The 144,179-nt window shown below is 46.5% G+C and overlaps 1 protein-coding gene across 4 annotated transcripts; it reads right to left on the bottom strand.

Moving 5' to 3' along the window:
- Positions 1 to 36,345: 36,345 nt before the first annotated feature.
- Positions 36,346 to 117,124, bottom strand: RCC1 (regulator of chromosome condensation 1). Of its 4 annotated transcripts, none has more exons than XM_078682589.1 (11): positions 116,959 to 117,097; positions 109,536 to 109,625; positions 109,350 to 109,442; positions 107,263 to 107,450; positions 90,855 to 91,034; positions 86,648 to 86,744; positions 86,265 to 86,387; positions 84,189 to 84,341; positions 83,655 to 83,774; positions 71,455 to 71,607; positions 36,346 to 37,788 (listed from the first exon to the last, which is right to left on the bottom strand). In XM_078682589.1, the coding sequence occupies exons 2-11, from the start codon at positions 109,543 to 109,545 to the stop codon at positions 37,610 to 37,612; spliced, it is 1,296 nt and encodes a 431-aa protein (XP_078538715.1). In that variant the 5' UTR covers positions 109,546 to 109,625; positions 116,959 to 117,097; the 3' UTR covers positions 36,346 to 37,609. The 4 variants fall into 4 exon arrangements, with proteins under 4 accessions (XP_078538715.1, XP_078538714.1, XP_078538713.1 ...); XM_078682588.1 differs by having other exon boundaries at positions 109,540 to 109,625; positions 116,959 to 117,091; XM_078682587.1 differs by lacking the exon at positions 116,959 to 117,097 and adding an exon at positions 111,534 to 111,612.
- Positions 117,125 to 144,179: the final 27,055 nt, after the last annotated feature.

Genomic DNA, 144,179 nt, shown 5'->3' on the forward strand with positions numbered 1-144,179 from the left:
AAAAGTAGAGAGTTTCCCAGGGACCAGAAAGGACTGGGTATCAACAGTTTTAACAAAAGAGAATTCCTTTCTGTGTATTAGTCTTTCGATAAGTGACCAACAAGCCTACACGTATGAATCATTTGATATTACTTTATACTTATACAGTTACTCAACATTAGTACGCCACACTAGAATGTCATTTTTAGTTACTCTCAAAGTTTTATTTTTTTAAAAATCTTTTTTAAAAAGAAAGACATTTATATTCACAAACTTTATATTGAATTTTACACACTTTAAATCATTAAAAAGGGTGCTCTGTTACACTTGTAACTGCTATCTAACAATTCGGAATTACGGTTTCTAATTCAGAGTCACACCTGGTTCAAAGGATTTTGTATATTCACATTAAATACATCAGTACAAAATATTTAAAACCAAAGTTATTGCTTCTTTCTAAAAAAAGGAAAAATGAATATAATGTACTAGCCAACATTATCTCCAGCACGGTGTATAATCCCTTGCTTTTCCCTTGTAGAAAGTCAATGACTGAACAAGGTTTTGGTGTGAACGACGAGAAGCGCAACGCCAAATAGAAATAAAGAAGTCCTGAAAATTCAATACAAGGACTGAAATCCCTATACTTCAAGTAAGGGGACTCAGCAAACAATATAGTACCCACTAGTAAATCAGTCCACAACTAGAAAAAAAGACTCTCCTTAGGAAAATGTACTGATTATATTCATTTTTCCTTTTTTTAGAAAGAAGCAATAACTTTGGTTTTAAATATTTCGTCTGTCCTGAGGAAGGTGCCACAAATGTAACCTACGCACCGAAACGCGTCGACATTAGGACTTATTAATTGTACATGAATTGTTTTGTACTGATGTATTTAATGTGAATATACAAAATCCTTTGAACCAGGTGTGACTCTGAATTAGAAACCGTAATTCGGAATTGTTAGATAGCAGTTACAAGTGTAACAGAGCACCCTTTTTAATGATTTAAAGTGTGTAAAATTCAATATAAAGTTTGTGAATATAAATGTCTTTCTTTTTAAAAAAGATTTTTAAAAAAATAAAACTTTGAGAGTAACTAAAAATGACATTCTAGTGTGGCGTCCTAATGTTGAGTAACTGTATAAGTATAAAGTAATATCAAATGATTCATACGTGTAGGCCTGTTGGTCACTTATCGAAAGACTAATACACAGAAAGGAATTCTCTTTTGTTAAAACTGTTAAAATCTAAAAAGCTCCAAACCAGGCCCCTCAGGGACTGGAGATGGAGGCTCTCCCACTGAGGATGATAACCCTGATGCCCCTGCCCCTGTCATCCAGATAGATGAGGAAGACCAGACCCCTGGGAATTCTCAGCCTGAGGAAGAAGAAGAGGGGGAGGAGGTAGAAGAAAGTGATTCTGATGATGATAGAGATAGCCAGGTGTTAGTCAGCAGGCTTAACCAGGCTAACCTAAGCTTATTTGGGACTGAAGGTGGGTCCAACCCATTCAGACCCCCAAATGGACTTAACCAGGAGCATAGGAGGAGGAGGAATCACTCAGGTGAGTCCAATACTTCCCATGTTTCTAGAGGTTCTCATGGCAACTCCAGAAGGGAGTTTACTAGCCCTCAGAGAAGGGAACATGAGGCCAAAATGAGAGAGGCTGAACTTAGGATCCAGAGACAAGAATTAGAAGTTGCCCTGGCCAAAGAGAAACTTGCTAGAGCAAGGCAGCCTAGAGAGAGTGGATTAGAATCCACTGGTGGCAGCACTATCCCTAAGGATAAAGACAGGTCCTATGACAATAGAAACCTGAGTAAGATTGTGCCCCCCTACAAAGTTGGGGATGATATCCACAAGTGGATGACTGCACTTGAGAGAGCTTGCAAAGTACAGCAGGTCCCTCGGGAGCAGTGGGCAGCAATCTTGTGGCTCTCCTTTGAAGGTAGAGGCCGAGACAGACTCCTCACAGTTAGTGATGGGGATTCTAGAAACTACCTGGTCCTGAAGAGTGCTCTGATTGATGGGTTAGGCTTAACCACTGAACAGTACAGGTTAATGTTCAGAGACACCCAGAAGACACAGACTCAGGACTGGTCTGAATTTGTTGAATGTGCCACTAAGGCTATGGAGGGCTGGTTGCTGGGAAGTAAGGTTACAGACTATGAAGGATTGTACAATTTGCTTATGAGAGAACAGATTTTAAATAACTGTCAGAACCAGCAGTTGCATCAACATTTGGTTGACTCAGATCTAACCTCTCCCCAAGAATTGGGAAAGAGGGCAGACAAATGGGTTAGAACCAGAGTTAAGCAAAAGAACCAGAACCAGAACCAGGGTGGTGACCAAAAGAAAACAGACCAGAAGGGTGGGGAGCAGAAAGCTAAAGACCAGAAGTCTTCAACAGGGCCCCAAACTAATACTGAGGGTGGGTCCCAAACTTCCAAGAAGAAGAAGAAAGAAGGTCAAAGAAAACCCTGGTGTAGCTTTTGCAAAAACACCACTCACTGGACAAGTGATTGTAAAAAGGGTGGAGCCCCCAACACTGCAGCCCCTAAGGCACCTGCACCCACTAGTACAGTTGGTAGTGTTGGTCCACAGACTAAGGGGGTAGTGGGTATCACCTTGGGAACTGATGGAGATTCTGACCTAGTCAGAGTCCCCACACAGGCTGTTCTGATTTGTGATGGGGAGATTGGTTTTTTCCCCTACTGTCAGTCTCAATAATTTGGGCAAGTACAGACAGACACCTTTAATTAATGAAAAAGTGGCTCAAGCATACAGGGACACATGTGCCAGTGTCACTATGGTGACGCCTAGCTTTGTGGACCCTGGACAGTACATACCAGGTGATAATTACCTTATGACCAATGCCAGCAATGTCACTACTACACATAGTGTGGCAATTGTTAACTTTTCCTGGGGAGGGGTAACTGGCCTAAAAAGAGTTGTGGTTAGTGCTGATCTCCCAGTAGAATGTTTGTTGGGCAATGACCTGGAGAGCTCTCTATGGTCAGAAGTTGAGTACAGGACTCATGGAGAGATGTTAGGGATATCATCACATGTCCTTGCTGTGACCAGGTCACAGGCCAAAAAGTGCCTCTCTGAACCTCAGGTCTTGGATCCTGGAACAATGGACCAAGTACCTCCCAAGACAAGGAACAGGAGGGCAAAGGCTGTGCCTTCCCAAATGCCTACAAGTGAGGATCAGTCTTCACAGGAAGATGATTCTGAAACCTCTGAAGGAACTGTCCCTATAGAGCTTGAACCTGATCAGGTTGAGTTTCTGGGGACAGGGGGACCTTCTAGGGCAGACTTGGGGCAGGCTCAGTTATCCTGTCCTTCTCTTGAACCCCTCAGACAGCAGGCTGCTGCTGAGGCTGCTGGGAATGCTCAAGGTACCCATAAGGTTTATTGGGATGATGGGCTCCTTTATTCAGAGGGTAGAGACCCCAAGCCTGGTACAACCAGGAGGTTGGTCATGCCTCTGCAATTTAGGGGCTTCCTTCTTACCTTGGCACACGATATTCCCTTAGCAGGACACCTAGGCCAGAACAAAACATGGGACAGACTTGTCTGTCACTTTCACTGGCCTCACATGTCAGAAGATACAAAGGAGTTTTGTCGCTCCTGTGTAACCTGCCAAGCAAGTGGCAAAGCAGGTGGTACCACAAAGGCCCCCCTAATACCATTACCTGTGGTGGGGGTGCCCTTTGAAAGGGTAGGGATTGACATTGTTGGACCAATGGACCCCCCTACAGCATCTGGGCACAGATTCATACTGGTGGTGGTGGACCATGCCACCAGGTACCCAGAGGCAATTCCACTTAGGACCACAACAGCTCCTGTTGTGGCCAGGGCCTTACTTGGAGTTTTCTCCAGAGTGGGGTTTCCTAAGGAGGTAGTATCTGATAGAGGTGCAAACTTCATGTCAGGATACTTGACAGCTATGTGGAAGGAATGTGGTGTCAACTATAAGTTCACCACTCCCTATCATCCACAATGCAATGGGCTTGTTGAGAGATTCAACAAGACCCTAAAGGGCATGATCAAAGGATTACCTGAGAAGCTCAGGCGAAGATGGGATATCCTTCTGCCCTGCCTTCTGTTTGCTTACAGAGAGGTCCCACAAAAAGGTGTTGGCTTCAGCCCCTTTGAATTGTTGTTTGGACACCCTGTAAGAGGACCCCTATGTCTGGTGAGGGAAGGATGGGAGTTACCTCTCAAAAAGCCCAAGCAAGACATAGTGGACTATGTACTTGGTCTCCGCTCCAGGATGGCTGAGTATATGGAGAAGGCATCCAAAAACCTTGAGGCTAGCCAGGCCTTACAGAAAGCCTGGCATGACCAAAAGGCTGTCCTGACTGAGTACCAGCCTGGACAGAAGGTATGGGTGTTGGAGCCAGTGGCCCCAGCAGCACTCCAAGACAGATGGTCTGGACCCCATACCATCATTGAGAAAAAGGGAGAGGTTACCTACTTGGTGGACCTTGGAACTCCCAGGAGCCCCCACAGGGTGCTCCATGTTAACAGGCTGAAAGCATATGTTGACAGGAGACATGGGCTTGCTCATGGCTACAGATGAGGGGCAGGAGGAAGAGAGTGACCCTCTCCCAGACCTGCTGACTCAGAATCCTGAGGATGGCTCAGTTGATGGTGTGGCCTTAGATGGCAGCCTCACTGAACATCAGCAACATGACTGTAGACAGGTTTTGCAGTCATATCGACATATGTTCTCCCTGACACCCAGTCAGACTAACTGGTGTACCCATGTGGTGGACACTGGTGATAGTCTTCCTGTAAAGAACAAAATTTACAGGCAGCCTGACCATGTCAGAGACTGTATCAAGGCTGAGGTGCAAAAGATGCTGGAGTTAGGTGTCATTGAGCCTTCAGAGAGCCCCTGGGCTAGCCCAGTGGTTCTGGTCCCCAAACCTCACACCAAAGATGGAAAGAGAGAGATGAGGTTCTGTGTGGATTACAGAGGACTCAATGCTGTCACCAGGACAGATGCACACCCAATTCCAAGGGCAGATGAGCTCATAGACAAATTGGCTTCTGCCAAATATTTGAGCACATTTGACTTGACAGCTGGCTACTGGCAAATCAGGTTAGCTGAGGAGTCTAAGGCCAAGACAGCATTTTCTACCCCCAGTGGGCATTACCAGTTTGTGGTGATGCCCTTTGGTTTGAAAAATGCACCTGCCACCTTCCAAAGGTTGGTGAATCAAGTCCTTACTGGGTTGGATGACTTTTGTGCAGCATATCTGGACGATATTGCTGTCTTTAGCTCCACCTGGGAGGATCACCTGGTCCACCTGAAGGAAGTGCTAGAGGCTCTGCAAAAGGCAGGCCTCACTATCAAGGAAACCAAGTGCCAGATAGGGCAGAGTAAGGTTGTGTACTTGGGCCACCTTGTGGGTGGAGGCCAAGTTCAACCACTGGAGAGTAAGATTCAGACCATAAAGGACTGGACTCCTCCAACTACCCAGACTCAGGTCAGAGCTTTCTTGGGCCTGACTGGGTACTACAGGAAGTTTGTTAAGAACTATGGGTCCATTGTGACTCCTCTTAATGATCTGACATCCAAGAAGATGCCCAAAAAGGTTCAGTGGACAGAATACTGTCAAAAGGCATTTGATGACCTGAAGAAGGCCATGTGCTCTGCACCTATCCTGAAGAGTCCGGACTACTCAAGAGAGTTTATTGTCCAAACAGATGCTTCTGAGTTGGGAGTGGGAGCTGTGCTTTCACAACTTAATGTAGATGGTCAAGACCAGCCCATTGCTTTTATTAGCAGAAGGCTGACCCCCAGAGAGAAACGTTGGTTAGCCATTGAGAGGGAGGCCTTTGCTGTGGTGTGGGCCCTGAAGAAGTTGAGACCATACTTGTTTGGCACTTACTTCAAGATTCAGACCGACCATAAGCCCCTCTTATGGCTTAATCAGATGAAGGGTGAAAACCCCAAACTGCTCAGGTGGTCCATTTCCCTACAGGGGATGGACTTTACAGTGGAGCACCGCCCAGGGACTGACCATGGTAATGCAGATGGTCTCTCCAGGTACTTCCACTTAGAATATGAAGACACTACTGGTCAAGGTTAGTCTAATGTCCCTGCGTTTGGGGGGGGGGGTTGTGTAGGAGAGTAGGGTCTGCTATCCTATGGTCACCCCAAATTTTTGCTTTTTGCTTCACTGGTTTATGACTTAATGTGGCTGTGGGCCTGCTAATCAGACCCACACAGCCTGCTGTTCTCTCTCTAAATTGTTACCCATGTACTTTAGGTGCATAACGACATTGGAACTGGTTCACCTTATTGGACCCTGTAACAGTGTACCCAGGGCATAGGTGCTTCCAAGGCCTAGCAGGGGCTGCAGCATGTATTGTGCCACCCCTGGCCTGGCCTCCATATTTGACACAACTGGCTGATCACTCAGCTGGGGTAAGTCGGTGTAACCACCCCTTACTTAGGTGTAGTATGCCTATACCTAACCTAAAATGGACACATATGTTCCTATCAGTCACTCCTATGGAAGGCCTCATCAATCCTGGAGGCAGAGTGCTTGGAAATATGTGAGATGGTGCTCTGGCATGAGCTGAGCCTGTCTGCAGCTTTCGGAACCATGTCCTTTAGCTGTTTCATGATATTGCCATACCATATACTCTTAAGTGCATTATGAACCTCGCGGTTAAATGCTATCTTGGGTTTGGCTCCATCAAAACATGTTGAGTAAGGTGTCATACGAATTGGAATACTACCCCCTCGCCAGTTCTGGCGACGGGGGTAGCATTCCACCCTTCTAGAGGGACACGACATGTACCTAGCCTGAACCCCGGTTAAAGTTAAACAGAGCCTCAGCATCACAAAATGGATGCTGCCACCACAGACACAAGTCTGACCTCCTGCTGCTGGGAGTCCTTCCAGCGAGGGCAGCTTGGACAAAGGGTTTCCTGCCTGGGGAGGTGCTAGCACCACTCCAGACATGATTTTGTGTATTGGGTAGGACAGGGCTGAATAGAAACAGACATGCCTGGGGCACACAAGGTGTCCCTGTGCATAGGCCAGTTCAAACCGGTGCTGGGGCTTTCCAGCCCCAGTCCTGGCGCGAAACTGGACAAAGGAAAGGGGGTGTAACCACCCCCTTCCTGGTTCCACCCAGAGGAGGGACCTAGTAGGTGATCCGGCCCCCCAGATTCGAATAAGAGTGGGAGCTGTGTCCTGAGACTTCAGATCATCCTCAATCAACTTGAAGTACAGAAGAAGACTGGACTTCGACATTCTGCTGCACAGAAGACGGAAGAGAATCTCCCTTGTGGCCAAGGAGTGACCACCCTGTGAACACAGGCACCAACCAGCAACTCGACGTCTGCTTTGCCGCCGCCTTCCGCCGGAGCCCGAGCCCAGAGCCTGACAAGACCCAGACTCCCAGACATCTCACAGCCCGATCCACAGTCCCTGCAAAGAAGGGACCCGTGGAGGCATCGAGAGACGTGGGACCGGACCTCTTGGAAGACCCCCGAGAAGCTGACTGCGCAGCACCCGAGGCACCCTCGATGCTGTGCTTTGGGGTTTGAGAAGCCCCAACCTCGAGCAGCCCTTGCACCGAAGATCAGCCCCCCAGCATCTCCACGATCTGCGTGGGGCCCTTTTGCATTGTGCCACTCGACACGCCATCCCATCCACTTGCCACGTGGCTAGCGGCCATCTTGGCGACGAAACCTTCAACTTACACTGCGGGTCTGGTTGCTCCAGACTTGCCCTTGCTCCTGTAAAAAGGAGCACCTGCTCTGACCTTGCTGGTCCGAGTAACAAGCCTTTTTCGATTCCTGCGTGGCTTGCATTAGCCAAGGCCTGTTTGCTCCAATCAAGTTGCCGACACCGCCAACAGCGAGAAGCCTGCGTGGGACAGCTCGTGACCGACTCCTGGACGTCTTCGACCCCTCGGGTCCACGTGGCTGCAGAGAGAAGCTACACCTCGACGCCTGTTTGCACCCGACATCGCCTGGTTCCACTCTGGTTCCACGGTAGTCACTGGCTAGTGACTTTGAACATTGTCCCCTCTGCTTTCAGGTCTTCACCTCTTCAGATCCACCCTTGGATCCACCGGAACTCTTCACATCGAGCCGCCTGCAGCATCTTCAGCTCCAAGCACCATCGACCTGCGTGACGAAACCCGACACTACTTCGACCCTGTGCACCCGCTTCCTGTGGGTGAGGTAACTCAGCAACGCCGGTGTTCCCACACTGGTATGCACCTCTAGTGTCTGTGTCTAAAGTTTCATCCTTCTAGGTCACTCGGAAGGTTCCTTAATAACTAACTTTGTAACTTTTACGCACCATTGACATTGCATTGGTAAAGCGTGCACTTTCCGCACTGCACCCGAGTCCCGCGGGCCTTTCCCGACTTCTTCACTGCTAGTCCTGAACAGCTCCAGCGATTCCCCTGGCCCTAGGCCTCTTCACTTTCCCCATAGTGGTTCTTATACCACTATTTTAGTATATGGTTTAGGTGGCCCCTAGGGCTCATCCATTATTGTGCAACTTTTGTGTATTTAAACTGTGTTTTGTTTTAACGCATTTGCTTCTGTGCTCATAAAGAGTATCAGGGTTATTTGTAAAAATAAATCTATATATATTTTCAATATATATCTGTGTGGTGTCCTTTCATTTGGTATTCAAGGGATTGTGTATGGTAAAACTGCTTGCTTCACATGCCTTTACAGAGTTTAGCCTAAGACTGCTTAGTCCATGCTACCCCTAGGATAGCTTGTCTATAAGGTTGACTTTACAACCTGCACCATAAGGGTTGCTTGGCATGGTACAAGGTGATCACTAGAACTAGTGAGCATCATATACCAGGCCAACTTCTCACAGCCGGGCGGTTACTTTTTTTAATTATTTAAAAAAAAAATCTTTTTATTGTTTTAAAACAAACAAGACATGAGGAGGGACCATTACAAATACAAAGAACCCCACATTTCGTGTTGAGATCAGACACGACAAATGTTCAACAATTAAAGCATATTATCCCTATTCCAAATCTAGCGCTGCAATGTCAAAACCCCCTCGAGCAACATAGTGTCACGTCTGAGCTCAGGGCTCTAAGTCCGTAATCAATGCCCTATGCGTCCCCCCTCAATATCTATCAACTCCCAATCCCCCCACCCATGCCGCTGGTGCTGTTATCTAGATAAGAAGTGTATCAAGGTACTACCCTCGTGTGTGATATGCTTACAGGTCATCTCATCCACTATACTAAGTCATCGTTACCTCCCGTGGTTCGGGGACCTCCCACTGTGCTAATCTCCCCCAGTCCAGAGGAAGCCGCCTGTACCTGCTCCTCCTCCACCGATGATCCGGATTCCGAGTCAATATCAACGTCCAGCATCCGGAGCTCCGCCACCAAGGCCTCCCACGCCCTCGCTGCCTCCAGTGCCTTATCACTATGGGATCTATGGGCTTGTTGCATTCTAACTGAGCTCTCGCTGCCTTCCCACATAAGTAGCGCTGCCTTCCATCTAACATAGCTAGGGCCAGCTGCTGCCTTCCAATGTGACGTAATTTCTCTTTTAGCCAGAATGAGACCCAAGTCGATAAACCTGCTAGTTATCTTGTTTTTACTTGTGTGCGGGAACCAGTGTAATAGGCACACCCCTTTATCCATATCAACCTGCCACGCGGTTACCCTACAGAGCAACTTGGTTACCTCCTCCCAGTACGTTCCCAGCTGAGGACAGTCCCACAACATATGGTTCAGGTCCGCACCCTAAAACCGGCATCGGGGGCATACCGCAGTATCGATTCGAAAATACTGATTCATTTTAGCTGGCGTGAGATATGTTCTATGCAGCACAAGGAATTGAATCAACTGGAACCTGGCGTTCCTGGTACTCTTCCATGCTCTTTTAAGTAGCTGTGACCAGGCCGCGTCCGGGATAGCTTTGTTTAAGTCAGTCTCCCATTGCTCCTGCAATTTTTGTAATGGGTTAAGACCTTCCCCTAACATTCGTTTATATAGACAGGTAACCGCTTTATACGTACCCCGCTGCCATCACCACATATTGACACACTCACTCATTGGTGGTTTTGAGAGGCCAGCACCCCAATGTTTTTGTAGGGCTGCAATCAAGGCCGCATGCATCAGGAAGTGACCATGCGGAAGACCGAAGGTCTCCTGTAACGTGCGATAGGGCAACAGAACGCCGTCTGCATACAGGTCACCCACCATCTGCAGGCCCAACTCCTCCCATTTCGCCAGGCCGGACCAATCGCCACCATGTGGTAGCGCCGTGCACATGCCCAACGGTATCTCGGGTGCGTAAGGACGCTGCACCCCAATTCTGCTGTGGAACCGTTTCCAACAATGTCTTAGGGTGCCCTCCATCATCGATAATTCGGCAGTCCTCAGACGCTGCTGCAGGATCACAAAGGACAGAACATGCCTCGGCACTTCTGGCACAGTCCCCCCCTCTGGTCCTCTAAATTCCAGCGCTACCGCCTGAGTGAGAACCTGGAATTATGCAGCCAGATATTATAATTCAAAATCTTGAGTAGCAAGGCCTCCCTCAGCTCGCAGCCACGTCAGTGTATCCAGCGCTACTCTGCGCCGTCCCGCACCCCAAATGAAGCTACCCACCGCAGAGCGGAGTTGTCGAAAGAAAGCAGCCGGTATTCGTATCGGTAAGGTCCAGAAGAAATATAAAAGACGAGGAAGCGCCACCATCTTCAGGAGCGCAACGCAACCTGCCAACGACAATGGCAGGGCCCCCCAAAACCGCATGCTACTCCTCAAGCCAGAGGCCGGGCGCTTATGACTATAACAGAGATACCCCTACTACAGAACTGGAGTTACAGGTAAGAAACTAATACTTCTGTAGTAGGGGATCTCAGTGTATAGTCCTAATCTAGTGAATAGAATGGCAAGCCCATTCCAAAAAACCAACCCAGCGGTGGAGCAACAAACACCTCTATTGTGCAAACAGATTTCTCAACGAAGCCTGCCCAACCTGAGCATCTGCTCTGGCATCAGAGTCCAGACAGTAATGCTTAGCAAAGGTATGGACCGACTTCCAAGTGGCAGCCCTGAAGATCTCTGCAATGGGAACATTACGAAGCAAAGCTGTTGTAGCTGCTTTGCCTCTGGTAGAATGAGCCTTAGGTTTACCCCCTAAGGTCGTTAGCCTTCTGATAACATAACTGGATACAGGACCTAATCCATCTAGAAATGGATTGTTTCGAGGTGGCAAGATCAGTCCGGACCGACCCATAATTAACAAACAATTGGTCTGACCTACGAATGTCCTTGGTCTTATCCAAGTAAAATTTCAACACTCTTCTGACATCCAGGGAATGAAGGGACCTCTGTGCTGGAGTGGAAGGGTTTTGAAAAAACGTAGGCAAAGTTATAGTATGATTGACATGAAAATCAGAAATCACTTTAGGAAGGAACTTAGGGTGAGTATGCATCACAACCTTAGCAGCATGAGAAACAGTATAAGGTTCCTGGCAACACAATACCTGAATTTCATTCACCGTGCGGGCCGATGTAATGGCCACAAGGAAGGCCGCCTTCCATGACAAGTGCTGCAGAGAAGCATTATGGATAGGTTTGAAAGGCTCCTTCATCAACCTGGACAGCACCACATTCAGCTCCCATGAAGGCGAAGGACGCCGAACAGGAGGAAACACTTTCTTCAATCCTTCCAAAAAATCTTTAATCACAGGAATCTGGAAGGAGGATGTTTGTGAAGGACATTTCCTATACGCAGTCAACGCTGCTAGGTGAACCTTAATAGAGTGAAAATTAAGGCCAGATTGAGCCAAATGCAAGAGGTATGGAAGTATGACATCTTCCTTGCAGGTCGTTGGATCATAGTTCTTGGACGTACACCAGATGCAGAACCTCTTCCACTTGTAGGCATAAGAAGTCGTTGTGGAAGGTTGCTTAGCCTCCTTAAATATGTCCATGCAATCATTAGGCAGATTCAGATGTCCATATTGCACTATCTCAGGAGCCATGCCGCCAAACTCAACGATGAGAGGGTGGGGTGCACCATCTGCCCCCGAACTTCGTGAGAAGGTCCGGCCGACACGGCAGCCTCAGGTGAGGTAGGAGAGACCTGTGAAGCAGGTCCGTGAACCACCACTGTCGGGGCCACTCCGGAGCAATGAGGACCATCCGTACTCTGGACTGAGACAGTTTGATGAGCACCGCCGGAATCAGGGGAATGGGTGGAAAAGCGAACAGAAAGCTGTTCGACCAGCTGATCCATAGTGCGTTCTCCAGAGTCCCCGGCTGGTAAAACCTGGACGTGAAGTTGCGCCATTTTCTGTTTTCGGCAGTGCGAACAGATCTAGGTCTGGAGTGCCCCACCTGTTGAAGATGTCTCCTGGCACCTCGTCGTTTAGAACCCACTCCTGGTTTTCTTTCACCAGCCTGCTGAGTGCGTCCGCCTGAGCATTCTGCACACCTTTTAGATGGGTAGCCGTTATCGTCAGTTCACTGGCTAACAGCCAGTGCCAGATCACCTGTGCCTCTTGACAGTGTGCGCGATCTCGAGCCCCCCTGCTTGTTGAGGTACTACATTGTGGTCGTATTGTCCATCTGTACAAGCAAGGAGCTGGTCTGGAAGGACGGATGAAAGGCCTTCAGTGCCAAATGCACAGCTCTGAGTTCCCCAGGAAATTGATGCGATACGTGGATTACGCCGGGGACCACGTTAACCTGGATCTGTAGATGTTCTGAATGCGCTCCGCAAATGTGGACAGAAGCATCCGTGACAACAGTCGGACTGGGAATGTCCTTGTGGAAGGGAACCCCCTTGAGGAGATTCTCTGCGGAGCACCACCATCTCAGACTGTTGAGCGTGGAAGGACAGCCTGATCCTGTCGTCCCAGCTCCCACGCTTCTGATCCCACTGATCCTCCAGATATTGCTGCAACGGCCTCATGTGGAGGCGCGTGTGTGGCATGAGGAAGATGCAAGAGGCCATCGACCCCAGTAGAGAAGACACCGTCCTCACAGTCGTAGATGGAACAGCCATGAGAGCCTGAGCCTTCCGAAGGATCGATAAGCGTCGCTCCTCCGAAGGAGACACGCTTGCTGAAAGAGTATCGATGGAGGCTCCCAAGTACTGTAGGCACTGGACAGGGGTCGGAACAGACTTGGACATGTTTATGTGCAACCCCAGCTGGTTCAACAGAACGACCGTCCTGTTGAAGTGCAATTGCACTTCCTGGAAGGTGGAGGCTTTGATCAACCAGTCGTCCAGGTACGGGTAGACAAACACCTTGTTCTTTCTCAGGTGAGCCGCCACTACTGCCATGCACTTTGAAAAGGTCCTGGTTGCAGACTTCAGTCCAAACGGTAGTACGGTGTACTGATAGTGATTTGTGCAGACCATAAATCGCAGGAACTTCCGATGCTTCCGTGCAATGGGCACATGGAAGTACGCATCTTGTAGATCTATCGCGCAAAGCCAGTCTCCTCTTTGCAGCTGAGGATACATCTGGTGCAGAGACAGCATGCAAAACTTCTCCCTGCGAATCCATTTGTTTGCTTGACGCAAATCCAGAATGGGCCTGAACTCGTTCTTGCCCTTCTTGTGCACCAGAAAGAACCGAGAGTAAAGACCCTTTCCCCTTTGAGACAAAGGGACGTCTTCTATCGCCCTTTTTCTTAACAGGGTATCGGCCTTCGCTTGTAGCTCGAGCAGCTGGAACTGCGAGCAAACCGGTGCAAATCGCTGGATGAGGGCTGACGAAACGAAGACTGTATCAATTGCAAACAATATTCAGCACCCACTTGTCCTGAGTAATTTTTCTCCACTCAGCCAAGTAATTTTGTATGCTTCCCCCCCCACCGGAGCGGGTAACGGACGAGGGGGAAGTAGCATCTCAGGGCTTAGACCTGGCCGGGCCCTTGTTCGCCAAGGACTGATGGCCGCCTCTGCCCCTCTGACGCTTCTTGAATGGTTGCCGCTGGTACTGCTGCTGTTGCTGTTGACCAGCTTGACGACCCTGTCCTCGTCTTTGAGAACCATACCGCCTCTGGAATGGACGGAAGGACTTCTGCTCTTTTGGTTTCTCCAAACCAACAGCTTTAAGTGTCTCTACCTCTGCCTTCATGCGGGCCATCTCCTCGTCCGCATGTGACCCAAAGAGTCAATCCAGAGAATGGTAAATTAGCAACTCTGTTGCGCCTCCGGTTTTAGAGATGTAAGGCGCAACCAGGAATGGCGTCGCAAATTGATGTAACCATGAGCCGCCAGGAGGCCTTCGCCGCAGAGCTGATGATCTGATTGGAGACCATCATGCCATCATTCAAAATCTCCTGAAAGTCTTCCCTCCTATCCCTCTGGAGTAGTTCCAGGAATTGCTGCAGGGACTCCCACAAGGAGCAGTCATAGCAACCCAAGAGCGCCGAGGCACTCGCCGCTTTCATGGAGGTGGCTGCCGTCCCGCAGACTTTCCGTCCAGCTGAGTCCATCTGACGGCTTTCCTTATCCGGAGGCACCGTAGAAGACGGGGCAGTAGCATGCTGCTTCTTGGCCGCAGTTACGATAATCGAATCCGGTACCGGATCTGATCTCAGGAACGCCGGATCGGAATCCGGGGGCCTGTACTTCTTCTGCAGTCAGGACGGAGCGGACTTCACCGAGGCCGGAGTCAGAAAAAGCTCCAGTTCCTCCAGTCCTGGCACCAAGGGCAACAAGGGGCGAGACAAATGCCGCTTGTGTAAGGTTTCAAATATCACCGATGTAGAAGGTGTGGGTACCGTCACGGTGATCCCCAACTTCGCTGCCCCTCTCAATAGCACTTCCTGAAATGTTACGATGTCATCCACCCGTGACACCCTCATATGGGGGGGAGAAAAAAAAAATCAGACAAGGTGGGAGAATATCTCCGGGCACTTGAAGAGTTCGTATGACTGGACCATGACCTATCCGTCCGGTGACGATGACGGGACCGTGTCGAAGACAGAAGGTCACTCCTTGATCGATGTCTCCCTGTGGACAGGGATCTAGACCTCCTAGGCCTCGGGTGATCCACTGGCCTTACAGGAGGCGAGAGCTGCAGAGGCAGCGCCGGAGCCCTAGGCTGTGAAGGCGTCGTAGGCGGTGACGGAAGGTGCGGCAGAGATGGAGGAGACCGTTGCGGAGGGGAACATTTGGATTCCGAAGAACTGGCCACTCTTCTTCTGCGCAGGTCTTGAAGAGGATGCTCTTGAGGCAGACCTCTTTTCTGCCGATCGCCGCCGCGCCCAGGGACTCAAAGAAGCAGAAGACAGGTTGACCACTGAGGCAGAGGACACTGTCCTGGCCCTTGAACGCCTCCTCGGCGTCGACTTTTCCTTCCTAGACGTCGACCTCTTCTCCTTTCTGCTTCTCGACGTCGATCGTCTAGACGTCGATGCACTCCTCGAAGTCGACTCTCTTCTCTTCGACGTCGACTTGTCTTTCCTCGATGTCGAACGTCGAGTAGACAGACGGCAAACGGCGCGGACTCATCCCATCAATGATGTGTCGACGCCGGTGAAGTCCTCGACGTCGACCTCGTCCTTCCCCTCGACATCAAACGTCGGCGGCGCTTTGACCCAGAGCCCTGGGTCGACGGGGAACAGATAGTGGTCATGCCCCTCTATGCCCAAGACATCGACCGGGACCGGTGCCTTTTCTTGACTGGAGAGCCCGCCAGAGGCCGAAGCACAGGCAGAGGACGATGACCGAGTCCCTCCATGCCCAGAACCACCTGGTTCCTGATGTCTCCTCTGCTCCAGGCCTTGGAGACGAATCTTCTCCCTGTCAAGCAGGGTCCTCCAGGAGAAAGATTGACAAATCTCACAGACTTCAGGGCCATGGGAGGAAGGGAGACAGAGTATGCATACTCTGTGGGTCAGATTTGGCCTTCTTCCTGGCACACTCAGGGGACTTGTTGATTAAAGCAGGCATATTTGACAGAAAGAGTGGGCAAAACTGGCTTAAAAAAACAGCAAGAGGAAGACCCCAGAAGTCAAGTGAAACACTCCAAACACTTGAAAAGTGCAAAAAAAAAAAAAAAGCAAAATCGAAGAAATACCCAAAAAGGGAGAGCTCAATGCTCCAGGGTCCTGCTAGCAGGAGCCGGAAAAAAGAACTGACAGTAAAAGGACTTTGGCTGTGCATCCTGGGATACAGAGGGTCTCTGGAGAGTTCCTTAAAGGCACGGTATCCCTTTTCCAGACACATAATGGCAGCCTATGGGGGCTTGTCTGTCCAACCCTTCCTCTCTATCATTTCAATGATTTTGGTGAAGGGGAAGTTCTCTTTGAAAGAAACTTGGTAAAATGTGTAAAATCTGACATTGTTGGCTATCCTTTTCACTGTTTAGATGAAGTGGTGGCCTTTGTAGCCTTGGAAGTGTTAGGCTGCATTATTTGTCTTGATTTTCTCTTAAGTGCCTATGCAGGACTGCAAAGAAGACAGCTTAAGAGATTATTTTTGATGGCTGCGGGGTCCACACACATGGGCGGGACCATTCACTAGATTATGACTATACACAGAGATCCCCTACTACAGAAGCATCCTTTCAGTGTTAAGATGAAGATTCATTAAGTGTTTGAGAAATCTAAAAAAATAAATAAAAAAAAGAAGTGAGTGGGCTTGAAACTTATTATGTATATATCTGCCATATTGTGAGTCATGACTGTAGCCCCTGGCCAATACACTCTGATAGAGAGGGGCTCATTTGTTTCCTGCCATATAGAAACTCACAAGTTTCATGCTCAAGAAATAAAAAAAATCCACAGCAATTGGGAGGGGCGGGTCGCCATCATGACAGTTGCCCTAGTCCAGGTGGGTGTTGATAGGAACAATTATTGGCAAAGCCAATAGGTATCGCCTATGCAAGAGTTATTGGCTTCGGCAATGTGTTTTAGCAATCATGTACACCAGTGTGGCTGTTGTGCAGCATGGCTAAAAGTGAGTGTAATGTGAGGGGTAGATTGGAAAATTAGGGGCAACGTGGTGTGGGGGGTATGTAGCGTGGGGGGTGTAGCATGGCGCGTGGAGGGCTGTGGAGTGTGAGTGTTAAAGTGGAGCTGGGAGTAGACTGAAATGAGGGTGGACAAAGTTTTCAGTAAGAAATCTCTAAAGCGCCATAGTTCTTAGGGGTCCAACCTGCTTCAAGTTTCCAGTCTTCCATCTCGCAGCTGCAGCCTGCTCAAGAAGGTTCTTCCCCCCCCCCCCCAAAAAACATTGACAGTCCATTTGTGCATTGGATCTAAAAACTTTGAGCTTTTCTGACTGCCAGACTTTCACCAGGACCAACCAAATCATTTTATCTTACTAGGGCTCCTTCTAGGTAGTTCTGGACTACCACTTCTACATAAGCGTTAGTGCTTTGTGGCACCATTTTAATTTAAATCTCTAAAAATTCATATCAGGTTTCCCTTATTGGAGTTGGTTGGTTTGAGACATAAAATGTCTTTTTTAAATTGTGTGCAGAATCCACTTTCCTACATATAAAAAAACATTAGCATATAAAAAAGGTAGTGTGGACTGGGCGCTAACTATAGATTAGTTGCACTACCTGGCCACAGGTCAGGTCCTGCTGCCAACCCCACTGCACACAGCCAATGGCTGTGCATATGGATTGGATAACCAGTTGGGTGCAGGTCCGGCACCTAATCCCCACTACGCAAGACTAAAAGGTCTGTATAGCGGGTTTTAGGTCTGTGTATGACTATAGGACAGGGTTTACAGGCAACCCCCGCTGTGCATGGCCTTGGTGTTGACCAGACTCTGCATGTTATGCATCCATACGCCAGTCTCCGCTGCTAGCATCCTACAGCACACAACCGTGCTTCAGGGGGCTGGCTGGTTTAAACATAAAACCTAATCAAATTCAGACAAAAAAAGAGAACACATACAAACAATAGCTAAAGTGAGCTAACTGCAGGAAATGGGTTATGGCATGTTTTGTTTCCAATGTCATTCATAACTGCCAAATTTTAGGGGTTTTGCAATTTTGAGTCAGAAGCAGAATGCTCTCCCAAGTCACAAGGAACTCAAGTAAAGTATCCCTTACGGGGAACTTCAGAGAAGACGAAGGAACTGCAGCACAAATTAGGACTTTGTAAAAGAACAGGAATGCTTGTTATACAGGTTCAGTGAGAGGGGTCATCCAAAACTGGTACTGGAAAAAGCAGTACGCAGAAGGTGAGAACAAGAGATGCACAACTTACTTACCTTCGGTAACGATATATCTGTAAGAAACATTAGTAGGGATAGATTCCTTACCTTAGAATTACCCCCAGGTGTCAGACTGGATCCGGAAAGTTTGTCAGCAGTACCCCAGTGCGTCGGTAGGCATAGTCGTGCGGCTCCGCGTGCATCGTCGTCACCGGGATGACATTGCTAGACACGCCCACGAGCACTGAAGTCAGTTCTGTACAGGACTTTCCGCACCAGGAACGCTGAGCCATGCAAGAAACTGACCACTGGTGCCTTGGACCGAGGGCCCTGATAGGGATGACCTTAACCCTTGAAATCAGTTCGCAGAACGGGGAGGATGGGTGGGTCAGTAAGGAATCTATCACTACTAATGTTTTACAGACATATTACAGAAGGTGAGTATCTTTTACATCTGAAAGAAATGCGTAGTGATAGATTCTTTACCTTAGAATAGATACCCCAGCAATACCCCGGTGGTGGATCTGCGAACCAAGATCACAACAGAAAGTCCTGGAGAACAGAAAGGCCAAAGAAGCAGTCTCTCCGGACTTGGCTGTCCAGGCAGTACTGCTTGGTAAACATGTGCAGCGAGACCCATGTAGCTGCCTGACAGATGTCCTGCGAGGGAATTCCCAGCCCCAAAGCAGTAGTGACTGCCGTCACACTGGTAGAATGAGCATGCAGCCCCACCGGAGGCTCCTTTTTAGCCGAAGAATAACCAGCCTTAATGCACAGAACGACCCAAGGAGAAAAGGTCCGCTTGTGCACGGCATGACCTTTCTTGGCACCCGTGTTGCCAACAAAGAGCTGGTCATCCTCCCAGAACTGTTGTGTGCAGTTCGGGTAGAATGAGAGCGCACATTTTGGGTCCAGACGGTGGAGCCTCTCTTCCTCTTTTGAAGGATACAGAATGAAGGTGGGCACAGGGAAGGTCTGCCCGATGTGAAAGGCAGAGACAACCTTTGGCAGAAAAGATGGACGAGTCCATAGAACCATTTTGTACGGATGGGCAGAGAAAAGGAGGTTTAGAAGAACGAGCCTGGAGCTCACTCTTCTGGCAGAGGTGATGGCCAACAGGAAAGCAGTCTTTAAAGTGAGAAGACAAAGAGGACAGTTGTGAAGTGGCTCAAAGGGAGCACACTTCAGATATGTCAGAACCAGGTTCAAGTCCCACTGACGCATTATGAAAGAAACAGGAGGGAAAAGATGACTAATGCCTTTTAAGAATCTATTTACAACAAAGGACTTGAAAAGGGAAGGCTAATCTGGAAGCCGTAAAAAGTCTGAAATGGCCGAGCGGTAGCCCTTGATAGTGCCCGAGCAGAGCCCTGCTGGGCCAAAGAAAGTAGGAATAGAATGACCTCTGACAGAGGGGCAGAAAGGGGGTCCACAGCCTTTGCTGTGCACCATGCCACAAACTTATTCCACCTGCAGGCGTATACTGTCTTAGTGGAGGGACTCCTGGCTGCCAAGATTACATCACAAACTTCGGGAGGCAGGTCAAAAGACGTCAACTTCCGCCGCTCAATCTCCACACAAGGAGGTGGAGGCTGGACAGGTTTGGGGGGGGGGGGCGTCCCCTGGTGCTGCGACAGAAGATCCTCCCGAAGAGGCAGTTGGATTGGGGGGGGGGGGGGGATCAATGGCCGTGCTGAGTAGCTCGGGATACCATACTCTTCAAAGCCCAGTCCGGAGCCACAAGAATTTCTTGAGCCTGGTCGCGCTTAATCTTATTCAGTGCACCTGCACTACTCTTCCCCGGACGGAGGGAAAGAATGCCTTCAGTGCAAGCCGGATCGCTCGAAGCTCCAGAAGGTTGATGTGGAGCACAGACTCCGCCAGAGACCAGAGTCCTCTAACCTCTGCCTCTCCCATGTAGCCACCCGATCCCAGTAGGGACACGCAAGTCACAACTGTGTGTTCAGGTTGGGAGAGGGATCTGCCATTGAACCAATCGAGATTCGTGAGCCACCACTGCTATTGTCGTGCAGTTCCCTCCGAGATCTGGACTGATCAGACAGGTTGCTCTAATGCTGTGCCCACTTGAACTTCAGGTCCCACTGCAGAGCCCACATATGCAGTCTGGCATGATCTACTAGCAGGATGCAGGAGGCCAACAGGCAAAGGAGCCGGAGGGTCATCCTGACCGAAACCTGCGATAGAGGCTTAAAGATCGGAATCATAGCCTGAATATCCCGGACTTGCTGTTCTTGAGGACAAACCGAAACTGTGCAGAGTCCACAACCGCTCCGATGAAGAGGAGCTTCTAAGAGGGAGTCAGGTGCAACTCCGGCACGTTGATTGAGAACCCCAGCAAATGCAGGAGGTCGGCCGTAGTCTGGAGGTGGGAGATGACTGCCTGGGGTGAGCCCGCCTTCAACAACCACTTGTGAAGATAGGGGGAAGACTAAAACCCCTAATCCGCGCAGTTGAGCTGCAACCACCGCCATCACTTTCGTGAACACCCGAGGGGCACTGGTAATACCAAAGGGGAGCACAGTGAACTGAAGGTGCTCGTGGCCTATCTTGAACCGCAGTTGTGGGCGGGCAGGACGGGGATGTGAAAATATGCATCCTACAAGTCCAACGCTACCATCCATTCTCCAGGGTCGATGGCAGACAAGACCTGAGCTAGCGTCAACATTATGAACTTCTCCTTCCGGAGGAAGTGGTTGACGTTCCTAAGGTCCAAGATGGGAAGCAGGCCCTTATCCTTCTTGGGGACCAGAAAGTAGTGGGAATAGCAACAACAACCCACTTCTGGCCCGGGCAAGCGCTTGATGGCCCCCTTGGCCAAGAGGGACGTGACTTCCTGCTGAAGAAGCTCAAGATGGTCGCCCGGCATGCAGTGATACTGAGGTGGCATGGCTGGAGGGGTAGTCTCGAAGGGGAGGGAGTAGCCCCTTCTGACTATTTTCAGCACCCTACTGTCCGAGGTGATGTTGCGCCAGTGAGGGAGATGATGACGTATTCTGCCGCCCACTGGAGTTTGATGGGTCTGAAAGTTCGGACTACGAAGGCTTTGAAGTGGATGCTGCAGGTGTGGAGGTAGACTGACCCGCACGCTGGCCCCCAGAACCTCCTCGGTGGTTCCCACGGCGGCGGCTGCGCATGCCTGTGGCTCTGGAATAAACATGGTGGGGCACCCCTTCAGTGGCCACGAAAGGAGAGAAAAGCAGAAGGCAGAGGAGGCAGAGGAGGCAGAGTGGCAGACAGGCCCAAGGACTTGGTCATAGCCCATGAGTCCTTAAAGCGCTCCAGCACACTATCTGCTTTATTGCAAAAAAGGCAAACCCCCATCAAAGGGCATGTCCATTAAAGTGTTTTGGACATCCTCCGAGAAGCCAGTTGTTCTAAGCCAGGCGTGGCGCCGAAGCACCAGAGTCATGGAAATCACCCTGCACAGCAGGTCTGCGGTATAGAAACCATGCGGAGTCTCTCCCAGCTGCTATAGTATGGGAGATTACTGTCTGGGCCTCCTTCGGACAGTTGGGCAGCACCTGCGCAACCGTGTCCCACACAGAGTGGGAATAACAGCCCAAGAGGCATGCAGTGTTCACCAACCGCAACCCTAAGCTTGCAGATGAAAACAGCTTCTTGCCAAACTGCTCCAGCTTCTTGGATTCCCCACCCGGAGGTGCGGAAGGGAACGCGCTCTGGGAAGCAGAGGCTTGGACAACCAAGCTCTCAGGAGTGGGGTGTTGGGAGAGATGCCATCGCCCAGAGCCAGACGATGGCATCTGGCCACGTTCCTGTCCACAGCCCCTGTGCTGGGCCTGGACCAAGTGCCCAAAAGAACGTCCGAAAGTGCATCATTAAAAGGAAGCAAGGGCTCTGAAGAGGTTGCTGCCGGCTGAAGCACTTCTGTCAGGAAGTTAGTTCTTATTATTTAACACGAAAGAGGGTAGAGGGTCAAATCTGTTTATACTCCAACACCCCAGAAGCCCCAGAAACTCAAATGTTACGCACCAAGGGGGTGTATAGAGTAAACAACACTTACAAAATATATAAACAGTGAGGACCCCAATAAGGCAAAACACTGTTTGAAAAAACTGCCCTCACTCACATAGCGAAGTATGTGACATGCTTCATCATCGGGCCTGCTTGCAAAACGCCCTGGTGTAGCCACACACAGGGCGGAGCATTAGGGAGGGGGAAAAATAATAAATTCCTCTTAACAAGACGTACAACCAAGACAGTTCAACACAGACGACACATAACACAAATATTGGTTAAAGCCGTGCAAACACCAAGTGACCACAACTGAAAAGTGTGACAAAAGGTGCAGTTTGGAACGTGATTAAAACTGATTAAGGGTGCCAACTAAAATACAACCTTTATTAGACTTTTCTTGATACCCCTATCAGGATTAAAAAATGAAAAAAAGGATGGGAAAAAGCCTCAAAGAGATAATTAGGAACCCCAAGGCTTCCCTCCTACCACTGCCAAAGTCCAGTTAGTTCTGACGGCCACTGTAGGGAGTTCGGGGTGAAGGGCCTTTGCCACCCTACGCAACAACATTGCGTGACTCGCTCCCTCCTCCGTAGCCACGGAAGGAGACAGCATTGGCATCCCCCAAATACTCTACCGAGTAGGGATCATAAGCACACTTGTGTGAGAGGGTTCTCAGACTCCATCTTAAAATACCAGATATGGTCTATTTTTGTGTTTATGATTAATTGGTCTTTCTATGAATAGACTCTTGATTGGTTCAATTGCTTGAAGAAATGATACTCACCAGACAGAACAAACTTATTTTTGCCTAAGGGATCAAAACCTAACTTGTGAAAAATGTAAACAGTGAATAAACAGTGGTAACGAATGTCCTATTTCACATGGCAATAGTATGAGATGGATGCACCAATTCTCAACATTCACTTCTGTTTATTTGAATGCCCTTGTAAAAAGCGTTGCAGACAGTACTATCCAGAGTGAAAAAACTGGTTTTAAAATACGAGAGCAATAAACAAAGAAACCCTATCCCTTTGCACATCGTTTTGTGGAGTATCATTTTAGCAAGAGGAACATGTTAAGGCTCTATACGGTTCAACAGATTAAAACATGTTCCAAGAAGTAGTAAGAGCACTTTCAAGTACAAGCAAGGAGTCGAGATCCATCCTGGATTTAGAACCTAAAATGCCAAAAGGGACTGAACATGGAGCAGGAGCTTAAAATCCATTTAGACAATTGACAAGTAAATTAGGAAATAAGACTGTTCTAACATCACTGTTAGCATAGAGGTTTTGTTTGCTTTTAGCACAAGTCGAAGGACAATTTTTAACTTGCTTCATCACACTTTGTTTATATTTAGGAAGTAGGAAAGGGTTCTTGTCATTGGAGGCAAGAGAAGATGTAGTCAGCTAGCCTACACCTCCCACCCTTTTCTTTTTGAATTGCAAGACAGCACTTTGATCGCTCACATAAGCAATATTCTTTGAAAGGATGCATGATCATTTGAGGTGGATTGTGTTTATTCTATTACACACATGATCCTCTTTGAAGTAACTGTAGTGTGCAAATTGTTGAGGTTCTGAAAATCTGAAATTCATATAATGCGGTTCTGAAAAACTGAATTCATATAATAGTTCTGGACTCGAGAAATAAAACTTCGTCGAAATATGACGAATTTGGTATCAAAAGACCGACAATGACGAGTACATCATGTACATGAATTTTCGGTGTGGTCGAGTGACGATTTCACCTCGAAATCGTCATTTACATTCTGAACCCTTGGCTCCCATTTATGTTGCCCTTTACATAGGCCTTAATACAGTTGAATTTGATTCCACAAGGACACATACTCCTTAATCGACTTCTCCCTGACCTCAGTACAAGTTAGAACCATTGCCCCAGGCCGAACTCGTTAGGTCAGTTCCCTCCCAGTGGCCGAGCAAGATAGCATCTAGGCTCAACCGGCCATAAAACCATTACAGCGCGCACACCTGCCATATCTCGCTCACATCTTTTCTCCACTCCTTTGCTTCACTTACTTTATGATGGGGAGGTGACCGTTTTTATTGGGGGTCCAGCGATATCTGATGAAATGTTGGGCCTTGCCGGATGATTTGTTATGGGCAGCTCGACGTGAAATATGTACATGTCATCATGACTCTGCTTTTCTTTTGTAACCAGTAACTATAAACGACATACTACGAATTCGAAGAATGTTTGCCCAAGGCCGAATATCATGTATAAAGAGAGAAGCCTGACTTCGGGAAAGTGTGCAGTCTCCTGAGAACATACCCGTATTGTACTTCTAGGACACCTGTTACCTTGATTGCAATCAATAAACTAATCTTTGACTTCACCAAGAAGACTCTGAAGTTTCTGTAAGTCTGAATCAGGAAGAACCCGAGGTCTCTGGGTGTTGATTCCCTGACACCGCTGGGTTACCGGTTCTGTGCCGGTTCTTAAAAACCCAGTACCTCAGTTGGCGCCCAACGTGGGGCGATTCCAGTGGTACCAGTCAGCCTGAAGATCGTGAGGAGCTTCGTGTGAAAATTCCGGAGGAAGGCCGCCACTTCATCGACCCCTGCATGTCGACGTGGTCCGAAGGTTTTTGCTGCGAGGTTCCCCGCTTCCCGACAGCTACAAGGACTGCTGCCCTGGCTATCGCCCTGATTTGGACCCTTGAAGTTTTCGGTAGAGCGAAACACTGAGACGAGTCTTCTGGTGACGTCATCGATATTTCAGTTAAGTATAAGTGGAACGTCTCCCCAGTCCTTAGTTGGACTACTTTGTGGTATCTTTGGGATACAAAAGGTTTTATATTGGTACTTGCAAGCACCATAGCCGAAGGACTCCTGTATTCACGAGAAATATCGTAATCGATAAATCCTTTGAAGTTTTGGAACTAGACTAGAGAGCGAGGATGCCTAGTCTTAGACTTGGGAATTTGTTTTGTCTTGGTAATAATAGGGACTCCCGATTGGAGGACTCATGTCCGGTTCCTCCAGTTGGAACTCCGACTTACGAGCTATGTAAAGCATGGGGTAGGCCCCATCGTTTACAACGAAGAATGGATTAAATACACTAGAAAAGATGGTGTTCTAAAATGGCCCCAATATGGTAGCTTTCATTCTGAAATCTTAGACAACCTTGAAGTAAAACTCTTTAAAAAGAAAGCCCGGCCGGCGATGTTTGACTCTTTTCGCTTATGGCGTAAAGAAGCCAAACAAAAAGATTAAATTAGCTAAGAAAAATAAGAGAGAAGGGGGACTTTCGGTAATGCAAGCTGCAGTGCAATTTAAAGACAATGAGGAAGAGCAGATAAATGAGCAGTTGCACAGGCAACGTAAACTGGCAATAGATAAGTGTTATCCAGTTTTGCCGTCTCTTCAGCAAGAGGCAGCAAAACAGCGTGAAAAAGACCCATTAATGTCACATTTGCTAAATTCACCACCCCCCTATGCGCAGAATGCCACAGCACCCCCGCAACCTTTAGTTGCGCAAACTATGCCTCCTGCTCCTCCACAGCATCCACCAGCTGTTCTTCAGCTGGCTCCTATGTCTTCGGTGCAGCCTCCTCCAGGCCCACCGACCACTTCTGTTTCACCTGTGTTTTCTACGGTTGCCTACTGTGCTTTTTACGTCTCCTAATGCTCCCTCTACGATTTTGCCTAGTGCCACCTCTATTTCCCCTGATACCTCTTCTGCTATCCCTACCCCCACCTTATCTCACCCCGTTCTTCCACCGGCTTGTCCTTCAGTTTCACCTTCTATTCGGCGGAAAATGGCCAGCACTGTTACTAACTTTCTTTTACCTCTTTTCGGGTCGCCTACTACGACCCCTAACATGGGAAGAAGACAGTTGCGAAGTCGACTGCCTGATTATCAAGAGAGAGATTCACTGAATAGTCTAGCACGTAAATTGGTCATGGACACTGTAAGATATGACGTACAGTCTGTTATAGAAGTCTTCCATCAATGGGAAGCAGCGACACAGATAAGTTTTCGAACAGATGTGTGTTTTCCTTTGCGTAGATTTAGAGGACAATGATCAGGAATGCATCCCGCAAGAGATGTGTCGTGTACGGTTTAAGTTCGGAGAGGGTATGATTGTAGGGCCCGATGTGGAAAAAGCAGTTGAAATGTTGTTATCATATCGAAGTAAGGGAAGCAGTTCTGGGTCACCATCGGAATCTAGTAGGAAAAAGGCACGCCAATACCCTATGAGAGAAGTTCCCCCACAGTGGAGAGAGGGTGACACGACTGCTGTCCCACCTGTTCTGCCACACTTTCAGCGTGTATAGGTACATGTCCCATGGAAGCGAGCTGAAGTTTTAGCACTCAAACAAACATTACCAGATCCGCGTAAAAATCCTGCAGGGTATTATAAAGAGTTGTCACAAACTGCTGGGTCATGCATTATGAATTTAGCCGATAGACAGGTTATTTGGGAACGTTGTTCCACAGCCTTTATGGGGTAAAATTCGTCATGTAGATCATGACCAGGAATTAGGTGACACGTGGGCTAATATCACTGCTACAGATGCCCGCCAAGTTGGTGGTGCCAAGCCTGAGCCTTTGATAGCAGAACGCCCTGGTAAAATAATAGATTACATGAAAACGATAATGCCTGCAATACGCGTAAATTGGGATAAGCTGTCTGCATGCAAGCAAAAGAAAGAAGAAACTGTTTCAGATTTCTTCACTAGATTTGAAGAAACATTCGTTGACCACAGCGGTCAAGATATGACCACAGAAGGCTGCTTCCAGAATTGTGTAAGAAATTAAAAGATTCAGAAAGTTCGTGGGCAGTCTCATCCTCAGCCCAGATATTGGCTACTGCACAATATTTCGAAAATAGAGACAAAGATGAGAAAGATAAAGTAGAAAAGAAAACTAGAGAACTAAAAACGAAGGTTTTGCTACAGCAAGCCTATCCGCCACGTGGTGGCGGTAATCAAAATAATAATGGTCAGAATCACTACCAGAATGCTTTTCAGCAGCCTCAACAGTATCAGAGAAACTCGCAAAGATTCGATTACACTCAACCCCGTGTAGGTCCTAACCAGTGTTTATATTGCAAACAAGAGGGTCATTACAAGTATAATTGTCCTGCCCTGTCACAACGTGCAAATGGAGTTTCTGGTGTAAGAGGTTGTGGCAGTCAGCAAGCATCTAGAGGTAGAGGGCATGGAAACGCCCCACAGGACACACGTCCCCTTCCACCACAAAACTCTATGAACAGGTTTGATCAGCAAAATAACGCATCTGACAGGACCGCTCAATACTATGTTGAAGATTAATACACGGAAAACGAGCAGTGGGAGAATGAGGATTGCTAGGACATCCATAGACAGAGAGGGAGTTGTTTCAGTTCCAGTAGATCAGAGTGGACCTTACGTTGAGGTGATTACATCAGGCGTGTCAGAACCTTTTCTGTTGGATACTGGTGCCACAAAGAGTTCTATTATGCACTCCAAACTCCCTGGCGCACCTTTGTCTGGCGAAATGAACGTTTCTGTAGGTTTTTCTGGCGCCCCAGTTAGGAATCCGATTTGACCCTTTATCTCTTTCTGTTGGTCCTTGTGAATTTGAAGCACCCCTTATTTTGACAACAGGTTGTGGTGAAAATTTGCTGGGATTGGATTTGCTAAAAAGATTGTATGCGACTTTGTACTGTTCTCCTTCAGGAGTACAACTTACTTTAGGTAAGAAAGTGGTTTCTCCCATTTATTTGTCGAGAGATGCACTTCCAGCAGAATTGTCGATTCTCCCAGATATTCTTTGGGCTACTGGTCCGAATGATGCAGGTCTTTTAGAAATTCCACCATATGTTGTAACATTGAAGTCAAATGTCAAAATGCCACGAATTCCCCAATACCGAATATCTAATGAGGGTGAAAAAGCTTTGCTAGAAATTGTTTACGAATTGATTGGAAAAGACGTGATTGAAGAAACACGAGGCAATGTTTGCAATAGTCCTGTTCTGCCTGTTTTAAAACGAACTGACCCTTCTCAGCCACCTGTGTACAGATTCGTGATTGACCTTAGAGAGGTGAATAAAATAGTTGTGCCACAATTCCCAGTTGTCCCCGACATTACCACATTATTGACTATGATTCCAGCCTCTGCCTCCTGGTTTTCGGTGATTGACCTGAAGAATGCTTTCTTCAGTATCCCGATTGCTGAGGAAAGCAGGGATATTTTTTCCTTCAGTCTAGGAGGTCGCAGCTTCCGCTTCAAACGCGCTCCTCAGGGCTACTGTGAAAGCCCCTCAATATACAGTCAAGCTCTGAAAGCCCAGCTTGACAATTGTTTTGCCTAAAGGTGCCACTCTTGTACAGTACGTGGACGATTCTCATCGCCGCGGATACTGAGAAAATTTGTAAAACGGCCACGTTGTCATTATTGCGTCACCTATGTGATCTGCATCACAAGGTGTCACTTTCCAAGCTTCAATATTGCCGACAAGAAGTGACCTACTTAGGTCATCTCTTATCGAAGGAGGGAAGGAAACTGACCCCAGAAAGAATTCAGGCAATAGCGAAATTAAATGTGCTAAGAACACAGAGAAGTGCGTGCTTTCTTGGGCATTACATCGTACTGTAGACAGTGGATTCCGAATTTTTCGTTATTGGCCAAACCCTTGGTGGCATTAACGTGTAAAAATACACCCAATCCCATTCCTTGGTCTGAAGAGTGTCAGAAAAGTTCTCGAATTACGCACAGCATTATGTTCGGCCCCTGTGTTAGGTACCCCCAACTACAGTAAGCCTTTCACATTATATGTCCACGAGAAGGAGGGTTGTGCATTGTCTGTATTGACTCAGTTATTCGGAGATAGACAGCGGCCATGCGCCTATTTTTCATCCACTTTGGATCCGGTAACACGAGCATTTCCGAGTTGTTTAAGGGCCACAGCAGCAGCAGCTGTTTCTATTTGACAGTCTGCAGGTCTAGTAATGAACAATACACTAATTGTGATGGTCCCGCATGCAGTAGAGACATTGTTGAATAGGACCAAGACGCAGCACTTAACTAGTGCTCGACTGTCCAGTTACGAATTGACGCTACTAGCGAGCCATGTGCATATAAAAAAGTGTAATACCCTGAACCTAGCCACATTGTTACCAATTGCAGAAGAATCAGATGCCTCAGAACAGCACGACTGTTTTCTTAGAAGAGAGGAAGAGACGAAAGGGAGAGTTGATTTATTCGACACTCCTCTCGCTGAATGTGAGGGCACATTATGGGTAGATGGTTCATGCTTTAAGCTCCCAAATGGGAACGTGACTACAGCATATGCTGTCACAACTTTGCACACAGTCATTGAAACCGCGCGAATACCACATGGTTCAGCTCAAGCCGCGGAACTCGTTGCACTTACGAGAGCATGTGTATTGTCTAGAGGAATGAGAGTGACGGTCTACACTGACAGTCAGTATGCGTTTGGAGTGGCTCACAGTTTGACGATTGTGGAGAGAACGTGGGTTCCTGACTTCGCATGGAACTAAGATTCAGCACGGTCAGTTGGTGAATGAGCTTCTTGAATCACTGACATTGCCCCTGCAAATAGCGATTGTGAAATGTAGTGCTCACAAGAAAGTGACTGATGATGTTGGTCGTGGAAATGCCTTTGCTGATGAAACCGCTAAGGAAACTGCAAAGAATGTGATGAGCCGAATGTATGTTGCAAGCCCTGGAACATGGACTGGTGAGGTTGGAATATGTGAGGACACGATAGAAAGTGTGAAATCCATTCAAGCTGAGGCCACAGAGAAAGAGTTAAGCACGTGGAGAGAAAGTACAGGGAGAATGGATGCAAATGGTTGTTGGATTGAATTGACAGAGCATCAGAGATGGTTGTTACCCGATGCATATGTGCCTGCAGTGGTTACAATGGCTCATGGGATGGCTCATATCAGCGCGAAAGGGATTTGAGAGTTGTTGGCCCCAGTGTGGAAGAATTCAGGGATTCCCAAGTGTGCAGAGAATGTGGTCAAGAATTGCATGGTATGTCTGCAACACAATCCTGGTAGGGGGAACCCCAACTCCAGCTGGTCATTTTGCACCTCCTACGTATCCGTTCGAGGTTTTGCAGCTAGATTTCATACATATGGAGAGGTGCAACAACTTAAAATACGTGCTCGTGGTTGTTTGTGCCTTCTCAAGATGGGTAGAAGCCTATCCCCTAAAAGACAATACTGCCTTGTCCACAGCGAAAGCCCTTGTAAAAGAGTTCTTTCCCAGGTTCGGAATGCCTAGAATGGTCTGGTCTGACAACGGAAGTGAATTTGTGGGTCGTGTGATGAAGAGTGTGTGAAGGGCTAGGCATTAGGCAGAAGTTCCACGCTGCAAATCACCCCCAATCAGCTGGATTAGTAGAATGTTACAATGGCACGCTAAAACTTAAATTGGCCAAAATCCAAGCGAGCACAGGTCTTAAATGGCCTGACGCCCTACCCTTAGCACTCCTATCCACCAGAATGACTGTGCATTCGCGAGTGAAACTCAGTCCCTACGAAATAATCTTTGGTCGGCCAGCCGTCATATGGGGAGTGCCTAGGCCCACGAAGTTTAGCGAGCTGCAACACCCTATTTTGCTTGATTACTTGTATGAATTGACGGCTAAATTGCGTGTTTTGCATCAACAGGTCCACAACACCCTGCCTCCGGTCTCTGAGTCTCCAGGTCACGCCATTGACCCTGGTTCCTGGGTCCTCGTCCGCAACTTCCAAAGAACAAAGAACGACCAGCCCAGGTGGACCGGGCCTCACCTCGTCCTTCTGTCTACAAGGTCAGCTGTTAAGGTGAGGGGAAGGCCAACTGGGTCCACGGGATCCATTGTAAAAAGATACCCTTCCCTCTGCCACATGACCAATGGGTCCGGAAAGGAGGCACTGACTCAGAGCGCACAACTGATGAACGTGTAAAAGAAGCTAACCCTGATTGTGAAAGTGAGAACATTTTTCAAGAAACTGTGCCACCACCAGAACAATTGAACTCTGTGGAACCTGAACTACTATTTTTGGACCAGACAGTACCCGGGAAAAGACGCTACAATTTGCGACCAAGAAAAACAGATTAAAAGTAAAAGTGATTTCTTTTATGATCCGAGAGAAAAACCTGTGGACTAATAAAAAATGTGTTTTTCCCCAAATCCTATTTTTGAAAGTGCAGATCTCCCATCTAGGTAACTTGCTTATTTTTGCTTTTTTGAACCGCCATCCGGGTTCCGCTGCTAGGGCCGCGGTTGATTAAAGACTTTTGGGTGCAGCTGACGACGTTAGGTCGGTAGTTCTGGTTGGTCCAAGGGAGTTGCCCTAGACTGACGGAAGCATCCTTTAGCAGAGGCAACCTACCGCCGCGGGCAGCACCTTAGAGAGGATGGAGTTTCCTGATGTGGAGAGGCCTGCCAAACAAATGAACTTTAAGCAGAGACTTTTTAACACGATGACAAAGAAAAGTTTTATAATAGTGTGTATTTTTATGCTATCCAGCGTAACGGTCTTTTTGATAAGCTATGTTTTATTCTCTTTTCATGTGACATTTGCGCCCACTACATCACCCATACCTCCTCCTACTGTTTCCTCTCATTCTTTCCACCCTCTGCCTGACCACGAATCAAATAGGAGATTAGAGTTCATTAATAACTCCTTCGTTCAGTTATTACACCAACACCAACTTGTAATGAACACAACTAACTGTTGGGTGTGTGGTCTCATGCCCCACACCACAGATAAAGGTATTCCCTATTTGGTCCTGCCATTTAGTCACAATGGTTCAGTCTGGGCATATAGGACAATGTTCATATATGCACAAGAAATCCAACCCCTACGTTCTGTAAAAGACAACCTCAAGACTAGCGCCCTAGTCAAAGGTATAGTTGACATGATCAAGGAAGTAACTTCTTACGAAGATACCCCGGATGATGAGATACTTGCATATGTCGGTTGGAACGTGACCGGATATGGCACTACATTAAGTGAGAAACAGCAAGCCAAAAGATCGTTCCCCCATCTGGATCGTATCCCATCAAGGTCACCTGTGTCTGCAAGGTATTGGCAAGAATCCCAGAGCTCAGCTAGGGAAGAGTATCTGTACAGAAACGTATGTTTTTGGATCTCAGACTTCCCCTGCGTTTTTAGCTGCTAAGGGTACTTATTTCATCTGCCATGATAGAGCCTATACATGGTTGCCCCCTGACTTCACGGGCTCATGTTTTGTTTCATTCCTGTTACCTCCCACCTACACAGCAGCGGCGGATTACCATCGGACAAGGGTAGTTAGAGGTGTTTTGAGTAAAGAAGACACTGCAGGTCAAGAATTTGGTGACTTTGCAATGGGTTTTCTGCCGTTCTGGGGAGCCATGGCTAACAGCAGGAACATAAGGCAATTGACAAGGGTAGTTGAATCCACCGTGACTGAAACTGCTGGTGCCCTTAGTAACCTGACTGCTGAGCTCCAGTCGGATCGACTTATGACCCTTCAGAACCGGGTCGCTTTGTATGTAATACTTGCGGACCGAGGTGGAGTATGCAAATTGATCCAGTCTAGCTGTTGCATTTTTATCCCAGATAATGCTCCAACCGTGTACAGGGCCATCTCCAAATTACATAAGATATCTGAATCTATCCATGTGGATAAGGGAGATTGGTAGTTAATGGGATGGTTCTGGGAACTGATATCTGCCTGGGGATGGAAAATTCTGATGGTCATTGGGATGGTCTTAGCCATTCTTTTCCTGTTCTGTCTATGCATACAGTGTGCTGCTGCAATATGTAGCCTCTGTGTTACATCATGTGTAAGGAAGCCTGTGTCGAGAGATGAACTAAGCACTAGAGTGATGTTACAGCAACATCTCAATGACTTTAGGAATATCAATCTGGACTCAGACTAACATGAGGATAGATTAATTGCCTATGTAAGGGCAAAAGGAGGGTTTGAGGTTCTGAAAATCTGAAATTCATATAATGAGGTTCTGAAAAACTGAATTCATATAATAGTTCTGGACTCGAGAAATAAAACTTCGTCGAAATATGACGAATTTGGTATCAAAAGACCGAGAATGACGAGTACATCATGTACATGAATTTTCAGTGTGGTCGAGTGACTATTTCACCTCGAAATCGTCATTTACAATCTGAACCCTTGGCTCCCATTTATATGTTGCCCTTTACATAGGCCTTAATACAGTTGAATTTGATTCCACAAGGACACATACTCCTTAATCGACTTCTCCCTGACCTCAGTACAAGTTAGAACCATTGCCCCAGGCCGAACTCGTTAGGTCAGTTCCCTCCCAGTGGCCGAGCAAGATAGCATCTAGGCTCAACCGGCCATAAAACCATTACAGCGCGCACACCTGCCATATCTCGCTCACATCTTTTCTCCACTCCTTTGCTTCACTTACTTTATGATGGGGAGGTGACCGTTTTTATTGGGGGTCCAGCGATATCTGATGAAATGTTGGGCCTTGCCGGATGATTTGTTATGGGCAGCACGACGTGAAATATGTACATGTCATCATGACTCTGCTTTTCTTTTGTAACCAGTAACTATAAACGACATACTACAAATTCGAAGAATGTTTGCCCAAGGCCGAATATCATGTATAAAGAGAGAAGCCTGACTTCGTGAAAGTGTGCAGTCTCCTGAGAACATACCTGTATTGTACTTCTAGGACACCTGTTACCTTGATTGCAATCAATAAACTAATCTTTGACTTCACCAAGAAGACTCTGAAGTTTCTGTAAGTCTGAATCAGGAAGAACCCGAGGTCTCTGGGTGTTGATTCCCTGACACCGCTGGGTTACCGGTTCTGTGCCGGTTCTTAAAAACCCAGTACCTCATTGTGGGCTCGTAATTACAAAATTCCTATACTCTGTACACAACCAAAATGCATTGCATTGTATATGGCAATTACCGATAAGGAAAGAACAGCTGACCAAATTGCAAAGTGAACATGGATATTTGCATTACGTACATCATTTATGACATTGCATTATAGATGGCAGATGCAGATTTAGTGTGATATATTAACGAGCAAAAACAGCTGGTTTACTATAAAAGGACACTATATGTTGTGATAGGACTGGACTAAACCAAGTTGCTACGACTGGAAGAGGTGTGGCGCCGCGGCCAGGGCGACTGACGCTGGAATCTGGGGACCACGGTTCGATCCCCGGCTCCGGCGGCAGGTCAGCCCAGCACCATGTGACTCTGGGCAATAGCTCGCTTAATCTTCCCGACGGCCCCCCAGCGCCTAGAGACCCTTACGGGTGATTGTGCGCTTTACAAATGTGGACTTTACTTTACAACTACAAATATGCTAGGAGCTACAATGAATTCTGTTGGGTATCTCGATTGCTTCGTGTAATTGGAACTATACCACTAATGTAAGCAGACCAATCTATGGTCTGGAAAATTGAGCAGACAATGTCCACAACACAGGTAGAGTCTCTCTACGCGCTGTGGGATAAATTAATTTTGAGAAGTCTCGTCGTAGATTTCTCTGGAGATTATACGGAGCTGCAATTTGCTACACTCCTTACAGTGAAGTTTTCGCTACAGAACAGTCACTCCTGATTAGGGATAGAAAAATCTAGATTGGAACATTCTTTATAAATGAACTTTAGATACATGCCGGGCAACTTTGTAATTTTGGAACCATCTACCCCTTGCTGGAAGATCACTAAGCGAAACAGACGGATCCGGTGCTATGGATTTTCTACAACTTGGCTGTCCATATTTTACTAGTCCCGAGGAAGACCCGCCGTGATGTGTAAACACTAACACATACACAAAGGGTCAAAACATCAACAATTTAACCGTTCCATGTCCTTGGTCAACCATCCTCTAAAATGAAAGTAAATTTGTGAAACGGTGGATGTTGAACTAGTCAATACAGAAAGGACAGACATTTTGTGTTTTATGTACTTTTTTTATACTGTTTCAATAAGCACTTTATGTCACTAAATCGCTTTAGTCACGTTGTCGGCTTTAGGTTAGTGTTGTGACAGCCCTACACGAAAAAAACTGTATAATATTTGGATAGATGATTGTATGTTATAAGTTGGATATAGGATTGCTTTGTTGTGTGCGGTTTATTTTCTTTCAATATTGATTTGCATTATGGAGTGTTAAACATCGGTTAAGTATAGGATCACTCTACCTATGTTGTAGACATGGTCTACTCAATTTTTCAGACCATTGATTGATCTGCATACATTGGTATTCTAGTTTTAATTACACAAAGCAATAGAGGTACATAACAGAACTCATTGTAGCTCATAACATTATACACCAAGGTTCTTAGGGACACAGGGTAACCCTTACTTTTGATGATACAATTGGAAATATGACATGAGTACATTTGGATATGAGCTTAATAGAAGAGTCCGTCTTTTGTTTGCAAAGTGACCCCCCCATTGTAAGATGGCTTCTCGGTTAGCCCTGTTTCTATGTTTAATTCACTATACACACACACACACACATTACCTTTGTGTGGTGCTATGAGGAACAGCAAGACCAGTTTCGGATAGAAACGCATTGGGAGCAGTTCAAAATAAACATTGAAGCATTGAGACCAGCCTGATATAGTGTGCCTTTGTTACTCCACTAGGATGTACACACACCAGTGTCCATATCTAGTCACAGAATGATCCCCACCCAGTACATTGCCACTGACAAAACAGTAAATCCCCCCCCCTTGCATCTTCTCAGAAATCAACACTAGAAAGTCTGGGGTCTGGCACGGAGAGTACTAGTACAGATGGGTAACGATTGTCTGAGAAGGTGGTCAAACAAAGTCAGCAGAATTTTTATAAGGCCTTTTAATCTGCATAAACACTTTCTGGAATTGCTACAGGAAGCGACAAAGCCATTCTCAGCTTAAAAGCCGACCTTTCGGGCCAATGTTTCATAATAACCCCATTAATCTGAAATCCTTGAAGGTCAGGACCGCCTTGGGTTAAGAAATGCCCTTCGAAGCAGAGGGCAATTTCCTCTCAATATTTAAACTCAGTCATGGATTATTCACCCTCAGAAAGCATTAAGCAGTAAATCCACATTGTTCCCCTGTCAAATGAAAGCAAACCAACACTTGGTGAAAAACAGTAAAGAGAGGGAGGGTACGGATAGGTAATCAAGAGGCGTGTAACATAGAACACAATGTTTTACACAACATAATAAAAACAAGCTGGTGCTTAAAAAAAGCATATTTATTAAAAAGTCAAGATTTCCCAGGTTCCCCCACCCCCTCCAAATCCCCATTCAAAATAGTTTACTCATTCGTTAAAAAAATAACTTTTGATTGTTTGTTTTGTACAGAATGTGTTAATACGTATTGCTGTTGGTAAACCCTAAGAAAATAGACAGGATGGGAGGGTGCTCCTATGCGACAGGGCGTATGGAGTACAAGGTGTATAAAATGAAGGCAACACATACGTCCCATTGCAAATGTGATCAGTTCAGAGGCTCAGTCCCACACAACTATTAGTAAAATGCAGGAGGATCCTTCCTATTTGGGTTTGGGGAGACAGTGTGAAACTGAAGTTTGCTTTTAGTACTAAGAGGAAGGATCCACTGTGATGCAGCTTTAGAGCCTTCAGCTACTCTAATGGGATGTGCAAAGTATCAGAGATGGTAAGGCTGATTTCAATGAATACTGGTCACTTTCCTTAACTTGATTGGCATATTTGGCCTCTCGCTCTAGCTTTTCCAATGGTATGACTTTACCGGCAAGCAAAAGGTACAATTAAACAGACATGCTGCGTCTAAGAAAGGGAGAAAGAGGATGGAGGCAAATATGTGAAAATGTCTCTGCAGAGCCTGGGAGAAATAGCAGAAAGGGCCATGGAGGTAGGAGATGAAGCAGGATTGATTGGCATAACCACTACGAAAGCCAGTTTTTAAAACCAGGTAGCTTTACACCAGTTATGAAGGAAGAACAATCATCACAGGCCCATTCCCACTTAGTATGATAAATAAAATACACTTGCCAATGAGGTAACACTGGTGTAGTGTTCAGCGTGTCCACAAGAAGAACAAGCTTTTGAACAAAGTTGATAGCTTAGTGAACTGTACAGCAGCCCTCTGGCAAACTCTTAAAAAGTACTTTGACAGGGTGTCAACATGTAGCTACTTCCTGCCAACTAGCTAGCATAAATTTGCATTGCATTAAACACGAAAGGAGTCTTGTTGTGCGAGCGTAAAATCAATTATACAGAGCCTCACAAAAAAAGTATGACCAATGGCGAAAGAGCAGAGACTAACGTATAGAGAGGAGTCTATCCTTGATAAAGATCCACCCAGGCATGCAGATATGTTATTATTAGATTTTCTTTTTTTAGAAGGAGCGAGCACATTTGTGATTTGTAGTCCACTGATCCAAAAGGAAAGCTACATTTGTTCAAATCTGTTGATAATGGGATTTCGTTCCAGAGTCCTTTGAATAGCAGGCAATCATCAACTCTGTTCCTCCTGGTCTCGAACTAGCAAGACTGTATGCTGTCCACCACTGGACACTGACAGAACCACACGGTTTTCAAGCTGCTTCCCCACCATCTCAAATGGACTCCAGGCATCATCCTCCTCCCCGTTACCCAGCTGGTAGTTGGTGCCCATGCCCCAAGAGAAGACTCTCCCTAAAAGAGAAAACGAAAGGGTCGTAAACATCAAGGGAACACTATCTTACATACAAGATCAAAATCATTTGCTCAAGGAGAGGACAAAAAAATAAAATGGTGCACCTATGGTAGTAACAGGAAATGGTTAGACAACAACCACGGTTAGGATAAGTCTCCCACAATAGGAGGTGTTTTTTGAGAGAAAGGAGGGCATAACATTTGGAACCAAGTGTCACTTTAGAGGTCTCGATTGAAGAGACTAGCTTAGTTTTCCTAACAAAATCATAAAAATCTGTATAGTATTCAGAGGCACTTTTGGTCAGTCCACTTCCTTCATGGGTCATTCATATTCTGTTTTTGCGCACAAAGGGATAGCTGTACCACTCATTTATAGGTTTGCCAACTTTTTACATACTGCATGTGCAAATAAACTTCATGCTTGACAAGCCATACACTTTGGCATTGCCAATGCTTGTGGTTTTTAAAGTACTAAGATCACGAAAAAAGGCCAGAACTAAAAAGAAATCCACATTTGGCTCATTAATTTCCATGAAGGTCAAAATCACACCGCCTGATGGCCATCTTTTAGTCTTACACGCCCTGGGAATTTAGTTTTATTGCTAACTATACAGATTGTATCTGATAATAAAAGTAACTATTACAGTTCAATTTCCACACTTCTACACAAAAAATGCTTAATGATACAATATTTGTGAAAAGCAGCCAGTTTAATGGAGGGACATCGATATTATCCATGAAAAATAAACACAATAAATCCACTGAGCACAAGCAGTCCCAGTACTTGCTCTCCATTACAGTGTTTCCAATAAAGTTGGACCTTTAAGAACATATTTTTTAAATGTGTATACTTTATTTTCAGAGAAAATGATCGCCTTATTCCTCTACAATTAGTTCATGCTCCTCACTTGGACTGCAAAACACCAAGGAAAACAAATCTACCATCTAATCATGCCCAGTAGAGAACAGGACCAAAACATTTTCTATTTTTTCCTGATCTTCACACTTTAAGTCAAAGGTAAGATCTTGCAGGTTTGCTACACTACAAGCACGAACTGAAAATATATTCACAAGGGGGGGGGGAACAAAACAAAGATTGAAAGTCAATGGTACAGTATCCAGCCAGCATGGTGTCATTAATTGTGTAATTTACAGATGTTGCAGTGATTTTATCAATGGTGTCATAGAACAGATCATGACTGATTTAATATGTAAGGGCATAAGCAGTGCATGGCAAGGGCACAAGTTATTTGAGATGCATATAACTGGTGTAATACAGTGTTTAAAAACATTACAGTGTCACTGAAATTTTCACCCAACTATAACGTTACTTTAATCTGTTTTTCCAGTGAATTCCCAGACGCAATGTTTAATTATCAAATGTAACGCTGTGTATGGCCTGTGTCTAACCCCTTGAAGGCCAGCAACCCCACGCCATGCACAGCCGATGGGATGGGGTGGGGTGGGGTTGGGTGCAGGGGGGACAAAGCCCTGCGCTTAACCCCCTGCAAGTGCCCAGCCTCCACTTCCCCTGCTGGGTGGCCTTCAACCGTACGCAACAAAGCCTGACCCTGCAGCCAAACCCGTGCAAGTGCCCAATCCCTCCTCCCCCTTCAGCCATGAATAGCATGAAAATGGCAGGCCTTGCTCCCTACCACCTACCTACCGTCTCACACACCTTCTGGCATGTGGTTGGTCTTGCAGGTCCTGGCCACACTAGGGCAGATATACTGATCTTGTCAGAGTCCCAACAACTATTGGCTTCACCAAAGAGTAAGCATGTTAATATATTCTATAAAAATATATAAAGCAGACCTAGGTCCAAAAAATAACCTATTTTTCATGAACTGGATATTTCAGTAATTCACGCAATGTTTACCATCAGTAATTATAAAAATTGTTTGATAAAGTTGTAATTAAAAAAACTGACATGTCTGAGTCGTAACAGTTTTGAGGACTGCATTTTGTGGATGGAAATTTTTTAAAAGAAAGACTTGGAGAGAGAAAAAAATTTCGGAATCTCTTCATATTTATCAGCTCACAAAATGCAATCATAAAAAACAAGCATTGGCATTGCCAATAGGTCTCGCTTGTGGGACCTTATAAGTTGAATATGCTACTTACCAGTATGCATCTGTTCTTGGCATGTAGGGCTGCTAACATTCATATCTATTGCATAGATCGCCGCCTAGTGTTGGGTCCGGATGATTGCACATTGTTGTCCTGGAAGAGTCTTCGAAGTATCACGAGATAGGTGGCTCCTCCCCTGGACTACAGTGCGCATGGGCATCGACTCCATCCCCAGATTGTTTTTAGCCATTGTGGCAGAGATGGAGTGAAATAGTGTAAAGGATGTCCATGCTAATGATTGAATGCAAGAGAGTATCCACAGCCGCTACGGGCACCGGGGAGGAGGGTGGGCGATATGAATGTTAGCAGCCCTACATGCCAAGAACAGATGCATACTGGTAAGTAGCATATTCAGTTCGAGGCATGTGGGCTGCTAAATTCATATCTATTGCATAGAATACATAGCAGTACCTCCATTAACGGCGGTTGCCTGTGCCAGCTGCAGAAGTCTGAAAGAGTGTCTTGAGAACAGCCTGTCCTACAGCTGCTTGCTGCTTGGAATGCACATCGACACAGTAATGTTTTGTAAATGTGTGTGGTGTAGACCACGTGGCTGCTCTACAAATGTCTTCCAAAGGAATGTTCCCTAGGAAAGCCATGGAGGCCCCCAACTTGCGTGTGGAGTGCGCCCTTGGGGGTACTGTTAAAGTACGTTTAGCTTTCTGATAACAGATCTGAATGCACTTAACAATCCATCTGGCTATTCCTGCTTTGGAAATAGGGTTGCCTTTGTGCTGGGCTGAGAAGGCAACAAAAAGTTGTTGTGTTTTCCTAAAGTGTTGTGTTCTGTCAATGTAGTACATCAACGCCCTTTTAACGTCTAATGTATGGAGCATTCTTTCTGCTACTGTTTGTGGGTTTTGAAAGAACGCGGGCAGGTCAATAGTTTGGTTGATATGAAACTGTGACACCACCTTAGGAAGGAATTTGGGGTTAGTGCGGAGCACTGCCCTGTTTGAATGAATCTGGATGAATGGCTCTTGGATCGTGAGCGCTTGTAGCTCACTAACACGCCTGAGCGATGTAATAGCAATGAGAAAAGTCACTTTCCATGTCAGGAACTGAATCTCGCATGAGTGGAGTGGCTCAAAAGGTGGGCCCATCAGCCGAGTGAGGAACACATTGAGGTTCCACACTGGAGCTGGTGGTGTTCTCGGAGGAATGACTCGTTTCAGTCCCTCCAGGAAAGCTTTAATGGCAGGCACCCTGAAAACAGAGATGCTGCCTGTTCTGGAGATAAGCCGCTATGGCGGATAAATGTATCCGAATGGAAGCGTACGCTAGATTGCATTTGTAAAGATGTAACAAATAGCAGATGATGTTAGGAATGGATGCATCTAGCGGGTTGATGTTGTGGGCTGTACAGTAAATGACAAACCGCTTCCATTTTGCTGCATAGCAAGCTCTGGTGGTGGGCTTTCTTGCCTCCCGGATGATGTCCATGCATTCAGGAGGCAGGTTGAGGTAGCCAAACTCTAGGACCTCAGGAGCCAGATCGCCAGATTGAGCTGTTGCGGATCTGGATGCTGAATGTCGCCATGGTTCTGCGTCAAGAGGCTTGGGGAGAGATGCAGCCTTTGATGCGGTACCACGGAAAGTTCTAGAAACGTGGTGTACCATGGTTGGCGTGCCCACGTTGGAGCAACTAGGATGAGCGTCATCGAGTGTTGCTTTAGCTTTCTTGCCACCAGCGGAATGAGAGGCGCTGGGGGAAAAGCGTACGCAAATCTGCCTGACCAGTTCATCCATATCGCATTCCCCAGCGATTCCGGGTGAGGGAACCTGGCGGCAAAGCTTTGGCATTTTGCGTTTTCCCTTGTGGCAAAGAGGTCTATCTCTGGATGACCCAACTGCTGGAAGTACGGGTGGAGTACTGATGGATGTATCTCCCACTCGTGCATTTGATGGCTGTACCTGCTGAGCAGATCCGCCATCTGATTGTCCTTGCCCGGGAGGTGTTCCGCCATGAGGAAGATGTTCCTCTAAATGGCCCACTTCCACATGCTCTGAGCCAGATGAGACAGCTGTGGAGTGTGAGTACCTCCCTGCTTCTGGATGTAGTACATGGCTGTCATGTTGTCCGTCCGGATCAACACGACCTTGTTGCACAGATGTACTTTGAAGGACTTGAGCGCCATGAAGATTGCCATCAGTTCCAGGTAGTTGATGTGCAACTTCTGTTGCTGCGTTGACCACAGTCCCTGCACTGTGTAGTGGAGCACGTGAGCTCCCCACCCCTGGAGAGATGCGTCAGTCGTTAAAATAATCTGTGGCACAGGCTCTTGGAACGGTCGGCCCTTGCAAAGGTTGTGTGGATTCCACCAATGCAGAGAGGTGTATGCCCGACCGGTCACCAACACTAGGTCTGTTAGTTGTCCCTGAGCCTGTGTCCACTGATTTGCCAAGCATTCTTGGAGCGGACGCATATGCAACCTTGCGTGCGGGACTATGAAGATGCAGGAGGCCATCATGCCTATCAACTGCATGAACACTCTCGCTGGTAGTGAGTGTTGCGGCCTGAACCTCTGGATGAGCGACTGAATGTTGTCGATCCTCACCGGGTTCGGCTGAGCCATAGCAGTCAGGGTATTTATCGTCGCGCCCAGATACTGCCGCACATGGGCTGGCTGAAGGTGCGACTTTGGGTAGTTCAGTGAGAACCCCAGACTGTGAAGGAGGTGAATGGTGTGGGACATGTCTGCGGCGCACTGCTGTTCCGACTTTGCTTGAACAAGCCAGTCGTTTAAGTAAGGGTAGACATGTATGTTCTGTCTCCTGAGGTGCGCCGCAACTGTCGCCAGACACTTTGTAAACACTCTGGGGGCAGTGGTCACTCCAAAGGGTAGGACTTTGAACTGATAATGCCTGTTTTGGATGGTGAACCGGAGGTATTTTCTGTGGGATGGGTGGAGTGGTATGTGAAAATAAGCGTCCTTGAGATCCAAGGTCGCTAGGAAGTCCCCTTGGTTTAGCAGGGGAAGAATCTGCTGCACCGTCAGCATGTGAAAATGTTCTGACAATATATACAGGTTGAGAGGGCGTAGATCCAGAATGGGTCTGAGGGATCCGTCCTTTTTTGGGATAAGGAACTACAGGGAATAGACCCCTGTACCTTCCTCCTCCACTGGTACGAGCTCTATTGCGCCTTTTTGCAGCATCACCACCACTTCCTGCTGCAATAAGTGCAAGTGCTCTGCCGACATAGAATGTCGTCTTGGGGGAATGTTGGGAGGAGTGGATGTTAACTCCAAACAATAACCGTACTGGATAAGTTCTCACCCACCTGTCTGTGGTGATGGATGTCCAGACTGGCAGGAACTGCTGGAGCCTCCCCCCGACAGGTGTTGGATGGTCGGGGGGCAGTGACAGAGTCACTGTTTGTTGGTGGCAGAGGAACGGGAGTTGTTGTTTCCTCTGCCTCTGCCCTTGGTACTATTCCCTCTGTAACCCCCTCTACCTTGCTTGGGGTACGAGGACTGTGCGCCACCTTTCGTGAATTGTGTCTGTTGTGCCAGGTGTCCCCTGGTAACACCGCGGGTACCTGAGCGACGAAAAGTGCTCCCCCTGAATTGCTGAGACTGAAGCGCCCCCATGGACTTTGCTGTCTCATTGTCTTTAATTTTTTCGAGGGTGGTGTCAACTTCAGGGCCAAACAGTCGGTCATGATTAACGGGCTGGTTGAGTATAGTTGTTTGAATGTCAGGTTTAAAACCTGATATGCGAAGCCATGCTTGGCGCCGTAACATGACGCTAGTGTTAATACCCCTAGCCGCTGTATCCGCCACATCAAGCGCACACTTTATTGCAGCGTTTGAAATGAGCTTTCCCTCCTGTATGAGCATCTCGGCTGCCTCCTTAAACTCATCTGGTAGGTGTTGAAGGAGCTGCTCTAGTGTGTCGTAATGCGCCCTATCATATCGTGCCAACAGTGCCTGTGTGTTCGATATGCGCCAGATATTGGCAGCCTGCGCAGCCACCCTTTTGCCAGATGCCTCAAGCACTTTCGACTCCTTGTCTGGGGGAGGAGCTTCACCCGTCATCTGGGAGTTCGCCCTTTTGTGGGCATTTGCGACCACCAACGAGTCCAGAGGCAACTGTCCCCGAATATATGCAGGGTCACCAGGTGCCGCTCTGTATTTCTTTTCAATACATGGGTTCACCACTCTCGCCCTGGTAGGTTCCTTAAAGATTTCTGGGGCATGCTTAAGGACACCTTTTAGCATAGGAAGTGTTTTAACAGTCTTTTCTGATGCTGAGAAAGTGTCAAACAAAAAATCTACTCCCACCGGGTCTGCATGCATGTCCACATTATGATTTGCAGCTGCCCGCTCTATCAAGGCATTAAATGCCGCAGAATCCTCAGTTGGGGATGTACGTGCACCAAAAACCTGTGGGTCTTGTACCACCTGATGGCCGCCCTGGTCACCTGTGTCGTCATATGAGTCCTGTTGTTCATCAGGGTCATTGTCAGCTGGGAAATTGCACTGGTCATCCTGGTCATCTTCCTCTCCCCCTGACTGGGTGGGGGAAGGTGATGGGCTCCTCCTTGGTGGAGGCTGAAGAGGTTCAACAAGGGCAGGACTGTCCTGTGCCGGCCTTTTCTTCTTAAGTGGAATGACATAGGATTCCAATGGCTGGGAAGTGATCTTTCGCTTATAGAGCGTCAATTTCCCAGTTTCGGCATCTGCCACCTAGCGTCGAAGGTTCTGACGGGTCAGTGATCTTTGGCACCGATCTTGGTGCAAATGCCTTCGGTGCCACCTTTGGCGGCAGTGTGTAGAGAAGCTTGCTTGAAGGCTTCGCAGGTGCGTCAACCAGTTTCGGAGCCGACGTGTGAGTGGTCGACGTCAAAGTCTTCTCCCGAATACGTTTGAGGGAGTCCGTGACCTGCTTAGTGAAGGAAGCGGAGGGTTTGGTAACTGATGCCCCACGTCCGTCACTATCGGAGGCCCTCGGTGTCGACGAGGTGTCCGCCGACACATCTTCGGCTTCAGTGGTCCGTGCCTCCTTTGCAGGCTTATGCGCCGATGGCGTTGCTTTCGATCCGGCGTCTTTGTGCCGATGCGTAGGGCCTCCGGACCTCGGGTCGTGTCCCTTTGTTGACTGTGCCTCGATCTGGCGTGTGCCTGTCGGCGCCGCAGTCGCGTCCGAAGGACTTTGAACAGTCTTAGTGGACTTTACCGGAGGAACCGCGCTAGACACGTGTTGGACGGCCTTTTTTGAGGACGGGTCCTTGGCCACCTTTTGTGGCGGTGTCGGCTCGACAGCCTTCTTCGGTGTTGGCTCGACAGTCTTCTTCGACTTCTGAGTGCTGGAGGGCGACGATGTCGATGACGTAGCATCCGTCGGCAGTTTAGATGGTACGGCGGCCATCTTTGGTGTCGTCGAATCCGAAGGTTTCGGTTTCGATGGTACGTCGGCCATCTTTGATGTCGTCGAATCCGAAGGTTTCGGTTTCGATACGCGCAATGGCGTCTCCGCTGTTGAGTCCGTGGCCGGGCCAGAAGGCGGGGCCGGGGATAGCGGTGCAGGGTCGTGGGTAAGGCCGAGTGGCGATCCCGTGACCTGAGCCTGAGTCATGTAACTTTCGGGGCATAGCTCTTCCTCCGAGCTATCTTCCGCGGCCCCATAAACTTCTTAGTCGTCCCCTACCCTCGACGTATTCAAGGTCCTGGCCCTCGACGGGTTCTCCGGGATCGGCCTCTACCTCCGTCGACGGTGGTGAAATCTGCAGATGATGGCTTGTGCCTTCTGCCTCGGGCTCGTCGAAGATGTCATCGGGTGCCGGAGCCTCTCGCTGGGCCTCGAGGCGCGCCGAAGCTTGAGCGTCTTCTTTGACCTGAATTTGGAGCAGGCCATACAGTCCTCCTCGTTGTGGTCCGGCGAGAGGCATTTGTTACAGACCGGATGCACGTCGATATGTGGGTACTTGGACCCACAAACGGGGCAGCGCTTGAACGGACTTCGTTCCATGGTAAGTTCGTCGGGGTCTTGCTGCGACGACAGGGCCTTGTTGTCCGAAGAGTTATTGACTCCGCAGAAGTCCGACTCAAAGAGTCGGATGGAACACGAGGCCGGACGCGAACAATACCGACAGGTTAACGAAGGCCTTTTGGCCTTAAAGAAGTAAGTTTATCGATTCCGACAAGGAGACGTCGAAATCACATCCGAACCCAATGGCGGAAAAAAACAATCTGGGGATGGAGTCGATGCCCATGCGCACTGTAGTCCAGGGGAGGAGCCACCTATCTCGTGATACTTCGAAGACTCTTCCAGGACAACAATGTGCAATCATCCGGACCCAACACTAGGCGGCGATCTATGCAATAGATATGAATTTAGCAGCCCACATGCCTCGAACATTTAGTTTTGCAGCACAATATCCTTGTTGCACCAATGATATTATGCTGCAAAACTAAATACTTATAAATAATAGTAAAAATTAGCGTGGACGAAGTTACATAAATTAAAACAAGACGGAATGGAAGGCAGAGAAGGGGAGGGGGGAGGAGAAATGCGACACGGCGGGCAGGGGAGGGGGCCGAGTGGGGAGAGCGGCGAAAAAAAATGTCAACAAATGCGTGCGCCGGGAAACTGAGCCATGACTAATTAGGGGAGGAGAAGCCGAGAAGTCGCAGAGCGCACGCTGGGCGAAGCCCTTTGATGTGCTGTGCGGCGGGCGTTAAAAAAATGCAATTAGGAGGGAGGGAGGCTGATGCGCGTGCTTGTTTGATCACGTGATTCACGTGAACGTAAACAAAACCGCAGCAGAAAGCCCTTGGTTTGACGAGGATTTTGGCTACTTGAATTCTCGCTCCGCTCGATGCGCTTGCGCGCATCGATAGGTCGCGAGACCTAAAAACCACAAGAAGGCCTTGTACTCCACTTGAAACACATTGAGCTCCTACTAGTAGTTTAAAAAAAAAACACCTTGGTATGTTCTCCTTGGGTCATGGATTTAATGCCCCCAAAAAAGATTTTTTTGAAAATGTTGCTGCTGGGCTACTATGCTCCCTCCTGCCTCTTCGAAGCAGCTGGCTCTGCAAATTCTGCACCAAAGTGAGGAATAGTGTGCAGAGAGCCCAGTGGAACCCCAAAGCTAGGCAGAGATAAGAGTAGATAGCACCTTACGCTCTATTTGTGGTAGTATAGTCGAGCAGTAAGGCTGTATCAGAGGGTAGTGTTAAGCATTTGTTGTACACACTCAATCAGCAAATGATGATGTCACTCTCTCAAAAACTGAACTCAGATCAATTGGTTTCGCAAAAAAATATTTTGTGATTTTATTTTCTAGAACTAAGCAAGCACAGGTGAGCAATAAGTACTTTACAGTAGTAATGCTGTTTGTATATGCACTTTGATTTGATTACAGTAGAGCTACTAGTAATGCAATGCTTTTGATATACTGTACATATACTTTGAATTGGATTTTTAGAAGAATGTCATGTAGATTACTTTACAGTTTACTTTTCTAACAGTGCAGTATACCGGGATACTGCCCTGGGACATTTCCTGTAAACAGGTAAGTAAAAGCAATTTTGTTATTTAGTAACAGTTTTAAAGGGTTTCTTAGATTTTCCAACTCCACACTTAGAAACTTTTCACAGAAAAAAAACTATTTTATGGAGGAGAATAGAAGAAAAACTATCAAATGTTATTTTATGAAGGACAATAGGGTTATCGGTTCAAAGGTAAGTATTCGGTTGTGGGAGTTGGTACTCTGGGGGTAGACTCAGGAGTCCCAGGGGTCGAGGATGTACTCTTGTTACACCCTCAGCGGCACTAGGGCGGCTGGGCACAGAGTGCTTAGGCCAAATGTTATCCAATGGGGGATAGGGGCCTCCAGTTGGTGGTTGTGGAAGCAAAGCTCCTGGACTTCAGCTCAGGGCAAATGGGGTAGGGGTGGCAGGGGAGCATTCATGCTAGCACAAAAGGTGCACCCTCAGTGGCACTGGGGCAGCCCGGTGCAAAGTGCTGTTTTGGCGTTTGGCACCCTGTAGCGATCAAAGGGGTGTTACAGGCAAGTACAGGTTGGGACCGGGCTTGGCGCGCGGCAAGATGGCAGCACAGTAGAGCTGCTCTGCCGGCCACCGCGATAAAATCCTGTAATATCCTGCCCCGATCGTGTCGACGATCGCAATCTTTGGTGGTCCTATGCCAGGAGTGACCCTCGACTTTCAGCTGGAATCCAGGGGCTCGAGGGGACTGCGGCCCGTGGTAACGCTAGCTGCGGCCTTGAACGGGCTGGCCGAACGGTGCGCTGCAATCGCCATCTATCGCGGCTGGAAGCACCGCGGTGGTGGCCAGGTCTGTGAGGCATCGTGTGCAGGCGGCACAGCGCCTGGGGCTGCAGGATTGAGTTTGGGCTGCGGGGCCCGTGCGGGGCCTAGAACTGCCCGGCCTTTGAGTTGGAGGACGCCGGGGGAAGCACTGCAGTCTCGGCCGCCCTGAGACGCGAGCGGCCGGCTCCGGAGGCCCGGGAAGGCCGCGGGCAGGCCGCTGGGCCGGCATCGAGGATCCGGGCCTGGGTGGCGGACGACACGGGGATAATAACTGGCTTCAGGTGCATGTGCTGACTTGCTGGGGTCTTGAGTGAGGGACTGGACTTTGTTTGCTTGACTGTGCACCCCGCGGAGGGCCCCTTGTGGAGATCTGCTTCTTCCCGCCTCCCCTCTTGTACACACTGGGTTAGAGGAGTTTGGACGGGACCTGGGACTTCGCGGGCGCCCCCCCCCCCTCCAATAACTACATATTGCGAGCTGGCCTGGTGCTCGGTTATCCCTCCTCAGCCAGGGGGGGTGGGCCTGTGGTGTGGACGGAGGCCGAGAGTGGCTGTGGACTGGTGGTTACTGGGCACGCTAATTAGCACCCCTCCAGACATCGCATCGGAGCACATTCTGGCCAACATAAGAACGAGGGGGCAATGCGAGACGCCGCGGTCATAGCTAGCTTCAGGGGGGCTGCGAAGATCTGCTGCTGGCTTGGTTTGGACGGCAGGCGCCACGGGTGAAGGACAAGCGGTTCGTAGACACTCACTACCGTTCTACGAGGCCAACATGGGTAAACCGGAGAAGTCCCAACCCAAACTGACATTCGAACTCCGCAAGGGAGACAAACCGCCCCCCTGTGGGCTCGCCGGACACTGACCAGGGCGCTGCCCCGCAGGGCACCTCCACCTTAGAAATAACTCTTATGGCGATCCAAACCAGCCTACAGGCTATCGATGGAAAAATTGAAGCCCTGAATGGCCGCATGGACCAATTCTCCGCCAAGCTGGACAGACAGGCAACGCGGATTGGTGAGGCGGAACAAAGAATCTCCGATGCGGAAGATGGATTGAAGCAGGTCGCACACAAAACATCAGACATCACCAAGCTGTTGGCAGTAATTCAGGCGAAAAATGAGGACATGGAAGCGAGGTCCAGACACAACAACATCCGCGTTCTGGGCCTGCCAGAGTCGACCAATGTGGGGCGCCTGGAGGACTACGTAGAAACCATGCTGCGGGAAATCTGTGGCACCGAGGAACTATCTCCCATGTTCGCAGTAGAGCGGGCCCATCGGTCTCTGGCGTCCCGGCCGCCCCCTAGCACACCGCCGCGGCCTATCATTTTCCGCCTACTGAACTACAGGGACCGTGACGCAGTTTTGCGCATAACCAGACAGAAGGGCAAGATTATATACCAAAACAACCAACTATCGTTTTATCCGGATTTTACTGCGCAAGTACAAGCGGCCCGGAAGGAATTTCAGAATGTGAAGAAGCTGCTGCAGCGGGAGGAGATTCCCTACGCCATGTTATATCCCGCGAGGCTGCGTATAGGTGAATTTGTAGGGGGGGGGGAAAGATCTTCTCAACGCCGAAGCAGGCGATGGCATACGCTAAATCTCTGCAAAAGAGACGCCAGTCGCCTGGGGACACCTCCGATGTTGAAGACTGACTTTTATGGAACTACTGTAGCATGTCGGTAGGATGGGATGGGCATCCTGTTAGTGGCAGGGTGGTGGGCCTTTGTGATGGCGGGCGCACTGATTGTTGAAGTTCTTCTTGGGTCGATGCCACTGCAAGATGTGAGTGATGTTTCGCTTTATACAGCCAGTTATGTGTGGGTAGGAGGGTGATGGGTTGCCCAGTTGCTTATGGTTGTAGTTGGGATTTATGGATAGTTCCTGGGCTATCCGGATTCATGAGCGTGCCCAGATTTGATGGACACTATTTGTGGGCCTTGATTTCTAGCTGCGGTGGCCCAATTCCGCCTCGGGCCGGGAGTGTGGGATGCCGCCACAGCCTTCAATGGGTATGACCCAGAAAGTATCATGGGTGTTGTTCTGGATGTTCGGGTTGGAGGGAGGGGAATGCTGTGTCTTTGGCGGGTTGGGGTTGCCAAAGTGGGTGGGGGGGTTGGGGGTCCTGCTTTTCCTTTCTGTTTACATGTCTTTGGCATATCGGGGCTACTAAAGGGGGAAGTAGGAGGGGGGCCAGGGTCCGATCTATGATTGCAACTCTGGATCGTGAGTGCTGCTGCTTTTGTGACGTGTTGTATGCTGATATTTTTGGTGCTTGGGGACGATGCTGGCTCGAAACTCCTGGATGACTTGACTGATGGCGGGTGAACAGTATAATTGCATTACCTGGAATGTGCGCGGGTTAAACACTCCCAAGAAAACTAGGCAGGTGCTTGCACATTTAGATAGGCATGGAGTGCACGTCGCCTTACTGCAGGAGACCCATCTAACTAGATATACTGAGGGCTCAATAGCCCGGCGATGGGCTGCATTTCGGCTGGATTCCTCCTACTCTATGCCCGGGGGTATTGATTTTGGTTAAGAGGGGGGTTCCATTTCAACCATGTGACACCAGTGTGGATAACGAGGGCCGCTGGGCGATGGTCCGAGGGAAGCTGGGTAGGGTGATGGTGACGATTGTCAATGTGTATGGGCCAGTGGTTGACGATCCAGCGTCCTTCCTGACTGTTTCAGATGTTGCGAAACTGGCAGGAGACCGCATCGATCATTGGGGGAGATCTGAACACTCACATTGATCCACAGTTAGATAGGTCGTCCTCCAATGCCACTCGAATGGTTAGAGTCGCACAGTGTGTACGTGATTTTATGGAAGAAATGGGTCTGGTAGATGCGTAGCGACACGACAAGGTACGGGAAGGCACAAATGTTACTCCTGCTCATGGTACATGGTCACGGCTGGACTACTGGCTGTTAGATGGCTTAGCTAATGAATGGGTGACAGGGGTTAGTATATTGCCGAGAACACTGTCTGATCACAACCCAGTCCTGCTTCAAATACTTGTGCCACAAAATCTGCGACGCCCCTTCACTTGGCGGTTCAGGCAGACGCGCTCTTAGATCCTATATATGAAGACACAATCCGGAAGGTTATAGTGCAATATTTAGACATTAATATGGGTACGGTTGATACTGCAGCTACCCTCTGGTAAGCATTTAAAGTTGCACTAAGAGGAGTATGCATTGGCAGGCATATTACGTGACCTGCGGGGACAATTGCAGCGGACTGAGAATAAACTACGTGAACTGGAGGCGTCCTATGATACTTCGCCCACGTCTGATACGCTAGAGCAAATTAGGGAATATGTGGAAGAATATAATTCCTTAGCAAATTCTGAGATAAAATACCTATCGAAGAGATGTGGATAGGGCATACGGAGAGGGGGGTAGACCTGGTAGGGTCCTGGCCAGTCGACTGCGGGAGCGTACAGAAGCTCCATTGGTAGATCATGTGGTTGATGATATGGGTATCAACCACTTTAATCCCGAAGATGTTCTTGACCAGTTTCACACATTCTATGAGGTGCTGCATGCTTCCCGGGGTGACATGTCTGAGTCGGCTCTAGGAGAGTATTTATCTGATACAGCGTGCACCTGGCTGTCGGATGGCTACAGAAAATTCCTTAGCCTCCCTATAACTGAGGCGGATGTTAAGGAGGCCATTCTGTCGCTGCCAAATAAGAAAGCTCCAGGGCCTGACGGGCTGACAGCTGAATTTTATAAACAGTACGCTGATTCGTTAGCGCCTCATATTCTGGCTATGTATGCGGAGGCACACGAGGTGGGGCAGCTCCCCCCGTCGTTGACAGGCGCTCATCATCACGCTACTGAAGAAGGACAAAACCCCTACCAGATGTGAATCTTATCGACCCTCATCTCTGATCAAGATCAATGCTAAGATCCTTGCCAAAGTGTTAGCTACCAGATTACACCCCCTGATGCCTTTGCTGGTCTTACCAGATCAATCTGGGTTTATACTGGACCGTTCCACGTCATGGAATCCCCGAACGATCTTTGCTATGTTTCATGTACTAGACCCTGACTTACCTGCCGTGGCTGTGCTCCTTGACGCAGCCAAGGCGTTTGACTCGATAGAATGGAAGTACATGATCTCTATTCTGTATCGAATGGGCTTTCCTCCTGTATTTGTTCGATGGATCCAAATTCTGTACACAGGGGCTCCGGCGCGAGTGCGGGTGGGTGGACTCACCTCGGCTCCTTTGGCCATCCAGCGAGGCACTAGGCAGGGGTGCCCCTTGCCCCCCTTCCTTTTTGCCATTGTTTTGGAGCCTCTAATGTGTAGAATGCGGCAACAGCACAAGGATGCGGCCCTGTCCTTTAATAATAGACCAGTCGGGATCTCAGCCTATGCGGACGACATGGTTCTGTATGTCCGGGAGCCACATATGTATTTATCTTCAGTCATTCGGGAATAACTAAGGTTTGGTCTTTTCCGGGTTGACCATTAACTGGGAAAAGTCGGTTATTGTGCCCCTCACGCCCGCTACTAAGTCCCATCAGATGAACTACCCTCTGCTATGGACGGAGGACCCGGTGAAATATCTGGATTCACCGAGATCCGATGGTTGTGGTACAGGAAAATTACGGAAGAGCCTATACTGAGTTGGTATAGCAGGTTGATCGTTGGGTGGGCTTACCCCTGTCGTTGGCGGACCGCATAGCAGTGATTAAAATGGTGGTCCTACCCAAATTTTTATATTTATTTTGCAATATCCCCATTAAGTTGAGCAAACAGTTTTTCAAAACTGTGCCGTCTCAGCTGTTGCGTATGGTGTGGGGAGCGAAGCCTCCAAGAATAAGCTGTACCCGGCTGACGCTGCCTTTTTATAAAGGGGGATTTTGTGCTCCAGATGAACAAGTTACTTACCTTCGGTAACGCTTTTTCTGGTAGATACAATATCTGCCTGTGGATTCCTCACCTTGTGAATAGAGTCCCACAGCAGTCCCCACTCCCGGAGGAGGGTGTCCACTCTTCTAAACCAGAAAATCCTGGAGGACAGAACGCGCGAAGTGGCCGTCCCTCCTCACCTCGGAATCCAAGCAGTAATGCTTCGCGAAAGTGTGGAGGGAAGACCAAGTCGCGGTCCTGCAAATATCCTCTACAGGAACACCTCTAGCCAATGCTGAGGTAGAAGATTTAGCTCTTGTAGAATGAGCCCTTATACCCTCTGGTGGTTCCTTACCGGCCAAAGAGTAGCAGATCTTAATACACAATACGATCCATCTTGACAAGGTTCTCGTGGACAGCTCTTCCTCTGTTGCAGCCAGCAAAACCAACGAAGAGCTGATCCTTCAAACGACAGTCTTTAGTTCTGTCCAAGTAAAAAGACACCGCCGTCTTAGGGTCCAGACGGTGTAACCTCTCCTCCTCAGAAGGATGTGGGGGAGGGGGGGGGGGGGGGGGAGGATAAAAGGTAGGGAGGGTAATGGATTGACCAAGGTGGAAAGGAGTAACCACCTTAGGAAGAAAAGCAGCCCTGGTCCTAATAACCATTCGATCAGCATGAATGGTCAAGAAAGGGGGCTTGAAACTAAGAGCCTGAAGCTCACTTACCCTCCTTGCCGAGGTTATTGCAACGAGGAAGACTGTCTTAAGAGTCAAAAGCCTCAAAGGACATTTGTGAAGAGGCTCAAAGGGAGCACCCATCAGAAAGGTCAAGACAAGATTTAAGTCCCACTGAGGCACAATAAAAGGAGCAGGAGGGAACTTATTTGTGAGGCCCTTCAAAAACCTTAAAACCACAGGAGACTTGAAAAGAGAAGGTTGGTCAGGCAAACAGAGAAATGCCGACAACGCAGAAAGATAACCCTTAACGGTGGCAACAGCAAGCCCTTGCTGAGCCAGAGAAAGGGCAAACTGGAGAACATCAGACAAATGGGCTCTCAAAGGGTCTATAGACTTTCCCCCACACCACATGACAAATTTCGACCATCTATAAGAATAGATAGACTTAGTGGAGTCACGCCTGGCTGACAAGATGACATCCACAACGTCAGGTGGGAGGGAAAAGGTATTCAGGTTGCCCCGTTCAATCTCCAGGCATGAAGGTGTAATGTCTGGAGGTGGGGGTGTAGAACCTGCCCCTCCATCTGAGAGAGGAGGTCTGCCCTGAGAGGGAGACGGAGCGGCGGGTGAGAGAAGAGGTGGAGAAGATCTGTATACCACACCCTTCTTGGCCAATCCGGGGCGACCAATATGACTTGGGCCCGGTCTTGGCGAATCTTCCTCAGAACACGAGGAATCAAAGGTATGGGAGGAAACGCGTAAAGGAGTTGATTTCCCCAACTCAACTGAAACGCGTCCCCCAAGGCTCCTTGCATCGGATACTGGAGACTGTAGAATGACGGACAGTGAGCATTTTCGTGAGTGGCGAACAGGTCCACCCGAGGAGTCCCCCACATCTGAAAGATGTCGTGAACCACCTCCGGGTGAAGCCTCCACTCGTGGTGGCAGAGAACTGCCGACAGACTGTCTGCACGAACGTTCAGAACCCCGGCCAGATTTGCCATCAGACAAATCTGATGGTCCTGAACCCAGGACCAGAGGCGCAGAGCCTCTCTGCAGAGACACTGCGACCCCACTACTCCCTGTTTGTTGATGTACCACATCGCGGTCGTGTTGTCAGTCAGGACCTGGACCGAATGACCGCGAAGGGAAGGGAGGAAGGCCTTGAGCGCCAAACGAATCGCCCGCAATTCCAGAAGGTTGATGTGAAACAACCTTTCCTCTGGAGACCAAAGACCCTTGACCTCCAGATCCCCCAGATGAGCACCCCTCCCTAGAGTGGACGCATCAGTTATCACTGTGGCCACCGATGGAAGTAGATGGAAAGGCTTCCCTTGAGACAGATTGCCTTCTACGCTCCACCAAGATAGATCCGCCGCAGCTTCTCTGGAGATCCTCACAGACTCCCCGAGATCTCCGTTGTGTTGATACCACTGCCTGCGGAGGCACCACTGGAGCGCCCTCATGTGCCAGCGTGCATGGTTGACCAACAGAATGCATGAAGCCATCAGACCGAGCAGGCGAAGGACCTTCAGGACTGGAACGACCGCTCCACTGTAGAATAAAGGAATCATTTCCTGTATGTCGCGAATCCTTTGAGGAGGAGGAAATGCACGACATACAGTTGTGTCCAGTACAGCACCTATGAACAGGTTGCGCTGGGAGGGCACCAGGTGAGACTTGGGTACATTTATCGAAAAACCCAACCTGTACAACAACTGGGTTGTCTCTCGCAGATGATGGAGCACTCTCTGATGACTCTGCTTTGATCAGCCAGTCGTCTAAATAAGGGAATACTGGAATCCCTGATCTTCTGAGATGCGCCGCCACCACTGCCATCACCTTGGTGAAGACTCGAGGCGCAGTAGTAAGTCCAAACGGAAGGACCGCAAACTGATAGTGTTGCGATCCCACCGTAAAACGGAGATACCTCCTGTGCGACTTCAGGATTGGGATGTGAAAGTACGCATCCTGTAAGTCGAGTGACACCATCCAGTCTTCTAGCAGCGCTTGAAGAACCTGAGCAAGGGTGAGTATCTTGAATTTCTCCTGTTTCAGAAAGAGATTCAAGATCCTGAGATCCAGGATTGGACGAAGTCTGCCATCCTTCTTGGGAATCAGGAAGTACCGGGAGTAGCATCCCTAACCCCTTTCCTGCTCTGGGACCACCTCTATCGCACCTTTTTTTTTTAACAGAGTCTGCACTTCCTCCTGTAGAAGCAACAAGTGTTCCTCGGTGCAAAAACCTTGACAAGGCAGGTAATTGGGAGGGAATTCCCGAAAGGGAAGGGCATACCCATTTTCTACAAGATTGAGAACCCAAAGATCTGATGTAACCGATTCCCAATCCTGTAGAAAATGGGTAAGCCGACCCCCCCACCGGACCCACATGATACTGAATGGCGGATCTAGGACTGCTTTTCTGGGGCAGGAGGGTTGGAGGAAGTGGAGGAGGAAGAGGCTTGACGCCCACGAGGACGTGCTTTCTGCTTTCCCCTGTACGATCTGTATATGGAATTTTGCTGCTGCTGTTGCGGTTGCTGCTGCTGACCTTGTCGGTAATTCCGAAAGGAAGAGCGACCAAAACCCCTGAATCTTCTGCTGGTCGAAGAGCCTCTTATCTGAAGACCTAAAGACTTAAATCTCTCAAGGGCCGCATCAGCCTTCTTCCCAAAGAGGCCAGACCCATCAAAGGGAAGATCCAATAAAGTTGCCTGAACATCCGCCGAAAAGTCCGAGGATTTTAACCAAGCAGACCTTCTAGTAGCGACAGCAGTGCCCATGATGCGCGCCACAGAGTCTGCAGTTTCCAGACCACTTTGTATAACTTGGCGAGCTGCTGCCTGTGCGTCTGAAATCACCTCCTCAAAGTCCTTCCTGTTGGCATCAGGAATCTTAGGAGTAAGAACACGCAAAGAATCCATAAGGGCATGCATATACCCCCCCCATCAGACAAGTGGCATTTGTTGACTTTAATGCCATACTAGCAGAGGAGAAGGTCTTTTTTGCAACCTGATCTTGTTTCTTTGCCTCCTTTTCACATGGAACCTGGGGAAAAGCACTAACATTCTTCTTAGAACATGCAGCTTGAATGACTAAGCTCTCCGGTGAAGGGTGAGAGGTCAAAAACGCAGGGTCCTCAGGAGCAACCCTGTACCTCCTGGCTACACTCTTAGAAACAGCAGGAGCGGACAATGGTTTCTTCCATACATCCAAAACGGGCTCTGTCAAGGCATCATTAAATGGAAGTAGAGGTTCCACTACTGAATTTGGAGAATGTAAGTCCTCAGTTAAAATATTGGATTTAAATTCCACAGTCGGCAAAGTTAATTTAAGGAGATCAGCAGCCTTCCTCGTAACTAAATGATACGGTTGAACATCCTTAGAAGGCGTACTAGAGCCTGAGGGCAACTCCCACTCTGGAGAGAAATCTAGGCTTCCTGTGTCAGCCAACTCTTCAAAACAATCCTCATCCAATTCACCTTCCTCCATATCAGAATGTGAATCCAAGTATCTCCGTTCTTCCAAAAGGCGTTGAGCCTCCCTTCTGGATCTCTCCTTCACACGTTTTGCAACCGGATCCACCATCGGCTCCGACAGATTCGGTATCGAACTCGATGGCTCAGAGGGATGTACTCGAGGACGACTTTGAACAGGCGACGTCGGAGCCGGCATATAAGACATAAACGGAGCCGGAGGATAGGAGTGAGGAACTCCTAAATTAAAAGCCAGAGGACCCATGGGACCCGAAGGCGCACCAGAGGGGTACCATGCCCTTGAAAAGACACCATACATAGCGTTAAGAAACGCTGATGGGTCCTGGCCTGGTGTAGGAAAGGGCGGCTGAAAACCTTCAGGCTGACCTCGGGGAGTGTCCGGAAACGGCTCTTCAACAGGCGCGGAATCCACATCCTCCTGAACCTCTTCCTCTTCCCGGGCCGGAGACGGATTCGGAGCCCGCACTCGCGACTCCGGAGGTGAGGCCTCACCTTCAGGTTCAGGGACATCAAGAGTAACCACCTTAGAACGTACCTTCTTCGGTGACTTCGACCTCGACCCCTTACCGGAACGATGTCGGGACTCATGTCTCCTCTTCTTATGCTTCTTCTTCGATTTCGAAGCATGATCCGAATTCGACCTAGAGGATGAACCTTCACGAGATCCAGACCTCGACTTAGTCTTGGACCTTGCCCTTCGAGAACAAGATCTCGACGATTTCTCCTTTCCAGCCTTCAGTCTTGCCATCAGGAGTTTTGCTTCTCTCTCTCTCTCTCTCAAGGCCTTTGGATTCATCTTCCGACATGAAGAACAATCATCTACATCATGGTCAGAACTTAAACACCAGATGCAGTCATTGTGCGGGTCGGTAATAGACATCATTTTACCGCACTCCCTGCAGGGCTTGAAGCCTCGAAGAAAATGGAAACAGAGAAGCAGACAAATGCAACAAAAAGGCAACAAAGTACCAGTTGGCTACTGAGATTCCCGATAACCGTTAGCGTAGACGACGCGGAAAAAAGGTTTTTAAAATCCCCTCACACACCAAAAGGACCCTTGGTGTCATGCTTCATCATAGGGGTCTTCGCACCCCTCTACGGGATGCGGCATGCTACTACCTTCGGCTACGCAGGAGCACTTTTCCAATGACTATGCGTGGTGCCTGTGAGGGTTGAATGTGAGTGGGTGGTGGGGTTATAACTGAGTGATTAAAAAAAGTACCTGGCTCGTGGGGTGAATTCCCCAAAAATTTTAATGGGCCCCCGGGCTGATACTGTTAAAAAGGTGAATTTTGAGGTGTTTATGTAACGTTATGTACATCACCTCTTGGGTGCGTCGACATGTTTCAGAGATCAACTCCTTCAGGATGGGGTGCACAAATCCCCACCTTACTCACGATTCTCTATGTAAAAGATATGGTTTTATTTACCGAAAAGTGAAAATGTATGCAGGCTAAAATGTACCTACAGCGAATATATCAAAGGTTTCTGCTATTTGCGCAACCTAGGAAAACAAAAAGAAAAGAGGGAAAAAGAAAAACGCTATTGCCTTCTGCTCCTCATATCATTCATGGTTCAGTGACCTTATAAAAATATATGTATATAGTGTGGGTTTCAATCACTAGACCGATGTTGTCATTCTAATTGTGATGGTGACCCTGTAATAACAAGCATTTGCAATGCAATAGGTCTTGCATTTACGTGACTTTGAGCTATTCGTATTATAAATGACAATGCCTTTTATTTATGTTTTAAAACGCAAAACAAATAAAATGCATATTCATTTACTTTGCCAATAGTTCAAACTTGCGTAAATGCGAGACCTATTGCATTGCAAATGCTTGTTAAATTCTGACTTTGTGCTTCTCTAGACCAAGCACTCTTAAACGATACTGCTTACGAGTATGGATGGCATGTCACTCCTACACATTGTAGCCCTCTGGCTTATGCAACATTTCCTATACACGGAGTCATAAACGTATGATTGTATAGTCTCTGTAATGCATGTGTGATGAAAAGTGCTCTGACACCCTACACTGGTATGAGTGGCGCTATATAACTAATTAAAAGCATCGGAGATAGTGGTTATGGAGACTTGAGGGGGACCGTTAAAGGATGGTGGTGTGGAAATCCCTGGTGGAGGCGGTCATTGGTGGGCACCAACAAACAGTGTTGCAAAGGGCGCCACCAGTGGTAAAGCTGGCCCTGCCTTCCCGCAATTTTAAGATCTTTAAGTTTCAAGTTACTCAAATGGATGTAGTCTCGAATATTAATACGTTTCCCGGTCTTCATTGCTTGATTTTGCTCGCAGGAAAGCATCACTCATAGGTGTTGAAATCACCCATAATTACACTGAAATTATGAAAATGTCACATGGGAATCGGAAACCTTTGCAGCTATGCAAGAAGCTGGCAAAACTGTCTGACCTACAAGTAGAAGACATGGACATTGTCAATAATCGCTATCCAGGTAGCTAATTCAGAATGCCGTTTGAGCCAGAACTGTGACGAGAGTCCATGGGACAAGGCACCAGGGTCATAAGAGGGAATGAGGAAGTCACGAAGAATGAGTACCTGCAGTTTTCCATTTCAAGCAGTTGTCTCTTTATTGCCCTGTAACGAAACGGACTGTAGTTTCCAGAATAGGACCGAGCAAGAACGCTTTCAGCTGAGAATACTTTATTCCATTTCCAATGGACATTAACATGAAGTGACGACGTGGCATTTCGCTAAATACTTGACGAGTTTTTTTTGCTTCATTACAGAACAAAAATAACTTATGGAAGTTTGTAGCGCGCTCTGCATTTTTAGGTCTCGCCTGTCGATGCGCATGCGCATCGAGCAAGCGAGACTATAGGGGCTCATCCAGACTTTATCTAACTTGCAAGGAATCGTGGCGATTCCTTGCAGTGCCCGTGACTTTTAAGCTCAATGCGCATGTGCATTGAGCTTAAAAGCGCGTGCACATGCCCCCAGCCGCCTGCCTTGCCTACTCTCTCTCACAGCCTCCCCCAGCTCCGCCCCCTCACTACTTGATTGCACGGCCGCTAGGCCGTGCCTCCCCTACTCTCCTCCCCCCTCCTCCTCTCCTCCCCTGCCTGCCTGCCGCTAGGCCGTGCCTCCCCTACTCTCCTCCCCCCTCCTCCTCCTACTGCCGTGTCGCACCTCTCCCCTCTCCGCCCCCTCCCCTGCCAGCCGTGTTACGGTGAAAGGCTTGTTTGTTTATTTTACCCGCCGTGTCTCTGCTGCTTCCCCCTGTCCTGTCTCTCCCTCTCTATACCCTCCCCCTCCCCCCCACCACTCCCATCAAGTCCCTCTGGCCCTTCCCTCCTCCCCGGACCCCTCCTCCCCTGCCCCCTCCTCCCCTGCCCCCTCCACCCTTTCTTGTTGTTACTACGTAAATGGTAGTCTGCCAGCACCGCCCATCCTAGGAACTCCAGCACAAGCTTCTCCTGCCTCCGCCCAGAACTGTAACCAAACACTCAGCACAAGCTTTTCCCAATTCAACTTCAGACCGCCCTCCGCTTCACTGCCCAGAACTGTGTCGGAAGTGCGGGTCGGTTTGTGGCATATTCACCTTCCACCTCTAGCAGTCGCAGCACTTCTTACAGAATTCTGCGAAGTCGCTAATGCATCCAGGTGTTTCTTTTTCTGCTCTTACCTGCACGTTTGTACAAAGTAGGCATAGGACAATTTGGTTTGTATCCAGGTGTTTATTTACGTTGACAACTTCCTGCCGCAGATCTTTCAGTACGTAAAGGAAAGCCCCTTAACCCTAGTTATCGTAAAATGCATATCTCGCCCACCCAGACCTCTCTGCTATTGGTAAGGCGCGTGTCAGGGTTCTCTTTGAGCTCTCTAAAACAAAACATGATAACATGCGCCCAACATAAACAAAGTCTACATGCTTTAACAAACAGGACTCAGGGATCCGGGGTCACACATACTCCAGCTGCCTTTTGTCTCCGGCCAGCATGTGTTTGTGGGGGCGGGGCGATAACCTCCTGTTATCTCACTGGCTGTGTCTTATAAAACATATACACGCACATTAACATTTAGAAACACCTGGTAGGGGCGTAAAACAAGGGATTTTTCATTTGCATGGACCGGCAAGCAGAGTCAGGAATAGAAGGGGTCGAATCAACAGAGAAATCGACACCATGTTTGGCTAAAAGGAATGTCTCTTTCACAAATAGAAAAGACCGTCACTCCTGCTTAGAAAATCGCCTCCAAGCAGTTTAGCCTTGCCTTGTCTGTGTTTTGAGCAAAACAAGTGTCAGCCCTACTTCGTGACTTTTGCACGTCGTAAGTACGAAACCTGTAATCTTCAATGTTTAACGATGTTTTTATTAATTAGCCTCACCAAACCCATCTGCACACAATTGGGACTTGCCATTGTTTTGACCCTTCGCGCAGCCCCATCTCTTCCTTCCAGTTGCTTATTGTCAACTTTTTAAAGTTTAGAAAGTATTCTTTCCAGGTGACTATTTGTCTGCCCACTCTTATTGGGTGGGTGGATGTACAGCCATTTCTCCAACAACCCTTACTTTTTAAATATATTAAAATAAATATTCAGTCTTTCTTTGTAGTGCTGCTTAAGCGGGGCGGACATACGCGGAGATGCAGCTAAATAGGCTCTGCCTCCTGGTTCGAGTTAGTCACTTTTAGCATCCGTCAGATTTGTCCGACTATCTGAAAACAGATTTCTACCAGCAGAAACCCTCAACATCAGACTTGTAATTTCATATCCAGCCGGAAGAAGCCTATTTCTCTTTTTTAATTTGAGATTTCTTTGGGTTTTCCTCCTCTCTCAACGCCACCTCTATTTTAACAACCCCCCACACACACACTTCTTCCTGCATTCCTCCTCCTCTTCTCAGCTCTCTCGCCCCTGCCTCTCCTCTATTTCACTGTGTGCTCTGTGTCTCGACTGCCTTCCCCGCCCATGCCCAGCCTCTTTTTTTTAATTTGAGATTTCTTTGGGTTTTCCTCCTCTCTCAACGCCACCTCTATTTTAACAACCCCCCACACACACACTTCTTCCTGCATTCCTCCTCCTCTTCTCAGCTCTCTCGCCCCTGCCTCTCCTCTATTTCACTGTGTGCTCTGTGTCTCGACTGCCTTCCCCGCCCATGCCCAGCCTCTTTCATCTTCCCCTCCCACACCGCCTCCCCTCTGCCCATTAATCCATTACCAGCAGCCGGTCCAAGAGAAGCTACTGTCTCCGGAGCTTGGCCGGGAGGGGTGCTGCTGTGCCCGGACCTCCCAGAGCAGCCACTGCACCCCCTCACCATCGACTAACCCTCCCTCTCCTCACCCGCCTCCTGCCGGGGTTATTGGTGGAGAGCCTTCATCCACCGCCTTTGTGCGCTGGGCGGACGCCGCCCCTTTTCTTATCTCTCCTGCAGCAAGCTACCTGATGACTCCAGGGGCCGGAGAGATCTTCAGTGCCACCCTCCCCCACCGGCACCATCCATCATCTTAGCTAGAAAGAGCAGAGAAACCACTGCCCTGCGGCACTTTCCACAACTTCCAGGTTAGAATTTAATCTTGTAGCAGGCGACCACCTACGTTAAAACAATTTATAGAGTACCTACAGAATGGTATCTTAAGGCGCCGAGAGCGGAAGTTAACATTAAAGCACGTTGGTGCTTCGTGGGCCACCGCTGGATGGCAAGTTGGGCCGGATTCCAATCTGCGGTTGCAGCAGCACATCCGCACTTCATTCTTCAAAGCCACACCATTTTGAAAGGTTTTTCAAAAAACTATTCTGATGTGAGACCCCCTCCCACACACACACACGCAACCACTGTTGTTTGTTGATGATCCCCCCAAAACACTTACTTCTGGCTAGGGGCCTGACAGAACACATGCAAGTACAGTTTATTTATATGCCCCCTTATTTAACATATCTCTTGGTGTTGAGTTGAGACACATCAGCCCAATGCTGCTGTTACCCAGGGGTCACTTGTAAAGGACAGGAGGGCCGCTTAGCTCCCTTTGTTAGTTTTTGGAGGGCAGTGTGATGACCCACTTTGTGGGATAGTTCAGAGTCAGGTAGCCTGCACTTCTGCCACGGTCTCACTAATTCAGAACGCATTTTTTTTTTACTGCCTCATTAGTTAACCGCCCCACCTCCACTTTGTTGTCTAGTTGGCAGACTCAGCTGAGAGGCCAACAACTGAATGGGTGCATGCAATAGGTCTCGGAGCATTTGAGTTAGAGCTTTTAGATTTGTTTATGGCTTTTTTTCTTTGTAATTCTTTAGCATTGCCTACAGGAAACAAAAATGCTAAAGATAAAAAAAAAAAAAACATAAACAATTCTAAAAGCACAAACTCTAATGCTGCGAGACCTATTGCATTTCCAATGCCACCTCCAGCCACATTTAAAATTACATACTAATATACACATAAGACAGAAGTAATACAAAGGGGACATGTGACACCTTTTGTTACAAACACATTACTTAATTATTATTAACATATACACACACTCTTAACATCACCCTCACACAACAAAACTATCACACTCTTTCACACCCGCTCAGTAACGCTAAAACAACATCTCCCTCATACACCATCACACACCTTCAGCCTCACACACACTTACTCACCCTCACACTAACACACTCACACACTCTCTTACGCAAATAACTTCACTCATCCTCCCCCCCCTCACACCCCCTAACACTCTACGCGATTGCAGCCTGGAATCCCTGATAACTTTTCTTGTATCCGTGGCTGGCATTCAGTCATCCCAACGTAAACTGGTGCATTTGTCTTTTCTTAGCTGAAAATAATTTTCTATATTTCTATTGCATGATTGATTGAAATACTTTATCGGACAATCGTTCACATTCTAGATAGACAACTTGTACATCACACCCCTCGATGCATTTCGGGTTCGCGCCTTGTCCTTCCTCAAATGGTAAATACTTTTAGGGATGAAAAGGCGCCGGGTCCTGCTGCGTTGTTTTCATTTATATTTCAGACTCGTGCTGTCAATGTCTCAACTACGCTTAAACACACAGGACGAACAATGACAGTTTATTAAATGTATAATTCTGTTTTTATCAGCTCTGAAGTAGCCTCCCTACCGAGCGAGTGCTATTTAATAACAATAAATACAACACATAAGCTCAAAATATTTTTTGTAAAATGTACCTATCGCATTTCATTCTTTTTCACATATAAGAAGATAATTGGGCTTTTCACGGGCAATCAGTAAGACGCTACCTCACCCTCACTGACACTCACTCACACTCAATCACTCTCACCCTCACTCACCAGCAACGCCTCACCCTCAACGCCTCACCCTCAAATCCTCACTCACCCTCACTCTCACTCATCCTCAATCACCCTCAACATCACACACTCACTCACCCTCACTCACCCTCAACACCTCACCCTCACTCACCCTCAACTCCTCACTCACCCTCATTCTCACTCATCCTCACTCAACCACCCTCAACTTCACTGACCCTCAACGCCTCACCCAACACCTCACCTTCACTCACCATCAACATCTCACCCTCACTCACCCACAAAACATCAGCCTCAACACCTCACCCTCAATCACTCACCCTCAACAATTCACCCACACTCACCCTCCCTCACCCTCAATTCCTCACCCACACCCTCAACACTTCACCCTAAACACCTCACTCATCCTCAACGCCTCCCCCTCCCCCTCACTCACCCTCACCCTCAACACCTCACCATCACTAACACTCAACACCTCACCCTCACTAACTCACACTCAATCACCCTCAACACCTCACCCTCAACACCTCACCCTCAACACCTCACCTTCAAAACCTCAACCTCAACAACTCACCCTCACTCACACTCACTCACCCTCACTCACCCTCACTCACCCTCACTCACCCTCACTCACCCTCACTCACCCTCACTCACCCTCACTCACCCTCACTCACCCTCACTCACCCTCACTCACCCTCACTCACCCTCACTCACCCTCACTCACCCTCAACCCCTCATCCTAACTCGCAATAACCCTCCCTCACCCTCACCCTCACTCACTCTCACTCACCCTCAACACCTCACTCACCCTCAACTCCTCACTCACCCCCACCCTCACTCACCCTCAACACCTCACCCTCACACAGTGCAATAGGTCTCGTAGGATTTTTAGTTACAGCTTTTACAATTGTTTATTGCTTTTTTGATTTGTAATTCTTTAGCATTGGCAAAAAAAAAAAAAAATGCAAAAGATTTACAACAAAAAACCCATAAACAATTCTAAATGCACTAACTCTAATGCTGCGAGACCTATTGCATTTCCAATGCTTGTTTTTATGCCACTCCAGACGACGCGTCTCATAAAGGGCGCGCGCTCTGCTTGGTGTCTCCGCCTAGTGGCGCGTGAGCTAAGAGCAGCACACGAGATGTAAGGCGCGCGCTGGCCAACAGGAGACCCGGGGACGAGTGCAGCTTCACTCAGGGCACGCGACCGGGCCCCGCTGCTCCCTCGGATTCCCTGTAGTCGCTGCCTATTTTGGACCTGATCGCTGACAGTCCTGGGCCGGGGAGGGCGGAGGAGGCACGCACGGCTCTTCGAGCACCCATCACTGCTCCAGACACGCAGAACGAGCCACCAGGGCACCAGAGGGGAGGCGAGCACCGAAGGAAGTGTTTAGAGAGCGGTGAGACTATGTTTTTTTTAAATAATAAAAATAGCATGGGAGGTGAGAAGCGCTGCTTCTAAAGTTAGACCAGTGGGATGCTCTCACCTTATGTATGGACTGGCAGCAGCCAAAATGCTCTTGGGCACCGGAATCTCCTGTCCCTCCAGAACTAGGCAAGCGTCGCAGAACAAGGCGTCCCCTCGGAAGGAACTGAGGGATCGCAGCAGCTTCACTGTATGCTGGGGGTCCGCAAGCACTGACACCACGTCCGACATTGCCGGGGACAAGGGATCTAAGGCCTGGGAAGGGAGTTGGGCCAGCAGGAGGGGATGGAGCCCCCGGCAATATGCGGCGTGTGCGGAACAGGAGTCTCTTCCCTAATGTGTCATACACCAAAGATGCCACACTCTGACACTCCCTATCCTTCCCTTTGCCCTGCCTTCTCACGAATTGAATAGCTGTCTAACTCCACCCACAACATTCTTCCACCTTCTCACTACAAACAACCCATTCTTATGTTTAACCCCGCCTTCCTAACACCGCCTCAGAAACAGGCTGTTAGATCATTATGCCTGACTCTAAAATGTCTCTTGCTCAAGACACAGCTCAGCCAAATGTGCACCAACCAGCTCAAGCCCTTTGATTCGTGACGCACGGGTGAAATAGCCGGTACTTCGGAAACAGACTTTTTAAATGACTAGATCTGACCACTGTTATTAGTTCATAATGTTATGTAATTCACAGCTTGTAACTCATTTCGACAACTGCTGCAATTAAGTCGACCAGGTTATGGTGCCAGTGAGACGGCCGCTCATGCCCTCACAACAAAGCCGGAAAAGAGAAAGCAATTATCACAGCATGCCGCCAGGCGCCCCACATGCTGCTGAATGCTAGCACGTCTTCCGGGGCGCGTTCACACGGTTGTCTCAACCCTTATTGAAGCGCACCAGCTGTACACACTTTGTAGCAAGCGCGTCTACAAGTGCGTCCACAGACCACAAGCTGTGCGTGCCCCGGTCGGTCTCCCTTGAGAGGCATCACGCTGACAATAAGTCTCGCTGGCGACAGCGCTTTCGCACTGCAACGTCAGGCGAGACCTAAAAAGGACATAGACAAGACAAACACACACACACACGCTCTATATTTTTTGTCCATCAGTGAACTCTGGGACTTATATACTGTGAGGAGGATAATCAAAAGAAGTTTAGAATGCCTACTTGATTCTTCTAATCTATAAGCCTCTTAACGTTGGGGGTTTCTCGTGCCAGTCTGCTACCTATAAGCAATACAGAGTGTCAGCATTGTAGTTACTTAGAGTATGGTTGATCTTCCGCTGTTTCTTAGGTGTCATACTCACGAGTCCTAGTAGAGGATTTCGCCTTGTCCCCCTCACGCGGCTCCGCTGGGAATGCTGTGAGGCGTTTGTGGAGCGTTATTAATACCCTCCTTGGTGGTCTAATTGGCTTCAATTAGACGTTCATGACCATTCGGACCGGAAGGTAGTTATGCCCATGTTAGGGTGTTCCGGCATTGGTAGAAGGCGTCCATTATATTTAAGGCAAGGCAGCTGCGCACGCGTCTTTGCTACCAGTACTGTGCGCAGGCGCGTTGGAAAAGTGGTTGATCCTTAGTGAGCATGCGCGAGTGCGAGACACACGTGACTCACCCTTGAAGCATGCGCGTGTTTACTGGGAGCTGTTCACTCTTGTTGATCTCCTAAGATACGTGGTCTGCTGTGAAGCAATGATTACTGAGAGCTCTTCCCTCGTGTCAGTATCCTCAGATGAGCGGGCCATGCATTCAGAGATCTGTTCACTAGTGTTACACTAATAACTGGGAAGCTAATTGCAGACAGTGAGGATAGACCGTATTGTACAATACAACTGCGCATAAAAACAGCTAGAGTGTTCTAGGAGTGCCGAAATGAATGCCAGTAGGCACAGCAGGGGAAAGGTTGTATAAGATCCTGCACCATCGATAAACAACCGGCACGTATAATGCACTCATTGTGGGTGGTTGAGATTATGGCCACTGCTCTGTGGATACTATTCCTACATTTAGTGTGTAGTTAAAGGAAAGGAGAGGGGTTTGACAGAATACACTCTAAATCAGTTAGCCCCAGAAGGTGTTTGCCTCAGCCAGACAGGCCCCTCCCGGCTCCACAATCCACACATTCAGAAGTGCCGGAGCGCACACGCCCAGGAAAAAACAGGAACTCTGCAACTCACGAAACCCAGGAGCACAAATCGCGGAGCGCTGGTGGTGTAACCTGTGTTCACTTCCCTGAAGTGCCTGGTGTCCACTTCCTTGTAAATGGAAAATCCAGAAATGGGCACCTGGAAATGTTAAAGTGTGACTGGGCATCTGCTGGCCGTGCAGAGTGGCCGGGCTAACAGGTGGGGGAGGGTTGGTGTTGAAAGGAGGAGCATTTCAGGCATAGAATTTCAGTTCTGCTAAGGGAACACTCCTCCAAATCTCAGCGGGTCTTGGGGTTCAGGAAGGTAACTCCCACAATGACTTCAAATGTCCCTCCCAAAGTGTTCTCACTGCATATGAGCAGGTAATATACCTCAGTGGGTTTAGGCACTTGCTTCAGCGCTGTGTGCATCCTGAAGATCAGTGCCCGTGACGACCACCTCATTTCATCCTTATGAAGTTGATGAAAGGAGGAACATATCTTTAGTTAAGAGTAGCATCAGGCTGGCCTCTATCAGTGTGACCAGTACATCCAGCCCAGATGTCTTTTGCCAGGGCTGATATTTGGGGTACTAGTACTAACAACACACAAATACTTCATAGCGGGGTGGCGCTGGGACAGCTCTGGAGCGTTGTTAGGAGCCATTATTGGTCTCTCATTTTAACATTTTATAGAAAGTCCACCCATGTCCCACTGTACCTGGAGTGGGAACCATTGACTTCTTAGACCCTCGTCTATTGTAAGCGCTTGACTAGTAATTAATTGGAGAAAGATCCTTTCTCAGATTAAATAAACCCTCACATTAAAATGCTGTAATATTATATGTTGTTTGATGCCTTTGTTAAAGTTGTTAAAGTATCATTGCCTACTTTTAATATAGAGCTTACTGTGGCAGCCTATGGCTTCAAAGCAGTGGCCATAATAGCCGATATACACCACCCAGACATTACTATCAGTTTGATTTCCTCTTCAAAGCGCTAAGTGCTGCACGGATTTTTTACTATTGGAATCTGACATTACTAGTCTCTAAGAGTTCCTAAAGCAGTGCATTCACCCAATGAGCCAACAGAGTTTGCAGAAGGTACAATTTGTGTCTCCTGTGCCCTCTGGACATTCATTGGGCTGGTGAATACTCGATTGATATTACATGTGTGTCAGGCGGGTCACATGATGTATCTGATGACAAGCAGCACACCGCTCTTTTCAGAGTTCAAATACCGAAGAGTGTGTTTGGTGCACTGTCAGTTTAAAATAAACTGTAAAGACAAGAGCCTACACCCTGGTGAATTGGTGCAGTTTTATGTTTTAACGATGTGTCTCTTCACGTCCTTGTTTAGCACAGATGTCAGGGCCAGTATCACGCAGAGTGTATTCGAAATCTAGTTATTCACTGCTATGACATGGCAACAGTGAGAAACAAAGTGACTGGATTGCTCCAGATAGCATAGCTTAGGGAGAGAACGAGGGAGGGAGCAAAGGGGGGGTAAGAGGGTAGCAAGAGGCCGGATTGGTTTATTTATGTTTAGATCAAGGCGGAGAGGCCATGTTATGTATGGATCACCCTAGTATTCCTCTGTCCTGGAGGATCAGTTAAAAACAAGGGCCGATGACTTTGAGGGGTCATACATAACATAAAAAGCATTGAAAATGCAATAGGTCTCGCCTTTGATTAAGTTAAAGCCATTTGCTTTGCTAATGGTATTGTATAGCAAAGCAAATGTCTTTAACTTAATAAAAAGGCGAGACCTATTGCATTTTTAATGCTTCTTCTTAGGTAGTCACTGATCTAGTTTCTAGGTCTGGGGAGCCTGTAAAATACTAAATTTAGAGGGTATTTTAGGGCAGTAGTAAGTAGGACCACTGGGCACCTTATCTGGGGTGACTTCACCCACTATTTTGCCACCCTCCTGTGTGAGGGAGCATAGACATATCCGTGATTGGAGGGGTCCCCTAATCTTCAAGATCAAGTGGACTGAGAAGTGTGCTCAACTTTGCCTCCTACATCAAGGGGGTGGAGTTGGCAAAGGCGGGCATACCTCCAAGCCTTTCAAGGTTTTTCCAGCCCAAAGTGTGAGTGTAAACTGGGGGCTGCCATCTGTTGCTAGCAGCAGAGGCTGGGTGGGTCGCAATACAAAGGTAGCAGGTCATTGAAGCTTCCCCTTCGAGCACTGGCCCATCCTGGGGAGGAGGTTTGGCAGATCTGCCCAGGACGTGCATGGTTCCAGAGAGCAGAGGTTCTCCACCCAGGGGTCTAGTAACAAGTCTGTGTGGCAGGCTTCCTACAGCCAGTCAGTGCCCACAGCACAGTCGGTAGGTTCAGGGGACACCACTGAGGTGCCCTCTGAGTAAGTTTCAATAAATCTCACACTAGCATCAATGTGGATTTATTACAAGCGGTTTGGTACCAAACACTCCTGGGTTCAGTTAAGCCATCATGGTGCTGTGGAACTAGAGTTGTCAAGCTCCCAGCCATGTACTCTTGAGTGGCTTACCTAGCACTTGCAATATTAGGGAATAGACCCGAATACTGTAGGGGCATATCTGCTCAGGCAGATATGTCCACACCTGAAATATAGTGCACCCTGCCTTAGGGCTGGTACGGTCTGCAAGATTGGTGACTTACCTATATCTTAGGCAAAGCTAGCTGTCATGGCATGGCACACAGGGAGCGTGCCGTGTTGACTTGGTACTTTTTTCACCTCACAGGGGCATGCCAGCTGCAGGAGGCAGTGGCATGGTCCTAGTGAGGGGGTACTACTTACCAGGAACTTACAGCGGGCAGAAGTACACATTGTGGACATGTTTTTAGAGAAAGAACAAGGGTACTGGGAATCTGGACAGGAGGTATTCAGTACTCTACAGTCAAAGGTTGCATCAAAAGCCAGGCAAAAAGTGGGGGGGTACTGCAACAGAACCCCATTTTCTCATAGAAATCAAACAGCAGCCAGATCAATGGTTCTTGTTTTGGAGACCAATGCATGCAAGTTTGGGGGAGGGAAGGTTAAAAGAAAAAATCAGGACATGTGCAGGTGTGCATTTAAATGGGGGGTGGCTGGAAATCATTGGACAAGCAGTCATTTTCATAGTTGAACTTGGGAAGTGCACCGGATTCTGTGTTCCACTGCTGATCAATCGTGCAGTAAAATACAGCTCTGAAAATAAAGGCAGCTAGTATTGATCAAAACTACATCTAACAAACGGGACATACACACAGATCGTCACGAAAGACCACCAGAACTACAGCCAAAAAGAAGAGCTGGCATGTTACCCCCGTGAAAAAGGTGGAAACATTCATAGCACTACAACAGCGAACCAGGTCACCATATTTAGGAGCAAGAAACAGAGAAAAAGCACCCCATTACCATCCTTGGTCACTGCGTAGCTGACAGATGCACCACAAGCCACTGAGGACACGCTTGGCAACCCAGGGATCAGTGTGGGTTCGTTCTTCTCTTCAGCACTCTCGCCGAGGCCCAGGCGCCCATACTCTGCCCTGCCCAAGCTGTATGCTCTGCCTGTCAAAAAAAAAAAAAAAAAAAAAGGCATAATTTGGTTACTGTGTGGAGTTTGGTGCTGTAAAACCGCAATTCACTCCTCAGTTTTGCCAGAAAAAGTAGCAGATTCCACCCATGAACAGATTTTATTCAAGTTGACATTTTCCAGAAAAGCGCGGCAATGGCATATTTCAGCAATTCTGACTGCCCACCAATTCAGAAATGAGAGGTTAGGCCGACTATGATTATCTGCCAATCAGAACAGCAGCAGCACAGCCGGTTTGCAGAGGACATATAGGCAGTATTCTCACAATGTTGTCTTCTGAAGAGTACACATGCCACCCTCTTACTATATTCACTAATTAAGTCTCACCTGCAGACAGTTTAGTGGTCTCTGCACAAGATCTCAGTGACAGTGCCAAAAACTTTGGTCTTGGAGCCTGCCCACTACTTGCCATTTGTTGCCTCAGTCAGTCATTGGCTTGCTTCTTATTCAATGGCTTTTCTCCCTCTTCTTGTGCTTGTCCCAAGCCTTAAGAACTTCCTCTGCCATCCTTATCACTAAATGACTTGTATCTTTCCACTGCTCATCGTTCAGGGAACTATTTCTTCCTTTCAGCACTCCATTCATGTGTTTTCTTCTCACAAGTACTACTTGCCCCCCTCAAATATCTTCACCTCACACAGTTGCTCCCCAAATGTCCTCCCTTGTATGCCACTCATCCAAGTAATACCTGCCCTTCACCCAAAAGTACCCTGTTGCTTCCTGCACCCCAGGTCTATTAATTTCCCTAACTCCAGCCTTTGCTCTTTTCATTTATTCCACCTCATCTTAAAGCTAGTCCTATGCTCCTTCACCTATTGACTCAACACCCACTCGCAGGTAAGCCCCCTACCATCCCAGTTTTTAAAATGTTTAATTAAAACAGTTTGAGAGCCTGGCGGCTGCTCCATGCAGTCAGATCACTCCACACCCAAATAAAAAAAAAAAAAAAAAGTTTACGCAGTTAAAAATTGTATTTTCAACAAAAACTAAAAATATCCACTTTTTGTTTTACATACTGCTACAAGTGGAGTCTAATATTGGATTGGTAAATTAAAAAAAATAAAGTAATAAAAATTGGAACACATCATAAGATAAGTACCCACATTCATGCTGAATAGAAGGAGGTCGCCCACAAGAGGCACTTTGGCACCAATTCAAATAGTCTGTGACAAGCAGGGGAAAGTGCAAGGGGTTACATTTACAGAATAGATGTGTTTTCATGGCATTCCGAAAAGCAACAGGAGCGGACTGATTTTACCCCAAGTGTAATTTCAATCCAAAGCAGTGGTCTCAAGTGTGACTAAGCTCCATCTCCAACTCTGGTCTTTTTGACAGAAAGAACAACAAATAGTTAATATCTTGCGTGGCGATCTCTCTGTGGCTGATGAGACTAAAACCTCTAGGCTAATATGGGATTATTAAACCTGTGAAATACCTTAAACAGAAGACAGTTTTTTAGGCTATCAATGAAACAATAAAAATTTTTTAGAGCCACATACCAGTATGAAAATAATTTTTTATTCTCTGTAAAGCTGTCCAGGAGGATAGTGGATGACAAATTACAGTAAACCACTTTCGACAGAACACTTGCACACAACTTGAGAATGCAGATTATTCAGTAGGAAAGGGCGATTTTTCTATTAAAAAAAAGGGTGGCACCCTTTTTCCTAGTGGAGTGGGCACGTGTCCCCTCTGCTAGCTCCTGTCCTGCACGATTGTGGCAGAGTTGGATTGTCTGTGCGATCCACCGTGCAATAGTCTTTTGTTACTGCCTTCCCCATGAAACTGTTGGCGAATGACACGAAGAACTGTTTTGATTTCCTGTGTCCCTTCGTCCTCTCAATGTAGTGCATGACTGCCCTTCTGGCGTCCAGGGTGTGTAGAGCTCGCTCTGCGCTAGTTGTTGGTTTTTGGAAAAAAACTCGGTATCTGTATAGACTGGTTCATGTGGAATTTGGATACCACCTTCGGCATGAAGTGTGGGTCAGTCCTCATCACAACCCTATCATTGTGTATTTGTATGTAGGGTTCTTGTAGCGTTAGCGCCTGAAGTTCGCTTACTCTTCGTAAGGACGTTATTGCAACCAGGAAAGCTGTTTTCATAGTTAGCATCTTTAGGGAGGCCTTGTGAAGTGGTTCAAAGGGTTACTTCATGAGTTCCGTTAGGACTATGTTTAAGTTCCATGCAGGTGGCGGCACCCGCTTGGGTGGTGCGATCCTTTTTGCTCCCTCTAGGAATCTTTTCACCACCTGTGATGTGAAGAAACTCCTGCACGTTTCTCCCCTTGTGTAGGTGACTATCGCTGCCAAGTGAACTCTTAACGAGGATGAGCTAAGGTTCTTTTCCAGCAAGTGTGTCAGGTACTTTAGCACTGTGGAGTAGTCCTTCATTTTATTGTGAAGTCTTTCCTTCCTTCACCACATTGTGAATCTTTTCCATTTCGCAACGTAGCACTTCCGAGTGCTGGGCCTTCGTGCTTCCCGAAGGACCCTCAGGGTGCTTTCTGGCAGTCTCAAATGTGCAAACTATGTCCTCAGGAGCCACGCTACTAGGCTCAGGCTCTCTGGCTCTGGGTGTAGCACCTCTCAGTTCTGCATGGAGAGAAGGTCTTTCCTCCTGCCAAATCTGTGGGGTGCACACTCATCTCCATGATCTGCGAGTACCATGTCTGCCTGGCCCACTGTGGCGCGACCAGTATCAGGGTCATGTTGCTCGCTCTGCACTCTGTGCATCAGTGGTATCGGGGGAAGGCGTAAGCAAATGTCCCGGACCAGTCTATCCATAGGGCATTCCCCAGTGACCCCTCCTCGGGCTGTCTGGAGGCGAAGTTTTGGCATTTTGCATTCCGGCGTGTGGCAAACAGGTCCACTGATGGTGTTCCCCATCTGTCGAACAGCCACTTTTGTCTCCTGAGCGTTGAGCTCCCACTCGTGGGATGCCGATGTCTTTCTGCTGAGCCAATCTGCCTGTATGTTGTCCTTCCCTGGTAGGTGTATGGCTAGCAGGTCTATTTTGAGAGGGATGGCCCATCTCCATATCTCCTGCGCCAGCGTTGAGAGCGGGGCTGACTGTGTGCCCCCCTGCTTGTTGATGTAGAACATCGCGGTGGTGTTGTCTGTCTGTAGCAGCACCTTGTGTTTGTACAGTCTTGTTTGGAAAGCTTTCAGTGCAAGGAAGATGGTCTTCAATTCTAGGTAATTTATGTGCCTGGTCGCATCTGTTGGCGTCCACAGTCCCCTCACCTTGAGCTCCTCCATGTGAGCGCCCCATCCCTTCAGGGATGCGTCTGTGGTGATGGTCACTGTTGGCGTTGGGGGTGTTAGAGGCTTTCCCCTTGTTATGTTCTCCATGGTCCACCATGTCATCTCCTTCTGCACTGCGTGCGTCACAACCACTAGATCCTCCCAACTGCCTGTAGCTTGTGACCATTGCTCCTGTAGCCATTCTTGAATGGGTCTCATGTGGAGACGTACATTGGGTACCAGGTGGATGCATGATGCCATCATCCCCATGATCTTGCTCGCAGTCCTCACTGTCCGAGCTTGTCCCTTCCGGTAGAGGCGAGTTTCCTTCGCCCTCGCCCTCTTCTCGCTGGGGAACACCTTGCCCTGTAAGGTGTTGATCTGTGCTCCCAGGAAGATCTTCACTTGTTCCGGCTCCATTGATGATTTCTTCCAATGGATGGAGAACCCCAGGCTTATGAGCGTGCTCGTCACAGTATGTGCGTGCTGCTTGCATTTCTGGTATGAATTTGCTTTCACCAGCCAGTCGTCCTGGTAAGGGTATACGTGTATTCCTTGCCTTCTTAGGTGCGCTGCGACCGCAGCGAGGCACTTTGTGAAGACCCTTGGTGCTGATTTTAGCCCGAAGGCTAGTGTCGTGAACTGGTAGTGGCTTTCTCCGATGGTGAACCTGAGCATATGCTTTCTGTTCATTGGGATGTGCAGGTAGGCGTCTTTGAGGTCTATCGTGACCATGAAGTCTCCGATCTGTAATTGCGGGAGCACCTCTTGCAGGGAGGTCATTTTGAATTTTTGCGTTCTTATGAATTTGTTCAGGAACCTTAGGTCCAGAATGGGTCATTGTCTCATCTACCTTTGGCACCAGGAAGTACGTGAAGTATATTCCTGTGTTTCTTTCCTTGAAGGGTACCCGTTCTATGGCCTGCTTCCGCAGAAGTTCCTTTGCCTCTTCCTGAAGACACTCTAGCTGTTTGCTTGCTAGTTGTTTTCTCTTTGGTTTTCTGCTTACTGGCCTCCCCTCCAACTCTATGCAGTAACAGAATTGGATGATGTTGAGGATCCATTTGTCTGATGTGATTTTTCTCCATTCCTGGAGGTAAAGTCTTAACCTTCCTCCCACTGGTGTTATGTGGTCGTAGGTGTCTAGCTTGTCTTGATCCCTCTGTACGTGCTGCCCCCTGGGATATTTTCTGTGGGGGGGCACACGGAGTCACTTAGAGGCGGGCTGCTGTCCCCCTCTTCTATTCTGGCCACGTCCATTTCCTCTCCCTCGAGAGGACTGGCCTCTTTGTTGGTATTGCCAGGACTGCTTCTGCTGACCCTGCTGGCCCTGCGAGTCTGTCTGGTGCGTTTGTTGGAAAGCCTGGTGTGATGTACCTGGCTGGTTTCCACCTCTCCCGCCAGGCCTCCATGACGGGGTGCCCCTTTTGTTGCCTCTGCACTGCAATGCTCCCATGGACCTTGCGGTTTCGTTATCCTTCTTCAGTTGGATAAGTTTCTCATCAACTGTTGTTCCGAAAAGCGTGTCGCCGTTGAACGGTGTGTTCAGAATGCTGTGTTGCACCTCTGGTTTGAAACCTGAGAGCCTTAGCCATGCGTGTCTTCTTTCAGTGACACCCATCATCATGAGCCTGCTGGCGGTGTCTGCTCCATCCAGGGCCGTCTTATGGCAAGAATTTGCCGCGTTCTTCCCTTCTTCAACCAGTTTTTCGGCCTTCTGCTTGGCATCCTGGGGCAGGTCCTTCACCAACTGCCCCAGCTCCTCCATGATCTGGTACATGTGTCTGTTTATCAGGGCGTTTGAGTTAGCCATGCGCCAGAGGGTCGCGGCATTCCGTTCGATCCTTCTGCCCACCAGATCCATCCTTTTGCTCTCCTTATCCGGTGGTGGTCCAGAGGTAGTGGGTACGTTAGCCCTCTTCCTTGCTGTGGCCGTGATAATGGAGTCTGAGGAGACCATCCCCTGAATGTAGGGTGGGTCCTTTGAGGAATGTTGGTATTTTTTCTCTGTTCTGGGAGTTACTGCCTTGCATGTTGCGGGCTCCCTGAATGCTTCCTTCCCCTGGACCAAGACGCTGTCGAGCATTGGCAGGTACTGGCTCCTTGTTTGTGTTGGGAGCAATGTCTCTAGAAGGAAGTCTGCTTTCTGCTTCTCTTCATCGAGCTTCAGCTTGAATGCCGCTGCGGCAGACCTTATCACCGAATTGTAGGCCCCGATGTCGTCCGGCGGCGAGGGCCTCGAGGGATACGTGTCGACCGCCGCTGTCGGTCTCGACATCGAGGTAATCCACCTCCTGTAGGTCAGAGGGGGCAGAGTCTGCGTCCGTCCTGCTGTCCTCTTCCTCCCCATAGTTGTAACTATCGTAGGGATTCTCGTACTCTTCCTGGTAGTCGACCACCTCGACGTCCGGGTCTTGGTCTTGTTCTTCGGTGACCTCGTCTTCCTCCTCGACCACCTCCACCACCGGTGGCTTGGTCTTGTGAGGGATCGTGAAAGCTTTCATCTTTGCGTCGAATTTTCTTCCGCTGCACGATGTTTTCCATTTCGGCATCGAGGCGCCTTCTCTTTTTCTCCATCTCGGCCGCGTGTTCCGCGTCGGATGGTTCGGCCGCTCTTTTCGGCAGTTGGCTCGGCGCCGTGCCTTTCGGTGCCGAAGTTTGACGTCGAACTGGATTTTGGGTCTCTGGTCGGCGTCGGTAGTTTAGGGTCCTTGTCCCTCGGCGTCGATCGATCCTTTTCGGGGACGATTTTCGACGACTTCTGCTGTTCAACAGCTCTCGGCGCCGGGGACTCCTTCTCAGAGGATCCGCTGGGCCTGTGAGTACTCGCTGACACCTGGTGCTTCGGCGCTTTCGAGGCCTTGCCCTCGTTTTTTCGAGACTCAGAGTCTCTCGGGTTCTTGGGGGCCGGAGAGTCTCCTACCTTATCAGAAGTCTTTGTGTAATCTGTCTCTACGACCGTGTAGCTGTCTTCGGCGGCAGCGTTGTCCTCTTCCTCGGAAGACATCCCCAGGTCGTAGAGGGACGGAGTCGGGGCCTTCCCCTGCAGTGTGGCGTGGGCTACCCTCTGTCTCTCTCACACAAAGGGTCTTCGGGGTGAAGGCGGAGCAGGCGTTGCAGTCCTCGCTTTCGTGATTCACCGGTAGACAAAGGTTGCATACGAGGTGCTGGTCCTTCTGCGCGTACTTGTGGTGGCAGTTACGGCAGAACTTGAACGGCGTGTTGTCCATCATCGAGCGCTCAGGGCCTCCCTGGTCGCGTGTTCGTCGACAGTCGTAGAGGATCTCGATGAATTCGCCTTTTCCTTTGCAGACTCCTCGTCGATGAAGTTCCCTGGAGTCTTCAGATGACTTTCCTTTGTTATTTCTGTATTTTCTGCTCTTCTCCAAATATGTCTGGAGCCCAAACGGGAACGATCCAGACCCGACCGCGGAAAAAAAGAATCTGAAGATGGCGCCCAAGAGTGGGAGCTTCCGCAGGAAACATGCAGACGTCACCGGAAATGCACCCAAGGAGGTGTGACGCCGATGCCCACCTGGGCTACAAAAAAAAAAAAAAAAAACACAAAGCAAAGACTACGAATCCGGACCCAACCACAAGACCGCGGAATAATGCACAGCATAGTGAATCCAGAAAGATTCACGCTGCAAAAGTGTTGTTTTCTGCAAGTCGTCATGGAATGTTGCCTATGTTATGTGTTGGAACCTTGTTGTTCAAAACAGGAGAGTTGTGATGCGAAACAGGAGCTGGGCGTCTCCGTGTAACCTTAGTGCTAGTTTATTTCTATTCCAAGTGGCCAGGTCAGGTTTATGTCTGAACCAAATTCAAAAACTGCGATAGTTTATTTTTAAATTTTTTTATTAGCTTTTATTGAGGTCATGCACATAGCATGGTTTTACAGTTTACATTCCAATTTGGTTAGTACAGTTGTCCATTATGGCTAATCAGTAATAAACAGAACAGCACAGTCTCACAGGTGCCCACCCTAGATTGGATGATTGGTAGCATTGCCCGCTGGATCTTTTCAGTTTTAATAATGTAGCACAATCACGGTGTTCAGCATATTGAGTCTTACATTCTGTTGTTTCTAGCGGCATATTTCTATCATATCACATGCTCGGATTGTAAATATTGAATAAATGGGTCCCAGAACTCCAGTGGGCGAGAGGGCTGTGGTCGTACCTCTACATGTATTTCGAGCTGTTTGTTACAATACGCCATGTCTGCTACCCATTGTTTTATGTGTGGTGTGTGTCTACTACCCCATTTCATAGCAACCCGGCGTTTGGCCAGTAATAAAGCTACGGACAATAATTTGCGCATGGGTGGCTGTTTTATTTTATATAAGCCTGAGAGGCCTCAGAGCTTTTTACTGGGGGGCACGCCCTGGCTACATGCATGGAGTCTGCATGTGTAGCATTGCAACGCAGACATCCATCGTTTTCTCAGAGGCCATATCTATGCAGCTGTGCTGGTGTGTAATAGGTTTGTTGCAGGAATTTACAATGAATGATCCGGAGGTTGCAATTTGGTGCTAGTACCTGCATGAGTGCGCAACAATATTCCCACTCCTCTTTGGATAGCAGAGTGTAACAGTGCCTGGGCAGTTTGTCTAATCTGCTCTTGCTGGACTTAGTTATAGAGCTTGGTTATCAAACGCTGGCGTGTGGATGCTATGAGTAATACCTGTAGAGTATTACGCATAGGTGGTTCTTTAGGGAATGTAAGTTATGTCTTTCATGTAAACTCGCAGTCTAAGATATGCAAAGATGATTAACGGTGTGTGGTTGGCATCTGGCAGCACGTCTGATCTGGTTACAAAATGTCCATTGTTAAAAACATCATTAATTGCGCGCAGACCCATTTCACCTAGTAGTTTGTGTTTTTAGTTCTTGCATCACTGACATCTGTGAATGGTACCCTAGGGTTATGACAGGAGCTTATATTGGGAGCTTATCAGCACACTATGCCAATCAGTGCCATGCTGTTATGGTGCTGTGCACTGGATTTATCTCCGAGCTAGGGGTGTTTTGTGATGCAAAGGCAGCTAGGGGGATAGGATGGGAAGGGTATTGTCGGCCCCACAGCCACATGTGGAATATAGTTCTGTGGGTGCATCCAGTAGTGGGCATATTGTGTCTGGGTACAGTGGTAATAGAACTACAGATCTGGGGCCCCAAATCCATCCTGTGCATAAGATCGCGTAAGCTCTCTCCACCCCACCCTGGGATGCCTGTCCGCCCATGCTCATACAGGAACGCAATTTCGTGAAGAACTGTTGTGCGAGTATAATGGGTACTTTCACAAATGGGTAAAGAAAACATGGAAGCACTAGCATCTTCTGGATCGCGATTCTGCCAGCTAGTGATAATGGCAACCTGATCCATTGGGCCACATGGCTTTCCAATTTGGTGAGGGCCCTGCCATAGCTTTTCTCTTCTCACCTGTTCAGGGTCTCAGTGTATTCAAACACCTAGATATTTAACCAGCTCTGGTTGCCATTTTAGTGGGAAGTCTAGCGGGAATTATTTTGTGCCAGATGTCAGCAGAATTACCACCGATTTGGACCAGTTTATACTCAGTCCAGAGTAGCGCTCAAACCACATGTTTTCTCGTGTTAATGGATTTATATTGGCTTCTGGGTATATAAGACCATATCGTCTGCATATAATGATATGCTAATGGGCCGTAAACTGAACTGTAGGGCTGAATTTAAATGCCCTGGTCTAATTTTACATGTCAATGGGTCAAGCGCTAAAGTGAATAGTGGTGATAGAGGTCCCCTTTGACGTGTTTGTCTATGGATGGGGGAGGGGAGAGGAGGGGGTCGGTGGTGTGTCTTGATTCGGAGCCTGGCATACAGTTCAGTGTACAATAGTTTGATCCAGGGCAAGAATGGTTGTGGGAATCCTATTCTTCGGAGGACAGAAAACAAATGTCCACTCGACCGAATCAAATGCTTTGGCCGCGTCTAATAGGGTGGTTGGGACATGCACTTCCAGATGCAACTGGTGGAACAGCGTAAATGTAACTTGCAAGTTAATTGCAGTTGATAGCGTTGGAATGAAGCCAGATTGATCCGGCAAAATTAAGTGCTACATTAGAGGTTGCAATCTCAGGGATATTGTGGCTAGAATGTTGGCATCTGTGTGACAACGGCTGGTAGGAGTCCGTGAGCTGGGTTTTTCTCTGGCTTGAGTAGCATGATTAATAAGGCTTCCTGTAGGGAGGATTTCAGGTTTGTATGCTTCAGAGTACATAGCTAGTAGATGAGGAGTCAACAGGTCACTAAATTAGTTTATGCAATTCACTCGGAAGGCCGTCCGTTCCCGGAGCTTTGTTATTTGAAAGGGTTCAAATGGCCTCCTTCACCTCCTCTTAGGTAATGGAATGATGTAACCAACCCATGGGGTGGTAAGGCTATTCCCAACACACAATCGGACGCAAAAGATTAACAGTTTCACCTTTGCTAAATCGCCTAATCTTTAAAAACAGGTGTCAAAGAACAGGAACGGTCGGCGTGCTTCTTGGAAGCTTAAACAAGAATTTTAAGAAGCAATTTTCCTTGACAATCAGCCAATTGAAATTCTCCACATCCCATACTTATGCACCGTATAAGGCCGCAGACTGCACCATGGCCCTGTAGATATCAATGACCGGGGACACAGATTTTGGTGTGGTGGCTTTAAAACGTTTCCTGAATGAAGTTGCACCGTGAAGCAGGGAAAGTCCGGGTTTTAAGATTGTGGCCTTCCAAGGGGGGGAACCCTGTAATTCAGTGGTTTATGGGGATTAAGGGTCATGAATGATCTTAGTTTTGGAGGAGTTAACTTCCAGGCCAATATTGAACAAAGCTATTCCGCAGGTTCTGCAACTCCCCTTCCCCCTCCTATGGGCCGAAGAGTAGCACGGTATCATCCGCAAATAGCAAAGTGGAAATTACCAATGGTATTTCTCTACATTTGTGCTTTTCAAATGAAAGGCGGTAAATAGGAATTTTGATAAATGCCCTCTGAATCAAAAGGTAGTATGGGTAATCACAAATTCAGAGAAGTACAAATAACCAAGGCTCATTAACTCTGTATCTGGGGTCTATTCCAGCAATACATAGGTTTCTTTGATACCCATTTTTAACTCTAATTATTTTAACATATGCATTGCTCTATACCCAGTACACAATGACAAAAAAATTCTAAGACGCAGTTCAGTGGTTTTCTCTGGGTACCTCAGGTTCTTTGAGAACGTACAAGCCCTATATAGCCCTGCAACCAGAGGGATCAAGCGGACATAACAGTACATTGCTTATGTAAAATCGGCCATCGTGACAAGACGTTACAAATAAAAACGTCACAAATGGTCCTTTCTTTCTACTCATTTTCAATTTTTAATTTCAACAGTTTCTCTTGGTAAACCGCATGGGAATCTACACAATGACCCCCTGCTGAATTTCGATTTGGTGTACTTTTCAGAAATCTATATCTTTCTCAGACCACTCATGGGTTTCACCCTTGTTTCCATCACAAACTGGAAGTAGGCTGAAAGCCCAAAATTTAAGAGCTGATTAAGAGTCTGGAAGTGGCAAGACAGCCAGACGCGGTGCTACATGAAGACGGAAAGTCACTGCAGTGGAGGGCCACTGGCTGTGCCTGGCAGTTGCTGAGCCACCATGTAACCTGCTGAGCGGGACTGGTGCAGTCCCGCTCAGCATATTACAAATTTCGCCACCGCCATCCATTTCATGGCGGGAGTCCTGCCATGAAAAGGTTGGTGGTGGAGTAACAAAAGGGCCCCACAGGGCCCCCTCGCTCCTGGGATACATTTCTGTATTCCTCCAAATTTCCAGCACTGCACTGATGTCACCACCCATACCATGCTGGAACTTTGCCGTTCCGATTGTGCTGCTGTTTTCCACGCGCCGCCATTGGAAAGGCGGAAGACGGTCCACCTTACACGAGTTCAACTTGCAATAAGGCGGGCAGTCCTTGCGTGGCTTTGGTGCTGCTGTGTCAGCGGAGAGCCAGCGCAACTGCACCAAAGTCCTAAGTCCTAATCAGGCCCCTAGAAACAATGGGTTACCTCTAAAATGCCAAAACTGTAGTAAAGAAAGGTTTTGATTCAGCTAGTCATGTTCCTGAAAGCCGGGTAAATCGTGAGTTTAATACAGCAAACTTGTTGATGCCATTTTTAAGAGGGGTGGGGTGGTGGACACAACCAGAAGCTTTTTTGCTGAGCACTTTTTTCCTATTCATAAAAAAGCGCAAACTACCCTCATATTGCCAAAGGAGGTCTTAGCATTCTAGGGGGAAAGGCCAAGCAGCAAAGGGTTGAGCCATCAATAAGCAAGTGTGCCCACACAACCAAGAGTTAATCAATAGGCTCAAGATGAGACTAGGGTAAAAAAAAAAAAAAAAACAAAGCCCACACACGTAAAAAGCTCAAAGAAAGCACATCCATGTCTACAATTTAGAAATTTAGAGCAAGCTTCTGGCATGCGGGCAGGTAGACAACACATGCAATTGTGGCACAAAGAAGGTTTACGCCACAAAAGGGTAGCTGGACCCGACCCGACCCCCTCCCCCCCACACTTACAAGTATAACCTTATGTAAAGCTTTAGATACACAACTGGCTGTATAATCAGTACAATCATCCTTGGAGAACCACTGAACTCAAATGTACCCTCCAAGCAGTCTAAAGGTTTCCCAGTAAAAAAGAATTAAAATGCAGTCAATAGTGGTGCCTAAAGCATAGACGGAGGAATAAAGAACAGAGTTAACTCACCTTCTGAGTCCAGACACACTGTATGGTGTTGGCCTCCAGAGAACCCAACCCAGGACCTGGTGGAGTTTTTGAATGAAGACAGGTTTCGAGGGGCAAAGCAGGAGGTTGTGCTCTTAGTCCCTGTAAAACACAAAGAACCCGTGTTACTGCCTACATTTGGAGAAATCGGCAAAGATATATAGAGCCATGGGATAAAACTCACCTGATGAGCTACTTCTGTAACACCAAAACATAGTCAAGTCAGTCCTGCTCTCTGATCCAAACAATACTTCATGTCCTCACCACATTCAATAAAAACAAACCAATTCTCAACATGAAAACATCACTCAATCCACACAAAAATATCCAAGGTTCTGTATTTTGTATTAAGAACCGTTGTCTGGCAGTAGCCCACTTACATTTCCTCACAGCACATGTAGAGAAACATGCAAATGCCTAACCAACATTCAGCAACAGCCACTGCTTTATCTCAGCCAGACCCAAATAGGACCCTCAACAAAACCACAAAGTAACTGCAGTGTTGAATTTGCTCACCGAGCTGGTGGTAATTAGTGAGCCCAAAGCCATACACGTGTCCTTCTTTGGAAATGGCAAAGGTGAAGTAAGCACCACAGAAGGCATCCTGGAAGAGAACACGTCCACTGCCCTTCGCTTTCATGTGGATGCATTGTGGGATCAGCAGGCGATCTACCGAAGTAAAGAAAGGGGTGTAAGTCAAGACGCAGCCACAGGATTTCAGGAGAAGAGGAGTGAATGTGTATGATAGACATATCAAGCCAAGGTCAGTTTGGACACCAAAGAACATCGTTGAGGTACATAGGTCATGCAAGCAATACCCTTTTGAGATATTCAAAGACAGGGGGATCTTTCACCATTCCACTACACCTCTGAAGCAATGCCAAAATGGGCCATGCTGGTGTTGGCTTGGGAAACAGAGTGAAAAGCAAAATATCAGAGTTGTGGTGCTCGGAGGCACTAAAAATATATTTACAGATCTTTCAAAGAAATAAAAAAGCCCTGACCAAATGTGGAATGAATTCAGGATTATCATCCAAACTGTTCTGTGGCTGAAAGGAGCACCTTCATTACAAGAGCTCTGTAAACACATTTAGATTTACTTAATGCAAAATTAAGGGCGCAACACAAACTTTTTTTCTTGATACCACAATTTATGCTTCTGCACAAATAGTAAACCAGTTCCCAACTTTTTTTTTTAAAGTTTACCCATAATGCAATCTTGACCACTGTCCTCTCCCACGTTCAATAAATTATGAGGCTTATCTGTTTTATTAGATTAGGATATGGCATGGCAACTTATTTTTCAATTAAGTTTGCAGCTAGGACTATGAGTAAATCACAGCATCCATCTTTTATTCCATAATTATAGAACTGCTTACTGGTAGAGCCCCCTATTTAATAACAGATGTGTAAGAAAAAAAATTCCATTTATAAAAAAAAATGTTATGTGCTATTGGAAGGGATAATTGACTTTTGCACCAAATAATTACCAGAGTGGACTAAACAGCCAGCGAAAAGCAAATACGGCTACATTTAATGCAATTAAATGAACTTTTGCTGCACGAACTACAAGCATTAGCTTCAAGCCAATCCAAAACACAACTACAAACTGCCCTGCAAAGTTGTCAAAATACAAAAATGTAACAAAACACCATAAGTTCAACTAAGCTTATTCAAACGATCATTATCCACCAACATTTGATTGCTTTGCATACAGACGCCTTTGGCTCACAGGCTGACCACATTGTCAGCTCCAACAGTTAATCAGTTTGTGAAACAGTGTTGAGTTCAGCAGCAACAAGCAATTACCTTGTGTAAGAAAAGGGTGCTTCATTCATGCAGCCATCCTAATTAAGTTATAGCTCCAAGTTTCTGGTCTATCATGTGTTCAAATATTGGGCTTCAGAAAGCACCTCTTTGTTAAGAAACATCCCTGAAGAACAATACACAGCATTTCATATTTGGTAAGCACGTTTTACGTGGAAAATCTTTAGGAGATCTTCAACATAGTTCCCTCTTGAAATTCCTCCAGATTTAAAAGTTTTCGAAGCAAAATGAGCTTATGTGCATGGCTAAGCAAACTATGATAAAGGAACTATTTCCATTACAACAAGTCTATATCTCTTGTAACTTGTAAGCAACTGAGATGCCCAAATAATCAACGGTTGCAAAGCATATGGCTGTATTACACGCAGTGTGCAGCATTTAGTAATGTTTGATCAGTTACAGCTAGAATATTTATTTGCTACAAACTACATATTATGGAGGAAGCATACTGTGCAGCAAGCTGAAAACAAGAAAAGACAAATGGAGTGAAGACAGCGGAGTCACGTTACTAATGGTACTGACAATCTGAGGAGTTTTACTGTGGATGACTAACTTTTCAATGGAGCACGAGATGTACGAATTTGGAGCAATTATACAAAAAAAATCTCATTTAATCAACAGGACGAAATCTCACCTCATCATCTCACCTCATCATCCCCCCACCGAACACCAACCAACGGACCATGAAAAGTCATTTGGAAATCATAACCACATTTTAGCAAATATAATTACCAGCCAATGAACAGTCATCCAGCAGGTACTCACACAATCCTTTCCGGCCTCCTCGGTTTGTAAAACACTCTGCCACTCGCCCAAGTTGGCCTTGCTCCCCACAGCCTGATGTGTACAGATCACCTTCTGAAGTAAGCATCACCAAATGATCATTCCCTAAAATGAATAAAAAAAAGCAAATCATGAGATACAAATGTACACAGCCTGCCAGGAGTCGAAGCACACAAATGTGCCCCTTAACAGCGTTGCGTGTTCTTAAGCAAAAACATAACAAAATGAGGCTGAACTCTGCCACCTTTGTACAGTTCAGCTTTTTTTTTTACACTTAAAACGTTCAGGGAGGAAGGAGGTATAGCAATATACAGCTCAGAATAGTTAACAAAATGAAGCTCCGTCTGTAGATATGAAGTCCTCACCCGAGGCAATCTTCACAATCGGTACGCCGATTTGAACTTGCACTGGGACCACACTTTGCTTCATGGGTTCCAGCAGTCCAATAACACCATTGTTGTCCTGCAGAAAAAAAAGCGGGATAAAAAAAAAATCTTTAAGTGTCTTTACTGCTTATAAAGGGACAGACACCATGACTATTCAGGAGTTCAGTGGAGCACTGAAGCCTGGGGAACAGCGAGAATTTATGCTGCCAAGGATCTCAATAAAACAAAGTATCCAGGAGGTTCCGGTTTATAACACCACAGTTCTGGACAATTACTTAAGATGTAGTTTTCTTGTGCGATTTCCTTATTTTTAAGCAAGGCTCCCAGTTGTTCGTTTTTACAAATAAATACAGGCAGAACACAATGTGTTTCATGTCTGTATTTAATTTTCAATGCAGAAAAATACACAAAATTGTGCTTCTTGTGAGTGACTTTCAACGGTGTCATTCATGAACTCCAAGCTAGCATCTGGGCAGGTATAGAATGGGGAGTTAAAAAATGTCCTTATATGTAAGTCATGTGTTAACATATTTGTATATATTGCCAATGTGTACATCTGGGTGTATTGTTCCGCTATACTGGCTGCTTAATTTGATAAAACGCAACAGGCAAAGTATGAGTGCATATTTATTAGTTAAATAAACATGGAAATTAGTTACCACTATTTATTTTGTGTTTGAAGAATTAACACGGATGAAATAAGATTGCAAGAAAATAAATATGGATAAATACAGATGAAAATGTAGGAAAAAAATATACCATAAAACCGGGAGCCCCATTTCTTAGACGAATAATAATTAAAATGTATACAGTATTTACTCACCAAAATATATAAATAAATAAACTAACATTTAAAAAAAAATATTTTTAGTTTCCCAATTGCAAAAAGGAGACCCGATGTAAAAATAAAAAAAACTAGAAAAAAAAAAAGCAGGTGTAAACCTTAAAAACATAATTAAGACATAGTCGGAGCCATCTATACATCTCTTTAAACAAAAAGAATACTTCTATTGTATTTTGTTTCTTTAGTCAAATCGATAACACTAGTATCCCTTTTGCCATTTAGAAACCACGTGGAATTAGAAATATGAGAATCTGTTTATCCATCTAAATTATTGATCCACTAAAGCTGCTGAATGCCTGAAAAAATTATAATGAGCGCTAAAGACACCCTCCTACCAAGAAGCCATATAGCAACCACTACTAGCAGGATGCCTCATATGGATCTAAGTGGTAACCCTCAACAAGGAGTACAGGGCAAAAGTAAAGTTATCTGGGAACACCACCAAAAACTCCACACAGAGGAACAAGTATGATCCAGCAAGTCCTTATGGCATCACTTTAAGCTGCACAAACAATCAAGCGGTTGTAGTCACCGATGCCAAGACTAACATGGGACCTACATGATAAAGGGTGGACATCTGAAAAAATGTGGAAGCCATTGTTGCAATATTTGAATGAGGCTCTCCAATTTTACCTTGTCCAAGATCTTTACAATCACAGAGAATCACAAATGATTAAAATAGAAGCGGAAAAAAATATATACCACAATGAATAAACACAAGTCTTTGATATTTTGTCAAAACTCTACTATAGATTATGCTTGTGTACTATAAATCCTAGTGAGCAGGAAGTGTAGGTACATAGCCACCCAGAACTCTGAAATATACTAACATGCCTTTATTGGAAGTCTTCTTAAACACTAAAAAGGGCCAAAGTATAGCAAAATCCCAAAGCCCCAGCTGTCCAGTCTTCCCACCACACTACGTGCCCTAAAGCCACTCACTTACTCACTCAAGTATTTTCCACTGTTTTGATTAATGTACTCGCCCCCCAACCCGTATTATGGTCAGACCATTCCCTAATCACTTTTAGTCTTTCAAGTGTCTCTTCTGCCAGATTGAACCCCGTTAGTTCTGCCAAACGTTTGTTTAGGCCTTTTCATCTGCTATCTAGTGACACGTTACTCCAGGTCTTGGCTCGTTCACCTTGCACTTTGTCCGGTGAGGTGGAAGTTGACCTACCCCGTTATACGGAGTGGCTCACGGCCATACTGGCGGATCTCGTGCCTGAGAAAGTTGTCAAACCTGGAATGAAACGTTCTTCTGCTCCTTGGTTCTCATCTAAGCTTAGAGAATTACGTCAAAATTGCAAGAGAGCCGAAAGAACTTGGAGGAAAGACTATAACCCTCGTGAGAGAGAAAAATTTAAAGATCTGACCAAATCCTATCATAGGATGATCTGGAGTGAAAAAAAATCCTTTCTTGAACGGCGGATAGATGAATCGGATAATTCCTGTAAGGAAATTTTTAAAATTGTTAGAGACTTCACTTCCCCATCCTTAGCCACTTCTGAGCAGTGTCATTCAGAATCTTGGCTGAATGAACTTGCACATTATTTTGTTGAGAAAATAACCACTATTCAAGCCGACCTTGCCATTCATTCTTTTCAGCCTCGGGCTGTGGATCCTGATGCTATCTCTCTTGTTATTCCCACTCTCTGGGAATTTCCGCAGCTAAGCCTTACTGCTTCACTGGATCATTTGACAAGCTTGAAATCGGGCTCTCCCCGTGATCCTTGCCCGGTCTCGTGTCTTAACAAAATAGCCTCTGTGCTAAATAGTCCCATTAATTCCATTCTAAATTCCTCATTGTCCTCTGGCATTGTGCCACAGGCCTGGAAGAGCGCCTGTATTATTCCTTTAATAAAAAAACCAACTTTGGATCCCATCATACATGCCAACTATAGGCCTATTTCCCTACTCCCTGCTTTGGCAAAGGTGGCGGAAAGACATGTGCATCGATCCATCTCCGATTTTATCGAGACTAACAACTTATTGCACAGTACTCAATCTGGGTTTCGTGCGAATTATAGCACCGAGACCACATTACTGGAAGTCACCACCGCCATTAGGGAGGTTTTAGACTCAGGAGGAAAGGCCATGTTGGTTATGTTAGACTTGTCGGCGGCGTTCGACACCGTTCCCCATGACACTCTCCTAATTCGACTCTGGGATTGTGGTCTAAGGGGGACGGTGTGGAAATGGCTTAAATCATTTCTAGCCAACCGTCGACAAACGATCTGGGCGCCACCTCACTCCGCAGCTATGTCAGCCCTGGAAGTGGGGGTCCCTCAGGGGTCTATTCTTAGCCCCCTGCTTTTTAACATCTTTATGGCCCCCCTCGCAGAGGTTGCGGAGTTGTTTGGCGCCCAGATCGTGTCTTATGCTGATGACACCCAGCTCTTGTTCACTCAGAATAAGAACGAGGTGTTTGATGGGACCCGCATCAGAGGCTGCTTAGAAGCAGTCTTTGATTGGTTCAGGAGGCATGGCCTGAAATGCAACTCCGATAAATCGGAGCTGCTCTTTTTCGGGTGTGTCTCCGAACCAAACTGGAAGAACTGGTGGCCTCAGGATCTTTTTCCCCCTGCCAATGCCAGTACCAAGGCTAAAAACCTTGGTATTATTGTTGACAACGAGTTGACTTTTGGACCTCAAATAGCCTGTCTTGCAGGGAAGTGCTTTGGTATCCTACGGATGCTCAGGAAATTCCTCCCTTTGGTTTCTGTGAATCATCGAAGGGTTATTGTCCAGGCATTGGTAGGGTCGCGCCTGGACTATGTTAATGTCCTTTATTTAGGTCTTCCTAAGTATCTTGTAAGAAGACTCCAGGTCGTGCAAAACTCAGCTGCTCGGGCCATTTATGGTCTACCTAGACGAGCTAGTGCTTCCAATCTGCTGAAGGAATTGCACTGGCTTCCTATAGCCAAAAGGGTGCTGTTTAAAAGCCTGACGCTTACCTATAAGGCCCTCCATGATTTGGGCCCTAGGTATATTAGAAAGCGCCTTGCTTTGTACCAACCGAGCAGAGCTCTTCGCTCCGCCTCCTTGTCTACAATGCGCGTTCCATCCATCAAACGAGCCAGACAAGGGGGGCGTTCGTTTCATTACCTGGCCCCACGTGCTTGGAATGAACTTCCAATTGCTCTTAGACAGGCCCCTAGTCTGTTGTCTTTTAGAAAGGCATTAAAAACATGGCTTTTTATTTAGGAATTGTGTTGTCTTTTATTTTCAGTTATGTTTCCTTTCCATTAAAGGTCCTCTTCGCCAAAGCGCCGGGACACTCCATTGTGAGTAGCCGTTGCGCTATAGAAGAGCCAATTAACATAACATAACATAACTTACTCTGAAAGATCCAATGAGGAAGACCCGCCCGTCCTCAGTCAGTGCTGCGGTATGACTGTCCCCCGCCGAAATCTGCACAATCTTCTCCTGAAGGTCCACCTTTCCTGGAATCGCTTCAGTCCCCTCTTTGGAAGTGTCCCTCCCGAGTGCCCCTTCATCATTACAACCAAATGTATAGATCTAAGAGACAAGGCAAAAGAGTTTTACAACATGTCCAGACAAAACAAAGCACATTTTAGGGAGGAGCTTAACTGCAGTGCAAATCAAACAAGACAAGTTATTAGAATTCTGTATTTATATGAACTTTCTATAACGGGCAAGAAGTCTTTCAGAAAGCCATGTGATGATTCACTGGGGCTTCAGCATCATACAGAGAGCTATAGTTGAACTCAGGGGGGCTGCTTTAGACGAAGGGAGGGATACACAAGCGCCAAAAGTCATGTTACTGCCACTTCCTGCATGGGTCCACACATGCCTCACTACTTAACACCGAAAATTAAGTGAAGGATTCACATGTACAATAATTTAAAAAATACGTGTGTAATAATTAGCATAACCAACCTGTTCAGCAATAGTTTACAGCTCAGACTAACACGGCCCACAGGAAGAGCAGGTCTCCAAACTATGATGCGCTTAAGTCTAGTCTTCCAAAGTGTGATTGAGTAGATTGCTCAATCAAAACAGTTTACGGTTCGGATACCCACAAATGAAGATCTGCTAGTATTCGCTGTATGAAGTATGTATCGAATGACCAAGATTAAAACTTATGCGGAGCAGCATTTAAATTTGGTTTCGCCTTCATCGCTTGCCTCTGCTAGATTATAGGTGTAACCCATGTCAGCTGACTGGGATTCACCAAGAACTAATTAAGCCTGGCAATAGTAAAATCAGTTGTTTTTTTAAGGAAATAAAAACACAGACATGAGGCTTTCATGCAGCCTCATCACCAATCGGTCTATTTTTCGGTCATTCAGGTTTTGCTTCCGCCTACCACTCAATACAACATGGGGCAATGGGTCAGCCCCTTCAATCACTGGCTCTGCTCATTTGTGTGATAGTATGTTGCCTGTGTATGTGGACATTTGCCATAAAAATGCTGCAATGAAGTGGTAGGGCTAGGAGCTCATATTATCTTTTAAAAAAACATTTTCTTTAAAACTATTTTCTTTCATTCTGCAAGGTTCAGGCATCTCCTGACACGGTTTCCAAACTATTCGCTGCCGATAATGATTTCATGGCTCAAGAGCAGTATATAAGATGGCTGGCACCCCTTTGGACTCGCAATTAAAACACATTCCATTATGCGCTCCAAAGCAGCACTTGCCGTCTTGTACGTTGCTCTTCTCAAGAAATAAAGTTAAGATTTCAGTACGAGTTAGCTAGACAAACATTACGCTCAGAAATAGCTAATCTGCACGTTATTGGATATTATTTGACCTCTGCCTGGATGTGTGCAGACTACCTCTGAGTCCAAGCCCCCCCCCCTTCAGAAACGCCCCTTCTCTTACCTCTGCGTCCATCAGCATGCCGCAAAGCAAGTAATCACCCCAAGCAGATCTCTTTAGGTTATGCACTCAGATTCGAGGAGTGTGATGTCCTTTCTTAATGCTCTTATAACACACACTTTTCCATTTATGTGCGAGCGTGCGAGTTCCATGGCTGAACCATCGCTTAGGCTCGGTTACTATGTGTACTATCACAAACTCACCATCTGAAGCGAAGTGGAAAAAGTAACACTGGCACTTAAAAAGCTCCCATTTATACATATTTGGGCGTGAATAAATCAGAACACAGTAAAAAATATTTGGAGACGGCTGATTGATGTGGCTAGCAGAATACACCTATCTGGGCCATAAAAGTCTCTTTACTGGTGCTTCTGGTTGACAAATTATCTAGCTCAGAGAAACAGAATCTCAGTGAACTAGATCCTGCATACAATTTTGCTGGCAAGAATACTGCCTCACAAAAGACCTTACAACTACAAATACCTTACTCAAAAGATCCACGGAACAATGGCAGTGAAGTGGATACTGGGCAAAGTCTCTCTCAATGAGTAAGCAGTCTGACAATAGCCTTAACGATTAGAGGAACAAGTTGACCAATTCAAAACTGCACTCAAGTTAGTTAAAAAGCAAGAGGAAAAGATGGGTACTGTTTGAGGGGAAATTTCGGAAGTCAGCACATTCCGTTACAGATTATTTTTTCAGCTGCTTCACTACAAAAGACTTTAATAGGTTCTCATTTTACCAGTACAGGAGCAGAGTGAGGTATTAGAAACCACAAGGACTCAAATAGGGAGTTGCTGTATAATTTGTTTATTGTATATATTAATACAGGTAATTCTGTGAAAAATCTGTTAAGCGTCTCCCCGTATAGCATTGGAGGAAGTCTAGGCAAGGGAAGCGGTTCTGAATTTACCTGCCAGAGCAGATTGGAGGGAATGCAAATCTACAAAAGACAAAGAGGAAGCCTTGGCTAAAGCGATCAAAGATGGCTTCAAAAGTTTTGATTTCTTTTTGAGGGACTAAGTTGATGGAAACACTCTGGAAAAGGACTTCTAGCTCTTAAAAGAAAGTAATATTCACTTAGAACTTTGTGTTTCTGCATTCAGCTCGGTACTTATTCCCTAATCGACAAGATAAACGGATAGGAAGGTACACTTGTGTTTACATAACTCATTTAAAAATCGACCAGATAAGCCTAGCCTGCTTTGCAACTGGTTCTTGGAAGATGCATACAGAAAAAACAAGAACAGCGCAAGCATTTAGAATAGTTGTTTGGAAATCTTTTAGGAAACCATTCCTCACCTCCATCATTTTTAGCGAGTTCGTGAAAACCCAATTGAAATCTCAGCTCAGTTCCTAATAATACGTTTCTAACTTAGCATCTTTTTAAGCGGATATGGTCATTATAGAATCGCATTGTCCGAATTTCTCTTGTAGTTCTTGCATTTGTAAATCAAAAACAATTGTGATTACTAGCCTGGCAAGGAAAAAATGCCTTTAATTATTGGTTTTCTTTGTCAGAATGGCATGTTTATTTTATTATTCCACGCCAATACAAAGCATGACTAATGACAGTAGCCAATAGCTTTAATTTCATGCACGTAGTTAATTATGAAAGAGCGGAATTATGAACACCTTGCACCTCCAAGAACACCTTTGCGAATAGACGAGGCTCAGGAAGTCCGAATGAATCAATTTCCATGTGTTCATGCAGTAAGTCTGCCATTTTCATTAAACCTCTCATGATGTAGAGAATGGCAGTATAATGTTGCTGCACCGTGCTACAAAGGCACAGTAAAATGTGAAAATAAAATAAAACTGATGGATTCTGTGTGAGAAAGTGCCATCTTTCTTGCATGGTATGCCCCCCCCCCCCCCCCCACTTTTTGCTGATGTGCTTTGACTGAGTGTGCCCTGGACTCCTGCCAATCAGGTGCCCAGGGCCCGTATTCCTTCCCTAAAACTGTGTTGAAACTAAAACCCAATTGGCATCTCTGGCCACATGTCAGTCCCTGGTAAATGGTACCCTAGGTATTCAGGGCATTGTGACCAGAGAAGACCCCCAAGGGCAGCAGCACCTATTGTGACACCCTTAGGGGACACACACACACACTTTGCAGGCTGAGTGTCCTGGAACAGAACTAAAAGTCGACATGGCACACATCCCGTGTGCCATGCCCACAAACACACTGCCCTGGCATCCATCAGTCACCCCTCTAGATGTGTGCACTATGCCAGTGGTGTGGGCACAGTACCCAGGGCCATTCCTGGGCACTGTAAGTGCAGTGCTGCCATTAAGAGTATATGGTGCTGGGAGGTTGTCATTACGAACTCCACAGCACCACGATGGCTTCACTGAAGACTGAGAAGTTTGATATCAATCTCCTCAGCACATTAAACCCACACCGATGCCAGTGTGGGATTTATTGCCAAATGACAGAGGGCAACTTAGAGTTGCCCCCTGAACCTAACCTACAATCCACATCTTGTCTGAGAGGCTGCCTAGGCTGCCACACAGCAGACATGTTGCTGGACCCCTAGGTAGAGAGCCATCCACTCTTCTGGGCCTGCAACAATGCACATCCTGGGCGAGGTGCTAGTCTCCTCCCCCAGGATGAGCAGGGGAAGCTTCAAAAAGGCATGACGCCATTGTGAGCTTCTCCAGACCACTTGCTGTACCCAGCAACTGGCCCCACCGGTTCTGACCCCACTCTGGCGGGAAGACTAGCGGGAAACCCTACGTGAGGAAAGGGGGGGTGTGCGAAGCTGTGCCAACTCCACCCCTCAGGTGGGAGTGGCGAGGAGAAGCACAACTCCGGCCATCTGGAAGATGGGGAGCCCTGCCCAATCATTGATAGGCTCCTGCCCCCCTCCCACAGGAGAGGAGCAGGCTAGGGGGTTTATTCACCCCAGGACATGGAGTCATTGGTCCCTCAAGTCAAGTTGGGGACATTTGTATAGCGCACACATCATTCCAGGAGTCTCATGGTGCTTGCTGACGGCTCGGAACAAACTGCAGGCTTAGTTATCAAATTGGCCATGTTTTTAACTTCTTGCGGAAGCAACTATGGTCAGGGATGGTGCGTAAATATGAAGGCATTTTGTTACAGGATGCCGGTGCAAGAAAGGAGAAAGATCTACCCCTTTTTCTAGCAGTTTGGATTCTGAGGGGAGTAAGCAATGCATCATTACTAGATCAGTGTACCCTACTTGGCTGGTACCAACGTAGTTTTTTTTAAACCAGTATCTTGGACCATTCCCGTACATGTGCTTATGAGTCAAACAAAGGGTTTTAAAAAGAATGTTTTTTCCGCAGGAAGCCAGTGAAGGGTTTTTAAAACAAGGAGCAGAGTAAGATCTGTGTGGAAGATCTAGGACAAGCCTAGCAGCGGTGTTCTGCAGGATCTGGAGCCTGTTTAGAAGGTTCATTTATTGAAAGCAATAGGGCGTTGCCGTAATCCATTCTATTTATAATTAATCCCTGAACTAATGGTTTCCGCGCCTCAATAGGGATCTATTTGAAAACCCTCCACAAACTGCACATTACACCTAAACAGGTGCCAATGACATGATTTATTTGGCTTTTCATGGACAATTGGTTGTCCATGTAAAAACCAAGGTTGCGGACCGTTTCCTTGGAGGTTGGGCAGGGGCCTAGATTGGCTGGCCACAGTCATGTGCCCAATGTTGCATGGTCTTGCCAACGAGCATAATCTCCGACTTACCACTATGTAGTTGAAGATGGTTAGATCTCATCCACGGATCCACGAGGGACAGACAGTTTTTGAAACGCTGCTTGGTTTCCATAGGGTCCGGGCCTAAGGCGACCAGGATCTACGGGTCATCTGCATAAATATGACTTTAAATCCGTAGGCTCTGATCACCTTAGCAGGGAGGGGGTCATGTACAGGTTAAAAAGCGTTGGGCTCAAAATGGAGCCCTGTGGCACTCACATCTTGACAGGTCTCTCACATCAAATGCTGTTTCTTCATCTGGACAGTTGTTACACGGTCAGATAGGTAGCTTTTAAACCATTTCAGGGCATTTCCTCTGACACCAATTTCCCAAAGCTGATGTTCTAAAATGCTGTGGGAGATGGTGTCAAAGGTGGCGGACAGGTCGAGCAGGACGAGGATGACTGACTGATGTTTGTCTAAGGCCAGCCTGATGTTATCAATAAGCTCAACCAATGCGATCTCAGTACTGTGCCCCGCCCTAAAACCAGACTGTGAAGAGTCTAAAACTCCATAATTCTCAAGATGGTTAAAAAGCTGCTGGTTAATAAGGGATTCCAACATCTTCCCAAAGTAGAGAAGTAGAGAGATGGGATGATAGTTGAGGAGAGGTTTTGAGTCGCCCATCTTTTTTTTAAATGGGTCTCACTCTGGCTACTTTCCGTATTGTAGAGATCCGCATCTGAGAGTGGCTTATTAAATAGACGGATTACATTTTCCAACAATACCGGAGCGATGGTGGCGAAAAAATTTGGAGGTACAGGGTCAGTGGGAAAGCTAGATTTTATCTTCCACATGACCGATGTAACTGACTTGATGTCACATTTAATAAATTCCTTCAAAATATGGGGGGGGGGGGGGGGGGGTCAGGAGACATACAGGGCATATCTTCAGAAAGGAAACGGTTTTGTTGAGATGAGAGTGATAAATGGCAATAATTTTTCCCTCAAAAAATTTAGAAAGGGAGTCAGTCCAATCTTGAGAGACACGGGTTGACAGCTGATTACTAGGGGTTGTAAATTCCTTCAACATTTGATAAAGTTCTTTAGAGGAATTTTCTGCCTCATTTATCCGGTCTATGAGAAATTATTTTTAGCCAGTTTTATTGAATTCATGTAGTCATGGTGTCGTTTTTCTGTATTTTTTGCAGTCGGCTGGGTTTTTGCTTTTACATCATTTTCGTTCCGCAGTTCTACACGAGAACTTTGTCATTCTTAATTGGTCGGTAAACCAAGGGGCGGTTCTGGTCTTGATCTTCACTTGACTGAGAGGGGGGTATTATATCAAGTGCAGTCAAAATGGCTTTATGAAGACTATATGCAGCTTGGTTTACACCAACTTCTGAGCTGGTCTGATCAAGGCAGAAGTGTTATGAAAAAAAGAGGCAGAGTAACTTTGCGCCATGGCCTTCGCAATATAAGGTCGCTTTCATGGTCGTTTTTGATCGTAAATGAGGGGATGGCGAATTTCAGTAAATAGTGGTCTGTACATAGTAATGGGAGTTCTACAATAATTCCGGACGAGTTAGTTTAAAGAAGGTCCCAGCACTATGTGTGGATCCTACTACCAACTGGGCGAGACCAAGGGTGTTCATATTAGAGATCAGCTTGTTGTGTCGGAATTTGATAGCATTTGTGTGATGATTAAAATCTCCAATTAGGAGGAAATTATCGGAGGCTAGTGCATGCGGTGCAATGGTCTCTAGTAATTTATCAGAAAAGTCGCCTTTTGGCCCTGGGGTCGGTAGATTAGGCCTCTCTCCAGGAGCCGTTGGAGAGGCCGTTTATCTTAAAGATAATTATTTCTGTGTGGCTATGAATCAGACTTTCTAAGACAGTGATGTTCAAGTCGTGGGTGGAAGCAATTAGTAGGCCATCCCCTCGTCTCTTTCCTATCGGTTAGGATTACTTTATATTGAGGGGGGAAAGGCAAGATGGACATCAGGGGAGGCATGCTCATGTAGCCAGGTCTCCGTAACAAAACAGATATCAGGAGCCGTTGAATCAAAGAGGCTCCATATCTCTACTGCAGAGCTTTCCAAACTCTGTGGTGCGACACAGTACGGTGTCATCTGCCATGTGCGAGTGTCGATAGACGATGTCGGGGAGGGGTGGTGGGGTCAGGTAGGGTGGTTGGGGGGGTAGCGAGGGTTAGTGGGGAGGGGTGGTGTGGGGGGGGCAGATTAGGGCGAATGCTCTCTTGAAGTTTGCATTGTGATGCAAAACGCGGAGAAAGGAGAGGCGACGCGCGTTAAACGCCCCGTCAGTCCACAGAGCCGCCTTTGCTCTCCATCCCAGGCGCCTGGAACTGTTGGTTTATACATTTAAAAACTCTGCATTAAATTGCATCCCCTATGCCCCATAGAAACTGAGAATCCGTAGGTGGAATGCGCTGTGTCTCTCTGGTCACAAGGTATTTTTCCGCGACTCTATGGCCCAGGGAAATCTGGGTTCAGCTCAGTTTATTCCTGCACACTATCAGAGTGTTTTGCCAAATTCAAAGCCCCCTCCCCCAGCCCCACCTCCATCTTTCCAAACCACGAGGTAGAGTCATTAATAACTTGTCCAATATCACACAATTTGTTAACACAGGGAAACTAACAAACACTAACTCAAATGGAGCGCTACTTATATTTCCTACACTCGGTTGATATGAATTCATTTTCACCCGTTCCCTTTACTGGGCAATTAACAAGACCACAGCAGGCTCATTATCAACACTGGGATCCTAGACAGTTATGCTGCATGGTGGGGGGTGTTTTTTTTCACTTTGTCGGATCGCGAGGGTCTGAACAAGATAGCTTAAAAACTGCACTGACAGAAACAAATTGAAATCCCCTATTAAGACTCCCCAAGATGCTCACACTGAAAATTCTTGATCACCTACCGGTTTTGAATTATAGTTGCCTACTGACATGTCAAATAGACATTTTGCATGTTGCCTCCTAAATTATGCACATAAAAGGCAAATACAAAATGTAAAATTTAAATAGACTCTGTAAATATGAAGGGATTGGAAATTGGAAGCTAAAAAGAATGCTGCTAACCTTAACTAGAATTATGGGAGCATCAAAGTTCAGGAAAAAGATTCTAGTATGAAACATTGGTGTGCGCATTGAGAGCATAAAAGACAGAATGATATGCTAGAGCAGAGCTTTCCAAACTGAGGTTCTTCCTTGCACTAATAATCAAATTTGTAGTAGGAGCCAATCAATCTGGAGGGGGTGCTATGTGATATTGCGGTTGAAACCTATGGTGTGTTGATCTTTCCGCAAGGTTGTGTAGCTAAACTTTCAGGGCTCTTGTTCTGAGATCCCATCTGTTAATAAAAGAAAGGGAGTCATAGCCCCAGGGCTGATATTATGTTGCTTAATGTACTTCTGCCTCCGTTATTATAATGCTTGTGTTCCAAGTTCTAAGCCTGCCACTACTCTGCATTATGTTCCTGCATTGTATTTACGTTGTTATCATTTGCCAACTTAAGCTGTGATTGAGAGGTAAAGTTACAGAAGAGTGAAAAGATAAAGTAAAGATCCTTAGAATATTATGTTTTTTGAAACAGAGAAGCAGATGCAGTCATCGCTGGGATTAGTAATCCTTCACATCTTCAACCCTTTGAACGGTTTTAAGATTTACAGTGCTTCACAGAAACTCATTGCACATTTATACTAACAGACCTGGGGCTGACCAGGCTACTCCAAATTTCAGAGGATACTTTTCCATTAATGTGAATCGTGTAGTCACAGAAGCAAGCTGCCTCAGTTCGGCTTCTGTACTTAGTAAAACAATTATCCCTTCCCTAATTTAGACAAAAAAACAAGTATATGGGTGGGTTTTTCAAGAGTTGGTGCAGCCGAGCTAGGGTGGCCTTCTTGGTCCTGGGCTGTCTCAATTCCTTGAGCTGTCCTCATGATGTTCCATCATGTCAGCTGGGTCTCTCTGATCATGCCACTTCTCCTGGCAGGTACAGTCCAGCTTCCTGTGCATGCAGGTAGGCTTTCTTCACTCTGCATGACAAATAGCAAGACAGTTCTGTAGGTAGTTTCCCGACCCTCCAACTCTGGTTGTTAGTACATTCCGAAAGTCCAGTTTCAAGCAAGCTGTTTTTTTTTGTTGCTGTAAAGTAAAATTCTTTGCTTACTCTTCCAGTGTAAATTCATGGTTGTATAGCTGGGTCTGAACTGAGGTGGCGATTTTGTTTTTGTGCCGTAAATCACTGGGGCATGTGTCAATGTGTGCATGATTATATTCTTGTTTCAGGCCGAACCTTGCATATACCCAGTTTTGCCAGTCACTGTCTTTGTTAGAACAGATTAACAATTGCTTTATTAACATTCCTGTTTTCGGAGGAGCTACGATAGCAACCAAGATGGCCGCGTGAGTTCCCGGCTCCGCCGACCTCCGTCTCCTGCCAGTAGATCCTGTCATATATCCTGAATTTGCGCCCTGCCTTCTTGTGTCTGAACTGGTCTGGATTGAAATGGTGCAATCCTGAGATTTCTGCCATTCCGGTGGAAAAAGATACGTCGTTTGGCACTTTGCGGCCTACACCAGCTTGAAAGCCGGGGTCTCGAGTACTGGCCCGGCCGGGCTGAAGTTGAACAACATCGGCCGTAGTTGTGTGACAGGGTCCGGTCCGCTGAGGTGGCAAGTTTTCTTTTGACCCGCTACGGACGACGATTGGTGTGCTTGGTTTACATTGAAAGAGGGGTGACGACACATAATTGCAGCAGCGGACCGGGGTTCCTGGCCCGGTGGCCCGGTTTTGGGAGCGGCCAGTGCTCGCCGGGTGGGGTTCTCCGCCTGTGGTAGCTGCGTCCGGACTGTCAGTGTCCCCCTCTGCAGTCTTCCGTTCCGCATCCACTTGTTTTCCCCTCCGAGGGAACAGGCTCTCCGGAGCCGACACTATGATTGAGACCGAATGCAGTGTTGTGGAAGGAACCAGTAGTGTTCCGTCACTACTAACTGTGTTGGCGGCCATAGGGTTATTCCATGTGTATTGATGCATACCTACGCACAATGATAACTTGCTTGACTGGAATTGAGCGGACTGGACCCTGCTCCACTGCGGGAAGCGGAACTACTCGAGATGCCCTTGATGGCCACTTCGACGGGGGATCCAGACCCTGTGCTGTGGGAGGTGTCGGAGCCTTTGAACGGTGTTGTGTGTGAACGGAGAGAACACGAAGTGATGACTGGATAGAGTGGCCTAAGACTACTGCTGATTATGGATGGACTACCTGCTGCTCCCCTTCCGGAACCAAACACTGGGAACTGTTGTCGGCCTGGGCCTGCGTTACTCCCCTGTGTGTCTAGACTGCTAAGGTGGCGGCCGCAAAAAACGCTGTGCATCCGTGAGGATTAGGGGAGTCTCGGACCCTGGTGGAGTTATCGGCACTTTCCACCCCGTGCTACATCCTGGTTTTGACTCTGTTCCGATCTTTTTATGTTTTGACTATCCTGCTGAAGTGGCTATTCGTCCGGAAGGAGTTCGGGTGTCTGCTTGAAGGGGACAAGATTGAGAGACTGAGTTTCACATCGAATCTAGCGAGACACGGGGTTTGCGATGGTACTATCTATGGAAGGCAGGGCGGTATTTGAGGTTTCCCCTGTTACGCCATTAATTTACAGCTTACTACATTTTTGACTTACTTCAGGGGATTCTTGGTTCAGGTGGGGGGGGGGGGGGGGGGGGGGGGGGAAGGGGGCCGGGGATACGATTGACGAGGCCCTCCTCAGTTTCTTCCTTCTTTTAGGGCTTAGTTAGCTGGGGCGACAGGGACGCTGCTAGTGGGTTGGGCTGTAGCCATCTGCAGGGTGGGGGGGATGGTTTTTTTTTTGTTTGGTCTTTATTTTGTTTCTATGGCCTTCCCTTCTTTTCTTTCTTCTACGAGATGTGGGTGGATTATCCTGAGCTGCTCTGTTTCTCATATTCGGGTGTCATGTGTTCTGGCTATAATTATCCTGATTTTGCGGGTGGAAGGGCCCTGAAGGTTTCAGCCTAGCCGGGTTGTGGATTGTTATGTCCTTACTCCTCCTACGTATTTGCTAGTGTTGACGTCTCAGTCATCGTTTAATTGATATGTACCCCTTTCGTCTATTTGCCTGTTCACCTCCGCAATGTGCGATGTTGTACGGTACCCGATGTATGTACTCACTTGTTTTTTTTCAAATAATAAAAATATATATAAAAAAAACATTCCTGCTTTCTCAAATTTGCTTGAAAATGCACCATTTGCCCACTATTTTTGCTAAATTTTCTCGGGGAGAAGCCCCCGAGCCCCCCCTTAGGTGGTTCGGCCTTGCTCGCTGTGCTCGCATTACCGTGTCACAAGATGAAGATTGTCTAAAAGGTTTGTCACCAACATGAAAAGCTGTGCTCTACTGAGTGTTTAGGAATAGAGCAGGCGTTGAAAGATGGTTGATTAGGAGCACTAGGCTCATTGAGACAGTGAGGTGTAGTGACTTTCTTGGAATTGAAAGATGCCACTGGGCAAAATATCTGGGATACTAAGTATTTCCATTTCCTGTGCTTCAGTGACTTCTATATAAGCGGTGTTTAGGTCTTTTAATTCTTTGCTTGAATATTTTAAAAATGCCATATTGCCGCAGGACTGTAAAAATGTCCTAAGCAAAAATAATTGCTAGGAAACAGAGGAAAAGATGCAGGGGTCCTAGCGTCTGGCAGCGGTCAGGCACGGATGGGCGCAAACGGGCTTGCCTTCGGCGCCGGTCCGCGTACTTCCCCAGTTAAAGTAGGGAATGGCGTGGGAGAGCTAGAGCGCTATCTGCAGCTTCCGGTAGTGCGATCGGAGCAGTGACTGCCGACGCGACCCTCCGTTCAAACGGCACAAGCCGTGACGGACCGGGGTCAGGGCAGCTGACTGGATAATACGATGCGGGGGGGAATAGAAGGCTGGTGAGTACAGCGCAAAATTAAATTTATTAAAAAACAATGCCCACAAAGTATATTTTTCCTCAATTGTATCAGAAGCTAGCTGGAAGTTGCTATGGCTAAATTACCATCTCGATGTTGTGGAGAATGCAGCAAGATGCATGAATTATCAGGCGCCGTTGCGCGCCCCTCCCCAGTTAAAGTAGGGAATGGCGTGGGAGAGCTAGAGCACTATCTGCAGCTTCCGGTAGTAAGATCGGAAGCAGTGACTGCCGACGCGACCCTCTGTTCAAACGGCACAAGCAGTGATGGGCCAGGGCAGCTGACTGGATAATGCAATGAGGGGAATAGGAGGCTGATGAGTACGGCCCTACCTGTAATGCCCCTAAATGTAGTATTTAGGGGCACCCTGAACCTTCCTTACTCAGATCCCGATTTGAAAACAAAAAAAGAAGATCAAGAAGAAGACCTGCCGTGCAGCTGCCAACAAGAGGATGACACCAACTGACTTGGCCACAGCCCTACAGGCCTGTTGATCATTGAACCAGCTCCCGCTAAATCATGGCGTCTCCTGCGGGCAGCAACCTTGAAAAACCCAGAGGACCTGCCTGCCATGAACATCTTAAAGCCTGGTCTCCCATGAGCAGTGGTTCTGCTCAAACAGCAATACCCCTGGTGCCAGCCAAGAACCGCGAATCCAGCACACTGCACCCACCGAGCCCGGCCTGTGCCTGAGTGGACAAAGACCCTGAGGAGGTCCCCCGGTGATTGTAACCTGAAATCCAGTGCCCAAGGACCCTACTCGATGACCCAGACGACGTCTGCAGCCTCAAAACCAGAGACCCACCAAACGCGACCAGCAGAGGGTAAGATTTCCAGACGTCAATAGACACCCCTGCACCCGGTGCCCCACTGCCCCCTGTGCCCGACTACGGGGTGCCTACCTCGCCTCCAAGATCCCAACTTACCCCTCGAAGTGTTGGTCACTCCTGAAGAATCTCTGCCCCCGAGCCTGCAGTCTTTGTTCATCTTCCAAGACTCCCATTGAATAACATTGAGCGCCCAATGGCTCAAAAGCACTCTGCACCCAGACGCCTGAGTGCCCCTGGCTGTGCAACCTTTGTCCTAACCTACTTCCCCATTTGCCCTGAGCAAGTGACCAGGAGCCCAGCTCCCACAGTCGCGTGGCCTGCTTGCCAGCAGCCACCAACCGAAGGCCCCCTGCCGCTCATAGGAGAACATTGGGCCTAACTACCTCTGCACCCGGCTGCCCCCTGTGCCGCTGAGGGTGTACCAACTGTACCTACCTGACCCTGGGAGACCCCAGAGTCTATGCCCAGAACCGTAACTCTGCCAGTCAAGTACTTACCCAAAAGCCGAATAACTCAATTTTCTTCCATAGGGTAACATTGGCTGGTTTCACTTGGAAATTATTCTAAGTGTGGAGTTTTGGAACTTTAAAATATTCATCGAAAATCAGCTGAACAAATTCCAATTAACTCACCTGTTATCAGTAGAGAACCCAGTGCTGCATTTTTTTAGCCCAGCACTGACCCTGAAAAAGTAATTTTAACCGTACTTACCAGTAACTTAAATTTCCTTCCATAGGAAACCATTGTCTGGTTTTCACCAGAAAAGTTTCAGTGTCCATTTTCAAAAACTACAAATATTCCTTAAAAATCACCTGTTTGACTTGAACGCATTCTTTCAATTGTTTACAGGATATGCACCAGTGCTGGATCCAGGATCCAACACTGAGTAAGAAAAAGTAACGATAACACTACTTACCTAGTTTACAGGAGATGTCCCAGGACTGAATCTAGGATCCAGTCCTGTGGTTAGAAAAGTAATCCATACAGTAAGTAATTGCACTGAACTAGAAAGTCCCATTGAGCTCAATGTTGCATTCTGTTTGAAATGGTGTTGCCCACTGAAACAACTAACTACTGTACTTAAAAGTCTATTGCCTATTTGAAAAGTATTTACATTAAAGTAACTCATGCTGAGAAAGTCTATTTTGATACCTTGTTGGTTCTAAAATAAAACTATATATTTTAATACAAAACAATTGCCCTAGAGTTCAGTTCTTGAGTGTGTGAGACAATTTGCCAAATGAGTGTATACAACAAATGCTTTACACTGTCCTCTGATACTGCCTTACTGCTCAACCAAGCTACCACTGTAAAGAGTAAGGTTATATCTAACTTTAGCCTCGGGCAAACCTCTGACTGTGGACACTATCTTCCTTTGGTCCAGTATATACAGAGCCACTTTCTTACATTCTGCATACTCTTTCTTGAAGGCTAGCTAGTGATAAGCAAGTGTGACAAGCTTAGCCTTTAAAGTAAATTCCAAGAAAACCAACTATGGTGCAGGACTTTGACTGCCTCCAGTGGGCATATTTTGATCGGAAGGCAGAAAAGTAGCAGTGCTGGCATAATCTGCTTTGAGAAGATGTTTTAGAACAATTCCTCATAGAATTACAAACTGTAGTTACTGTGGGAACTTTAAACAGGTCCTGCTGTGGAGCTGGCTGGTCGGGTGACTTTGTACCCAAGAATAAAACAAACATTTTTTTTAAAAAGACATCTTCCGAACATCGTGGTCTTACCTAAACCGGGCCAACCTTTGAATCGGTGCGCTTATCGCCCGATTTCACCTATCACTTGTGAAGTGAGACTATTCACTAAAAAATCTGGCTACTCTTTTGCTTGTGGTCCTACCGTACCCGGTGCACCCAGAACAGAGTTCAGGCCCCATTGAAGCACTAGACATTGCCTTTGCAAGGTGCAAGTGGCTCTGGAGCGCTTTTTCTTGCTGGGAGACCCAAAGGCTCTCCTACTAGACTTTGAGAAGGCATTTGTTTTGGTTTATAAATGCCTCATAATTCACTCCCCCAAACCATTTCTGCCCCTTGGAGCCTGGTGGGAATAATAGGTAGCACCCCTGGATGACTTCAACTGGAGGAACACCAGCAAAGCCCATAGGGTACAGGTCATTTCCTCGAGGCTCATCCAACTAAACTACTTACATATGACCTTCAGGACGCTGGTGCAGCTTTGGCGAGCGGGTGTGCTAAACACGAAAGCATGCTGGAGCGGTCTGCTCACTTCTACATGGTGTGGGAATGCCAAGTGATCACTGGACACTGGCGTATGCTAACTGATGCTCTCAGTGGCGATTGGGAAGCCTAGAGATAGCTCTCCCAATGATAGTGTAATTAGAGAGAAAAGTCAGTTGGCATGTGCCAGATAAGCAATAATCTAGTTTTAATTACAGATGGAGCAACATTAGGCTATCAAATGATGACACAAGAGGCTTTTGCACAGTGCATATCCTAAACTCATGTATTTGAAGATGATATCATGTGAGAAGGAAGAAAAAGAGGCCCTGTAATGAAATAGTCACCCACGATTACTCAAGCAGGGAAGCCACCATGAATCCTAGGTTTTCTATTTAACTTTGTGTAATTCAGACACTAGATGGCTAGCCCTCTCCATCCATTGGTATGTTATTTTTTATGATGAGTTTTATATAGCACTGGCTAGACCCGGAGGTATCAGATCGCTTTACATAAGGAAACAGTGAGTTGCAGGTCACAAAATTTCACAATAAATTACAAAATTATTACAAAGTAAAAACAGGAGTTGCTAGTGAATGGCACAAATGGTCACATAAGAAAGGCCCAAGAAAACAGTAGCAAGCATTGCTAGTGTGTGATGTAAGGGAGAGAGAAGGGAAAAGAAGGGAAGGGAGGAAAAATAAAGAAGGGGGAAGGGGAGCAGATCAGGCACAGGTCAACAAGATGGGTGATCCAGGTGGAGGACATAGTCGGAACCAACCCAAAATGTCAGGAACACAAAATTCAAAAATTCTGTTGCTGTGTCATTCATATTCCATCTACTATAGCATACACTATGGAGCAGCGGGTCAGCCCTCTTCAGCAACTGGCTAAATTCCCTCTTAATGACAGCATTCTGCTTTTTACAAGGACCACATCCATAAACCATGTAGTTTCCATATGTATTAGGGATTACTACGGTAAAGTGTTGAGTTTTTTTTAAACATTTGTTTTTGCTAATATTTTTTTTGATACGGGCCGTATTGACGAGCTTCCTCCCAGTTTTTTTTCTCCAAAAATAATGACCAAGCCATAAGTGTGGTGGCCAACACCAGACGAACTGGCTTTGCCACAGTTATTTTTTTCTTTTGTCATGCAACCTTTTCTAACTTTATAGGAATGCAAGAGATTGATATGATGCAGTGGGAACTTACATTGCCGGTCTCGCTCAGGCACACTGTGTGCATGCCACCTGCCACCACTTGCACAATCTTCTCCGGTAGTACTACAAGGGCCGGCTTTTTCCGCTCCATGACATCTTCGCCCAGGCCAAGCTGTCCAACATCGCCTTGACCCAACGTAAGCACCAATCCTCCAACAGTGCCATGGGATGGATGAGTCACTGAAAGAAATAGAAGTTGGTGAAGTGCAGAAAATGTGCACCACGCTAAAACCTACTGTGTCCTGTATGCATGAATATTATGATGAATGGGAGGTGAATGTTTGGCACTTCTGACATGCAATTTTGCTAGTTTAGGACTAATCTTTTTGAATGGTTCAATCAAGTAGATCTACATCAGAAGCCGCATGTCAACTGCAGACAGGGAAAACCAAATTACACCATTTGCAAAGTAGTATTTTAATTACTTCTAATTCCTTTACTAATGTAGTCAATCACTAATCAGAGAAAAAAGTTATAGGAAATGCAAAGCCTGTACACCTCTGAGTGGGTACCATGAAAAGGCTGACATTCCGAGAACCCTCCTGTGTTATCACGTTTATGGTTTATTATAACTATTATGTTTTTCTGTTCTGGACATTTCCTTGCTTGAGTGACATATGCTTGTCAATGAGAATCATGACTACGTAGGAATCATGACCCGTTTAGCCTTTATCTTCTGCAAAGTGATATTCAAGCTTATATAAATATGTGCAATACTTACTCTAAAATGCCGACTTTCATTTTACATCAGCTTGTTCTGCAATGTGATAATCACGTTTTCATGAATACAAATGTAATATTTAATCTACAATGCGGACTCATTTTGCATTAGCTTGTTCTGGATTTCCAAGAGTTTGTAGAAGACTGACATCTACTCGCCTCGTTTGATACTCAAAAAGTGCAATATTGTGAAACCAAAATAATTGAAATGACATCAGGCCACTTCCAGTTAACCGTTTTATCTAAAGGTTTTTAGCAATGAGATGCTATAAAAATCAAGCATAGAAGGTGATGGGCAGAGAGGAGTCACCATGCCAGGCTGCACCGAAGTAGGTTGTCCAGATTCTTATCTCCCGTTCCTACAGAAGGCTAATAGGACGGGAGACCGGAGGCACTTAGACAGACTTGTAAGAGAATAGCAGACATTGCTGTTCTCGATAGAACTTCAGTTTTCAAACAGGTAAGCAGGTGTGTACGGTCTCAAACTTAAAATAGGTTTTGTTTTCTGCTTTGCTAAAACTAGATCAGAATTTAGAATTAGCAGAATAAGTAGGATTATTTAGGATCATCAGAAGCAATCATGGAGTGGTATTTATTATTCACACTTTTGTTAACTGTTTCTGCTGCCATACTTGCCTTGTGGTTAAAATTCATATTGTGTACAGTAGACAGATGGAATTTAAATATATAAAAAATTAATAATTTGTGTACTACTTAGTGGGTTGTGGAATGGTTGCTGTACAATGGTTTTCAGATTGGCACACTAAGTCCTTAGTGCCAGGTTGGTGGTCTAGAAAACTGACCTGTCTCTAGACAGATTTGGAGTACGTATTCAATATAACCTTGGGTTCCAGAGTGGTGTGCTGCTCGCAGTAAAGCACTCCAAAGCCTTGTCACAGGTAGTAAGCGCTACATAAATACAATTATTTCTACTCATTACTTCCCACCCACACTCACTCTGCCTTCCACAGTGCTTAGTAGTGACAGGAGGATGTTGTGAATACAAGTTCTCTCATGGCACCCAGCTAGAAGCAGGCAGGGCTTGCATGTTTAGCCTCTCCTGGAGTTTGCCTCTATAGCTGGATTCACCTTGTTAGTAACGACTGGGTCGAGTAAGACTAAGTAACAAAGTACAAGTAATTTGGAAATTTTCTTTAACCAACGCAAGTGTATTTCAGTTATGTCTACCCATAATAAACTCCACAAATAAATTTTATCTTCTACAGTATAATTGCAGCTGTGATTGTCAGATTCTAGTAAAAACAAAGTCAAACAATTAGTTCAGAAGGGGGACTAACGTTCGGCATTATGGATGAAACTAGTTAAGTAGGGTGGGAAGGAAAGAAACAAGTCAAATACCTTTTGTTTTCTTGACTTCAGAAGATGCATTTCTCTCTTCCACTGAGAGGGTTCTTTTAACCGTTTTCTTGGCCACCATTGTGTTGTCTGGCCCTAAAAAGGAAACATTCTTTGGTTACAAGAGTACTGACAGTAACAAGGTCAAAGAAGTCACAGGCCTTTCAAACTGGAAGATCTGATAATTACCCACGTGCATTAGTCCCAACTGTTCTGCCCATGAGAAGTGAAGCGACTGGACAAATGCAGCATGGCTGTGAGGCAACAACTCCCAGGTATCTACAGAGCACACAAAGATCTCTTAGTTAAGTTTGGGAGCAGCACTAAAATAAATGCCTAAAGAAAGTGCCATGCTACTTCAAGAATAAACGCAGGTCTTTAGAAAACAAGCATTTGCAATGCAATAAGTTTCGCATTTACGAGAGTTTACGATATTGGCATTTTAAATGGCAATGCCTTTTATTTATCTACTTTGATAATTAACACAAATAAATGGCATTGTCATTTAAAATGCCAATAGCTCAAACTTCTGTAAATGTGAGACCTACTGCATTTATGCTTTCTGAACATGTTCATTATACACACTAACAAAACAATGGCAATACATCTATAAGCTTATAACACCCATATCTTTCCCCAAAAAATGGTAGAAGCCAAAAGAAACATGGGTCGTTATGTTTTAGGAATTCACCGACACTGCCCAATCACAGAGCAACCTCCCCCTCATCAGTCATCCATACAGCGCCGGGACGCCCTTTGGCTGGGGCAGCTGAGCGCTATACAAATCCCCATAACATAACATAACATTTCACTGGTTATCCCTCTCTGCCTGGTGGGCATGTCTGACAGAAACCCATTGGGGACGAAAGTGGTTGTCTGTATCCCCCTGAATGGGTTTGGGCCCCCCTTGCCCTCCCACATACACCCCATTCCGGGAGAGACTTATGCCCACAATAGGCATGTCAGGGCATTCGCATGTTTACACCCTCGCCTGTGTCACTTGCCTGGGCACCAAATGCTGTGTGTGCCTTCTGGGTTGCCACGGGGGAAGAGGGGCACGTCCCCTCACAGAAAGCCTCAGACGCCACAACCCCGTCTAACCCTTCACAAAAGAGGCTGAAATAGGAAACCACCCAGGCCGCCGCTGCAGGAGCGCACTGCACACGTTGAACAAAGTGTAGCGCCTCGCAGTCATATTTGCGGAACACGATCGACAGAATACGGTGCCTCGTTCCCTGGGTGTTCAGGATCGACTGCAAGTAGACCCTGCTTTTATGCGGGCACTGTAGACAATGAGCAGAATGTAACGCCTGGTTTGAGTTCACTATCGAGGACCTGCAGGACATAGCGCCAAGTGACCGGCAGGAGTGGTTTCACCAATGGGATGGCTACATCACACACCCCTGAGAGTGCAGTGGTACATTAATGAGTTATCAGTCTCTTAGGATACACTCCCCGCCCCCTCTTGGTGATACAGGTGTGCCGCCCCAGGAATGCAGCCAGGCAGGAGCTGACAGGGTGCTAACCGGGGGCAGGTCGAGATTCTCAACAACAAGGTGCCAGGTCCGATGCCCCGTAGGTTCCAGGCCACCAAGTCCAACCTTTGAAAGATCCAAAGATTGTCGGATACAGACAGTCCGCTTCAGTGGATCAATGCGCCTGCTGTGGAGCTCATTGTGCACCCTGCATGTCCAAGGTTCTTGGGGCTGGCTCAGCATTTCATCCCTCGGAGGTTAAAGAAATTAACAGACAGCCTCAGATCCACCCCTGCAAGCATCACAAAGACACCTGGGGGTCGTGGTTGAAGGCCACCCCACTCCTGCAGCCGGGTCCTTTAGGGGTTCACAAAATGTCCACATGAGTACAGGCTTCACCCCTCCTCATTAGGGGCCCAGGACTCCGGGGGAGCTAGTGAGGGCAAGGGCCCGTCTCCTTCTCATTTTCTTAAAAAAATAGGTCTAAGACTATTAGTTGAAAAGCAGTTTGTATAGGACTGAGGGCACATGAAAGCGGCTGTGGACTACCTGTGTGTGGGAGATGTGTACGGGTGGGTGAGGGGTTATTGATTTCATGTGCATTGATAGTGAGCACTTGGTGTTTTAATTTTTTTTTTGCAATTATGGCTTTTCTAGGGATTAACTGTGTTATCGTGGGCCTGTCACATCAAAGTAGTCTTGTCACACTTACCACACTGTGCTGCTTCGTGAGTAGTGTCGCCCAAAGCTGGTATGTTGATGAGCACGGACCGCATTTACACAAAGAACAAGCTGTCCCCACGCAATAGAATCGGAAAGTGAAAGCGCGCCATGCGGATGTGCCTGCCTGCAGCCCTTCCTCCTTTTGGGACAGCCCATCCGGACTGGATCCTTTGCTACACGTCTTATTTAGATAACACGCCACCTTTCGATAAGAAATTGTTTCACAACACCCGTGAAGCAAACAATCCAGTCCGGATGGGCCATCCCAAAAAGCAGAAGGGTGAAACAAAGAAGCCTCATTGTCAATGGGAGGCCACCGTTTACCGTAAACGATGACGCCTTCCAATGAAAATGAGGGACGGGGCTTCAAGCCCCCTTCTGAAATGTCCTCTCAATATGTCTCGCCCAGAAAGCAGGGCATGCATGCTGCAACGCTAGGCGAGACCTAATGATTGTAGGAATACAGAAGGAAAAAAAATCCACAGAATACATCTCTTTCCAATTATATTTGGATGATATGGATGATAGGACAAAAAAACATTTATTTACTGTGTTTTCTGAGATGGTTATCATGAAAAAAGTGCACGAGAGAACACACATAATGTGGTTGCTACCAAACTGTCCTTTTAGGTGGTGGTGGGAACGTTATAGGTTGGGTAAGTGTCTCCCTAACATAACAATAAAAAAATGTTTAAAAAAAAAACACTGTCAACAAATTAAAAGCAAGTTAGCACTGGTGTACTCACATACAAGTGAAGCCCCCCAAGCTTGACAAGAGATTTCTACTACAATGTTCCACCCTTTCTAGTTACACAATATAAATAAACCAACTCCTATCACTGGAATTTTTAAGCTAATAGATACTGGCTAAATAACCCCCCCCCCCATACTTTAAAGGGCAGCTTGCCACCATCGGTCAATTCAATGATACACAGAACACTAAAACTTAAATGTCAAGAAACTGTGTTACTACTGCAAGGTGCTATCTCCTATGGCAGCTTCAAGAGTAACCGTTAAAACTACAAATAAATCTTTACAGCGTCCACTTCCTGATATTCCCATAAGCACAGAGGGGACAAGTTTCGAGAGATGCCCACAACGCTATATACTTTATTGTGCAGTTGCACTACCAGTAGAAATATAATATAGCTGAATTCTGTGTCACAGGCAGCCCACAGACAAGACAAAATAAAAAAAAATCCCAAACTATGCAGGGTACAAATAAAATGGCAGGAGTTAGAAGCAACTGGTTTAATTGTAAACAAGGCACATCTGTTGCTGCCCCTCATAAAAAGCAACTTGTGCACAAGGGCTGGACTGTTAGGGAATTTCAGACAGCATGGACAGATGTATGCAGGCGTAAATATTTAAGCCATATGGTGGTAACAGAAGGATGTATAGTGGAAAAAGATCTGATTGCACCCCTTACATGCCAAGGCCTTTCCCGCCCAAGAGTGGAGCCAGTTTCTGATATTTCGTGCACTTTGCGCTTCAGCCTTCATTTATTACTTTGTATTCACAAATGATATCCAGGCCAGATTTGCAAACCCTCCAGTCTTGTGGATTTTACCAGGTACCAAGAACTGAGCAGCAACTTCTACTTTTGCATTGTGTACTGAGTATGCAGTAATTCATAGGGTAAAATCTAATAAATTAAAATTGGGCATGAATGAAACCTATGCATTTTTTAAACAAGCAGAGTTAAAGAAGAGTAGTTATTTGTAAATCTCTGAATTTCAGGGTTACTTATACCATCAAGAGGTTCAGAGGACATTTTACAGAATGTGTTCTAGCTGGCACACCAGCTTACATTCGGCAGCAAAAAGGAAGACAAATTGAATGGATAACAAATATGAATTATTCTGTGTTCCAACACTATTCCAATAAAAACGGTACCCCACTAGCGTGCATGGGCCTATCGCCCATTAGCATGAAGTCCACAAAATGTGATTGACACCAAATGTTTGCAATGAATGTTACTATTTTTTTGCTCATGTGGTGAGCTGAATAATTTGGAGCCATGCTTAGCCACCACACAGGAAAAATTATCAAACCAAGACATTTTTAAAAACTAGACACCAGCCAGGAAGATTTGAATTGCATGGATCACTGAGTGGCAGAAATGTTGCATATCCATGCAAATTCTAGAAAATTCCCCTAGAATATTCAAGGAAAACGTTGAATTTTTAGGTTTGCGGGACATTCTTGGTAAGAAAATGTAGAGAGACCTACACAGGCCAAAGCACTCTGGGCTTGGCTGGGTCCCAAAGTTTCTGACATGTCTGAAGGTTGCAGGGTTCCTTGGTTGCAAGCTGCCCTACAGCCCAAACATAGCATCGCCATGGCAAATGCATTTACCTTCTTGTAATCAGAAATGCGGGAGAGAGAAGCTGCGATTCATTCGGCTTCCGACCAATAGAGTTGTAATCAAAGGGGAATGAATCACTTGTCCTGAATGTTACCACGGTCGGGGGTTCTTGTCGCCTTAGAAACCCTCTTCCATGAAATACCCATGGATGGGGTATATCTTGTTTCTCCAACCTATCATAGGGTCTTGATTATGCTTTCCTCCACCTGTAGGAAGAATGACTAGTATTTACAATAATGATTAGAGTAAGTGAGGGTGAGTGCGGTGGCATTAAAATTACCTCCATCTGTCGATCTTGTTTTTATTGTGTCGAGGATGGGGTAAATAGAAAAACAAGGTGGTGGTGCTGCGATAGAAGAGCTACTGTTCTATTGCACCTATTCGAAAACGTGGCTGGTCGACATGCTTCAGCCCAGGAGTGCCCAGTAGTGTCTGTGGGCTTTGTTCAGGACCAATGTAAAGCACTCTGTCAAGTGATAACGTGCATAGGTAAGTAGTGCACTTACCCTTCTTTAATGCGCCTGTTGCCACACTTGCAAGTTATAGATGAAATTGTGTTTATAACTTACCGGAGGTAGTTGGGCTCCTTCGGGGGACGGGTGGGCGGACTCCCTCTATATGGGTCCTCTAAGCAAAGTGTGCTGGCGCAGTCTTCCATGACCCGGAAGACTGCGCCAGCCCACAGACCCTACTGGGCACACCTGGGTTGAAACATGTCAACAAGTCACGTTTTCGAAATTTACCTTTACCCCATCCTCGACACAATAAAACACAGATCGACAGATGAAGGCAATTTTAATGCCACTGCACTCGCACCCTCACTATCTCGAATCACTAATGTAAATACCAGTCGGTCTTCCTCCAGGTGGAGGAAAGCATAACCAAGACCCTATGATGATGCTTTTCACTTAACCCAACATACGGCGAAACAAGATATACAGCACTCACATTTATTTCGTGAATGAGAGTTTTTAAGGCAACAAGAACCCCCGAACATGGTAACATACAGGACAAGTGAAATGCAATTTCCTCTTCCGCTGACCCATATGTCACAACTAGGCCCAGAAGAGCACTGGTCCATGCCTGGCTGTAGGGTGCGCACTCCATGTCCCCTAACCAACACGTTGATGGTGACTATTAACAACATTTTATATAGCGCTCAGGTACTTCAAACAAATTGTCCCAGCGCAGAAAGTAGTCTATCTACTGGGCAATCCGGAAGGAAGGATTCACTAGGAACAGACACTACCGAAAATGGGATATTTTTCCCCTTCCTGCACTGCCCCTTCACAAAAACTGGGGCTCAAACAACAGAGTTATGATTTACAAACACACTCAGTGTCTAGGTCCGTTTACACTTTGATATGATAGAAGTATTTCCTTTGTATTAGGCCTTTTTATTTTATCAGCGTTAAAGGCTTGGGACCACCCGTTAACATCCACTGCACAGCTAAGGTCATGCACATTGAAAGCAATGGGTCATTCACTGCATTAAAGTGGTTAACACAGCCATCCAAGATAGCACCAACTCCGTAAACAGGACATATTTATTTTAGGGATCGGAAAGCACTGTGCTCTTTTTATACTTGGGCTGTAAATAATACAACCGATATTTGAAAACCAAGAACAGGGAAACTCCACAAACCTTGAAGTAGGTCTACAATTCTGCGTGGACCAAAGGGCACAGATTGACTTGACAGTGCTCACCAACACAGAAAACAAGCAATGAGGTGCTAAGGGGAATCAAATTTAACTTTTACACAAAGCATCAGAGTGAACAACATCGTTTTCTGCTAGTGACCAACGCATTTCTGCACTGGAAGGTGTGAGCTTGCTCTCCTCTGGTCATACGATCCCCCTCTGAAAACTGGGACATACTAAAATTGCTGGGACACATTATGAAAAATCTAAAGCCCCAGCAAATCCAGAACACATGGCCAACGTGATAAATGGATGCCGGGTACAGACAGTGAGTTTGCGCTTGGCTATTCCTTAAATACGACCAATCGCCGGATAACTGAACATACTGACAAATATTAGCAAGACTGTTAAATGTCGGGAACCGATTTGCATATGGTGGCTGTAAAGGTGACGTACGCAAGCTGACAATGCCCACGTCAATTCCGTAAGATCTGGGGCAGTTAGATACATTATACCTTGACTTGGGGAAGGGATGATAGGACTGTGGACCCCGCAAGTCAACCCTGATTCAGTATATCTTAGGTACCACTGAGTTGCAAACTGGCTACCTTCGGATTGTACGTGCATATGCTTTTGTCTGATAAACTCAGAGTGATAAATGACGACGCAGATCTGATGTTAAAAACCTCGGCGCGGTTTATGTTACAATGTTTTCTTGCACGTAGGTGCGCCTTTGATAACGGCACCACTCATTCCTTAAGTTAGGCCAATAAGCCACCCTTAGTTGATTTGGTGCTCCGGATAAGCGCAGATACAAGAACACCACGCCATCATAGCGACCCAGACACTACCGCTCAACAACTGTCCAAATGGCCTCAAAACCCAGTACGTCCCCAATCTTAACGAGCCCCATCTAATGGGCTCAAACGCCAAGTCCTTCCTTCCACATCATCATGACCCACGTTGACCCCTGGCCCTTTACCACCGTCCAGTTTGCCCAGAGAGCGTTTGGGTGGTTACAAAGGGTCGTTCGAATACTCCTATCCCTCCTGCTTGACCTCACCTCGTTTTCTTCTACGAAACCCTAGATGTCTCTCGCGCCCCTCCCTTGGATGACCCACGGGTCGCGTTGGGCTTACAGACCACGTAATATGTTATCAATTATTGTATTTCTCCCCGCGTGACGCTCACTACGTCGTTCAAATGCCTGCCAGGGGAAGTCATACAGGAAGGGAAGAACACGTGCCAGTGCTCCCCACTGACCGGAATCGAGGACATCCCGAGCTGAGCGCGGGCGTTCATCAGAACAGGACCCCCGCCCCCATACCAACCAGCCAGCCAGCCACCATAACCGTGCTCAGCCGCCCTTCACATCAGCCCGGCACGCACGCACACAATCACTCACCTGCCGTTCTCACCCAACGGCTTCCAGCTGTATCTGGGTGAAATTTCTCGCAAGCCGGTCACTGCCAGGATAAGAGCATGTAACTTGGAGTTATCAATCACGCGTGCGTACTGATCGACGTTGCGCTGAGAGACGTCACGTACGTAAATTCTACAGAAAACTGCGCGGGCGCATTGAGAAAGTGAAACTGCTTAAAACGGTCGACGCGCGTGCGCAGTGCAGGGAAGAAAGTCTTACTCGGCAGGCACTTCTTTTAGCACATAGCGGTTGTCAATTGGTTGTCGGTTCATCTAGTTCTCGACCAGTGGTCTTCAAACTTTTTACTGCCGTGTTCCCCCCCCCCCATGAAAAAACAGACACCCCCTCTTCCTTTGTACATCTTACCTTGATTGGAACCAAAATTGAAATGGCAAAATGACACTATTATTTGGCACAACATGCCAAATGCTGTGTGTGAAGAAAGAATAAGAGATACATTTGAATTATGAGTATTCACTGATCAGCAGGAAATTTGATGTGACGAGCTTATTTCAATTTGGAAATTTGAACAAAAGATTATATTCATAAAGTTAGAAATTGGGTTACTGGTTGACTGGGATGTGAGCCCTGCTCAACCAGCAACCACAGTCGTAGTCAGGGCAAGGCATGCATAAGCCAACCCCATATTAAGCTGTGCTCACCCTCTGGTAGCTTGGCGCAGCAGTCCTGTCAAGTATCACGCATTAGGTGTGACGCTCACGCATTTCAGTGCGGTGTTCCGCATCACCGCACTGAAATGCATTGTCACACATTTGCCGCCACCAGCGGCGCCTCACTGGCTCTCTGTGCTTCAGTTCTCCCGAGAGACGTGCTGCGGTTGCGGTCCTAGTTCCTAAATAGTTAAACCACCATCTGCGCTCAGCTCGGCTGAGAGCGTTACATTGTATCAACGCACTCTGCCCCAGCTGCCTGCTGTGTTGGCAACAATGCGCAATATCTGGCTGCGGCGCCGGCGCGCGGTCGTTTACATAGATTGCTGTCAGTCATGGCACACCATGGGGGCCGGGATTAATCCGGATGGCAGGTAGAGGGCCTTCACGTCCGGAGTCTCTATCTTATAGCCGCCCGCTGCGCAAGAGGAATGATGATCGCGGGAGGCGGCCGTTGGCGCAAAACACAAGTACTGCAGCCGGGTCACAGTCAGGCTGGCCATCGTCGCAATGAGCGAGGCTGGATATTAGATTCCGCGCGGCCGCTGCCAGTCATGGTGCAGTCATTAGTGGAGTTTACAGTCCTGGACTGCAGCAGACCGGATGTAACGGCGGGCGCTCACACAAGTAAGCGTTAGGGCGTAAATCAGGCCTCCAGGCTCTCAGCTTTCCCTTGCTGCACTGCTTTAGGGCCCAGTCATCCGCACCTTGCACGGGGAGGGGAACCGTTAGCCATCCAGGCAGTGATTGCATTACTGAAGAAGGTGGAGGAGGAGGAGGAGAGTTGTGAAACACCAAATGCCCCCTCTTAATGTATCGCCCCTGTGTAGGAGTGAAAGATATTTTAGACCAGTCACCACCTTTGCTCGAGACAGTAAAACTGTATTGCCACCAAAAAATTGTTTGAAACACCCACGACCCTGCTGGGGAAGTATCTTTACTTTGTTCATATAATCATGCTGCAGACCTGGGAGCAACATGCTGCATTATGGTGGAAAAGAAGAGATACGTATCAAAAGAAAAGAGAGGATATATTTGTTTTACATGGTATGTGGGCCCCTGCATTTATTTTTCGACCCTGGCCCGAGCATTTAAATCCCTGAGCCCTATTCTTCTATTTACTTTGTGGGTGTGTTAGATTTTAGCTACAGCTTATTCTTTTTTCAACCAAATCGCCCCTTGTGAATTGTACTGATTGTAAGTGTGATAACAAACCCAAACTAGTCCCAACTGGAGGGGGGCTGGAGCATGTCTCTCTCCTAGTTAGTCTCTCTGCTTGGCATTGCCATCGATGAATACAGTAGAAATAGTGTTGAACAGCTATTATCAAAAGCTGCAACTTGCCACTTTAACTTAATTTCATGACATCTGTTTGTGTATTAAAACTTCTAGTTCAATGTGCAGCGTGGTGCAGACATTATTGACAGCATGTAGGCTGTCTTGAGGCATAGTACAAGTTCAATTTTAGCCCTCGTTTATTTAGTAGCATAACTTTTTTTTGCTATCTTTAAATAGCACATAGGCCCCTCCGTGAGATATATATTTTTTAAAAGCAGAGAAATTATTATTTTACTGAGCTTGCATCCGAGCCTAGGCTCCCTCAATAGATATGACGTCAAGAGTCGATTCCCTGCTCTAACTCGTATGAAAACAAATGAAGTTTACATCATTGTCCAGCAGATGTTGGCTTCAGGCTTGCAACTTGAACTGGTACCTCACTAAAAATATGTGCAGGATATGTATTTTGCATGTATGAAAATCCAAGGAAATAACATCTTTAGTTAGTACATTCCCGACATTAAGAGCTCTTCCTCTCGTTTGTCGGTGCACTCTGAGGGATGCTTATGGGATCCTCCAACTGCCAGTGATCTAAATTAATTTTTTAGAAAGAAATTCAGAGGCAGAATTTCTTTAGGTGTTTTCGGAATATTAAGTGCGTGGTGCGAGTGCAAGGATCTGAAGGCAGGGATTTCTGAACTGTTTCCACCACGCCTAAAAAACACTGATCATGCTTGGGCATAGTCCAAACTTGGAAATTTCAAGAATTTGCGACGGCTGGCTTCTGTGACCCTTGGATGAGTGCGACACATACTTTATACTGTGTGCTGCTCACTGAGCTTTCTAATTTGATTGTGTCTTTCAAATGGTGCTGGCTAAGACACATAAGGGCTGAGGTAAGGTAATCAAACTTTCAGGTGCCTGTCAGAGGTTGAAAGTCAAAGTGCGTGATCAGTACCGCTCTTTTTTACCTAGGTTTTTTTTTTTTATCAAACATCACCTCAAATGCAGACCAGGATAACAGAAATTAAGAAAATCCATGTTTGTTCAAGTGGGGCCTCACATCTTTCTGTTGTGGGCTGGGTCCTAGGAATGACAGGGAGGCCCCTGGAGCTTACACTGATGCTCTGAATCCTGATCTCATTGATTGACTGCTGGCAGCAGGGATGATCCAGGGGGCCTAGTGTGGGCAAAGGCTGGCTAAGGCATCTGTGTTTTAGTAGCTCAGCTAACTTGCTATGGCTGTTAATAAGTAAAACTAATGCTTTGATTATTCTAAGCTCCCTGCACCCCTGGCCTGTAGTGTACTGAGTCTGAGAATTGTGGAGTCACACATTCTAACTCTGCCTGCTTTTCAGTTGCCTGATGTTAGTGCACTTTAGCTAAATGACTGCTTAGAGTTTCTTGTTGCTCAAATGGGTGCAATATTTTTGATATTTATATGTTCCCTCATCTTTATCGCGTGATATTGACCGCGATAAAGTGTCACTCATAGTTGTTGAAATGTCACTCATAATTTCACTGACATTAGGAAAATGTCACACATAGCATTCTGAAACCTTGGCAGCTATGGCACAGAGCAGTCAGGCTTCACGTAGAGGAATGCCTAAAGTATTTGTGCAACACTCCAAACAGTAAAACTGTGAAAACACCCTCACAAATGAATCTCACACTAGATTAGGATAATATAGCTCAATTTAATAAATAAAACAAGACCAAAATGACAAATACCCAATCAGTAGAAATTGTTATGATTATTAAAGAATAAACTGCAATATTCCACCAAAAAGCATAAAGTACCAACTGCAGCTATCTGGTCTCGCTGGACTGAGTCAAATTAAAAAGGTCAGGCTTACCGCGATGGAGCGCAGGTTGGAAGGTTTACCTTTTCAAGGCTTGGGCCAGGAGTCCTGTCCGCATTGGAGAGGGTCACTAGGAGCAAGAAGAGTGTCGCAGATGGTGGTCGACATGGTGCGAAGAGCAGGCCAGGCGTCACAACCGGATGGGAGGGAGCTTTGCGTTGGTGGTCTCCCAAGGGCTGTCAGTGCTGCTGTACGAAGAGAGGGGCTCAGGCTGATTTTCAGAGTGAGAGGCGTGGTTCCGGTGCCAAAGGGCCGTTCACGGTCACAAAGAGCCCAAAAGTTTGATTTAAAGTGCTCAAGAGCAACATCAAGTGTCCAGGAACTGAGAGGCACTACTTAGGAGTTAAAAACTCTATGAAGACAAGTCCAGGAGCTGTTCGGGAACCTTTTATGTCACTGAGGCTCAGATCAGGTGGTCAGCAGACTTGCCCTTTGAGTAACTCTGGAGTCCTGTATTCAAGATGGAGTAAGGCAATCACCAATGAAAATGAATCAGATGTTTGCGTCATTTCCAGAATTGCCTAATATATCTCTCACATTGTCAATCAAAAGGACAACATATTTTTAATAGCAAACAAGATGTTCCAATGATTCATAAAGCTTTTTCTGAGTATTATATAACAAGGAAGTAGATATGTGTATACGTTTACCTATATGAATGAGTCAGCAGCAACATGTGATCCCATCATCTTTTATGATTGAGCAATTTTAAGGTTTTTTGTGACACTAGCAAGACATATTGTGCAGGAATTGTATTGATGCCCCATCCATCCATTTAAGAAAAAAGCTCAATATGCACTTATTCCACTGAAGGCTCTTTTCGTTTTGGTCCTGCATTGCTCTCTTTTTGTAGCCCTCTTGCTTCTTAATTCAGTATGCTTTTCATGGGTATTGCGCAACAAAAAGTTCTGTTTAGGCGACTGCTGAACTGTTCCTATGGAGAGCAGGGTCAAGACTGATTTTCATATGGCTGGGTCTAAATTGGAATGGTGTGGTGAGCAAAAAAAGATAATTGTCTGGGAGGAGATCAATGTTTGGCATTGTTCAGCCTTCCGTCCATCATATATTCTTTATGTATTGTTTGCCCTAAGCGGGGCAGGAATGCCCAGACTTGGATCCCATGCTCGCAATGCCACTGGAGTCTAACTAACCTAGCTAATGAGAGTTAAGACCCCAAAACCGGTCCTTGGATGCTTGTTCCCAGTTCCGGGAGGACCTGGCTTTGCAGATCAGACTGGCCTGTTCCCATGGTGAGCAGGGTGCACTATGATAATCCCCAGTCTTGTCCCACATCTAACACTAACAGCCAGAGTGAACCAGACCCTGACCTCACAATAATCTAGGCAAGATAACTCAGGTAGGACAAAGGCAGGGTCCTACAGCACCCAGATAGAGATACACAAGAATTATCCTGGCATCATGTCCTCTCATTTTGAAGTGTGCCAACGAGTTACATGTGGCTCAAACAGACCTGTCAGGCAGGATCTGATGCTGTCTTGTCAAAGGGAGGCCCATACCACCCACCCTTAATATTCTGCTGAGCTCAAATGATTCATCTCTGCCCATTCAGGTCACCCTGTTGTCCTGCTCCTGGCAGGAATTGGACACATAATTCAGACCAAGATGTCGGCTAGGAAGTTGCTGGACAGCTAATGCAAATTAGCCTCCAGCAGGTTTAAGCTGGGTAAAGGTATATTTCTAAAAAATACATTTCCCAGATTTTTAACAAAATCTGACTTTATCATTAGATTGGATTTTTATTAGATATAAACACATCTTTGAATAGAGTCTGTAGCTAGTATAGGTCAAACGTTATAAAGTGTATAATCTAAACCTAGACTTTTCCTATGTGCCAAGTACAGCCAGTCCATCGACAATGTCGTTTCGTGCCTAGTCACTAGGAAAACATGCCATACTAATGTCCTCTCTTAAAATGTATGTACTCTACCAAGTGGGCAGCAAAGTGTGCTTAGGGGGTGACTTATTCAATAAAATCATTTAATAGTTTAAAATCAGGTCCTCTAATCTGTCCAAATCGTGATTTTATGTGTAGCAGTGGCTCAAGCTGCTGCTGTCAGACTATTCAATAAAGGCCTGAAGCCATGTTTTCTCTGCCACTGTAGTGGGTGGCATAACAGCTGCTGCAGCCCACAAGTGGCATTTAACTTCCCATGTATTAAGTGTACTTCTGCACCATCTACTATACTATAGTCTTAAATGTGCCAATCAGATTTAGAGCCACTTTCCACATGTTTTAGAGGTCAGAGCACAAACACAGAGCACAGAATAGCAGTGTACCAGTGTTAAAATTGAGTTTACCAGCCGGTGAGTCCCAAAAAGTGAAAAACTGGGGGTGACCACGTAAAAAGGGCTCACTTTGCAACAGCAACGTCCTTTATTTCTTCACTGCCTCGTTGGCAGTGGGTTCTCTCTTGCAGTGCCTACGCTGAACAGTGCCTTAGGAGACTTGAACATCCCCCACTTCTAGTGCACTGGGTATCCCCTGCTCATATCAGGAATCCTTAACAATGGAAGGGAGGAAGAATACTTGCTTTGTTGTTGGTCAGGGTATTCCTCTTTCTAGGTTATTGTCTGCAGGTGTTTATGTGTGCATGCACACAGAGCCCAAGGCACAAAGAGAGCAGCACGCTGGGACAGTTAGATGGCCATGTGTGAATAAAAAGAAATGGGGCTGCAACAATTTATAAGTGACCTGCTTTGTCAGGCTTCGAGTACTGGGGCGAATACTAATAATAATATATTAACAACTGATTTTGGAAAGGACTTTCCCTCAAGTGATGCTCTACGCATACTAATGATAGAGTTGCAATAATCACATTACAGGCTTGACCTGAGGAACTGCGCCCATGCCACACCCCTTTGACTTAACTCTTGTGTTAAGGATAGCTCCTCCCAATTTAACTGAAAGCAAATTTTCATGCTAATCATGGATACAATTGAACTCGGTCATAACACTTGGAGTACAGATTAATCAGATGGTAGGTAAAACACCTCTGACCTATTGAATTCCAAGATCTCTTGGCGACCATCAGCTGAAGCAGGCAAGCACAAGAGAATGTCTCACTCAGAAAGTCGTGACCAGCTCACACCGTCCTTCAATGACCGAATCAGACCCCGAAATGTAGTAGCAATAGAGGGGCAGTTCTCTGGTCAAAGACCTTCTAGGCCCCCGCCCCCCCATTTTCCATTTACCTCCAGAGGCAACACCTTATACTCTGGTGTTGGCCAATGTTCCAACACTATCGTCTGGAGATATTGAGCATTGGTCAACACTGAGGAATATATCGCTTCATTTTTTGAGTATTAGGACGGGCATTGATAACAGGCATTTATTTTCCGAATTCAAAATGGCCCACCGCATCGGATGGGTGGGGAAATCTAACAAATCATTTCAAGAGATTGTATTGTGTTGACTTTTAGATCTACAGGGGTTAGTTAGGACCATACTAAATAGGATGGAGAACTGTTTTGAAGGTGTGAGGGGGATGTCTGTCCTGCCCATGGGGTTCTTTTACCAGCCACCAGGAGCTGGATGGAATACTGTAGGAGAAGGTAAATCTGTAGGGACAAAACAGCATCTCCCTCCTCCTCCCTGGCTCCATCCCAACCGTTTTGAGGTATTGAGCGATCTCGCAGCTATAGATTGACTGACCCCAGCCTGGAACAATATTGGGGATATTGCTATACCGGTTAGTACCTCAGAGACTGTTACTGGGGAATTAGGCTATACAGTGGTTAGTCCATCTAAAAACGGCTATGTTAACAGCCCACAGCACCCCCAGTACTAGAACATGGAGTATGTAGGAACCACTGGGTTGGATCCAAAAAATGATATGGATGATACAATTGTCAATGATAACGCAGAAGAGGCACCCAGGTCCCTAAACCCTAATGATACTGATAGTGTTTATGAGGTTCCTAGAGCACAGAATTCTAAAACACAGCCTTTTAGATTGACATCATGGAATATTGCGGGCATTTCTTCAAAACTAACAGACGAGGCTTGGTTGCAATATGTGAAGACATCTGACATTATTTGTCTTCAGGAAACTTGGAGCCGGGTTGATATCACTATCGATGGATATTGCTCATTAAATACTCATGCAATTCCATCAGCTGCAGGGAGAGCCAAGGGAGGTTTAGTGACTTCTGTTTTGCTTAAGTATGACTCCATAAAGACAGAGAATATAATAAATTCCCATTGGTACCAGCTTACTTTAATTTTTAATTTAACTGATACTATAATTTTATTAATTAATTGGTACCACAATATTTTCAATCCAAATAATACTGAGGGCATTAATATACTTAAAGAGTAGATAATGTAGCTGTGAAATTCCAACCCCTGTGTATAATCTGGGCGGGGGATTTGAACTGTACCGCTTGTCAATATAGCTCACATAAAAGTATGTGGTGTAGTTGACTTGGAAAACAAACCTGTGCTGCATTTTAAGCATACACCACATGGAGATGCATTGAACACTATTATTCTGGTAAACAATCTTTGTATGTTGAACTCTTTGAATAGTAATCCTCTTGCCCAACTTCCAACCTACCAGGGGGGAGGTAGTGTGAGTACAATTGACTTTATGTTAATTACTAGTAAATACACCTGGCTTGTAGATAGTTTTGCTGTTGAACCACATCCCGCCAGTGACCATAATCCCCTTATTCTTTCTATGTATGTCACAGCACAGAAATCTAGGGGGTACGTGCGCCTGTTAAAGTATAACTGCAACCATTGGGTAACGCTCAAATGGAATTTAATACACTCAAAGCAATTTATGGAGGCCATTCTTATAGAAAACCAAAGTAAATTTATGACTTGCCTAACCTTTGATTGCCCCCCAGACATAGTCATTGAGTCTTTTGAATCAATCTCTGTAGACGTGGCCAAAAAATTAAATAAGCCAATTAGAAAACGGGACTCACCTGAAATTAGGTGGTTTAATGCAGAGGGCTCAAGGGCGCAAAGAGAACTTAAGAAAGCCCTGCAATTAGCTCCTCAGAATATGGCTCTGATAAAGATAGCGAGACAGACATAAAAAAAAGCTATTAATTGCAGGAAAAATGATTTAAGAAGATCAGCCTGGGAGGATTAGTGAGAGCCACTGCACTGAAGGACTCTTCAAAAGAAATACTGATAGAGGGCGCAGGTCACCCGACTCAGTTTACCATACTCACCTGGGCCCATAAAACAACACAACTTATTGTGAGATGAATCAAGTAACCTGTGCACTTGCTCTAATCAAGTACATGAAGGCCAGGGTAGTCTCGATTCACTTGGCTTTCATGGACTTGTCGATTGCTTTTGACACTGTGAGTAGGGGAAAGCTATGGACGATGATAGGGGAAATGGGGTTTTAAGAACCCCTCATCACCTTGCTACGCAGGTTGCATGAACCCACCACCATAGATGTTCGCTTTGGCCCATGAGGGGAGAAGACTCAGCCCATTGCCTCTACGGAGGGGTCCGTCAGGGATGTATCCTGGCCCCCTTTTTATTCCTTGTATATACTAATGGCCTTGAATCATTCCTGATTAAACAGCAACTGGATTTTCCAAGAATAGATAGTAAATTGATCCCCCTGTTATCATATGCCGATGATACGGTTTTAATTAATCTAACGGCTAACAGCCTACAAAAAGCCCTGACCGCCTTCACTGATTTCATGCTAGCACTGGATCTTAAAGTACATTTTAGTAAATCTTTTGTCATGGTCTGCGGCCCGGAAAAAAACTAAACTAGGACATTCACTGTGGAAGGAAAGACTATTGAGAAGGTGCCCAATTTTACTTATTTAGGTAATGTTTTTAATAATAAATTGAAGTGGGATGACCTGGTCTTGACAAGGGCCCAACAGATCAGTAGAGTTATAGAGGGGCTGTTCCGTTTTGCTTGTAAATTAGGACACAAGCCGGTAGCTGAAATGATAACTCTATACAAGTCAAAATGTTTATCGGTGGCTACCTATGGGGCTGGAATATGGGGTTACCATAGAGTTACCAGATTCAGGTTTTAGAGAATACATTTAAAAACAGATTATTACTGATCTCTAGTAGCTCCTCAACATTATTTTGTCATTCCGAGGTGGGCCTGGAATATGTGAAAGATAGTATAAATATCGCACCATTGATCTTATGGGTGAAAATATGGTCCTTAGAAGATTTGACTTTCTCGAGGAGTATCCTTTAAGACACTATGAACTTAGATAACGCAATGTCACTCCCTTGGATACGTTATGTCAAGGATACCATCTATAAAATTGGCCTAGACGAATATTACAATAATCCAAATATCATCCAACCTAACATGAAAACGATTATTAAAAATGCATACCGTATTGAAATAAGTATGTCTAATCAGGATCGGGGAATGTTAAATGGTGGGGTGTTAAGACATCAGCAATTTTATCTGTCTTTTACCTTACATGTATAATCACGTTTTTTGTTGACCAGATTTCGGTTGGGCACTTTGCACTTTTTAGTGGCCTACCATAGACAGGCTGGCTGGTATGAGAAACTAGCCCCCTGTCCTTGTGACAATCTGGCAAAACAGAGCAAAATGCGGAGTGGTGTGGCTCACTGGTTAGAGGCGGCAGACCCGTAAGCAGAGAACGGCCCGGGACCAGGGTTCAATTCCCCACGGGGCAGGGTCATGGACCAGGGTCAAAACGGACTCGATAATTCTCCCCTCGGTGCCTACACTAACCAGGGAACACACTCGGCAACTCTGGGCATTAAGCTTGCCTCATCTCTACAACGGCCCCCCACAGACGCCGGGGATGCCTGGTTTCACCTTGGAGATACCCAGAAAGGGACCATCTCACAGGGAAAACCAGGACGGGTTCCCCAGTGGTCTTCAGCGCCAGGATACTCCATGGAGTCGCAGTGCGCTTTACAAGTACACCCACATTTACATTTACTTCATGCTGTTTTGCTCACTCTATGCAGACCCAAGAGCACGCTTTATTAAGCCTATACTGAAAACTATTCGGCCCTGTTCCTATCAGAAGGGCTTTGACCATTTGAGGTCATTGTCTACAGCTGCAATCTCAAGTGCAGTGCTTAGTTTTATTAGAGTCACACTTTCAATCAGAAAACGATATGAATTGTGAAAAGGAATCTAAATCTTTGTAGCTATCATCTAGAACTAGTCAACTGTATAAACTATGTTGGGGAGGAGAAAGATGATTTTAAAAGTTGATTGCATTTTTACTGGTATACCAAGTTTATGGAAGAGAACATGTGGAATTTTTTTTAAGGTTTTTAACTGTTTTTTATTGTGTATATATGTAAACTTCTATGATTCTAAAGAATTGAATAACGTTATTCAAAGAAAAGACAGAATCAGTCTGATGTCATTCAATCCAGAGGATATTGTCCACCCAAGGTTAACGGATGGTTTCACTCCACCGCAGTTGTTGCATATGTACAAAACGATGTTAGAAAGGGGTACTGACAAAGATGTAAGGAATGGACTCAGGCTGAATGTTCTAAACCAGTGTTTAGGTGACAGTGATGTGCTTTTCAAATGCTCCCTAAAAGATCTTCTCCATGTCATGGAGGGCTCAATTATGGATTCAGAGATTCTTGCTGATTGGGACCAGAGAGACATGTACGTCCTCGGCACTGCTAACTGCACCTTTTTAACAATTTATTTCAAGCTGGTAAAATTGGTGTCTGTTGAAGTGGGGCAGGCTCTTAGTCAAGGACAAGTAAAACATTCTCAACACCATTACAGAGCTCATGTGTCCTTGAGGAACATTTTTAGCCTGCCCTTTTTGCAGGGTCAGGATAAGGAAGTGGGTGCTTGTCAAGCTCAGACTTCCTTCAAGGTTCTTAGAGTGGTCCTGTGGTAAGACAAAGCCAGATGGTTTGACCATTCCAGAGGAGGAAACTTCTTTCCATCGAAAGCCAGATGTGGTGTGCCAGATCAGGCGGTGGATGTGGTAGAGGATCAGCAAACATACAACCCAGCTTCAGGATTTGCAGGTAATAATCAATCCCTTTCATGTACATTTCTGGGAGGCAGAGTTTGGTGGCTCATACACAACCAATGAAGGCTAACACAAGATGCATGGGTCCTGGAAATGATTCAAGGTTTCAGTTTGGAGTTTTATGGAACACTGATTCAAACCTCTCCTCTGAGCCACTTGAATTTTCCCCTAGGAGAACAAGCTGTTATAACTGACAAAATTCAAGAGTCATTGCACAAAAGGGTGATCAGCCCTACTGTCCCAAACCTCAGAGGGTTTTGCCGCAGTGCCCTTTTGCTCCAAGAGAACATCAGGGGTTTAAGAAGAATGGTCCTGGACCTCTAGGAGTTTAACATTTTGATCATTTTTAGTTATTTCAAGATATAAGTTATCCATCTTCTGAGGGATCTGCTGAAGGGGAATAATTAAATGGTCGGCTTGGACCATTCAGATATATAATTGACAATTCTGATATTTTCACCACAATGGCAGTTTCAGTTGAGAGATCAATGGTACGAGCTCGCTGTCCTACCATTCGGTCATTGGCCCCTTGGTGTTTCACTAAAATAAGGAAACTGGTACTTGATACTATCAGAGTCAAAGGTGCTTGCCTCATAATTTAGTTAGACAACATGATTCTCAGGGCTCAGGCCACACCAGAGCTCAAGGCCCATATTTTAAGGACAGTAAACCTCATACAAGAATTGGGATTTATAATCAACGAGAAGCCATCAGTTCTTGTCCCAGTCCAGAGGAGGAAATGTATAGGATTTCATGTAGAATTGATGGTGGCTCAACCTCGATTACTAATGAAGTTCAAGGATATCAAGAAAGACTTGAGGTCTGCTTTGAGCAAGAATGTGATATACTTTAGATGGTTGCTCAGGCTAGTGGGCCTGTTGGAGTCCTTGCAGGCAATATTCCTGGTCCTTCTTCACTACAAAGTGTTTCAGAGATTCACGATTCAGCATCTACCCAAGGGCTAGCTTATGCAGATTCAATCTCTCTGTGATGGCTAGAACACATGAAGGTGTAGAATGGCAGAGTGGCAGAGCTATCTTCAGGTCCCACTAAAACTTGACCATCAAATCAGACAGCAGCAGATGGGGTTGGTGGGATGGATGCAGGTATCTTTTTACAGGAAGTTGTTTGTCCTGGCAGAACTAGAGCTGCACATCAATTGTCTGGAGTTCCTAGAGCATTGATTCACCACAGAAGGCAAATTATTGAATCCTCTTGAGTTTGGACTGTCTATCAGCAGTTTGTTACATCAATGAGGTTGAGGATGTTGACCAAGATAGTGAAAAGCTTTTGCCATTTCTACCTCCAACATTGCCTCTACGGCATAACCTAGTATCTACCAGAGCAGAATAATGAAGAAGCAGATTGGACTTTTAGGTACCTGAAAGACACCAGTGATAGAAGGGGGGAGGTTCAGAGGTTCCAGATTTTTATGAAAAAGTTGGCCATCACTCAACATACTTGTTTGCCTTTTGGCTAAACAACTAACTTACTTCATTTTTCAACTGGAGGCTGGACCTGAAGGTTCATGCATCTGATACCCTCCTGTAGGAGTAGAGCTGCATCCTTATGCCTTGATTATGTTCTTGATGATTCGAGTAGCTTTGGAAATGGGAAGACAAATGACAATCTGATCCTGGTGAATCCTATTTACACAGCTCAGCTCTAGTTCCCTGTCCTTCTGATAATGTCTTGAGGATACCTCAGTGGTAATTTCTCATTTTCTGGAGATTCTGATGGCTCCAATAGGCCAATTCCATCCTCTAGAGTTGAAAGCCCAACTTCACCTGCTAGTATGGAGAATTTCCATAGTCATTGCCTTGTGGCCCCATTTGAGGAGCCACAAGGCAGACAGTGGCTACTGTATAACAGCTGTGGGGCTGGAGTCATTTGCCTCTACTTTCTCAGGGTACAAGCTGGCTCTGTATATACTATCCCAAAGTAAGGTATAATGTGCACCGAGTCCAGTGGATCTCCCGAGGATCTCCCGAGGTATAGCAGAGGCTAAAGTAGATAATACCTTACTCTCTTTTGTGGTGGTGGGGTTGAACAGTCAGGCTTGTCAGGAAGGTAGTGTTAAGCATATGTTGTACAGAATCAGTCAAGACATTATGCCACACATCTGAATCCAGACCAATGGTTTGTATAAAAGTTGTTATTTTGTTGTTTTATTTCTAGAACCAAGTTATACTTAGTAGCAGGTAAGTTAAACTCTTCATACAATGCTCCTTTCAGTACTACAGTGGCCACTGGAGTTCTAGGAACATTCAATCAATCAATTAGACATTTGTAAAGCCCGCTACTCACCCGATAGGGTCTCAGGCCGCTGGGAGGGGGTGGGTGTGGGGGGAGCAGCTACTGATCGAACAGCCAGGTCTTGAGAAGTCTCCTGAAGGTCATCAGGTCCTGGGTCTGCCGCAGGTGGATGAGGAGGGTGTTCCATGTCTTGGCAGCGAGGTGGGAGAAGGATCTGCCACCGGTGGGTGTTCGGTGGATGCGCGGGACGGTGGTGAGGGCGAGGTCAGCGGAGCGGAGTTGGCGGGTGGAGGTGTAGAAGGTGAGTCGCCTGTTGAGGTATGCTGGTCCGGCGTCGTGGAGTGCTTTGTGAGCGTGGGTGAGGATCAGAAGGTGATCCTCTTGTTGACGGGATGCAAGTGCAGGTCTCTCAGGTGGGCCATGATGTGGATGAGGCGTGCGGATGCATTCTGTATGCCTTGGAATCTCTTCTGGAGTTTGGCCGTGGTTCCGGCGTAGAGGGCGTTGCCGTAGTCCAGCCTGCTGGTGACGAGGGCCTGGGAGATCATTCTTCTGGTTCCGGTGGGGATCCATCTGTAGATCTTGCAAAGCATATGGAGGGTGTTTAAGCAGGAGGAGGAGACGGCGTTGACTTGTTGGGTCATTGACAGAGAGGAGTCCAGGATGAACCTTTTACATTTAGCATCTTGCCTAATATACATAGGAATACATTCCCTTCTTTGGGCCATCCAATTGTCTCCGGTACGGGATCTGTTTTGGAACCCCTTTTCCAAGTATGCAGATTACTTTCCAAGGGAAGAAGTTATGAATCAAAAATCTTATGTAAATGATACCAGGGATAAATTGAATACAATGAAAGAACTGACCTTTGATCCCAAAGAAGAATTTCTGGCTGGTAGCCTTAGATATTGTATTGTTAGGCCGACGAGTAGATACGCAGCCTGTAACGCTCTATATCAGAGTCCATAGACAATATCAGGAGCTTGGTTCGCCGTGTTCTCCGGGTTTGTAAATAAGGCCGTACATCATGTCCTCCCTCGGCCCACACTGCGTAGAGACTTAGTAGAATTTCGTCATTCTCTTCTATACCAACTATATCAAGAAGAGCACAGCTAGCTGAGCAAATCCAAGAAAAATATGAATAATCATCCTACAACATCGACTATTAACATAGTACATCTGGCCGGCTAGACTAACTAGTTTCGACCTATATTAAAGAACAACTTCTGCGTTCATCCGTTATCCATTGCGTTTGTTACATTAACAGAAAGGATTATGAAGCCACAATACATCCTGTCACTTCTTAACATATGGGCTTTTGTTTGTGTAAAAGACGGCTACCTGATGAAGGCATGTTTGCCGAAACGCGCGTTGTAGACATCTGCCGCACTGCCTGAATCAACGTTCCGTCCATTATTGGATTTGTATATATTGATTGTTAATATTTGCAATGATTAAATGTGAAAGAAAAATAACATGATACATGCAATTTTATATCTAAGAATAAAGTTATAAATATATCAGTATATCCTCCTCTAGTGTTTATATTGAGTGAATAGGGTGTCCTATGATCGGATTTTTCATTTAATTTTCTAGCAAGAGTGGTATTTTTGTTATTGACATGTAGGTAGATATCCTTGTCTAGCTATAATCTTCTTCACTATAGTTATATTCCCTATGTTATAGCTAGCTATTTTTATAGGGGTCCCTTGTTTTCCTTAATAATTGTAATTGCATTTATACAGCGCTTACTACCCCTGACGAGGCGTCAAAGACCTTTTTCGGCGAGTAGCACGCGACTCCAGGACCCATAGAGGATTAGTGTTGAATTAGTATAGTGAAACATGCAAGTTCATTTTAAGTGGTGGAGAGGTTAGTCAGTTATTTGGATTTAGAATGATAGCAAAAGGATAGAGGAGGAAAAAGGTTTTATTTATATAGCGCTTGTTACCCCTGATGGGGTGTTGACGCACGCTATTCAGGAAGCCCATAAAGGATTAGTGGTGAATTAATATGGTGAAATATGAAGTAATTTCAGTGGTGGATATTAGTCAGTTACTTGGAGCGAGAAGGATAGCGGAGGGATAAAAGGGGAAGAAAGGTTTGCATTCATATAGCACTTGTTACCCCTGATGGGTGTTTAAGCGCTTTTCTGGCGAGTAGCATGCCGCTCTGGAACCCATAAAGGATTAGTGTTGAAAATGAGTGTAGTAAAATATGAAGTAATTTGAGTAGTGGATATGTTATTCAGTTATTTGGGTAGAGAAGGGTAGGTGGCGGGATAGAAGAGGGAAAGAGGTTTGTATTTATATAGCTCTTGCTACCCCAGATGCGGTTTTGAAGCGCAAGTAGCACACTACTCTGGAACCCATCAGGATTAGTGTTGAATTAGTATGGTGAAACATGAAGTAATTTTAGTGGTGGATATGTTAGTCATTTATTTGGATTGAGAAGGGTTGGGGAGGGGTAGAAAAGGAGACGTTTTGCATTTATATAGCGCTTGTAACCCTGATGGGGTGTTAAGACGCTTTATTGGCGAGTAGCACGCTACTCTGAAACCCAATAAAGGATTATTGGTGAATTAGTATAGTTGAATATGGAATTTGAAAAGTGACCATGTTAGTCTGTTCATTTTGAGTGAAAAGGATAGTGGAGGGATGAAAGAGTGAAGGATTTTATTTTTATTCTTTTTTTTTATCAATAGGAGGAGGCTTTTGGATGAGTAAAAAGGCGTTTTGGAGGGGAGGAGTCAGAGGGAAGAGTTTAGAAAGTTTGTTTAAGGGGATTGGTATAGTAAAAGAGGAGTCAGATGATGCAAGGAGGGGTAGAGTAGGAGGGAGTCTAGAAAGGGATATTTTGGGGATCATAATAGTGGTATGGGGTTTGAGATACAGTTCTTGTTGTGCTGGTGTGTGTGATATGTTTTGTTTTTGAGGAGTAGTGAAAAGGGGTGCTGATGTATATGTTTCATGCAATGAATTTGGTTGTATTGTATTGTTGGTGAGAGGAGGTTGGGAGGTAGAGGGGGTGGTGATGTGTTTATGAGTAACCGTTCCATCGCTGGAACCATACCTTACGTGGCCCCTTTCTTCTCATGAGCGGTTTCTGTTAACAAGGTTTAGGCTTGATTATTATCATCTCCTATTGGCTTTTCTTAAGGAAAGCCATAGAGGCTAGCTGTAACTATTAGTGCATTAGTGTCGGATTTTAAAATTCTAAAAAAACTCTAAATAGTTCCTAACTCCTAGGTTCACACATAACTGTATAATCCATTTCTTTCTACTAATGGAGTAGGCGGGACAGAAAAGGATCACGTGCATTAAGGTCTCGTTGGGGTCCTCACAACCTGGGCAGGGGCGAGCTGTACCCACTTTCCATTTTTCTGTGTATGAGTGCAGAGGCAGTGTACCGTATCTGAACTGTAATTACAGTTTCTTTGCTAGAACCGGTTCAATCGTATCTAATTCCTTCTCAAAGCTGTAAACGTTCTTGAGATCTAAAAAGCTATCGGTGAGACTGGAGGGCCTGGCTAATTGGAGAACTTCATGCAAGTTATGATGTTTTATGGTCTCAGCCAGGGTTTGCCTCGAGGTAACTTGGCATGCGGCCTCCGGATTAGACCACAGGTGCTCCATGCCAATCCTGGACGCCTGCCCCCTTATGAATGATAACCACTGTATCCTGCCTGCACCCGGACAGGCCATCACAATCTTCAGTTCTTCTCTATAGCACTCAAGCTCCGGGACACTCCACAATCTTCGCCAATAGAGAAGTGGGCGAGAGGCAATTGCTTCTGCAATTGGCCTCAAGTTTAGGTCCAGCCTTAATGGAATTAGCGGTGTATTTTTTGGTAAGGAAAGCAACTGTCTAATAAAGTTATTCTCAGTTACACTGATCTCGCTTGCTGGTCGGTGCCCCCAGAGTTCCGCCCCATAAAGAGTGGAAGATCTGGCTTGAACCTTATATATTTCTAGCGGTGCACTCACTAGTTTGTGCACACAAGATTTCTGCACTTTTAAGATTCCCCCCGCGGACTGAGAAAGCCCTAGATTAGCCCTAGACATTTGGGTATCCCACCCCATTTTGTCATTCAATGTCAGACCTAGGTAGACAAAGTTATTTACCCTTTCAAGGGTTCGTCCATCCATTTTCGGGTGAGGGCAATTAATTGTGCTGGCATTAAACACCATGTACTTTGTTTTGTCTATGTTAATCACCAAATTCCTTTTCTTGCAGAATTCGGTAAATTGGTCTAACACCCGCTGCATCCCCATTGGTGTTTTTGAAAGCAGCAGGGTGTCGTCCGCAAACATTAGTGCAGGAAATTTACCGCCAGCTAAATTGGGAGCATCAATATTATTTGCGCTAGTCAGATCATCTACAGGGCCATTTAAAAAGAGAGAGAATAGGGTCGGGGCAAGTACACACCCCTGCCTGACTCCCTTCTCGATTGGGAATGCTCTTGTCAGCTGACCAGATTTACCATATCGTACCTTCGCAAAGGTTCCTTCGTGGAGTCTTTTAAATTGATGGCACAGGTAGGAGGGAACCCCCATATTAGTTAATATACTCCACAGTTGATTCCTATCCACCATATCAAAGGCGGATTTGAGGTCCACAAATGTAAGGTACTGGCTGCCCCCTTCCAAGACCACATGCTTCCAGTAAAGTACCTGGAGCCGTTGTAGTTGGTCAATAGTTGATGTTTTGGCTCTAAACCCTGCTTGCAGGTGGGAGAGAATATTATTCTCTGTAATCCAATCCTGTAAGCGTTGTAAAAGAAGTCTGGCGTAGATTTTTTGAGTAACATCGATTAGGCTAATTGGCCTATAATTTGATGGAGCCAGCGGAGAGCCCTTTTTGTAAACCGGGATGATTTCGGCCCCCAGCCAGGTGCTAGGGAGTTCTTGTCCGTCCAGAATGGCGTTAAATAGGACAGTCAAGTAAGGAACCCATATCTTCAACTCATCTCTGAAAAGATCACCAGGGATCCTATCCAACCCCGGGGCCTTATTAGATTTCAGTGCTAGTATCGCTAGTGTGACTTCCGACAAGGTAAATAAAGGAGGGTGCCAACTTGGGTCCATCCTCAAGGGAAAACTTAATAGATCATTGTTTAGGGAAGCGGGACTAGAGTAAAGATCACTAAAGTAAGCACACCAGGCTTCCTCAGCGATATTAGGATCGATCTTGGACTTGCCCTCTACCTTCCCAGTATGGACCAGATTCCAAAAGGTTCGGGCATCTTTCGCAATTAATGCCTGTTTAATTGCATACCATCTCTCGGTTTCCCATTCAGATTTTGCATGGAACAGGAGATCCTTATAGGCCTTCCTTGCAGTCATAATGGAAGTCCTACTGCCTGCTTTGAGAGCGGATACTAGAGTAGTTTTCGCCCTCCTACATGACTGATTATACCAGGGATTGGAGTCCCGTATCTGCCATTGGCTCTGGTTGGAGGGTTTGTAAAAACTGCCCGCCAGGGCCGTTGTTAATTCTTTATGGATTACTAAGATTTTAGCGCCTTCAACATAATTTGGGACGCTCTCGTACAGTGCTAACAACCGCTCAAGCTGAGGAATTACACTTTTGTAGATTGAAGCCAGGTTTTCTGGCGAAGACTTAATAGAGGCCCAGCGGATTCTTTTACCACCCTGTGTGATCCTAATATTACTAGAAACCATGTCATCCTCTTGATGCACCCCTTCGGAATGTGGCAGATCCAGGTCCACCACCAAAGGATTATGGTAACTTTCCGAGCGATCATGTACATGGAATTGACGGATCAGTGGCCATAAAGACAAACTAGCCATGAAATAATCAATTATTGATGAATGACCCATTCCATTATAAGTACTTTTTCCTGGGCTATCCCCCGGGAAGCGACCATTACAAGCTCTAAGCGAGAATGTGCACGTCAATGATGTAAGCTGCATAACCATAGGTGTCCAGGATTTGGTTTGATAGGCATTAGGGGATGGAATCTGGCAGGCATCATCCTCATCTGATGATATCTGAATAACCCCCCCAAGTGGCTCGTAGTGGCAATTGAAGTCTCCCCCTATTAGCACCTTAGTCTCGCTAGGGAGGCTGTTCAATAAATCGGTTAAAGACTCTAAAGTCTGTGATATCCCTCCCCCACGGACAGGGCGTACATAGATATTAATGATTGCTATTTTAGGCGTGTTTGGGCGAGCTAAGAGAATGCATAGTATGTTGCGGCTATTAGTATTAATCCTTTTAACCGAAAACCCAAGGTGAACACCCACCCATATGGTCAGGCCACCAGATGGTCTGCCTCTAGCACCCTTTATTGGGCTGGGTATTGCTAAATGGGAAAATGGGCAGCATTTCTGTCCCTGACCAGTCTCAAACAGGCTCAAACAGGCAACTGCCCTTGTCCTCTCTGCCCTTTACAGGCTCAGACAGGCAACTGCCCTTGTCCTCTCTGCCCTTAACTGGCTCAAACAGGCAACTGCCCTTGTCCTCTCTGCCTCGACGCCCGGGCTGAGACGCCCTAACCCTGGCCTTTTATAGCCCTAGTAATCAGGTGACCCCCTTCAGCCAATGGGAACCCTAGCCCTAAAAATCTAGAACCAATAGGAGACCAGCCAATCTTAGCCCTAGTCCAAGCACCCAATCAGTTCAAAAACCCGGATCTCTACGTCCAATAGAGGCCCCAGCCCTACCAGTAGTCCCAACCCAAGTCCAAGCAACCAATGGCACAGGAAGCCCTAATCCCCACTTCCAAAAGAAAGCCTAACCCTGCCCTTAGTCCCACAACTAGTCGTCCAACAACCAATCACACCCGAAGCCCTAATCGCTACTTCCAATTAAAGGTTTAATCCTAGCCCTAGTCCCACCCTACTCCCAACAACCAATAACATATGACTCCCTAGTCCCTACTTCCAATAGAAATCCTAACCCTAGGCCCTAGTCCAAACCCTACATTGATTGAATCACAGACCCAGAAACCAATCAGAACCCTCAAATACCCAACCAATGAGGACACTAACCCTAATCCAATAGAAACACCAGATACAACCACCAATCAGTGTACACATGTACCAACCACTAGCAGATCCTATAAGGTCCCACCGACCTCAGACGAGAAGTGTGGCTCACTGGTTAGAGGAGGCAGACCTGGATGCAGACGTCAGCCCGGGACCAGGGTTCAATTCCCGGCTCGGCGGGGTCTTGAGTCCTAAAATGTCCATGAACTCGACAATTCTCGCTATGGTGCCTACTCGATTCACGGGTTCACACTCTGCGACTCTGGGCAATAGCTTGCTTAATCTCCACAACGGCCCCTCGCGGCGGGATGCCTGGCTTTCACCTTGCGGATACCCTGCCAGGGTTATCTCACAGGGGAATACCAGGACGGGTTCCCTAAGCAAGCGCTTAGAAACCGCTTGGTGATTTGCGCTATATAAATTCCTGTACATTTACATTTACATTTACATTTACATTCAGACAAGGTTTGCTGGCCAGGGAATTGGAAGCTGCTTCTCCTGTTCAGAATCTCCTAACAGACAGACAGGCTCAATCCACACTTTGGACTTCTGCAGGTAAAGGCCTCACTAACTTGAAATCTAACAATACTGGTTTTTACTTTACTCCCTCTCCTGGCCAAAAAACAAAGTGCACAGTCCCTAGTAAATACAGTTGAAATAGCTCACAGAAGCACCCTCTGATGTAGAATATCCCTGTTGCTGTGGGGGGAAGGGGGAGGCAGTGGGCTGGTTTCACTGGCTTGTGAACACAAAATGGTGGCTGGGGGTGCACACTTTAACATACAGGTCTTAGCACAGAGCAAAAGAGAAATTTGAAGGGAAAACTGAATCGTCACCAGGAATGAGAGGGATAAACTACAGAGGTTGGACTGCAAATCCCACAATTCAACACGTTAAATGAAAGCAATCATGGGTAGGAAAAACCACTAGTTTAAAACACAAAACAGGTGATAAAACATGCAACCACAGGCAGGTTAAAACTACAATGTTAAACAACCACAGGCAAAGACAGTAATCACAGAAAGGGAAAACCGTTTCTTTAACAACTTTTGTTTTGGGGAAGAGACAGCACTAGTCTGCCTCCTTACCAGTTCCTGGACTCTGCTCATTGCAATCTGGGGCACAGGTAGGCTGCAACTCACAAGATGGAGGAGAATGATTTGGGGTGCACCCAGCAAAGCCTTAAGGGGCCTGAACATGTGTGAGGGGAGGGCTCAGAGTAGCCTGGTAGCTGAATAGCAAATCCCCAGTCCTGGGTCTGCTGGCCTGGGGGTGAAGGCTGGGGAGCTGCTTCTCCTGTTCAGAATCGCCTAGGAGACAGACAGGCTTAATCCACACTTTGGACTTCTGCAGGTAAAGGTCTCACTAACTTGAAATCTAACAATACTGTTTGAATAAAACTTTACTCCCTCTCCTGGCCAAAAAACAAAGTGCACAGTCCCTAGTAAACACAGTTTAAACAACTCACAAAAGCACCCTCTGATGTAGAATATTCCTGTTGCTGGGGGGGTGGGGAGGGGTTCACTGGCTTGTGAACACAAAATAGAGACCCTTTATACAAATATTATGCAGTTATCATCTTTAGAAGCAACAGACCACACATCGGACAAGAGAGAGTGTTTTATTATATCACCCATACTTTTCTATTACAGTGTCTGGAGTTGTCTCTCATGTGGAAATATTTTACAGACACTTGGTTTGTTGATAGAAGCCACAGCCGCTCCTACTAGTAAAACAAGCATTTGCAATGCAATAGGTCTCGGGTTAATTAAGTTTGAGCTATTGGCATTGCTAAATATTGCAACATCAACTGTAATATTCCATGCAGCACAAGAGCAGTGATGAATGTGTTTGCCCGTGCATGTGTGTGTGTGACACATTGTGCACGGATCCATCTTGCGAGTTGCAGCCCACATGTGCCCCAGATTGCTTTGAGCAGAGTCCAGGAAGTGGTAAGGAGACAGACTAGTGCTGTCTCTTCCCAAGACAAAAAGTTGTTTAAAAAACGATTTTCACTTTCTGTGTTTACTGTCTATGCCTGTGGTTGTTACAGTTAAAAATTGTAGTTTTATCCTGCCTGTAATTGCATATTTTATCACCTGTGTTGTGTTTTAAATGTGTGGTTTTCCCTGCCCATGATTGCCTTCATTTAGTGTGTTGAATTGTGGGATTTGCAGTCCAACCTCAGTAGTTTGTCCCTCTAATTCCTTGGTGACAAATCTGTTTTCCCTCCAAATTTCTCCTTTGCTCTGTGCTTAGGCATGTGTGCTCAAACAGTGCACCCCCAGCCACCATTTTGTGTTCACAAGCCAGTGAGGCCAGCCCCCCTGCCCCCCCCCCCCTAGCTACAGGGATTTTCTACATCAGAGGGTGCTTCTGTGAGCTGTATTTACTGGGGCCTGTGCACTTCGTTTTTTGGCCAGCAGGGGGAGTAAAGCTTTATTCAAACAGTATTGTTAGATTTCGAGTTAGTGAAGCCTTTACCTGCTGAAGTCCAAAGTTGTGGATTGAGCCTGTCTGTCTCCTAGGAGATTCTGAACAGGAGCAAGCAGCTGCCCAAACCCCACCCCCAGGCCAGCAGACCATTGGCTATTCAGCTACCAGGCAAGTCTGAGCCCTCCTCTCACACCTGCCCAGGCCCCTGAAGGCCTTGCTGGGTGCACCCCAAATCATTCTCCTCCATCTTGTGAGTTGCAGCCCACATGTGCCCCAGATTGCTTTGAGCAGAGTCCAGGAAGTGGTAAGGAGACAGACTAGTGCTGTCTCTTCCCAAGACAAAAAGTTGTTTAAAAAACGATTTTCACTTTCTGTGTTTACTGTCTATGCCTGTGGTTGTTACAGTTAAAAATTGTAGTTTTATCCTGCCTGTAATTGCATATTTTATCACCTGTGTTGTGTTTTAAATGTGTGGTTTTCCCTGCCCATGATTGCCTTCATTTAGTGTGTTGAATTGTGGGATTTGCAGTCCAACCTCAGTAGTTTGTCCCTCTAATTCCTTGGTGACAAATCTGTTTTCCCTCCAAATTTCTCCTTTGCACTGTGCTTAGGCATGTGTGCTCAAACAGTGCACCCCCAGCCACCATTTTGTGTTCACAAGCCAGTGAGGCCAGCCCCCCTGCCCCCCCCCCCCTAGCTACAGGGATTTTCTACATCAGAGGGTGCTTCTGTGAGCTGTATTTACTGGGGCCTGTGCACTTCGTTTTTTGGCCAGCAGGGGGAGTAAAGCTTTATTCAAACAGTATTGTTAGATTTCGAGTTAGTGAAGCCTTTACCTGCTGAAGTCCAAAGTTGTGGATTGAGCCTGTCTGTCTCCTAGGAGATTCTGAACAGGAGCAAGCAGCTGCCCAAACCCCACCCCCAGGCCAGCAGACCATTGGCTATTCAGCTACCAGGCAAGCCTGAGCCCTCCTCTCACACCTGCCCAGGCCCCTGAAGGCCTTGCTGGGTGCACCCCAAATCATTCTCCTCCATCTTGTGAGTTGCAGCCCACATGTGCCCCAGATTGCTTTGAGCAGAGTCCAGGAAGTGGTAAGGAGACAGACTAGTGCTGTCTCTTCCCAAGACAAAAAGTTGTTTAAAAAACGATTTTCACTTTCTGTGTTTACTGTCTATGCCTGTGGTTGTTACAGTTAAAAATTGTAGTTTTATCCTGCCTGTAATTGCATATTTTATCACCTGTGTTGTGTTTTAAATGTGTGGTTATCCCTGCCCATGATTGCCTTCATTTAGTGTGTTGAATTGTGGGATTTGCAGTCCAACCTCAGTAGTTTGTCCCTCTAATTCCTTGGTGACAAATCTGTTTTCCCTCCAAATTTCTCCTTTGCTCTGTGCTTAGGCATGTGTGCTCAAACAGTGCACCCCCAGCCACCATTTTGTGTTCACAAGCCAGTGAGGCCAGCCCCCCTGCCCCCCCCCCCCCCCCCTAGCTACAGGGATTTTCTACATCAGAGGGTGCTTCTGTGAGCTGTATTTACTGGGGCCTGTGCACTTCGTTTTTTGGCCAGCAGGGGGAGTAAAGCTTTATTCAAACAGTATTGTTAGATTTCGAGTTAGTGAAGCCTTTACCTGCTGAAGTCCAAAGTTGTGGATTGAGCCTGTCTGTCTCCTAGGAGATTCTGAACAGGAGCAAGCAGCTGCCCAAACCCCACCCCCAGGCCAGCAGACCATTGGCTATTCAGCTACCAGGCAAGTCTGAGCCCTCCTCTCACACCTGCCCAGGCCCCTGAAGGCCTTGCTGGGTGCACCCCAAATCATTCTCCTCCATCTTGTGAGTTGCAGCCCACATGTGCCCCAGATTGCTTTGAGCAGAGTCCAGGAAGTGGTAAGGAGACAGACTAGTGCTGTCTCTTCCCAAGACAAAAAGTTGTTTAAAAAACGATTTTCACTTTCTGTGTTTACTGTCTATGCCTGTGGTTGTTACAGTTAAAAATTGTAGTTTTATCCTGCCTGTAATTGCATATTTTATCACCTGTGTTGTGTTTTAAATGTGTGGTTTTCCCTGCCCATGATTGCCTTCATTTAGTGTGTTGACTTGTGGGATTTGCAGTCCAACCTCAGTAGTTTGTCCCTCTAATTCCTTGGTGACAAATCTGTTTTCCCTCCAAATTTCTCCTTTGCTCTGTGCTTAGGCATGTGTGCTCAAACAGTGCACCCCCAGCCACCATTTTGTGTTCACAAGCCAGTGAGGCCAGCCCCCCTGCCCCCCCCCCAGCTACAGGGATTTTCTACATCAGAGGGTGCTTCTGTGAGCTGTATTTACTGGGGCCTGTGCACTACGTTTTTTGGCCAGCAGGGGGAGTAAAGCTTTATTCAAACAGTATTGTTAGATTTCGAGTTAGTGAAGCCTTTACCTGCTGAAGTCCAAAGTTGTGGATTGAGCCTGTCTGTCTCCTAGGAGATTCTGAACAGGAGCAAGCAGCTTCCAACTCCCTGGCCAGCAAACCTTGTCTGAGGTTGCTGGGACCTTATATGGTGTGCTGGTGGTTGGCACATGTGTACACTGATTGGTGGTTGTATCTGGTGTTTCTATTGGGTTAGGGTTAATGTCCTCATTGGTTGGGTATTTGAGGTTTCTGACTGGTTTCTCGGTCTGTGATTCAATCATTGCAGGGTTGGGACTAGGGCTAGGGTTCGGATTTCTATAGGAAGTAGGGACTAGGGCTTCCTATGTTATTGGTTGTTGGGAGTAGGGTGGGACTAGGGCTGGGGTTAGACCTTCAATTGGAAGTAGCTATTTAGTGCTTCTGGTGTGATTGGTTGTTGGACCAGGTGTGGGACTAAGAGTAGGGTTAGGCTTGCTATTGGAAGTAGGGACTAGGGCTACCTGTACCATTGGCTGCTTGGACTTGGATTGGGACTAGTGGTAGGGCTAGGGCCTTTACTGGACGTAGAGATCAGGGTTTCTGAACTGATTGGGTGCTTGGACTAGGGTTAAGATTGGCTGCAAGGTCCTGGTCTCCTATTGGTTCTAGAAGTTAGGGCTAATGTAGTGATTGGATAATGTTAGGGCTAGGGTTCCCATTGGCTGAAGGGGTCACCTAATTACTAGGGCTACATAAAAGGCCAGGCTTAGGGCGTCTCAGCCCGGGCGTCGAGGATAAGGGTGGAGAGGACAAGGGTAGTTGCCTGTTTGGGCCTGTTCGAGACTGATCGGGACTAGGGACAGAAATGCTGCCCTTTTTCCCATTATAAAAAAAAAAACCTTCACTCTTTTATCCCTCCACTATCCTTTTTTTTCTATAAAAATTAACAGACTAACATGTTCACTTCTCAAATTCCATGTTCCAAATTCAACTATACTAATATACTGCCCAAATAACTGAATAACATATCTACTACTCAAATTACTTCATATTTATACTATACTAATTTTCAACACTAATCCTTTATGGGTTCCGGAGTGGCGTGCTACTCGCCAAAAAGCGCTTCAACACCCATCAGGGGTAACAAGTGCTCTATGAAAGCAAATCTTTCTTCTCCTTTTATCCATCCGCTATTCTTCTCACTCCAAGTAACAGACTAATATACACCACTGAAATTACCTCATATTTCATCTATCCTTCTGCTATAATTCCAAATCCAAATAACTGACTAACCTCTCCA

The sequence above is a fragment of the Lissotriton helveticus genome, chromosome 3_1, assembly GCF_964261635.1.
Source record: "Lissotriton helveticus chromosome 3_1, aLisHel1.1, whole genome shotgun sequence".
Taxonomy (NCBI): domain Eukaryota; kingdom Metazoa; phylum Chordata; class Amphibia; order Caudata; family Salamandridae; genus Lissotriton; species Lissotriton helveticus.

Excerpts from the sequence above, each read along its gene's own strand:
- RCC1 (XM_078682587.1), bottom strand. The coding sequence starts at position 111,597 with ATGCGGTCCGTGCTCATCAACATACCAGCTTTGGGCGACACTACTCAC. Across the intron at positions 109,626-111,533 it reads TCACGAAGCAGCACAGTGTG|ATACCTGGGAGTTGTTGCCT; the intron begins GTAAGTGTGACA and ends TGTGCTCTGTAG. Across the intron at positions 91,035-107,262 it reads GCCTGAGCGAGACCGGCAAT|ATCTATACATTTGGTTGTAA; the intron begins GTAAGTTCCCAC and ends CTTGTCTCTTAG.